The following is a 144179-nucleotide window of genomic DNA, read 5'->3' on the forward strand; positions in this document are numbered from 1 at the left end:
CTCAATTAGTTCATGGTAAATAGCTTCCATGTCAATAGTATTTGGCAGCACTGGGGTATTAACTTTGGACCTAGTTGTAACCATATTTCCTTATGGTAAGTTGTTATTAACCGTGTTTTCATTTGTGTTTTTCTGTCCCCCTTTCTTTTGCCGCTTAGATTTCTGTATAACAGCAGGCACAGTTATATTATCAGGGGTTACAGGAGCAGCTACTAATGACAGGTCAGGGGTTCCAGAAATACGCGAGCTAGCTTCATCTATTCTAACCACATCTGCTTCTTGATTAAGACTAAAAGAAGCAACAGAGGCTGCTGGCAGATGTGGGCTTAACTCTGTTTGTTCCCAAGGAAACAAACTTAACCCCAATGAGAGACGCCTTTCTGTGCGGTCAATTTCTTTGGCTATAGCACTCACTGCCTTAACTAAGTAGTTGTCTATGGTGTTACAAGCCCCCGCAGGAATTGGCTGTTCTTTCTTCTTCCCCATTGTTCACAAAATGACCAAGTAACCAATGGATAGATGTTATAAATGTTCACAGTAACAGCACACTAGGCAGCAAGCTTACCACTTAGTCCTCTACTGTATAGGTCAACAGTGTATTGTCCATACAGGTCCTGTTTGTTCCTTCAAGGGTGTAGGGCTGAACGATAAGGGGGGTGGCCCAGCCCTGCCTCCTCCTGCCCGGACGGCTGCTGACGGCCCCTCCCTTGTCCCGGGTTTCTCCTGGCGTTCTCCCGCGCGCGTCCCGCTGGACGAGGTTCTAAGGGAGCCTTTATGCGCCTCCTGGCACTTCCGTTGACGTCTGCGGCGTCCTGGCCGCGAGTGGGGCTGCGGGAGGTGTAGTCACAGGAGTAGAAGGGGCCCGGCCCACAGGTGCTGCCACAGGAATGCGGGGCTCGGCAGAGCCAAGCCTGGCCAAGATGATAAGGCAGAGCAATGCCCGGCCCTCAGGAGCGAGTACAAGCAACAGGTAAGGTTTCCCCCGGAATCGGCACCAAGGGAGCTTTTATGTGCCTCCTGGCACTTCCATGTGACGTCCGCGGCGTCCTGGCCGCTAGTGGGGCTGCTGGGAGGTGTAGTCACAGGAGTAGAAGGGGCCCGTCGGAGCCAAGCCCGGCCGGAGGAGTGAGCGGAGCAAAGCCCGGCCCACAGGTGCTGCCACAGGAATGCGGGGCTCGGCAGAACCAAGCCTGGCCAAGATGATAAGGCAGAGCAATGCCCTCAGGAGTGAGTACAAGCATGTATCATATAATTAAATAAAATGTATTAAATAATTCATACCTAATTATAACCTAATTAACTTTCCATTCTATCAACCTATATACCCAACAAGCCAGTACAACACTATAAATTACTATTTAAAATTAAATATAAACTTCTACATCACTTAAAATTGCTATCTATTTTTAAAACAATTAATAACATTTATATAAACAATAATTTCACCGACAACACATTCAAATAATTTAAAAATGATATTTTTAACCACTATTGAAAATTATATTAAAAACATCGATATTATTTGAAATGATATTACTTACCTGAAAAAAATATATTATTGTCATTGATATATGTGCATCTCGATATTTGTGTGTCACAATATTACATTTCCGAGATTTCTGTCCAAATTTACAAAACATTTTTCTGAAGGTGGTAATGTAAGGCAAGAACATTTGTGTATATTTGTTGTGTGGCATCTTGTGTTGGTGATGAGTTCTGTTGTTTTTTTGCAGCTGTGTTTTTGTGTTGCATTATTGAAATGTAATTTTGTTGAATTGTACTGTAGTTGTGTTGCGTTTGTTTTAACTGTTTATCTGCCTGGCATCGGTTTGTACATAATGAGAATCCCTACATTCCATACTTACCGTCCATACTGCAAAAGCAATTACCAGGATTTGCGCTTTAGCTGGGAGACATGACTTGACGCCATGGAGGGCTGCAGGGATTGACCAATTAGGTGTCCTCTTTCATGAGGGAGTATTTCTCGGACGTTACGGACATATACAGTGTTGGGGCAGGACACTTTTTGGTGTAACATGACATCTAACAGACTGTGAGGATTGCTTGGGGGCGGGAGATAAAAAAACGACTTATGAGGACATAGAAGGAATCAACAGAGGGGACAGGAAGGGGGAAAGGAGGGAGGGATTGAGGAAGGAAAGAAAAGAAAAAGGAAAGGAGGGAGACAGGGATGGAGAGTTGGAGGAAACAGAAACTGAAGTAAGGAAATGAAGGATAGAGACTGAGGGGAGGAAAGAAGGGGGAAGGAGGAAGCAGGAAGGTAAGACAAGAGAGGGAAAGAAAAGGGAGTAAGGAAGTAAAGCACTAAGGCCAAAAAGAAAAGAAGGACAAAGAAGAGGGGTATGAGAGGGATGAAGAAAGGGAAGGACAAAGGGAGGAGGAACCAAGAGATCCTTTTAACCATGTCACCCTGGGGGCGGGGTAAGGTCTAAAATGTGGGGGACAACAAATGCCTTACAAGGGAAAGGAAAAAAGGAGGAAGGAGGGATGTCAAGGAAGGAATACGTTCTAGCAGGCACTTAGTATTTTCCAACTTGGTCAAGCAAAATCTATTCACTTGGAGTTCTTTTCTCATACAAGCTCTCCAGGGGTTCTTTTCAATACTAGTTCATCTACACATTTTTGTTCCTCTTTATCTGCCAGGGGAAGATGTCTGCTACCCAACACCAAGTCACTAAGGTTTTTTTTAATTGAGCATTAACCTTTAAAATCTCTTATAGGGAAGAGACCACTTTACTTATTACTCCGGCATATATATCAGCAAGGGGATACAATGACAATTTCTTATGTCACCCCATATCATCAGGTGTTCTCATGAGTTTTATAGTTGTTCTTATTAAATCTTCCTTGTTGTGGTAGATCAATAGCAAGTGGGATGGATTTTCACCAAACTCTGAAGCCAACGCTGCAGGTTGACAATAATCTTTTCTTCTGTTTGGCAAGGATGTCTGGGATCTTAAAGAATTTTTTTTGATTCATCCTTCTCTGTCATCTAAAGATAGGTTATGTATCCCTGATGTGGACCTTTCCCTGAAGAATTTCTTTTTAACAGACATTTTGGAATATCCTTCACTATACTCCAAATCCTTTCCGTCAGCAAGCTCGTCTTGCAATTGTTTTGTGACCAAGCAAGTCAACGCCGCCTCCTCCTCCTGCTTCAACACCCTCCGCATGCTCTGCAAGATCTACATATGGATCCCGACAGATACAAGAAAGACAGTCACCAAGGCCCTCTTCAGCAGCAGACTCGACTACTAAAACGCCCTATACGCGGGAGCCCCGACCAAGCTCATCAAATGACTACAACGCATCCAAAACACCTCGGCACAACTGATCCTCGACGTACCAAGCCACGGCGACATCACCCCCCACCTGAGAAACCTGCACTGCCCTGTCAACAAGAGGATATCCTTCAAGCTCCTCACCCACGCACATAAGGCACACCACAAGACCGGCCCAGCTTACCTCAACAGACGGCTCTCCTTCTACATCACCAACCGCCAGCTACGCTCCGCCGACCTCTCACTCGCCACTGTCCCGCGCATCCGAAGAACAACCACCGGTGGGAGATCCTTCTCCCACCACGCCGCCAAGACATGGATCACCCTCCCACTGAGCGTACGACAGACCCAAGACCTGCTGACCTTCAGGAGGATACTCAAGAACTGGCTGTTCGATCAGTAGCGGCCCCCCTCCCCCCCCCCCCCAGCGCCTTGAGACCATCGCGGGTATGTAGTGCGCTTTACAAATGATTGATTGATTGATTGATTGAAAATGACTTTCATTGGCCTTTGGTGTCACAAAGCATAGGACTTATTTTACTTTTAGATTAATGTATTTTGCCACCTGCATAATTGTCATTATCATTCACTTACCTTTAACTGGGCCTGTGAATTCTCTCCAGCAAATCCAGTCAAATAGTTTTCCTATAATATTGGCTATTATAGGTAACCTAACAGAGACTGTGTGGGCTCAGACTCAAAGGGACAAAGGCACAATCCAATCTAATCTAAGTCACAATGTGCCATGGACCAGAAGGCATAGGAGCACCGAACAAGCTATCCAGAGAGACCAGAAATGCAAAATAAGATGATTTCACTTGCTTACAGAGGGTCCAATGGCTCTAATTTTCTAATGGCTTCTAGTAACTTATTCCATAAACCTTGACATGGACAATACACCTAGCACCAGTTTTAGGTTAGAAAACTTTGAACAGAAAGCAAGACCCTGTTACCAAACCTGAAGGGATGTAGTAAAACGTATCTCCTAATTTACTCCTTAAGGAGTGTGGCATCCAATCAATTTTCAGCCCAAAGCATAACTAGGAGCAAATTAAAAGATCTATGTGCTGCCACCGCAGGCCAATGCACCTGTTTAAGATCAATTTCATGTGAAATCTCACTTGAGTTTACGTCACGATGATCCCAACGACCTGATTCGGCGTTACTTGCGACTTGTGAAGCAGGCCACTAGACTGATGGACATACAAGCCCTTGCAGAAATCCTAGCATCAAATGATGTTCATGAGAATAAGGATGCAAAGGAGGAAAGAAAGATGGATGTAAATCAATAGATGGGTGAAAAAATCCAAAAAGACATATATGAGGGGAAAAAAGAAAGACTAACGGAAGAAACTATGACTGGAGGAAGTAGGAAGGTGTTGATGAATATAAGAATAAGTTAATAAAAGAATGATGGACTTTGAAAAAAGGAGAAAAGAGAGACAGCAATACAAAACAGAATAGAAACTACTACAGATAAGGAACAAAGAAAACAGAAAGAGGGAGGGAAAACAAGATTTGTAAACAAAGAAGGACAAGAGGGAATGGGTGAGGCAGAAATGCACATGAAAAGAAGAAAGAGAGACGCCGGTTAAAGTATAATGGGTACATGACTTTAGATAAGATAGGCAAAATAAATGATTACAGGAAAACAATAGATTTCAATAACACTGGAGAAAGAAGAAAAGTGCGAATATCAGAAAGTGAGAGGGTCCCTTAGACACCGGGCCTTCGAGATTACAGATGCCACTGATATCTGGAATCTCGAGTCCTTTCAATGCGAACAGGCCGGCTGTGCTCCTCGAAGAGAAAGTACAAGTGACCCGAGCCGTGGTTATCAGCGGCGTCATTAAGATAAACTAAAACATGATGCAAAGCGTCCGAAACTGAAGGCGGCATTCTTCAGACCCTAACAAAACCGGGCGACCGGTGGGAGGAAAATCCATAGCGATCAGGTGTCACCGGAAGTACTGCCAAGTGTCCCCGAGCGAACGGAAGTGAGAGGAGTGTAAAAAGTGTATTCTAATCAGCTGCGCAGGGAAGGGGGGCAGGCCCCTCTCTGTCTCTCTAATTAATGGAATGCTTTTTTAAAAGGATTCTAATCATATGCGATTCTATCTGCTTATCTTCTTTTTTGCTAATTAGATGATGCGCGGGAGCCCTCCTGCTAATTCCCGTCCTAACAGAATCTCCCGTGCAGATAAAGTACAGTCTCCCCTTTTAATAAGAAACAATCGGAGTCAGACGAGCCCTAATGGCCCTCCTTATCCCGGGATCTTGCAGGGGGCTGGGGCAGGGGGTGCTCAGTTTCTTACCAGGAATGTCATTTACTCAGAATCTCTGGGTGACCTTTTTAATGAGATGCATACTTAGAAGAAGCTTCCTTAGCAGGGGTCCGGGTGGGATGCAGCAGTTACTTTCCTCCAGACTTTAATGTGCCCTTCAGCATCTTTGGGTCATTTCTGGTGATGTCAGAGGTCGGCTTTTGTATGTTCATCTAGGAATATATACAACTAGCAGCCCGTCCCGACCTTGTCCGGGTGCAACAGGCTTCCCCGACCCCCGCCCGCCCCGACATTGTGCAGCAGCCCGGGCCCCCGCCCACACCGTCCCCCGCCTGCCCCGACCCCCGCCTGCCCCGACCCCTGCCTGTCCCGACATGGGTCCCCTTACCTGAGCCGCCGCTCCTTACGCTTGTCCGCTGCTCGCACCGCCGCTGCCCTTCAGGGTGCAACAGGCTTCCCCGACCCCCACCCGCCCGACATTGTGCAGCAGCCCGGGCCCCCAACCGGCCTGTCCCCCGCCTGCCCCGACCCCCACCTGCCCCGACATGGGTCCCCTTACCTGAACCGCCGCTCCTCCAGCCTGTCCGCTGCTCGCACAGCCGCTGGCCTGTCCGCTGCTCCTCACGTCACCGCTCCTCCCCCGCGCCATGTCCGCCACTCCTCGTCGCGCTCCTGGACGCCGTTCCTCCCCGCGCTCCTGACGTGAGCACGCACGTCGCTGCTGGTGCTACTTCGGAGGGACTACTTTTTTTTACTGTAAATTTTTTCAATAACGTTTTTAAAAAAAATTATATAGCCTATAACCATCTCCACACCCTGACGATTCCAACGGTGTATCGGGTGTGTGGATTGGCACTGTGGTTCTCGAGTTTACCCGCCTCAAAGGCTGAAAGTTCTTCCTTTATTATAGTAGTATAGATAAGCATTTCCTTCTGGTCACCCCTTCTGTTGCCCTCTAAACTTTAGAGATTTTCCAAAGTCAGTCCATGCCAGATTTTTAAGATAACTACATTTATCTAAACGGGGATGTGCTAAAAATATGGCATGGATCTGGCACTCCAGGACCAACTTTGGAGAGCCCTGCTCGAAAGCCATAGTGCAGCTTTACTCGCCCTTACAGAAATTACCATTTATGTTGTAAGTGTGTTTTATCTAGGTATTTGCAGAGCGCCTCCCACCCCTGGTGAGCCCCCAGAGTGCTTCTGGGTGGTTGAGTAAGGAGGCATTCATATGTCTTGTGTAGTTAGTAGAGTGCGGAATCACCAAGTAGCCTACGTGGGAAGAAGTGTGGTATTGTGCATCAGGCTTGGAGGGGCACTCCAACCAACCATGGTCATAGAAGGCCACCCAAAGTTGACCACAGTTACATCTTCCAAGATCTGTGAACAGCAACTGATATTAATTTCAATTGGCAGCTGCACAATACATGTTCATCTCCAACCATGCCTGATAGGAGAACAACCACGGCAAGACTGAGAACAGCAACCAGAACTGGCAGATTGCTGCTCAAACAGCCGCTGGAGTGGGGGGTGTGGGGGGGGGGGGGGATTAGGGGTGCTAGTGAGGAGCACTGCTCCGCTCTTGTTACAGGGGGCCGATATTGTACCACTGTTGCAAAACTGGCACCCAGTAACAAAACCAACCCCCCAACCCTCCAGCCCACTGGGAAAATGCCTGGTGCCATCTACTGCCAGTCTGGCCCTGAGAATAACTAATCTGGGCACCCTGTGAAAGTAAAACAGAGACTGGATGGAGACGGGGTTTGCCATGGACACCATTCCTAATATTTGCTCTTTAACATGTCTTTCTGTTGGCCCTGTGACTGTTTTATACTTACAACGTCTGAATAATTTCAAAGCCCTTTCTGTTCATCCTAACCAGTTTGGGCCGGCATGGCTCATGGGTGGGGGGCAGGCACAGGGGGATCACGCGAGGAGCGGTGATCGTGTGGGGGGTGTTATAATGTAAAAAATATATTTGATCAAACTTACCTTGAGGCTTGGTCCCGCGTCTTCTCGACTCCTGCTGTCCTGCCTCCCACAGGAACAGGAAGCAGGCAGCCAGGCTCCCTCCCCTAAGCCAATAACACCGCTGCAGTTGTGATTGGTCTGGAGTGCCGTAACATGGCGCTCAGCCAAGGGGCTAGCGGGGTGGGCATGATCTCCATGCAGGTTGCATTGCAGCCTGCATGGAGAAGGGCAAAGTGTACATGACTGGTTTGGGCGGCCCGAAAGGGCCGACCAAACAGTCTTTGAGCACTCCGGAGTGGGTAGACCACTGCTCCCCTGCCCTGATCAGAGAGCCGAGGAGTCCCGCCCACTCACCCGTCTGCAAACCAAACATAAAATGGTAATAACTAGAAGTTAATTCCATTTTATGTTTTTGCTTCTTGCACTGTGAGAAAGCAGTGGGGCATCGCTTCTCCGCCACAGCGGAGGAGCCGCTGCTGATATTAACTACCATCAATGACAATCCGTCACTGAAACCCTACAGAAATTCATCTCACAGCCTAATATTATCCGTGACCCCTTTTCCCCAATTAGGTAAACGTTACCTCTGATTCAGGCTGACCAAGGCTCTTACTAATAGGTTACACAGGTGGAAAAGTTTAATACACTGATGATTGAATTTAATAAACTGTTACTTTTGTTGCTCCCCGATGCTGCTAGAAATATTGAAAGGCTGTGTTCAGCTCTAGCTGCAGAAAATACATTGTGTGACTGATCGCAGAAATGTCAGCAGATTGAGAAACTTGTTGCCAACCATCATCGCAATGGTCTTCATCAGGCCCATGCATGTGTTGGAGTATGTTTCTTCAATAAATAGAAACTTGTCTAAGCAGTAGATGACTACTCCAAAGCAATTTTCTCCCTTGCACTCCCACTGCAGGGCCCAAACAAAATTGGGGAAGACGGTGTATGACAGTGCACAAATTGTGGAACATGTATATAGGAGGGGAAGCCCCTGTATCACTAAGAAAATGTGTTCCAAACCAGAGAGATTTTTGTCCATCTGAAACTGCCCTCCTTCTAGCGAAAAAATACCAACTCACTACTCCTATTCCTGTATAAAAAACGTTTTTATAAACTTTGTGGGAAAAAAGGATTGTAGGATGCCTACTCTACTATCACTGAAAAAACAAGTGTATCATTTTGTAAAAAAACAAAAAAACGTACATTTGCATTTTATAAAGTTCTCTGGGGCAGTTGTGCCCATGTACCTACGTAGAGCTGGATTACTCCACTTAAATTTCCCTGTCTGTGTCAGTCATGCAATGGATGGAATATTCAGGAAATTTAATTGTATCATTCTGTTGTAGAAAGAGTAATGAATGCTCTAAAAAATGTAAATAGCAGGAGACAATAGGTATCAGGTGAATAAAATGTGCAGGACTTGGCACACAAAAGCATTGCTATTATTGTTGTGATGAATTTTCCAAAAGATTTATTAAAATTGCAGTGGAAGTTAACAGGACTCACTGTCCTTTATCGGTGTTCGTGCAGGCAAGGGACACAAATGTGGATTTTCATATCAATGTAGCAGCATTTATCCTGCAACACATCCCCATTCTTTTAGAAATTTACCTGGCTGGGCCCCGTCCCGACCAATCACAATGCTGCACTGCAGCATAGTGATTGGCTGAGGGGAGGAAGCCTGGCTGCCTGTTTCCTGCAGGAGCAGAGAAGACACGGGACAAGGTAAAAGGTAGGTTTTAAATGATTTTTTTGGGTTACTGAACCCCCTTCCTGTGTGACCCACCCTCCCTGCGTGACCCCCGTGCCAGACCCCCCCACTCATGAGCCATGCCGGCTGCTACTGCATTATAGTGTCTTCATTTTCACTTGAACAGAGGATATGTTGGAATTGGGTGATCTCCTGTGTTCCATTAGAATATTGTGAGGGAGACTTGGAAGTCAGTCGGAGCTCTGTCTTGCTGGTTTCTGAAGCACTGCCGGGGTTGAGGTGTAGAATAAAGTTTCTTTAGATTACAGACTCTACCTCCGTCTTAGTGGCCGTTGGTAGGTGACATAGCTGAGCTGACCTCTACTGCAATATGGTGACGAGCGTTTGACGCGCGTTTGGCTACCGTTCCGGGGTACCCTCTTTACTGTTTTGAGGCAGTCACACCAACTTAAGGACTTCTGGGATCAAGTTCTTTCATTACAATTTAAGAGTGTCAGTAACTTGGAATGTTATGTTTTACACATCTGGTGCCTTTATGAGGAACCTACATATGGAAAAGGGGATCCATGAGGAGCAGATTAAACTTGGTCACTGTCAGTGAGAATCATTGTGTTGTCGGGATCCTCAAGCCATTGAGGTCGTTACGCAATTGGAATCCTTGAACTCTACTCTTAGGCACTCATTTTGATGTCGGTGGGACCGCCACCAACTGGCCATAGGTGGTGGTCCCACAGACATCCAGTCTATTGATCCAACTGCCGCATTACGATTCAGACCACCGAACCGCAGCTGTCATGGGGGCAGACCGTCGCTTCCGATGGGGTCAAAGAGTCCATTGGGGCATCTGTTAGACATCAATCCCTACAATGGAGGCGGTGGCTATGTAGGCACTGTAGTAGAGGTAAGGATGTCCAGTCGGAAAGGGACTTTGGGGGCCCAAGCAGGCCCCCGTGCCCTGTAGGCCAATGCTAAGTGGCCAGGGGGGCACATGTGTTGCCCCCCAAACATCCATGCACCATGTGCCAGGCACCATATGGTACCTGGCACACGGATGTTTGAAAACATGCCTTTTGCTACTGCGGCTTGTGCTGCTGCTCTTCTTCAGGCCGCAGCACAAACTGCAGTAGAAAAATGCATGTTGCCGACTGCCTACATGGTGGTCGTATAAATATGGTGGGTGGGCAGTAGCGGCTGGCATGGACCAGGGGTGGCGAGGTGAGGGGAGAGAGGGCAGGGGGGTTAAGGGGATTTTTAATAAAAGGAAAAAATGTACCTTACTGCTGCGTCTCTCAGTCGTCTCTCCTCGCGTCGGGAATGAAACAGGAAGCAGGCAGCCAGGCTTCCCTGACCAATCGCAATGCTGTAAATCGGCGTTGTGATTGGTCTGAGCACCTTGGTTCGGCACTCAGCCAAATTATGCTGCTTTGTCCATAAATCTGTAAATGGTCATGGACCTATTTATCTTGAACACAAGCTCAAGGCCCACGTCCCAGTCAGAACGCTACGCTCTTCCAGCAAGGCCTTTCTCTCTGTACCTAGAGTTCGGACAGTTAGAAATGGTGATAGAGCTTTCAGTAAAACCGCCCCCGAAGCCTGGAACTCTCTCCCCATTCAGATCAGGCTAGAGCCTGATCATGTGAAGTTCCGAAGACAGCTAAAAACATGGCTTTTCTAGCCAGATGAGCTCCTCCTGCTCTTTTGGGTTCGGTGGACAGGAGGTTCCTTTGCCTGCTAGCGCTCTGAGACCTTCGGGTGATTTATGCGCGATACAAATGCAATAAAATGGAAAATGGAAATGGGACTGGGGGTCTGGGCATGTTCTCCATGCAGGCTGTAACGCAGGCTGCATGGAGAACAGGGAAAGTGCGCATGACTGTTTGTCTGGCCTGAGAGGGTCGGCCAAACAGTCATTGCACACTTAGGAGGGTTCTACCACTTCTCTGCTGCTATGCAGCCCGCCCGTCACGCAAAGCTGCCGCAGCAGGAGGATAGAATAAAAGGATAATGACATTACATTATTATCATTCTTTGTTTGCCTTTCTTTTACTGCTTCAAAGCAGTGGGACGACAATCCTCCCCCTTAGCGAAGGAGTCGCCACAGTGGGTGGTACCACCGTCTACTTGTCAGGCGGTCTCACTCCCACTGCGATGGTGGTCGGACACTCATCCGACCGCCATATCAATGAGGGGAAGTATGACGTTAAAACGCATACTTTTACCACGCATACCATTACAACGCAATATTTACAACGCAGGATGTTTTACAACGAATACCTTTACAACGCATGACATTACATCGCAGATACTATTACAACACATGCCATTACAACGTAAGTATAGGTAAGTATATTATTTTTTTTAAATGTAATTAATAAAAATAAAAATTATTTTATTTATTAAATACATTTTATATTATTGTCATTGTAATTTTAAAATTATATATATATAAACTTTTTTAAATAAATATTAAATTAGTGAAATAAATTAATTTAATTTAATTTAAATATTTTTATAAAACTGAACCCTAAAAATACCCCTGTACCCCAAAACCCAAACCTACCCCTGAACCCTAAAAATACCCCTGTACCCTAAAACCCAAACCCAGCCCTGAACCCTAAAATACCCCTGTACCTCAAAACCCAAACCTAGCCCTGAACCCTAAAAATACCCCTGCACCCCAAAACCCAAACCTACCCGTGAACCCTAAAAATACCCCTGTACCCCAAAACCAAAACCCAGCCCTGAACCCTAAAAATACCCCTGTACCTCAAAACCCAAACCTAGCCCTGAACCCTAAAAATACCCCTGTACCCCAAAACCCAAACCTAGCCCTGAACCCTAAAAATACCCCTGTACCCCAAAACCCAAACCCAGCCCTGAACCCTAAAAATACCCCTGTACCCCAAAACCCAAAACCAGCCCTGAACCCTAAAAATACCTCTGTACCCCAAAACCCAAACCCAGCCCTGAACCCTAAAAATACCCCTGTACCCCTGTAGCCCAAACCCAGCCCTGAACCCTAAAAATACCCCTGTACTCCAAAACCCAAACTCATCCCTGAACCCTAAAAATACCCCTGTACCCCAAAACCCAAACCCAGTCCTGAACCCTATATATAAAATTAATTTAATTAATTTATTTAATTTATTTTTAATATTTTGGTAATTTAAAAAAAGGTTAAATAAAATGATAAACTTACCTATACTTACATTGTAATGGCATGCGTTGTAATAGTATCTGCGTTGTAATGTCATGCATTGTAAAGGTATGCGTTGTAAAGGATCCTGCGTTGTAATGGTGTGCGTTGTAACAGTATGCGTGGTAAAAGATGCGTGGTAACAGTTGCATACCAAATGGGAGTCTTAGTGTTCTACATTTCAGAGATGCCTAGGCTCAATGTGTTGTTGTGGCTTTGCGCTGAAACATCCACGCAGGGTCATGCTGCATGGCCCGTATACCACCATCTTAAAAGGAATTACTATGCTGCCTGCACTCAGAGACAGGCACACCACAGACCGTTTGAGTTTACAATCTGGCAAGCACCGTCGTGTATGAGACTTCCTTGTGCTGCCACCATACAAGGGGTTTGTTTCTCTTCCAACTTTGCTTCATTCTTTGGAAAGTTATCTGCTCTTGCAGTTCCACTTCAGGTGTGCTGGAAATTATTACATTTTCTGCAATTTTTGAATACTTGATTATAACTAAGAAATGTTTTTAGAGTTTTGGGCTGAACATTACTGTGCTACTTGGCATTACTATCTAGTGTTTTTTTTCCCCTGAATTGTCATCATGTATTCAGCAGACACATTTACTTTAACTCTCGCCTTGCCATTTCTTCCTGCCCGGGCTAAACAGTAAAGAAACGGTAGGCGTGGAAAGATTCTGTTTTGATTTACATGTCGACAATGGAAGAAACGGTTATGTCACAGGGGAAAAAAGCATCTGGATTCTAAGGGTTTGCACGATGACATTCAGATGGGGGAAAAGCAGGCGAGCAGATGAAGTTGACGCATTTAAAAATGGCTATAATGATCTTCGCGATTATTACTTACCCAGGATATGCACACAAATTGATAGGTACACATTACTCCAGAGAAAACAGAATGATAAACAATCAATTGATGTCTATATTTCAAATTTAAAAAAAACTACCAGCTGTACATTTTGCAACCTGCATGATGAATTCATTGGGGTTAGATCTTCAGGCATCCAAAGAGTTCATCGGTTCAAGAGAAGCTGAACGTGGTAATGCTGCTCTTAAAGTTGTTGTTGTTATTGTGAGCATGTTTGGATATTCTGGAAGACGGGCCAGAGCTGCTTTTGAGAATGCTAAAATAGATGAAACTGTTTGTACCATTTCATATAATAAGCCACCGTGGAAAATAAATCTAGTTTGCATGGGATAAAAAAAGGATGCAAGAAAAAGTTGAGGAACATGTATATAAGAAAAGCATTGACAAAGCCAATAGGCCTTGCCTACAAGAGCTGCTGGTTTTGACAATGTTTTGTAGTCATGCGTACAGCACCACGAATGCTTTGCAGAGTGGCTAAAACAAAATGTAAAAAGTGCAATGATGCATCTAGGGCTAATGCGTATTTGTGAGGTGCATTAGCGCTGGATGCATCATAGTCCTGTTTTATTATTATTTTTAGCCATGCTGCACAGCAGCCCCCCTGCTATACAGCATGGCTGCCAATCATTGCCAAAGTCTGCAATGCACATGCTGTACAGCATGAACAAAAGGCATTGGAAGAGCCAGCAGTCTTAAAGGAGGGACCTACTGGCTTTCCCAGTGCTAGTTAGGTCTTTGCACAACACTCCTGTGACTCCGAGCAAATCAATTAATCTCCTCATGCATAGAAAAGAAAAAAAAATGACATTTTGGTGAACATCCTATCACTTAAAGAAAGTAATTGCGCTCTGTCCATGTCTTTATGAAAATACAGGAGTTAGGAGCCCTAACTTTACTACTACTAAATTGAGAAAAATCCTAATTTTAAGACTTTCGGTATTCACAGAAGGCATTTAGGAGTCCTAAAGTTAGGACTACTAACTTCTGTGAATACCGAAATGAGTAAGTGGCTTCTGTGAATACCAAAATAGTAGTAAGTTTAGGATTGAGTCTTAAGTTCATTCTGTGAATCGGGCCCAATATATTTGTTTACGATAGTCTGTTAATGATCCAGTACAACAAGAACGACAGGAAAGAAAAAAAATAAAAGTAGTACCTCAATCACTGCTCAATCGGCGGAAGAACAGAAATCAAGCTGAAGCAATCAGTACTAGGTCCATGCTTCAGCCGAAAGAAAAGACAGTGAAGCCAGCAAGCACTGGGCAATTAGAAGGAAGAAAATAAGAGTGACAATGAAGTCAACGAATGTTGAGCAATGTGCGAGCTGCATGCCCCTTATTGTAAACAATATCTCTCGCAATCAAGAGTGTATGCAGCACATGTGTTGTTGCAGGCAAGTCCTAAAAAAAAAAGTTAAAGATGTTATATTCCATAAACGTAGCACTGGTAATCATCTTACCAATAAAAAGAAATGTGCTGCATTGCACCAAAAATGTTCCCATTGCAATACTGTAGGACACTGTAAGAGTTTGCAAGAAGAATGCAAATATCAGGGTTAAATATGTTGATATTGACACTGGGTCTTCACCTGACATTGATAGTTCCTCTAAACTTTGCTGTATATTGAGTATTAGAGAAGGTGGAAATGTATTGAGTGTCAGAGTCCCTAAAAGTACACCTGTGTGTTAAATGAAAATCACAGGATTTCAAATAAGCATTGTGACCAACCAATGATTGCCTTATACCATTGCTGACAAGATTGTGTGTAAAGAAAAATGTATGGATGTTATAGGTGATTTCTTAGAACCCTTCCAAAAAAATGAGGCAGTTTCACTGATGAGCGTATCTTTATTTTGGATTTCAGAATAGTTACTTTAAAATTCAAAGGGAGAAAAGATGTAAGAGAAGTGTATGCTGCTCAAAAGGGGCCACTTACGTTGGGGTGGTCTGAACAAAGATCTCTTTGCATTGTGTTGAATCCAGATAGCCCAGAGCAAATGTTGATTGTAGAGGAGTGCAGACACAGCTAAGAAAATGCTTGAAGATTTTTCTATTCTATCTTCTGAAACAAATTGACTTTTTTTTCATATCATATAGTTTTGAGACCCTATGTTAAACCTGTTGTTCACAAAGTGAAAAGTGTACCTGTTTTGAAAGGGGAGCCAGCAATTCTGAAATGAAGAAACATTTGGATGCCAGAACTATTGAACCTGTGGAGTCTTCAGATTGGGTCACCCCACTGGTCATAGCAAGAGGTTTGAATGGTGAAATACGTTTGTATGTATATCTAGCAGGTCTAAATAAGAACATCCAGGTAAACAGGGTGGCCTTCCAAAATTAACAATGTATTCGCTGCAACCATGGGTCAGAAATATTTTCTGTTATCAGTCTCCCTTTTGTATAACTCCAAGCAGGATCAGACTAGGACAGAAAATATGCTCATACAGTAACATAATAGTTCCCTCCATTAGAGAATTAAGTAGGTAAAAGAAAGTGGGCCATGTTTGTAATTTGAGACAGTTTTGAATATTTAAAGACACACTGTATAAAGGTTATGCAAGGTATGGAAGACTGCATGGATTTAAGCTTGTTGCAGGCAATTTATGTTTTAATCTACAGTAAAGACCTGCCCAGCTGACCATAAAACAGGCCCACGACAAACAGACAAAAAACAGCCCACACACCGACTTCTCAGACCAGTCCATCGGTCACTGCCCAATTGCCCTATAGACCAGTCCGAACTTGACTCAAAGTACATTTACATCAGAAGTGTAGACGTTTAACCAGTTTCATTACTCAAATAGGGTGTTTCTGTTTTTCAAAAAGGATGCTATTTGGCCGTGCTTTTGCAGCTGGCATCTTCCAAAGGCTTGTGTTTCAGTTGTTTAATCAAGATAGTAATATTTGTTTTTTCTAGGATGCTATTTGATTATGGGAAAGAACAAGGCAGAGCATTGACATCCTATAAAGTATTGGAAATCGTAAATAAGAAAGGTCTCACACCACATTGATCTGGATCCACCCAGGTATACCCTTCCAGACACTCAGCACAGCCATTGACAAGGAGGACAAATACATCTTTGTAGCAGGCCGCTTAGATGGCGTCCATGTGCTGCTGGGGTGTATCTACTCTAAAGTCGGACCACTCCAATTTCTGGATTTCTCTGTCGAGAGCACTAGCCTAATGGGTGGACATCCCGTAGGTGTTGGGTGGGGACTATAACATCGTCCTTGATGCCCATTTAGACAGGTCACACCAATTACTCCTGTGCCAGTACATCTACACTCGTCACAATTTGCCCAATGGGTCCAACACTGGTCTTTATCGAACATCTGGAGAGCACACAACCCACACACCAAACAATATTCACACTCCTCTGCCCCTCATAACTTATACGTCTGCCTAGACTGTTTCCTATGCTCCACCTCCATACTGCCATGGCTGAAATACTCAGACTATCTTGGCTAAGTCATTTCCGACCATGCAGCCCACATAATTGACATTGGTTTGAGCACACCACGCTCACCAGTTCCTACCTGAGAAGTCCTGGACAACCCAGTCTTTCAAAACTCCCAACTTGCTCATATCAGAAACTTTTTTGCCAAAACCCATGCCACAGCCACTAAGCATGTGATTGAGTGGGACTCCTTTAAGGTAGTAGCCTGGGGCATGTGCATTCAGAACATAGTGGGAGTCCAACGGGAGCTGGACAGGGACCTTAAGGATGCTGAAGTGACTCTAGCACACCTTGAGCGATAAGCCCCCCATGACACTGCCAAACTCTCAGCTCTGGCAATGGCCTGGAAAAGCTACAAATATCTAATACAGTGTGTCTGATGTTACAACTTTGCTGCCTTTAAAGTCCGGATACACTCTACTAGGGACAAACCCGGCTGTCTCCTGGCATGACTAGCACACCAGGAGACCACCGCACCCCCATCACTGAAATAGCCTCAGCCATCGACCCCACCTTAAGCTCGCAGCAGGTCATATTGCAAGCATTCTATGACTACTACTCTGCCCTTTATAAGGTGGCCCCTACCCCACCCCCTAAGCGTAGTGGGGGAATTGTTGACACACCTGCCGATAACCAGCATCACCGCCTTTGGGGTATAAAAAGCGATCCATGACCTGGCCGGTAATACAACACCAGGAATGCATGGTCCCCTTCTGGGACACAGCGACGTTTCACACTCACCGAGCCCCCAAGTTAGCCAAAATGTACAACGGGTCGCTTACTACTGGGGTGCTTCCTGCATCACTTCGGGAGTTCCTCCTCATTTCCCTACTTCAGCCAGCCAGGGATCCCACTCACCTGACCTTATCGGCCCCTCTCTGTCCTGGTTGCTGATTATAAAATACTAAGGAAGATACTTGCAGACCGTTACCTCCAGATCCTACCCAACATCATACACTCCGAGCAAAACAGGTTTGACCTGGGCCATAGCACGTCAAACAACTCAGGAGACTATTCCACGTGATGGATCAGGCATTGTTGCAGTTCCCCCTCGCGGCATGCTTGATACTTGATCTAGAGAAGGCATTTGATATGCTGTTCTGAGAATACCTGTTCAAGGTGCTGACCAAGCTCAGAATTGGTAGGCGGATCCTTGCATATGCTAAACTATTGTATGCTACCCCATCCTCTCACGTGCGTATGGGTTGCTTCAATCAATCAATCAATCATAGACATTTATAGAGCGCACTACTTACCCGGAGGGTCTCAAGGCGCTGGGGGGGGGGGGGGGGGGGGGGGGGGGCTGCTACTGCTCGAATAGCCAGGTCTTGAGCTTCTTCCTGAAGGAGAGGTGGTCTTGGGTCAGGCGCAGGTCGGGAGGGAGGGAGTTCCAGGTCTTGGCGGCCAGGTAGGAGAAGGACCTTCCTCCTGTTGTCGCTCTTCGGATGCGGGGGACGGCGGCGAGGGCGTGGCTTGCTGATCGGAGATGACGTTTGGGAGCGTAGAAGTTGATGCGGTTGTTGAGGTAGCTCGGGCCTTGGTCGTGTAGGGCTTTGTGTGGGTGGGTGAGGAGACGGAAGGTGATTCTTTTGTTGACGGGGAGCCAATGCAGGTCTCTCAGATGTCCGGAGATGTGGCTGTGTCGTGGGACGTCGAGGATGAGTCTGGCTGAGGCGTTCTGGATCCGCTGGAGTCTTTTCTGGAGCTTGGCGGTGGTTCCGGCGTAGAGGGCGTTGCCGTAGTCCAGTCGGCTGGTGACGAGGGCCTGGGTGACCGTCTTCCTGGTCTCGGTGGGGATCCACCGGAAGATCTTCCGTAGCATTCGCAGGATGTTGAAGCACGACGAGGATACGGCGTTGACTTGTCTGGTCATGGTGAGGGAGGAGTCCAGGATGAAGCCCAGGTTGCGTGCGTGGTTTGTCGGTTTGGGTGCGGTGCCCAGGGCGGGGGGCCACCAGGAGTCGTCCCAGGCGGAGGGCGAGGAGCCCAGGATGAGGACTTCCGTCTTGTCTGAGTTCAGTTTCAGGCGGCTGGTCGTCATCCAGTCGGCTACGTCTTTCATCCCTTCGTGAAGGTTGGCTCTGGCGGCGGCGGGGTCGTTGGTCAGGGAGAGGATCAGCTGGGTGTCGTCGGCGTAGGAGATGATGTTGAGGTTGTGTTGGCGTGCGATGGCCGCGAGGGGGCTCATGTAGACGTTGAAGAGGGTGGGGCTCAGCGAGGATCCTTGAGGGACGCCGCAGATGACTTCGGTGGCCTCTGACTTGTACGGTGGTAGACGGGCTCTCTGTGTTCTTCCGTCGAGGAAGGAGATGATCCATTCCAGTGCCTTCTCCTGGATTCCGACGTTGCTGAGGCGCTGCACTAGGGTGCGGTGGCAGACAGTGTTGAATGCCGCGGAGAGGTCTAGGAGGATGAGGGCCGCTGTTTCTCCGTTGTCCATCAGGGCTCGGATGTCATCGGTGGCAGCGATGAGGGCGGTCTCGGTGCTGTGGTTGGCTCGGAAGCCAGACTGTGAGGGGTCGAGGGATCCATTCGTCTCAAGGAAGGCGGCCAGCTGTTTGTTGACGGTCTTCTCGATGACTTTGGCTGGGAACGGGAGGAGCGAGATGGGGCGGTAATTCTTGAGTTCGGTGGGGTCCGCTGTAGGTTTCTTTAGTAGGGCGCTGAGTTTGGCGTGCTTCCAGCTCTCGGGGAAGGTGGCGGTGTCGAAGGAGGTGTTGATGATGTCCCGCAGGTGGGGTGCGATGACAGCGTCGGCCTTTTTGAAGACGTGGTGAGGGCAGGGGTCGGTCGGAGATCCGGAGTGGATGGAGTTCATCATGTGGACGGTGTCTTCGGTGCTGATCCGAGTCCAGGCGCGGAGGGTGGTGGTGGGCGGTGGTTCGGTCTTGGCGTGCGTCGGTTGTGTGCTGAAGCTGTTGTGTATGTTCGCGATCTTGTTGTGGAAGTAGGAGGCGAGGGAATTGCAGAGGTCTTGCGATGGGGTGATGTCGTTGTTACCGGCGTTGGGGTTGGAGAGCTCTTTCACGATGTTGAAGAGTTCCTTGCAGTTGTGTGCGTTGTTGTCCAGCCGGTCCTTGAATGCAGTTTTCGTGGTGGCGCGGATCAGTTGGTGGTGCTTCCGGGTGGCAAGCTTGAGGGCGGTCATGTTGTCCGGTGTTGGTTCCCTTCTCCAGGCTTTCTCGAGGGCTCGACAATTCTTCTTGGAGCTCTTGAGTTCGTCGGTGAACCAAGGGGCCTTCTTGCTGCCGGGTCTGCTGGGCGGGGTCCTCAGTGGGGCGAGTTCGTCCGCGCAGTTGCTGATCCACTTCGTGAGGTTGTCGGCGGCCTGGCTGGGGTTCGCTGAGCTGGCGGGAGGGTGCTGGCTCAGGGAAGCGGCGAGTTGGTCGGCTGTGATCTTGTTCCAGCTTCTTCGAGCAGTTTGTTGCTGGTGGTGGTGGATCGTCGTTTTTCAGAAGGTGAAGTGGACGCAGCTGTGATCCGTTCAGTGGAGTCCAGTGGCGTGGCTGAAGGCGATGTCTTTGCTGGATGAGAAGACGGCGTTGAGTGTGTGTCCGGCGAGGTGGGTGGGGGTGGACACAAGCTGCTTGAGTCCGAGGTTGGCGAGGTTGTCGAGCAGGGTGATGGTGTTGCGGTCGTTGTTGTTCTCCAGGTGGAAGTTGCTTAATACCTTCTGCATTCCTGGTAAGTTGTGGCACCCGCCAGGGCTGCCCTCTTTCCCCCATACTCTTTGCCATTGCCATGGAGCCCTTGGCTCTCCACCTCCACTCGGAGGGCATGCATTGGGGAATTATATGCGGTGTTGTTATATGCTGATGACCTGCTGCTCTATCTGTGGAATGCCAACATGGGGCACCAAGGAGATATACGCAGCTGCCTGGATTTTTAGTCAGAAGCAGGCCTGCAGGTAAACCTCCCCCTGCACCGAGACGTGCCCTCCCAGGAGATTCAGTTCGGCGGAGTTACCCTGGCCAACTGTTTGATACTTAGGTGTCCACTTATACCACTCGCAGCAAGACCTGTTTGTGGGCAACCTGAAGCGAGTGCTCGCAGCTCTAAAGTTCCAAACCTGGTTCTAAAAGTGCCTAACCCTTGGCCTCACAGGCAAGATCGCCCTCTCTAAGATGATTGTCCTTCCCTGATTACTATACTACTTTGTCAATGTGCCGGTCTGTCCACCCCAACATTTCTTCCAGGAACTGGAATCAATGTTCGGAGACCTGATCTGGGATGGTAAACGGTGTTAAATAGCCCTTAGTAGAGTACAGCTGAGGGTAGGTCTCTGTGAATTGGGTGCCCCCTTATTTGCAGCGTACTACCTTGCAGCCCAACTTCAATGAGCATCCCACTGGCTTGCGGGTAAGATTCTATTTGACACCAGCACCGCTGATGGACTCCTGCCCATCGGTTTCAGCTCCTATTTCCCCCTATTAAACTGCAACACTCCTAGTCCGTACAAGTATGGGTAGCCCATAAGTGCTTCAAATGTTTCACCTGACACACCATGTGCAACCATATGCTCCCATCCTCCCCCACCAGGGACTACCAAGACTCCGCGGGTCCTTTATGCTGAAGATCTCTCAACCTATCTGACCACTCACCGATCCTACTGGTCATGGAGACGCCGACACGCAGGATCCCCCCCTTCACCTGGCGATTCCCCCTATATGCCCTGTTGGATGACGTCTTTAGAGGGGAACTAGCGAGGAAATTGACCTCTTCTTTGAGAAGAATTTAGGATCCGTGGATAACTTCCACACGGTCTGGGAGGCGTTCAAGGTCTTCATTCGCGGGATAGCCATGTCCAAACACTCCAGTGTCTTGAAAGCCATACGGCATCGGCTGGGCGCACTGGAATCCCAACTAGCTGACCTGGAGAATCAACTGCTGACTGACTCGGACCTCTCCACTGCGGCTAGACTACGATCCCTTGTTTCCGAATTCAATGAGGAGGCGGATAGGGAGGTATGTTACATGGGAAAGTATGCCTCGGCGAGAACCTATGGCGAGAGCGAGCGACCTAGCTCGCTATTAGCTAGAATATTGCGCAATACTAGGAGAACACCCACAGTGACAGAACTTGTTACCTCTGAGGGTGGCACGGTCATGACTGATGAGGAGATTATCACAGAATTCCGTGACTACTACTCAAACTTGTACTCTTCTAAAACAGTAGATCTAGAGTCCGACATGGACGACTATCTGGAACACATACAGCTACCATTCTTGGCTCAGTCAGATAGGGAGTTCCTCATGTCACCTATACAGGCGGACGAGATCTCTGATGCGTTAGCGAGCATGCGCGCACACAGCGCCCCCGGGATAGACGGCCTGACAGTGGGGTTCTACAAGGCGTTTAAGGATAAACTTGTTCCTCACCTGCAGTCTCTGTTTGATGAGATATGTGAGGATGGCAGCATGCCTCGAACGATGAGAGAGGCCCTCCTGGTTACCATATTGAAGCCGGGCAAACCCTCCAGTGTCTGCAGCTCGTACAGGCCGCTATCCCTACTGAACGTAGACGCCAAAATCTATGCCAAGGTGCTGGCCACCCGGCTGTCCCTTATTGCGCCGGAGGTTGTAGCCCCGGAACAGTCTGGCTTTGTGCCGGGAAAAAACCTGACCTACAACATTCGCACTGTGCTGGGCACTATGCAACATGTGCGACAGGATGCGAAGGCGGTTGCAATTTTCTTAGATATGGAAAAGGCGTTTGATTCAGTGGAGTGGCCGTTCATGCTGAGAGTCTTGCGTCGTATGGGGCTAGGAGAGCAGTTTTTACAAATGGTTGGAGCGCTGTATTGGAGACCTGTGGCCAGGGTGCGACTGGGGAATCGCGTATCGGATCCATTCAACATCAGCAGAGGCACAAGACAGGGCTCCCCTCTATCCCCTTTGCTGTATGCCCTTGTTGCTGAGCCACTGGCGTGCGCTTTGAGAGAATACCACTGGCACCGGGGGGGTTAGCTTCCCGACGTATAAAATCGTCCTTTCGACATACGCGGACGACACATTACTCTACGTGCGTAACCCGGAAAGGAATTTGTCCCCCGTGTTGCGTGAGGTGGTGCGCTTTGGCGCTCTCTCGGGCCTAATGGTTAATTGGGAGAAGTCAGTGGTGTTTCCGCTGACTCCGGTGACAGATCGCTTTGAGATGGAATATCCCCTACACTGGTCATCGGAACCAGTGCGGTACCTTGGCATAATGATACACACGGATCCAGAGGTGCTAGTCAGTGAGAACTATGGGGTGGCCTTCAGTAAATGTGAGGATGACGTGGAAAAATTGTGTAAGCTCCCACTCTCCCTAATGGGCCACATAGCTATCATGAAGATGGTGATTCTGCCGAGATTTCTCTTTCTATTCAACACGCTACCTATCATTCTCTCTAAAGCTTTCTTCGCGAACCTACAGAAACTCATGATTCGATTGGCCTGGGGTGGTGGGCAGCCGCGGGTTAAGTGGAGCACACTCACGCTCCCGTACGAGCTGGGCGGGCTTGGTGCGCCAGACCTGGAAAGATACTATAGGGTGGCGCAGGCCACTCACTTGCACACGTGGATTCATGGCGATAGGAACATCCCACATGTGCGGATGGAGCAGCTCTTTGCGGACCCCCTTCCGCTCCCAGCTACGGTTTGCACCCCTGTAGATCGTAGAGTCGGAGTACTTGACTCGATAACGGCTACAAAACATGCCTGGAACGCGTTATTGAAGGCCAGGGAGGGAGAGTTGCTCTACTCCCCCTTTATGGCGGTGGAATGGCTGCAGTGGCTGACCCCCATCGGGGACGGGAACGTGATCAGAGCCTTGCACGGGCTGGGGCTCAGGACTGCGGGAGAGATGTTTACGGAAGGGAAAGCTAAAACGTGGGACCAGATAGCCCAGGGAGCCGATAGCCCAACGCAGTTGCAGAGATTCCAATTCCACCGAGTCCGGTGCGCCATGAAAGATACCTTGGGCGTAGGCCTGGCAGAGCCGCCGGATATCCCGGAGCTCTCATATGTAATTGCTACGGAGTCTCCGCGACATCTGACAGTGCACCTATACAAGAGCATTGTCTCCTACAGAGCGCAGGAACCTTCCAAGGCCCGTTTGGCCTGGCAGAGCGATCTGGAGATAGAGATAGACGACTCTATGTGGAAGTATTGTTGTGTCAATACCAGGAAGTTATCACTGAATGGGCGGCACAGGTTGATACATTTTAAATTCTTACAGAGGGTGTACTACACCCCAGAGTGCCTACATCGGTACGGCCTGCGGCAGTCTTCTGAGTGCGAGCGCTGCCATGCGCCTGTGGCGGACTTCTTACATGTGGCATGGGGTTGCCGTAGGATACACGAGTTCTGGGTGGCGGTCATCTCGGAGCTAAGCGAGATATTGGATCATGAACTTCCGGTCGACCCGGCCTTGGCACTTTTGGGCTATTCGAGGCCGCTCCCTGTGGCATATAGATGACTAACTGACATGGGACTATTGCTGGCAAGACGCACAGTGGCACAGTGTTGGATGAGAGGGCCGACACCAACCAAGAAACGGTGGGCTAGAGATATGGTGTACTGCTGCACGCAGGCGGAGCACTACAGCGAGCTGCTTCCTCCCACCAGCAGGCCAAAAAATCTTTGGAGCCTATATAACACTTTTAGACACATTAGGGATGCCATGGCGGACACACAGCGGGAAGAGCCGGAGGGGGTGTCATAACTTGTACATAGACGGCAGACGGTTGCCGAAGCCAATGCGGAGGGCTCGTTGGTGACCAGAGTGAAGCAACGATGGCTGGGGGGAGAGTTGACACCTTATTGTCCAGTGGTGCGAGGCAGGTAGAGGCACACTTGGGTCATTAGACTGGGAGGGTATGGGATACACACAAGACATTCGGAAGGGTTCACACTCGGAGCGGGGAATGTGAACAGTGCCACATGAGACAACATGGCATTTCTTATAGTGAGTAGGTTAGCGAACTGGTAGTTGAGCCGGAGGGGTGCGGGGGGGGTGTTCCCGGGAGTTTTAGGGTTAGGGGACTAGGGAGTTAACGTTTGGGAGGGAGGATAGCATCTTATCATATAAAATACACCTACATTTCAGACTCTGCAGAAGACAGCCTACACGGACCGACTCCAATGTGCATGGGGGCATTACATAGGCACTGTCATGGCACCTACAGTCTATAGTGATTTGAAAGCTTTCCCTGAAGTCCCTTTGAGCCGCTGTACCTCAGGGTTGACGGTATATGGCTGTGTATTACCGATTGCCTGTTTATTGTATGCTTCTATTACTATCGCAATGCCGGCCCGCGGGGTTGTAGGCGGTGTGCTGTGTATATCTCGAAATGCATTAATAAAGGTGTTTAAAAAAAAAAAAAAAAAAAAAAGAAGATCCCTCAACCTGGCATGATAAAGTAGGCACTCTATTCCAGGACTACAACCTACTTACCTTTGATTAGCTTTGTCAAGACTATGATGTACTTCAAGGCCAGTTCCTTTTTAAAGATAGCTGTTGGCTACATGCCGACTCATGTGGCACACAGTAGACAAATAGCCCTTAACCCATGCCATCACAGACACTCTACACTGTAGGCCCCTGGTGCCATTTGATCACTTGGCTGTATAAAGCCACCAGGGAACATGTGGGGGTCCCTTTGACACCCCTTTGGCAAACATGAGAGGATGACATTGCACGACCCGTGCATGACTCAGAATGTAACGCGGCTCAAGGGAACCACATAGTGTATCTCGAAACGCACGATTAAAAAATATACAATACATGATGCTTCACAGGGCCTATCTCACACCGTCCAGACTGAACCCCAATTTTCCAGCGGTGCACCTCTGGTGCCTTAGATGTCAGTCCAATGCAGTTGAACTCCAGCACATGCTATGGTAATGCCCTTCATAGCTTACTACTGGCACACTATACATGATCCCCTAGCTACTGTCACCGAGCTTACCACTCTGAACACATGGGCAGAAACTGCCATGGGAATTTTTACAAGCGAGGTAAAAATCACAAAGTTTGGGCACAATTCGCAAACCAGGCCTTACTGCTAGCCAAACGGACCCTCACATTACACTGGAGAGCCAGCCAACCCATAGCTGTTTCGCAATAGCACAAGATACTCCTCCATTGGGGAGAAGGCGAAAGTGTCACCTTACGTTATGAGGAAGCCCACCATCTCTGTAAACAACCTATAGTTACGGCCTGGGACACCATGCTCACTCAGTTTTGAGAACCGTTGCAAGAGAATGCCCCCCTCCAAGAAATCTACAGCTTGACTAACACTCTACTCTATGCCTGACCCATTGGCCCCAACCACGGACACACCGTGAGATATGGCTCCATTTTTCTGCTGCTCTGCAAGAGGCAGGTCCAGCTGGTCAGGCTGAAGTCAGGGCATCATCGCTCCCAGAGGCCACCACCTACGCATGGTTCCCCTGAGGTCACCCTTCCTGGACTTGTTTGTGCTGAAGTTTAGTTGTCCCCTCCCTAATAGTTTTTTCCTTCTTTTTACCTCCTATCTTTTACAGGTTCAGATACTTAATTACCTAGCATTGGGGCCAGAGTCATATCGGACGCAGTCCCAACACATGCTATCAATACTAACACATGCAGCGTCTCCATGCAGATCTTCCTCAATGTCTCAATATTTACCCTTGACAGTTGTCCATGTTGTAATATGCAGAATAGAACCTCAGTTCCAGCAAACAGTACCTAACACCTGTTAACTGTTTCTTTTCTGTGACTGTGAGAACTGCTGAGAAATAACAAAAACCTCAATTAAAAGAGTTTGCAAAAAAAAATAAAAAGAAAGTTCTCACACCTTAGCATTGCAAGCGTTGTACGTACAGTTAAGTATTTTGCTCATGGGATCAGTTAAGGGGGCATACAGGATGAACTGTTAGATGCAATTAGGGAAGCACCTATATCTTGTAATAAAGATGTTTTAGATCTTTCCTAGGTCTTGCAAAGTTTTACTCCAAATATGTGGAAAATTTCGCAAAGAAAACTTTACATTTTGAGAGAACTCTTGAAGAACAATTGTAAGTTTCAGAGGAGTAAAGATAGCTGTAATTTGTTCAGAATGATTAAAAGTGAAATTTGTGAACCCAAATCCTTGCATGGGTACAATCCGAGAGTGAAAAGCATCATAAAAACAGATGTGAGCAGCGTTGCAAAGCTTTGCGGCTTTATTAACTCAGGTTAATAAAAGGGGGATGACGTTACTATTGCCTTTGCAACACACTCTCTCACACCGACTGAGAAATATTATTCAGACATTGCACAGGAAGCTCTAGAGTGTGTGTGGCAAACTGCATATTTCAGATCTTTTTTTTTGTGAATCTGAATTTAAACCTAAACCTGTTATAAAGCCATTTTCGGAAGTGTTGACTACTGAAAGATTCAGAAAAGCATCTCTTGGGACCACCAAGTTTTCTGTGAGGTGGCAGCATTATAATTTTGTAATCCTGAATGTTCCTGTTACCAAGAATAAGGTATCATATTGCCTCAGTGAGCTTCATTATGAAGTGCCCTATAGATTCTTGGGATGAGTTTCAGATTGCTTGGGTGGACAGTAAGGAGGTAAACACTGTGGGGAAGTATGAATGAGAGCATGAGTATGAAGATGATTATGAATTACAAGATAAGACATATTTTATGAACAGTTGGCCAGATAAAAGGAAAGTTGTGGAGACTCTAAGAGAAGAGTTCTGTGAAGTGAAAAGCAGGATTGTTCCTCCCAAGCATGTTGAGATTATAGAATTCTGTCAGGAGGGATATCTTGGAAATGTCAAAGAAACAAGAAGGATTAGGAGTACTTTTAAAGGCATTGTATGGATTAAGATAGTGAACATGCAGCCTGTAACCTGTGTTGAGTGCTGTAATTCAGATAAAGCTGGAACAATGTTTTTAACAATATTTGTGGCTTACCAAATGTCCCAAAAATGCTGTGGAATACAGTAGAAGAAGAGCATATGGGTCACACCCAAGAAGAGTGTGGAGAGTGCAAATATATTATTGTTTTAATAAACATATGTTTCTACCTTGACAGATATCAAGTTCATAAAGGAGACAGATGCCTTGTCTGTGTTAACATTTTTGGACAAGGTATTTCTGAGAGAAGGATTACCGAAAAACTTAATTTCAGACTATGGGGTTCAGTTTAAGCCTGATCTATTGATAACCTTCTTTAAAAGGAATGAGGTGAACTACCAACCAACTTCTGTGTATCATTCAAGAGGTAATGATACATTAGAAAGATTCAACTGTTTGTGAAGGGTGTGCATCCAGCTTGTTATTACAAATCGCAAAGATTGGGTAAAATGAAGAGCTTGGAGATATAGAATAACGCCTAGTGTGGCTGGGTGCAGCCCTTTTGTAATAACAAGCGCTAGAGAACCTTTTACGAATGGCAATTTGAGTTGGAAGATTAGAAATAGGATTGTGGAATTTTCACCAGATGATGTGTATACGAATACTGAAAAAGCACAGCAAAAGTACAAGGAATCCATACTAATATAATAAAGAGAGAGCCCAAACCTTTGAGGCGGGTAATCTCAGGAACCACAGCACCAATCACAACACCCAATACAGCGTTGGAAAGGGCAGTTGCGGCAGAAGGGCATAGGCTATGCAGACGCCCACCATATACATTTAAAAGGTAAAAGAACCGTGCCAGCAAAGTTGTGGGCGTGTCTGCGTTGTGCTGTGGGCGTGTGCTGGGGGCGTGACAAACCCTGGGGGCGTGTGGTACGTTCCGCCCTTCATGCCATGTCTCATATTGTGTGCTAATCCCACCCTGCTCCCTTTAAATACCCCTACACCACATAATCATAACCCACCCTTACTCCTTAAAATACCCCAACACCCTTAAACACTAACCCATCTTAACCCTATAAATACCCCTGTACCTCAAAACCCAAACCTACCCCTGAACCCTAAAATACCCCTGTACCCCAAAACCCAAACCTAGCCCTGAACCCTAAAATACCCCTGTACCCCAAAACCCAAACCTAGCCCTGAACCCTAAAAATACCCATGTACCCCAAAACTAGCCATGAACCCTTAAAATACCCCTGTACCCCAAACCCAAACCTACCCCTGAACCCTAAAAATACCCCTATACCCTAAAACCCAAACCTAGCCCTGAACCCTAAAAATACTCCTGTATCCCTAAACCCTAAAACTACCCCTGTACCGACCCCATAACCCAAAATTATATCTGTACCCTTAAAAGACCCAAACACCCCAAAACATATACCTCAGTACCCCAAAACATATACCCCTATACCCATACTTACCTTATCCAAACATAAATAAAAAAAACATGCTTTTACCATTCATGCATTCACAACGAATTTCGTCGTAAATGTACGTGTGGTAAAAGCATATAAAATGTAATGCCATGCGTTATAATGGCATTGCGGAGTCATGGTACTTTCGTAATGAAAGTATGCGGAGTGATGGTATGCGGAAAGAAAGTTGCGGAATAATGGGTGTTTACCCTCCCCCGGTAAGTACATTGGTGGCACGGCGGCCCACATCTCCTGCAACATACTCATATTTTTTCACCACCCATTTGAAAAATGCACAGGTCTCTCTCATTGATGGCCAGCACCAACATACACTTTTAGACACACCTCCCGCCACAAGTTCTAGAATTGCGAACTTTAGAGCTGGGGAGCTACGTTCGAATCTCGGCATCAGCTCAACATCCTGTGATTCCAGGCAAATCGCTTTGTATCCCAGTGCCTACCACAAATGAATGTGTTCTTCTGTAATGTAAACTGTGCTCATGCCATGTTGTCGAGTTCGTGCTATATAATATTGCAAGGAAAAATAAAGTAGGGAAACTCAAGTTCACACACTACTGAACGCGCACTCTTAAGTGCATCAGCATTGCACTTTGAATCGGAGTGTTTCACAGGCCTGTCACAGATAAGAAATGCTATCAAAACGAAATCCAACAAAACAATATACTACTTGCCGGCAGCAATTCATACCCGGACAACGTCGGGACGGGCTGCTAGTACTATTATAAAACACATGGAGACAATAAGCCAGAACTAAGTGTTAGTATGGGTGAAACAAGGATCAAACCTTCAAAATAAATAGTAAATTCAAAGGCCCGATAAAGGTCGTGGAAGTTTAAAGAAATTCTGTGAAGTTGAGTAATGAAAGAGTCTGGAACATGAGTAACTTATCTCCAGTGAAAGCATGGATGGATAACGATGTTTTCATGAAAGAGTAGGTATCAGTGAAGAACCGGCAAGAGTCTTGTGACATTGATATAATGAAAAACTCCTTTCCACCTTTGCAAACAAAGATGTTAACATTTAATTAAGAGGTGGAGAAGGTGTTTCACAGGATGCTACTGCTAGTGAGGTGTGTGGTATGGAAATGGTGGATCATAGTGCCAGTGCAGGAAGCAGATTGGGGCGTAAGGTTGTACCCTTTAGTAGATTTAAAGATTGTGTTTTGGATTTGATTCAACAATGAAGTAGCTACATTTGATCATGTGCTTGTATTCACATATTTTATGTAAATATTCTAGTGTGTTGTTCAAGTTCAAGTTCAAGTTCGTGGATTTGTATAGCGCACTGCTCACCCAGAGGGTCTCAAGGCGCTTGGGGAAGGGGTTTATTATTTGTCGAATATCCAGGTTTTAAGATCTTTTCTGAATGTGGTTTTGAGTAAGGCGGAAGTGAGTGGGGAGTGAGTTCCAGGTCTTGGCGGCAAGGAAGGAGAAGGATCTGCCACCCATGGTGGATTTTCGGATGCGCAGGACCGCGGCGAGGGCTTGATTGGACGATCTTAGTTGGCGGGTGGGTTTGTAGAAGGATAGGCGATTTTTGAGGCATTCGGGTCCTAGATTGTAAAGGGCCTTGTGTGCGTGGGTGAGGAGGCGGAACGTAATTCTTTTGTTGACAGGAAGCCAGTGTAAGTCTTTTAGGTGTCCGGTGATGTGATCTTGGCGAGGGAGGTCTAGTATGAGTCTCACTGATGCGTTTTGGATGCGTTGGAGTTTTATCTGTAATTTTGCTGTGATTCCGGTGTATAGTGTGTTGCCGTAATCCAGTCGACTCGTGACCAGTGCGTGGGTGACAGTCTTTCTTGTCTCTAGGGGGATCCAGCGGAAGATCTTTTTGAGAGTGCGAAGTACGTTGAAGCAAGAGGATGAGACTGCGTTGACTTGTCTGGACATCGATAGAGAGGAGTCTAGGATGAAGCCAAGGTTGGGTGCATGGTCTGTGGGTGTGGGTGCTGTACCCAGAGCGGAAGGCCACCAAGAGTCGTCCCAAGCAGAGGGGGAGGATCCTAGGATGAGCACCTCAGTTTTGTCTGAGTTGAGTTTGAGGCAGCTATGTTTCATCCATTCGGCTACTTCTTTCATGCCTTCGTGAAGATTGGTTTTGGCGGTGTTAGGGTCTTTGGTGAGAGAAAGGATTAACTGGGTGTCGTCGGCATAAGAGATGGTGTTAAGGTTGTGTTGACGCGCGATGGAGGCAAGTGGACTCATGTAAACGTTGAAGAGGGTGGGACTGAGTGAAGATCCTTGTGGTACTCCACAGATGACTTAAGTGGCTTCGGAGTTGAACGGGGGGAGACGGACTCTTTGAGTTCTCCCCGCGAGGAATGAGGTGATCCAGTCCAAGGCTTTTCCTTGTATGCCGATGTTGCTGAGGCGTTGTATAAGGGTGCTGTGGCAGACTGTGTCGAAGGCGGCGGAGAGGTCGAGTAGGATGAGGGCCACTGTTTCTCCGTTGTCCAGTAGTGTTCGGATGTCGTCAGTAGCTGCAATGAGGGCAGTTTCGGTGCTGTGCTTGGCTCGAAATCCGGATTGAGATGGATCAAGGGAGTTGTTGGATTCAAGGAAGGCGGCGAGCTGGTTGTTGACGGCTTTCTCGATGACTTTGGCCGGCAATGGGAGGAGGGATATGGGCCGGTAGTTTTTGAGTTCGGAGGGGTCTGCTGTGGGTTTCTTCAGGAGGGCGCTGAGTTCGGCGTGTTTCCAGCTTTCTGGAAAGGTGGCAGACCTGAACGAGCAGTTGATGACATTACGGAGATGGGGTGCGATGATGGAGTCCGCTTTGTTGAAGATGTGGTGGGGCAGGGGTCGGTTGGCGAGCCAGAGTGGATTGAGTTCATTAGGCAGATGGTGTCTTCAGTGGTGATTGGGTTCCAGGTGGTAAGGTTGTTGGTTGGCGGAGTAGGATCTGAGGGGGGTGGGGAGGGTTGAACACTGGGAATGTTCTTGAAGCTGTTGTGGATGTCGGCAATTTTGTTGTAGAAGAAGGAGGATAACGCATCGCAAAGGTCTTGGGATGGAGTAATGACGTTGGATGCTGCGGTGGGGTTGGTGAATTCTTTAACGATGTTGAAAAGTTCCTTGCTGTTGTGGGTGTTGTTGTCAAGACGATCCTTGAATGCTGATTTCTTGGCGGATCGGATCAGTTGGTGGTGTTTGCGGGTGGCTGCCTTGAGGGTGGACATGTTGTCTGTGGTCGGGTTTTTTCTCCATGTTTTCTTCAGGGTGCGGCATAGCTTCTTGGATTTTTTAAGGTCATCATTGAACCAGGGAGCCTTTTTGTTGGCTGATTTGATCTGGTGTTTTTTCATGGGTGCTAATTCGTCAGCACTGTGGGTGATCCATTGCTTGAGATTGATGGCTGCTTGGTTTGGGTCCAGTGAGAGGGTGGGAGGGTTTTGGTTGAGTGATGTGAGGAGTTGGTCGGAAGTGATTTTGTTCCAGTTTCTCCGAGGAATAGGTTGTGGGCGGTTGTGGGTTAGGGTGGTTTTGTAGCTGAAGTGAACACAGCTGTGGTCCGTCCAGTGGAGGGCTGTGGTGCGATCGAAGGAGATGTGCTTGCTGGAGGTGAAGATAGGGTCAAGCGTGTGTCCGGCTACATGGGTGGGGGTGTCAACAAGTTGTTTGAGTCAGAGATTGGCCAGGTTGTCCAGAAGGGCGGTGGTGTTGCTGTCGTGTTTGTTTTTAAGGTGGTAGTTGAAGTCTCCTAAGAGAATGTAGTTCATGGAGGTGAGGGCATGTGGGCTGACGAAGTCTGTGATGTCATCGCTGAATTGAGTGCGGGTGCCTGGAGGTCTGTAGATGAGGGTGCCTCTAAGTGTGATCCTCGGGTCGGTGTGGATCTGGAAGTGGAGATGTTCGGCGGTAGCGAGATTATCATCGGAGCTGGTCGAGATTTTGATGGTGTTCTTATAGATGATGGCGATGCCTCCTCCTGTTTGGTTGGTGCGGTCTTTACGGGTAATCTTGTAGCCGTCCGGTATGGCAATGGCGATGTCGGGTGCTGAAGATGTGTTCATCCATGTTTCGGTAAGGAAGGCGACGTCCGGTGATGCAGTGTCGAGTAGGTCCCAGAGTTCCGTTGCGTGTCTGTGGACCGAGCGGGTGTTCAGCAGGATGCACTTCAGGCGGTCAGAGTCGGGGCTGCGTGTGGAGGAAGTGGGTTTGGTGACGGTCCTGGAACAGTTGAACTTGCAGGAGAGGCAGGCGAATGGACCGTGGGCACGTCCTGGGGCGGTTTTGCAGCATTGAGGAGCGCGTCCGGGGTTGAGGGCGAGGAGAGTTGTGGCATCATATGTGACTCTAGTGGGCTGGGTATGGTGGGGACCAGGGGGACAGGCGCTGGGCGCGGTCCAGGCGTAGACGGGCTTACCTTTGCCGCACCTTCGGCGCGACCGCTGCGCGTGGACGCTGGCGTTGATTCATCTGTCTTAAATGGTGAGTGGAGGGGGGGCGGAGCGTGGGAGGGGCAGCTGGGAGGCGGGGAGGAGACACCCGCCACGAGCACAACAAATGGAGGTAGGGAAAGTGAAACTGGGGCACGAACACACTGAAGGGGACAAATAAAATACAATCAATGCAGCGCAATTAACATAGAATATTAATTCCAATGAAACGATACCAGACGCTCTCACAGGACAGGCAATGGGCGCTAAGACAGCGTCGAGGCGCTGGATCTGCAGGCGATGTCTGGCGCAGCAAAAAGTGATTCAGTCTGAAATCAGCAGGAGGGGTGCCGGTAGGTAGGGAAGTGAGGCAGGGAGCGAGAAGGAGCGACCGTCGAGGAGCGAGTCCAGCTGGTCACAATGAGCCAGGGGAGGAGCGCTCTAACTCAGCTAGTGGGTGGGAGGGGCAGCTGGGAGGCGGGGAGGAGACACGGGCCACGAGCACAACAAATGGAGGTAGGGAAAGTGAAACTGGGGCACGAACACACTGAAGGGGACAAATAAAATACAATCAATGCAGCGCAATTAACATAGAATATTAATTCCAATGAAACGATACCAGGCGCTCTCACAGGACAGGCAATGGGCGCTAAGACAGCGTCGAGGCGCTGGATCTGCAGGCGATGTCTGGCGCAGCAAAAAGTGATTCAGTCTACATGAGATCTTGTTCTTCAGTAATATATTTTTATTTATTGTTTTATGTATATTTTGCGAATATGTATTTTATTTCATTTGCATTTCGATTGGGAAAAAGTTATAATGTCTCCATTTATACTTGAGCTGAGGGTGGTCCTGACAGTGGTGATCTAATGCATTCTTTTACAATCTTGTGGAGGGACACAGGAGTTAATTCGAGCACTGCCTTGCTGTCTTGAGAAGTGCTACATGTGATCCCTGTTGCAGAATGATCTTTATTTCAATTACAGCATGTACCTTCATTTTGGTTGTCATTGCCTGGTGTTATTGATGTGGTGACCTATCCTATAACCCTTCGTTCCCAAAGAAATCACAAGATATCCTGAAAACTAAGGCAATAGAAAAGTCAGAGTCACTGAACAAGCTATTTGTTTGCCCCCCCACACCCCCATATTGAGGGAAGTCCAAAGACACAAGAGATGGGCTCAGGACACAAACACTCTGCAAAGAAATTAAAAGTTCATAGGCCCCTGCAAGAACGCCAGAAATGAAAATGAGTGCTGAACAAGTGAAAACACGTCTTACAAACAAAAATTACCTTTTGGAAATCAACTGTTTCTCTGTGGTTGCCCCATTTATTTTGTCTTTTAATGGACCCCATATTTTTGCTGGCTTTAGCACTTTGCGCACTTTACTTCTGTTAACCAGTAGTAAAGTGCCTGTGCTCCCCCGTTGAACATGGATAAATTAGCACATTCCTAATTGGAACCATTAACTTGCCCATAAGTCCCTAGTATATGGTGAAGGAAGTACACTTGAGGTCTGCAATTTAAAATCCCACATATGGGCTGCAGCACCTATTGTGTCATCCATTACAGTGGGAGTGGAAACATGGGTGCAGGCCTACCCTATGTAGCCTGACGGTGTGATCCGTGGTCATAACCATCACTACTTGAGCCTAAACAAATGTTTTTGTCGACATCCACAAAGTGGAGACCCCTTCTCCTTTGTGAATGATTACCACCAATTTTGAATTGGTGGCAAAATATGAATGTTGTAGCGACTGGATCTGGGTCGCAAAACATTAATACGATAAATAATCGTGATTTGGAAGGGACGCACTATACAAGCCTCTTCCAAATATCGATTCTGTATTTATTCTGAAATCCAAATTGCGATTCCGTAGCGCCTTACCGAATACCAATTTGTGTTTTGTACATTTACAAAATTGCTTTTGCAGTCGCAAAGACTGAAATGTGACCTTTTCAACTGTAAAATCCCTTTGTATGTCAGGCCCATAATTCTTTGTTTCAAAACTGCTAAGAACATGGACAATGCATGCCCTATTCTGTCAATGTGACATAAATTAACTAATAAAATTGCATGGGAAGGTGCGCCCTATTGACAGAACTGATAGATTTGTAACTTCGCTTAATTTAATAATTTTGAAACTGAGGTTGTGTGTGCTAGCCGGTTGGTTACAGACGCCACTTGTAACAATAGACACCCTCTGACTCATGTTGTGTTTGTCTAACATTTAGTCAAAGGCATATCAGGTTTTAGCTCGAACTAGTTTTAACAAGCAGTGGAGCCCATGTTAACCCCTGGTGCCTCTGAGGCAGGTCAGACAGAGTCTGAGGAGGGGGGAGGTAAGGGGGGAGGGAGGTTGGAAGTAATAGAAAGTAGCAAAAGGGAAATGAACACCGATTGCCTGGCGCCTCTGCAGAGCTCCGAAAGCTAATGACTGCCTTTGTTGTTCTGCATCAGACTGACACATTAGTAAATGTATAAATAGCTGTACTCATGCAAAACTCCATACAATTCAGGTTAAACTCCCTCGGATCTCTGCTCTTTCTGCAAGAAGTTAATTACAGTTATCTTAAATGGTGGCCCTTCCATGGAATGCCACTTATTTTAATTCTTTCCTCGTGCCAAAGAGGATCCATTCCCAGCAATTGCATGGGAATCGCTTGGCATTTTCATCTCCAACTGTAGGCCAGCGGAAGCCTTTGACGGCACCAAAACGGTCCGTGGATTCCAAATGGCGATCACCATGTGACCCACCACAGATGACACATGTTCCTTTGGCTTTCAATAAAACCTAGCATGCACATCCGCATTAGACCAGTCAGCTGCCTTAAAATCTCTTCGAAAAGTCACATGATGCAAACTTTACTTGCCATTGCTCCTCTTCTGAATGTGCAGCATATTTTGGAAAATCTACGCCTGCCTCGAGCATACAGCTCCTCACCCAATGAGCTATTTTTGCAGAACTCGCTGGTTTGGAAGGCCTCACATAAGAAATCAACAGTTGACTTACTCTAGCAGCATCTCTCTTATATTGAGGGCCCAGAATCATAGAGAAGGACTTGGAGGTTTGACTGGTATGGGTAAAAATGGATCAAACCTTGGAAATTAGAAAGTAAAAATCCTGCTTTGGACAGGACTTAAGGCAACAGCGCCGGTTCCAAAGCTTTGGACTTCATTTATTCATGTTTATACAACATAGTTAGGGAACATCCCTGATGGAACCATCACATGGGGGTCCTCATCTACTTCAGCCTCCACCTCCAGTATTTTAAGCATGAGTTGAAGGCTTCCATGGTTCTTTCAACATTCGGTGCTCTAATTTGTACTTTAGACACAATCTAGAAAGACTGCAAACTAAGAAAACACACACTGAACTAAAGGGCCAGTTTCAAAGGGAGGTGGAAATAGGAATTCAAGAGGAAATGCTGTTAATTCAATTACATATGACCGGAATAGAGTCATGTTTAACTCCAGGTGGGCCTGCCAATGTTACCTCCAATAATCAAATGTGAATCCATTGTATCTAGTGCAGAAAGTCCACCACGATACAAGGGGAACAACCTTAGAAGGTCTGTTCTGTCAAAAGATGGCAGAAAAGGGACATTAATTAGGGTAACCATGTCTTACAGTAGGACCCCACAGGAATACGTTCTTAGACCATCATCTGTCCACTCTGTATCTTGAAGAGCTGGCCTCATTTTCAATATTACGTTATTGTAATTTAGGCACTAGTCACTGGTTTCGTTTTTTTCAATAATTCATTTGCTTCTCACATTTTGTTTACAGTTATTCTTTAATTCTGTGTAGTAGGTGGGAGTGCCCCCACTCGGCTCTTCTTTAATTTGTCCACCTTCCTCTCTGTGGCTTAAACCAATTGTGTTTCATCAAGGAAAGGACACTCAACCTGGGCTTCTCAGCTTTCAGCCACGTGACCACTTCAACCACGTAACAACATTGAAAAACTGCTGGGACGACACTTGATGCACTGTCCGCTATATTTTGATTTATTTTATCCCTTTTCATTTTATTTTGGTGAGCTTGCCCCGCGTTTAGTATTTCTTTATTTTTTATTTTTCATTTAAATGTGTTTGCGTGGGTGAGTTATAGTTTTAGTTCGTTTTCAGTTACTTCATGTATTTCTGTCATATTTCATTTATGTTTGTCTTTTGTTCCATGTGGCTGCAATATGCCAGCTGCAGTGTCTGGACTTTGCCTTTCTTTCATTTCACTTTCTCTTTTTCTTTTATTTGTGTTTTTCCTGGATCACCACTGCCCTTTGTTAAGGAAACGCACAACCATCATTGGCACATATACTGGGAAGCGGGTGTCTCAGCCACCAAGCAGGGAGGAAATACTCGCTCTCCAAAACCCATTAAATGAATGAATACATGGGAAATTTGTAATGCGCGAACTTAGCCCACGGGCATCAAGGCGCAGCGACAGACAGACATACAGTCTCAGAGTACCGAATACAGGACCACTAATAAGCTGATTAAAAAGACAATCCTATCTTCTTAACCTATGAGCAATTTCCATATACTAGTATTAGCTCCTCTTATACCCCGGCCTTCATTACTCCTCTCCCCTACCTGCAGGGATTCACTTCAAAACTGTGCACTACAAGACTCAATCTATGGGGGGTGAAAGGGTTATAAGCCACAAGGACAGCGGTGAGTGGGAGGGTTAGAAGCAGCAGAGTCAAGGAGGCAGTTGAATGGTTACAAGCAACACAGTCAATGTGGGGTGGGAGGGTTAGAAGCAATGCAACAATGGGAGACAGGAGGGGAGAGGCAACACGGGCAATAGGAAGGAGGAAGGTGGGAGGGAAGAAGCAACACAACAACAGGAAGGTGCAAGGGAAGAAGCAACACAGACAAGTAAGTAGACGGACAGGGAAGAAACAACACAGATAATGGGTTGTGGAAGGGAAGAAGCAAGGGTAGAAGACATGGGTAGAAGAAAAAAAACAGTGTTTCAATCACAGTGCGAGCAGATGAAGGACTCTAATCAAAATTAAGTAATCAGTACATGGTCCATGCTCCACACATAAGAAGAGAAAATGGACAACAAGTTACATACCGTCGATAACGCCTTATCTGGTAGAGACTCTATCTAGCGGCAGATTATTTACCTTAGAATTATCCCCAGGCATCAGACTGGATAGGAAATTCATTGTGAGCAGTACCCCTGCATGCGGGTAGGTGGCGCTCTCAGCTCCGTGTGGCGTCATTGGCACTGTCCATTCTGAAAGTGATGTGCGGGGTGCCTCTATGGGTGCCACATCAGCGCTCTGATGTCAGGATTTTTCTTTTGCAACTTTCTACGGAAGGATCGCGAAGCCACAAAGAACACTAACTACTGCTGTTGAAAACTAGGGCCCTGAAAAGTTGAAATCCCTGTCCCTAGAAATTGATTCCCAGAGCAGGGAGAATGGATGGAATTTGCGAGTTGATATAGTCTCTACCAGATTAGGTGCTGCGGAAGGTAAGTAACTTGTTCATATGATAGAGATTTCTAGACACAGATACCTTACCTTAGAATAGATACTCAAGCAATGTCGTCCCAACAGACCTGGGGAGTAATGCTTTGTGAACGTATGTAGAGAAGTCCTTGTTACTGCCTGGCAGATGTCCAGAACCAGAGCTCTGTGTGCTGGTGCAGTGGTTGCAGCCTTAACTTTGGTGAAATGATCATGGAAGTCCTCAGGGGGTTGCTTCTTGGCCAATGCACAGCAGTTCTTGATGCATAGCACGACCCAACAGGAGATGGTTAATTTCTGCATGGCCTTCCCCTTCTTCGCTCCAACATACCCCACGAAGAGTTGGTCGTCCACCAGGAACTCTTTCATGGGGTCAAAGTTGAACAGCAATGCCTTTTTTGGGTCCAGTCGGTGAAGTTGCTCCTTGTTCAAAGTCCTCTGGCCAAGATCGCTTCTTGTCACACATAACATTCTACTGTCTGCTCCAACTCAACATTCTAATTCTAAGGGAAAGGACAACTGGGAATGAATGGGAGGGGGAAAGAAAGGGAAGAGGGGAAGGTGGAATGTACCAAGAAAAGAATACAACATATCTCCTTTACATAATAACGAAAGGTCAAAATTGTATAAATGCTATACTGTAAAAATTACATACAAATAAAATACTATACAGTAAAAAGTTACTTCTAAAAGATGCGACATAAAAATATGGAGAAAATAGCATCAACCCATTTTATAATGCCAGGAGGCCGGCTGATCCTCTAAACTTTGTTTCTAAATGCTACGGAGGGGGGTTTTGGAACAACTTCAGGAATGCTCCCACCCGGGATAAGAGCTTCAGGGCAGCAACACCAAATTGTCCACACTCCAAGTGTGCCCATTTTCTAGTACAACCACATTGTGTTTTACCCATTTTATTCTTTCAGGTTTAGAGAAGGATGTGATCTTGTTGTTAGCATTGCAGTGTCTTTTGATCACTACCTATTGTACCAGCCTTCCAGTCCCGTTTGACTGCTCCCCATTTATTGTCATACCATCCCTTGTACAGGGTCTGATGGTGCTTTACATTTTGACTCACAGCCTCTCTATCGACCCATACAGGGTCTCTCCCGTTGAGCCAGTTGGGTGTCAACTTACAACCAGGATTCCTCCCCTCGAGATATATGAAAGGAGAAATTTCCAACACAGAGTTAGGAGTGATGTGGTATGACCATAGCATTTTCCTGATGGCCTTATCAATTTGCTCTCCCAATGACTGAGCCAACTGTATGGCTTCTTTAATCATGTTGTTAGCCCTTTCCACCAGACCATTTGCTTTTGGGCAATACAGGGGAGTTCTTAAGTGACTGATGACAGATTTTTTCAGTAACATTTCTTCGAACGTGAAGTGTACACCATTATCAGTCGCAATGATACTAGGTAATCCTTCTATAGAGAAGGTATCAGATAAAAACTCAATCAAAGTGGCAGTATTAATGCTATTCAAAGATTTGGTGGTGATCCAATGTGAATTATAATCCACCATTACAAACATGTACTTGTTATATACATTATGCAAATTCATAGGACCAATTATGTCCAGCCCCAACTTGTCCCATGGTTTGTTAGGAACTTGTATCTGAAGAAGAGGAACCTTCTGGGTGAGTTTGGTTTTGTAACTAGCACTACAAGCTAGGCAATCCTTCACGTTTCCTTCCAACATAGAGTCCATATATGGGAATTAGTACTCATTACGGATTTAGTTTTTGTCATGCTCCTCCCCAAATGACCCTCATGGGCAATTTCAATGATGCAGTCGCAAATTTTACTGGGGGCCCAATCTTTTGGGACTTAACAACATTGTTGTCAAGGATAGAAAGTTCATGCCTTACATTCCAGTAGAGTTGGAATCCGTTAGGCAACTGACGGCACTTGTTAGGCCATCCTTTTGTTATCATTTCTTTGACAGCATGAAGGGTGTCATCATTCATATCAAATTGTTCCTATTCTTCCTTGTAAATGGCAGGTATGTCAATGGACAAAATAAATTCACAAATGGGTTCTTCCAAAGCGGCCTTTCCTTCCAGAGGTAGCCTAGACAAAAATCAGCCACCTGGTTTCTTGTTCCTGGGACGTATACTATACTGAAATTGTACCCTTGCAAAGCCAAACCCCTTATAGAAATGCAAGGAGTGGTTCTATCCATGTTTTTAGTGGAAAACATTGAAATAAGGGGCTTGTGGTCAGTTTTCAGAGTAAATGGAATACCCCACAAGTAAAACTTGAAATGGTTTATGGCCCAGAAACACGCCAAGGCTTCATTTTCAAAAGTAGTGTAATTGTATTCTACCTCCCGGAGAGTCCTAGAGGCAAAAGCAATTACTCTTTCTTTGCCCCCTGTAATTTGAGTAATTTGTGACAGTTTTCTTGAGTAGGTTGCTAAGTGAGTGTACTTGTTCAGCAAAGTTTTGTACATATTTGGCCATGTATGCCACAAGACCCAAAAACGACTTGAGTTCCTCTTTATTGGTAGGGGCAGGTGCAAATTTAGCGGAGTCTGCTACACTGACTTTGGGTGTAATACCATCTTCAGAGATTATGTTTCCCAGGTATTCAACCGACTTGACTCCAATTTTGCATTATCAACCCATTTTATAATTATGATAATGCTAATCCATTATGCTTTGCACGCATGGATTTGTATCCCATCCTCCTCCCCAAAATGTTGAAAGATACGAGGAAACTAGGTAAGAAGAAGCACATTTATTCAGAGTCCTCTGGCCAAGAGCACTCCTCGTCACGCATAACATTCTACTGTCCACTCCACTTCAACATTCTAATTCTAAGGGAGAGGACAACTGGGAATGAACTGCAGTAGGGAAAGAAAGGGAAGAGGGGAAGGTGAAATGTACCAAGAATAGATTACAACACTTCTCTTGCTACGGGATGCAGCAGAGCATAACAGGTAGGCAGGGCGATGGGCTGGCCTACATGAGAGAAAGTGACAACTTTTAGCAGGAAGGAAGCCCTGTATGTATTGTATTGCGACTTATATAGCGCACGTATCACCCGAAGGCATCAAGGCGCTTGCCTTGGGAACCCGTCCTGGCTTTTTTCCCTGTGAGATAACCCTTACTGGGCATCCCCTAGGTGAAAGCCAGGCATCCCGCAGCGGGTGGGCCGCCGTAGTGGAGATTAAGCAAGCTATTGCCCAGAGTTGCAGCGTGGGACCCCATGATTAGAGTAGGCACTGAGGCGAGAATTATTGAGTCCGTGGACATTTTTGGGCTCAGGACCCTGCCGCGTCGGGAATTGAACCCTGGTCCCGGGCCAGACCTCTGCATCAGGGTCTGCCGCTCTAATCAGTGAGCCACACTCCTCCACACTCCAAGCTCTGGTGTGAGGAACCAGCTTGTCTAGGAAGATATTCAGGTACTGAGGCTTGGATGACAAAGCTTGATGAAAAAGTGGGCATTAGATTAAGGTCCCACTGAGGCATGATGAAGAGTGAAGGTGGGAACATGTGTTGCAGACCTTTCAAAAACATATTTACAACAGGGGACTTAAATAGGGATGGCTGTTCTGGCAACTACAGAAAGGCTGAGATGCAGTAAGATCGCCCTTTAAAGGTGCCCAAAGCAGAGCCCTGTTGTACAAGAATAAAGAGAAGGACCTGAGAGAGGGGAGCAGAAAGAGGGTCAACCAGTTCCTCTGCACACCATGCTACAAACTTGATCCAATGGCTGGCGTTTATTGCCTTGGTAGAACAACACCTGGCTGCTACAATAGCATTGTAGACTTCGGGCAGAAGGTCAAAAGCTGTTAACTGTTGCCCCTCAATCTTTACGCATGAAGGCGGAGAGTTGACAGGTTCAGGTGAAGAACCTCCCCTGCTGCTGTGACAGATGATCCTCCCAACTGAGCAGTCTGATCAGAGGACCGATGGACATGCTCAACATCTGAAGATACCAGACTCTCCAGGCCCACGCTGGAGCCAAAAGAATGACTTGGGCACGGTCGTTCCTGATCTTTTTGAGAACTCTGGGCTGGAGTGGTATGTGTAGAAAGGCATACAGGAGGCCTGAGCTCCACTCAAGATGAATAGCGCCTACGAGTGAGGTACGCTTTGGAATCTCTAGCATGCAAAAATGTAGGCATCGAGCATTCACGGAGGTGGCAAACATATCTAACTAAGGCTCTTCCCACTGCTGAAAGAGACTTTGCATCACCTCTGATCTTCTAGACACCTTCAGCTGAGATTGTCGGCACTGGTGTTCAGAGAGCAAGCTGAACCACCAAGGATATGCCCTGATGTGAAAGCCATGGCCAGAGACGCAGGGCTTCTTGGCAAAGGGTCTACAACCCCAACCTTGCCCAGTTTGTTGCAGTGCTACATGGCGGTGGTATTTTCCATGAACACCTGCACTAGCCTTCCCTTGATGGAGGGTAGAAAGGCTTTCAATGCCAGCCAGATCACCCTAAGCTCCAATAGGTTCATGTAAAGTCCGGACCTCGAAAGTGAACAGAGTCCTCAGAGCTCCACCTCTCCAAGATGACTGTCCCATCCCAGGAGTAACGTATCTGTCGCTAACGTCAGACCTGGCTGGGAAGGATGAGGTGTCTACCGCTGACCCAATCATGGTTCATTAACTACCACTACAGATCTTTGCAGTTCCCTCCAAGATCTGGACCATGTCGGAGAGATTCCCCTGATACTGCGCCCACTGGAACGTCAGGTCCCACTACAAACCCTGCAAATGCCAGTGGGCATGTGTCATTAGTAGGCTGCAGAAGGCCATGAGGCTCACAAGCCTCAGTCTCAGCCTCACCGAAACCCAGAATAGAGGCTGAAACATCTGTATCATAGTCTGAATGTCCTGGATTCGCTGTTCGGTTAGATAAGCCTGAAACTGCACTGTGTCCAAAACAGCTCCATTTGAGAAAACGTTTTTCTTTATTCTTTTTGGAGGAGAAGGGTGATATTGAGACTGGAAATAAAAAATAGACCATGGCAACCATCAACCTTGGCCTACCTAAGCATTTAATTACACAGCTGTATAATTTTCAAAATGTTGCTCCACATTTGGTTCTCAAGTTATACAACCGGGACCAGATCTCCTCATTTGCTGACACCACAAACAAAAGTAGTTAAATGTTTCTCTGCTCATGCCATCTACTGAACTTGAAATATTGCTAACAGAGGTCCACCGATCGAACTCTGAAAGGCGTCCACGTGTCTCCAAATGATGGGTACAGCAAGTAGGTCATTTTGCCCATCACTTAGCCCAAAAAGGTAGTGAACACCAAGAGACTCAATGTGTAAATTGCAATAGACTATTAACTCTAATGGCACAGTGCATTGTGTTCCCAATGTGTAAATATTAATTATGTGTGTTTACCATAATTACATCAATGCTTACCTGACCAGCGCACCGCCCAAATAGATGCTTTCCAGAGAGTCTGCTGCATCTCCCAGTGCTGACTGAGCATATTCCTGAGTGTTGCTATGAGTTAGTGGCCACCAACATCCCAGCTTTGCCGGGGTTGTCAAGTGGTGTTGTAAAATGATGGCCCAAGCATTATCAGCATGCTGGCATTACTGATGTTATAATCCATTCATCCATGCGATAGGGACGGGGGAATCCTTTCCAAACACTATGGGGCAGATTTACAAGCCCCTTCCGCCACTTTTGTGTAAATTTTAACATGGGAAAAGTGACGCAAAAGTGGCGCAAGGGGCTTGTAAATCTGCCCCTATACCTGTGAGAGAGCGATGCCAGCCTTTTCTTCAGGCAGCCTGGAGCAGTGAGAAAAGAGAGGAGGATCACAGGGAGAGTAGATACATAAGCGGTGCAGCTCCTGCACAGAGGCTCCAAGATGGGCAACAAGCACATGTGTTGCTGAATTGCATTTAATTTCCAGATGTGGTATTACGAGCACTCCCTGAGTAGCACATGTTTACTTAGCATGATACCAAAGAGGGAAATGAACTTTGCTTTGAGAAAAAAAAATACTGGCATGTCTATTTTTTAATGTGGGAGGTATTCATTGTGGGCTACAGGACACCATAGGGGTAAATATTAGTAAGCTGACTAGCAGAGACTTTTTACAAGGTAGGTCGAACCCTGTAGACTGCTACCTAGCCTGGGACCCTATGTGAGGATGTTTAACGAGGTAAGAATTAGAGAGGCATAGGCTACAGAGGGTAGAATCTGGCTAAAAGTCAAATGAAATGGGGATCCGTGATACGAGTCAAAAGACCACCAGGGATTTTAATAGTGAGCAATTGGAGATCTCAGTTCCAATTTACATTGACTACCAAAGATTTGAAGACTCAAGCAACAAGAAACTATTGATGGCCAGAAGTACTAAATGTTTTTACACTAAAAAAAGGTTTTTTAATATGTTCTAAATCCATTTTAGGACCCTGTAAAATGTTACCAACTCCTAAAATAAGGTGTCGCTCCCATGTGGGGTACCTCAAGGCTCATCCCTCAGTCCGACACTATTTAACATCTACGTGTCGGACCTTGCCAATGTCATCAAGGCACACGGGATGGGCCTCACCTCATATGCGGACGACACGCAATTGGTCATGGCCATAAGGGGAGATGGACCAGAAGTGGCCAAACGCCTCCAGAGGGGAATGACAGAGATAGGAGATTGGATGAATACCAACCATGTCAACAGAGATGATACGGGACCGGGTTGACATGGTTGTGTCATTCAATTGATGGATTATCATTCTTTCTAAAGAACTGAAAAAAAGTTGTACTATCGTTTGAAATTCACAACTGTTATTTTTCTTGTATTATTTTTCTTGCATTATCGTAAACTGTATTCATGATGATGGGACCAGTATGAATGTTTTTTGTATGTCTGGATGGCCAAGAATGTGTTGAATGGCAGTTTGAATGAATTAATGTACATACCAAAGTCCGGTTTTGTTTCTTGTTTGTATGTAAATGTATAGTACTTTCCTTCACAATCTTTTGTATTCTCATGCCATAAAAAACAAGCAAAAGACTAAAAAGCAAAATAGTCTGCAAAAGAATTAAAAGAAACGTTGCAATTTCTAAAGCCATTGTTCATGATTATTGTTCATGCACATTTATCAAAGTATTTTTTCAAAGAAAACTTCTCAGCATAGGCAGGTGTGTTGTTTTTCAAGTTATTATTGGCTCAGCCTTGCTGAGTTTTGAGTCAAAACCCTCTATTGTTTTTTATTCCCGAGAAAGCGGCATGCTCGTTGGCTGTCAACACTTCTAACCAGGAAGTGTTGGCATCCATCTTGTGCTCGATAGACAAAGGCAAAAGAAAGAAAAAAACAAACGTGAAGAACACAAAAAGGGGGCAGGGTAGATACACCCTGACACCCTAGGCCTGCCCAGGTGGCCCCACAAGGACAAAAAAGGACCAATTTTTTTTTTAACCTGTTCTGTTTTTTAAAAAATTACCCCCCCGGGGGGACCAAATCGCGGGGGCATAGTGATAAAGAAGTGTGGGGGGTCCACAATCCCCCCACACTTCCCCGGGGACTGCCGCCCCCGGGACAAAGCAACGCAGCCCCTTGGCGCATACTGGAGGCTCCTGGTGGGCTAGTTGGCCCCCAGGGACCCCCAGTATGCAAGGGGAATTAGTTCCTACTCTGCAAACACGCCAGGGGTTGCGCTGCAGAGAGGTGTAAAAAAGGGTGTGGCCTCATTACACCTCTCTGCAATGCAGCCCCCTGGCACATACTGCAGGTTCCAGATGGGCTAGTTGGCCCCCAGGGACCCTCAGTATGCAAGGGGAATTAGTTTCCCCTCTGCAAACATGCCCGGGGGCTGCGTTGCAGAGCGGTGTAACAAAGGGTGTGGCCTCATTACACCTCTCTGCAATGCAGCCCCCTGGCTTATACTGGAGGCTCCTGGTGGGCTAGTTACCCCCAGGGACCACCAGTATGCAAGGGGAATTATTTCCTCCTCTGCAAACGCGCCAGGGGTTGCGCTGCAGAGTGTTGTAAAAAGGGGGCGTGCCCTCTGAACACCTGCCTGCAAAAATGTAGTAAATCAGTATTAAAAAAAAAAGACATTTAATAATTGTCATTTAAAAAAACGTTGAAATTCAATGAAAAAACCATAGGTTTCAGGCCTTATATAGTTAGGAATTCGCATTTAAAAAACCTTGCAAATTCAATTAAAAAACCATAGGTTTCAGGCCTTATATAGTTAGGAATTAGCATTTAAAAAACCTTGCAAATTCACTGAAAAAACCATAGGTTTCAGGCCTTATATAGTTAGGAATTAGCATTTAAAAAACCTTGCAAATTCACTGAAAAAAACATAGGTTTCAGGCCTTATATAGTTAGGAATTAGCATTTAAAAACCCTTGCAAATTCACTGAAACAACCATAGGTTTCAGGCCTTATATAGTTAGGAATTAGCTTTTAAAAAACCTTTGCAATTCACTCCAAAAACGATACGTTTTAGGGGTGTTATAGTTAGCTAGACATTTCACTTATACAAAACCATTGAAATTGCTCCTATATAGTTAGTTGTACTAACTATATTTCGCGCACCCGCAATCCACTACTGATGATGTCACATATTACATCATTCATGACATGGTCAGTGACATCACTGATGACATCTCAAATGACATCAATGATGACATCACTGATGACATCATCCACGTGACAATCACATACACCTTTTCATACACTAGTAAAATCTTTCATCACTCTTTGTAAAATACAGAGTATCATATTTGAATCCATTGACACAGCAATACAAGTATTTAAAAACCCACTCATTGATTCCTAGATGTATACACACATCTAATCACTTACCTGTAGATTCACTCATACATACTGTCAATGAACAATAGAACACTATCAAAAATACTATACACCTATTTCGACATTACACACCAGCACACAACCTATTCACATATGAAGTTATCCTAGTCACTTATGCAAACAGTGGATCATACTTACATACTTACTTAGCTACACACTTATACAAACACCACTTCATCTATTCATTTAGATAGTAAGTCATATTGAGTATATTATCAAATCATTATTACAAGTATACAGTTATCCATACAGTCACTCACACAATCATTGAGTCTTATGTATACTTATTTATATACAACAACTGACACATACACTGCCTTTTATTTTTCTAGTTGTTTGGACATGTACCATTGAGAAATATGTTTGCTCATCACCACACTCATTAAGATATTCACTCACCCAAACAACTGTTAGAACATGTCGTTTTAACTTCATATATCTACTGAATCAACCATACACACCTTTTGGGTAGTCACACACCCTCCACCGAACCACACACATTCACTCTCCCATACAAATACTCAATTAACTAATCAATAACTAATATAGACTATCACATAGCTAGTAATCAACTGGAGAACCAGTTTACACAACAACTGATAAAGTGATACAGATATTCACACAGTTTAGTCACTATCCACTATATTTAGTGAGAGACTATACATTGTTAAAGTCCTCCATCTAAATATTTATTTTTATATACACACTCATACTTCAATGCAAATTGCTATATATATAAAGCATATTTAAATAACGAAGCAAACCACATTCACTGGATGATGTCATCAGTGATGTCATCATTGATGTCATTTGAGATGTCATCAGTGATGTCACTGACCATGTCATGAATGATGTAATATGTGACAACATCAGCAGTGGATTGCGGGTGCGCGAAATATAGTTAGTACAACTAACTATATAGGAGCAATATCAATGGTTTTGTATGAGTGAAATGTCCAGCTAACTATAACACCCCTAAAACTTATAGTTTTTGGAGTGAATTTCAAAGGTTTTTTAAAAGCTAATTCCTAACTATATGAGGCCTGAAACCTATGTTTTTTTCAGTGAATATATATATATATATATATATATATATATATATATATATATATATATATATATATATATATATATATATATATATATATATATATATTAGTTGCACTAACTATATATCGCGCACCCGCAATCCACTGCTGATGATGTCACATATTACATCATTCATGACATGGTCAGTGACATCACTGATGACATCACTGATGACATCTCAAATGACATCACTGATGACATCTCAAATGACATCACTGATGACATCACTGATGACATCTCATTTGACATTACTGATCACATCACTGATGATATCATTCATGTGATAATACGATGAACCTCTTCAGACTCTAATATAACCTTAGATACAATCAGTGTAAACAGACACTCACAGACTGTCACTCATCCATGGAGTTACTCACACACCTAGTCAGTCATGCAAAGAATCAATCACACCTCCATTTCCTCAACTATACAGTTATACAAACTTTACTTATTCAAACATATACTAACACATATTTACTCTCTTATACAATCCCTGATACAAGTTCACAATGATCCATACAGCCACTCACACATTCACTGGCTCTTATGCACAGTTATTTATATATGTCAACTTTCACATGTACTGTGTTTTACATATGTACTTACTTTGACATGTAGCACTGAGATATCCATTCACTCACCAATACACTCATGCACACAGTCAACCGCCCATACAGCTGTTTCCACATGCACTTTTGAAACCATACATCTAGTGAATCAACTGCTCACACATCTATGCACAGAGTCATACACCTCCCAGCCACCCACACACACACTCAGTCTCCCATACAAATACTTGGGCAACCAATCAATAACCCATATAGTTACTCATATAGCTACTTATCAACACATGCAACAGTTTACAGAACAACAGACATAATGATGCACAAATTAAGACAGTTTAGTCACTAACCCATGCACTCAGTGAGACACATTTAATCACTCACTCATACAGTCAGTCATGCACCTACTAAATCCTTCATCCAGACACTTATACATCCACTCATTCTTCAATATGTAAGACATATTTTAACTTTACAGAAACATACAGTCACTGGATGTTGTCATCAGTGATGTCATCAGTGATGTCATTTGAGATGTCATCAGTGATGTCATCAGTGATGTCACTGACCATGTCATGAATGATGTAATATGTGACATCATCAGCAGTGGATTGCGGGTGCGCGATATATAGTTAGTGCAACTAACTATATATGGAATTTCAATGGTTTTGTGTGAGTAAAATAAGGTTTTGTAAATGCGAATTCCTAACTATATATGGTCTATAACCTATGGTTTTTTCAGTGAATTTTCAAGGTTTTGTAAATGCTAATTCCTAACTATATATGGTCTATAACCTATGGTTTTTTCAGTGAATTTTCAAGGTTTTGTAAATGCTAATTCCTAACTATATATGGTCTATAGCCTATGGTTTTTTCAGTGAATATATATATATACATACATATATAAACATATATCATCTGTATATCTATATAAATACAAACATAAATGCATGCATGCATATACTTATATGCATACAGATGCATGTTATTTACATGAAAGTTGAAAAAACACTAATAAAAGCAAAGCTAAAAAGCCACCTCATTACAAACAGAATGGCTTTAACTTAAACGAGGGCGAGATCTATTGCATTTTCAATGCTTGTTTACTTTGGTTCCATCAAGAAGGCATTCAGATGTGTCACACATTTGCCATAAATTCTGAATGTTAGCACTCTAGTTGCACATTAGATCACTGTAGTAAAGCTACTGCTCACCAGGGACGTCTGCTGCTGGTATTCAAAGTGCATGTTTCAGTCTGCATGTCAGAATTTTTTTAATGAAATAGAAGAGGATTTGAGAAGTCACTCAAAATGATCCCTAATTTTTCTTTCTGAAGCACTAATCATACTTTCTATGGCAAAATTAACCCCCTCATGTTGTTCCTTTTTAAATTGAGTGTTTTCAGACTTACCACTTCATTCCAATCAAGATGGCTTCTGGTGTGCCATACTTTTGTCATAAGTAAGACTGTTAGCGCTCTAGTTGTTCTTTAGAACACTCTGGGACATTCTGTCATTGGGCTATACTTGGGGTACATCTGGGTGATATTTGGGCTACATTTAGGCTCTTTTGTCTCTGGTGGCCATCTTGGGAGACTGTATGTCAGAATTTTTTAATGAAATTGAAGAGGGTTTGAGAAGTCACTCAAAATGTGCCCTAATTTTTCTTTCTGCAGCACTAATAATACCTTCTATTGCATAATATACCCCCTCATTTTGTTCCTTTTTAAATTAAATGTTTTAAGAGTTACCACTTTATTCCCATCACGATGGCTCCAGGTGTGCTATACCTTTGTAATAAGTAGGACTGTTAGCGCTCTAGTTGTTCTTTAGAACACTCTGGGACATTCTGTCATTGGGCTATACTTGGGCTACATCTGGGTGATATTTGGGCTACATTTGGGCTCTTTTGTCTCTGGTGGCCATTTTGGGAGACTGCATGTCAGAATGTTTTAATGAAATAGAAAAGGATTTGAGAAGTCACTCAAAATGTGCCCTAATTTTTCATTCTGCAGCACTAATCATACTTTCTATGGCAAAATATACTCCCTCATGTTGTTTCTTTTTAAATTAAATGTTTTAAGAGTTACCACTTTATTCCAATCAAGATGGCTTCAGGTGTGCCATACCTTTGTAATAAGTAGGACTGTTAGCGCTCTAGTTGTTCTTTAGAACACTCTGGGACATTCTGTCATTGGGCTATACTTGGGCTACATCTGGGTGATATTTGGGCTACATTTGGGCTCTTTTGTCTCTGGTGGCCATTTTGGGAGACTGCATGTCAGAATGTTTTAATGAAATAGAAAAGGATTTGAGAAGTCACTCAAAATGTGCCCTAATTTTTCATTCTGCAGCACTAATCATACTTTCTATGGCAAAATATACCCCCTCATGTTGTTTCTTTTTAAATTAAATGTTTTAAGAGTTACCACTTTATTCCAATCAAGATGGCTTCAGGTGTGCCATACCTTTGTAATAAGTAGGACTGTTAGCGCTCTAGTTGTTCTTTAGAACACTCTAGGAGGCTGCAGTAGAACACAAAGGAATCAACTGACAGTCTCTGTCCTTGTTGGATGTACATGTTTTACTGAGAATGTCAGACTTCATTTTCACATGACTGAGAAAGATAATGTGAATTTACAGAAAATATGCTTTCAGTTTAGCTTATAGATCCCCTTCCAAACCACTGTGGGAAAATCATGAGATATTAGTTTTCTTTCAAACAATATTCATGATATCACAGCAGAAGGTTTTTTCACATGGTAAAATCACCTTAGAACCCACCACAATTCCTAAAACGAGTATGGTACCATCAACAAATGATTTATAATGTAACTAAAGTCCTAAAACCCTCTATTAACTACAATGCTTTTTAATGAGGTGCTATCATGTATATTGGTCCCAAGATGGCTGCCAACACTTCTTGGATGAAGTGCTGACAGCCAATCAGATCAGATGTGTGGTTAGGCTCCGCCCAGATATATATCTTTTTTTGAACCTAAATTACTCAAAATCCACTGGAGCACATATATTGAGACCTAGCAAAGGCACATCAGGCTAACAGTCCCGACAATTTTGCCAAGTTTCGTGCAAATCCATTCAGCCGTTCGAGCTAAAAGTGAGGCCAACCGCCCTATGGAAATTAACATGGGAAAAACGCGTTTTGGGACCCCCCTTTTTTCTCAGCCCCCCCTTGATGAAACCCCCCCAAATTGTCAGGGGCTGCTCAGAAACAAAATGTTCCATTTTCCTGAAAATTTCAGCCAATTCCGTCCACAAACGCCAAAGTTATTAGACATAGAATTTTCAAAAATCCCATAGAGAAAAAATCCTAACTATATATACCTACTGGCGACCGCCAGTAGGTAATATAGAGAGAGAGAGAGAGAGAAATATATATATTACCTACTGCAGATCACCAGTAAGTAGTTATAGTTAGAACCATGTTGCCATAGGAAAAGCATTTATTGTGTTGCTAACAACTTTGGCGCTGCTTGATGAATTTTCACGAAATGTTTAAAACTGATACGGCGGTCACTTCTGCTGGTATCATGAAAGTTTCAGGGTGATTCTTCAGGCGAAGCCCGTGAACCATGGGGTGCTTAAAAGCGCATTTTCCCCATGTTAATTCCCATAGAACCTTTAGACACAGCTACAGTCCGAACTGCTGAACGGAATTACACCAAATTGGGCAGGAAGGTAGATGTTGGTCCAGGGAAGTGCCTTTTATAATTTGGTGTAAATCTGTTCTGTAGTTGCGGAGTTATTTCAAGGTTAATTCAGATACACAACTGGGGATGCGGCAGATCCCTGCCCCCTCAGAGATATTGTGCTGAGATCTGATTGGCTGCCAACCAGGAAGTGCTGGCAGCCATCTCGTGTCACACAGGGAGCTGCGTGTTAGCAGCTCCCTATGTGTAAAAGCAATGCCGGCTCCTTCAGGAGGTGGAGAGCTGGCAGGAAGCTCCCATCACAGCTCCAACGGTGACTGGGTGCCCTGGAGGCACTCACCTTAAATGGGCAGGCCCCGGGGATGGGCAAAAATCAGCCCAGGGAAGGGGGCTATGCAGCCCCCGCTCCTGAAAAATAAATAATAAATAAATGTATTTATAAAGCCCCGCAACTCGCCGGACAACGCCCCTTTCTCCACAAACCTGCAAACGTGCCTCCTGGCACGCTGCTGGTTGGGGGATGAAGTCCCCTTGCCTCCAGAGGGTCCTTGGGGGCAAACAACCACTCCTGTTACCTCCAGTAAGTCAGACACAGCAGGATTTATAAGAGGTTGTCAGAGGCCATGCCCCATCTCCACCACTCTGCAAACACTCCTGCTGGTTGGGGGGATGAAATCCCCTTGGTTCTTCAGGGCCTCAGGACTACAGTGGACTTCTTCCCCCAGCCAGTAGTGTGCCAGGGGGAGCATTTGCAGAGTGGTGGAGAAAGGGGACGTGGCCTCCGACAACCTCTTAGCATTCCAGATGTGTGGGACTTACTAGAGATTGAAGGAGGGGTAGTTGGCCACCAAGGACCCTCAAGAGCCACAGGGACTTCATCCCTCAACTAGTAGTGTGCCAGGAGGCGCGTTTGCAGACTGGTGGAGAAAGGGGGTGAGGCCACCAAAAACATCTCAGCAAACACACTGCGTGGGACTTACTGGAGGTAACAGAAGGAGTAGACTATGGGGCTTATTATGAGCCTGGCAGTCCATTTTGGCGGTCTCCTGACTGTCCTATTAAGATTTGGGCAGTCGGGCAACCCTGGGACCACTGCATCCGGCGCAACCGCCAGGGTACTGCGGTTGCGAGGTTGTCCTGATCCCGCAATATGCTTGGAAGGGCCGTGCGAGTTTCCTCACCGCCACACTTTTTATGGCGGTGCGACAGCCATGAAAAGTGTGGCGTGAGGAAACAGAGTGGGCCCTTCAAGGCCCCCGTGTACCTCACACCATGTGGATACACACAGGAGCACAACATGTGCTCCCCTGAATGCATGCAAACCAGTACCTGCGCTGCATGGCCTGGAGCAGTCCATGCCTTGCAGGTACTGGCTTTGACATTCCCATTGCAGTGCCTATTTCATAGACACTGCCCTGGGAACGTCAAAGAACAGCCTGCCAGACAGCAGGAAAACTGATCTGGCTGGCGGTTCCTACATGGGTTTGGAGGAGCAGGAGCAGGGCGGTACCACTCCTGCACCGCCAAACTCTTCATGAGGACCTACATTAGCCGCAGATTCCTTACCTTTGAATTTCCCGGGCGTCAGGCTTCATCCAGAAGTTTTTTGTGAGCAGTACCCCTGCACACCAGTAGGTGGCCTCGATCGGCACCCGTTGCATTGTCTGCCTCGTCCCTGCTGGAAGTGGCGTCCATGGCACCTATATAGGCGCCACCTAGGTGCACTGAGGTCAGTTACTTTTCACGACATTCCATGCCAGAAGGAAGGAGCCATGAAGAATACTGACCCTAGTGTGGATAAACCTAGGACCTGAAAGGGATCATTCCTGACCGTAGAAATCTGTCCGCATAACAGGGACGACAGGTGGGTCAGTAAGGAATCTGCAGCTATGTATAGTCTCTACCAGATAAGGTGTTACCGAGGTAAGTAACTTTTTCATCTGATAGAGACTTTCAGTCGCAGATTAATTTCACACAAGGAAGTTCTGCAAGACCGAAAGGGCAAAGTGTCCATCCCTATGGACCTGACTGTCCAGACAGTAATGTTTAGTGAACGTATGCAGGGAAGCCCACGTTGCTGCCTGGCAGATGTCCAGGACAGGAACTCTGGGGCAAATTTACAAGCCCCTTGCGCCACATTTGCGTCACTTTTCCCATGTTAAAAGTGACACAAAAGTGGTGCAAGGGGCTTGTAAATCTGCCCCTCTACAACTAGCACAGTGGTTGCAACTTTGGTTCTGGTGGAATGAGCTCTCAAACCTTCAGGAGGTGGCTTCTTGGCCACTGCATAGCAGATTTTGATTCAGAGCATTTCCCAGCGACAGATGGTTTGCCCCTGCAACGCCCAACCTTTTTCCGCACCACCATATCCCATGAAGAGTTGGCTGCCCACCCAGAATTCTCACGTGTGGTCAAGGTAGAATGAAAACACTCTTTTGGGTCCAAATGTCTTTAGATTTACCTCTATCTTTGTACGTCATAGTTGTAATATCTTTCTAGTAATATCTATCTCGTGAAGTGCATGTGCATGCAATACTGGGGCTGATGCACACAATTATTAAATACATGGAAATCAGCAAAATATCCACTCATGTGGTGCTCTCTAATAACAAATACATTATTTAAAAACTGAATGCAATATCCACTGTTGTTGCATTCTAAAAGCCATAATATATCCACTTTGAGCAGCAACCTACAAACACCATCATAAAATGCTTGGCACCTGACAATGCACTATTTGTCAAGGTGGTCGTTCAGTAATGGTAAAGATACATTCACAGTCTTCTAGTGTATTCATAGCCTTCCAATGTATGTTCACTCCAATACATACTTTGCATGCAGCACCATAACCCCTAATTTGTCTATCCACAGCAGCCCAACCAAACTGCTCATGCAAAACAAAATGCGTTGCTATACTTCCTAGATACACCCTCATGAGCAAATGTTACCTTTTTCCGTATTAGCTCAGGTGGAACAAACTTCTGGTAAGAAAATTGATTATTATTTGTCTGAGCAACTTCCCACTTCAAGGAATATTCACAACCCTTGTCAGGGTAAAACTCTTCAAGTCACTGAACTAACCTGAGCTCCATCCCCTGGTAGCTATGACACAGAGCAGACAGGCATAATTTAGGGCAATGTGTCAAATATTTGTGCCACACCAAAACAGTAGTAAAGTAAAATGACAAATAATAAAAATATGAAACCTAATTGAAAACCAGAGAAAAATATAATAAAGAAAATGATACCAAAATGACAAAAAGTTAATAATGGGAACTGGAGATAAGAATTTTCAAAGCTTTAACTGGAAATGGCACCAAATGCCAGATGTGTCACATGAAGCTCACAGCCCTTAATGGGAATATTCTGTGGGGTTCAGAGAAGTCATCCCTACCCATTCAGGTCAGTCTACTGTGTACTCCTGGGTGGCATATCTCACCTCATGCACAAGGCTGAGCACACGCTGATAGCCAGCAGAGGCTTCGTCTCATTAGCCTTCTGATATTTGAGACAGGTGAAGGATAACTTTTGAAAAGCCGTCCTTACTATTTATTACAAATCCAACTTCATAATTGAATTGAATTGTAATAACTATTAAAAGTAGTGGTTTCATTATTTTTCTAGCTAGTTTCTTTCTCGAGTCAGCAGTAATACTAAATTAATCTGCACTCTAGTTTTCTACATAGGGCAGCTAAACATGCCACAGTGAAAATTACTTTTTAGGTTTGTCACTGTAGAGACTTTGTAACAATAATTTTCTACATGTCCCACTTTTAAATACCATGTCTCCTACTTTATGTACTACAGGGATTACAAAAGGTGTGATTTACTGGCAATTAAAAGGAAGGTTTTTACCAGTCAAAAAGGATTATTGTCACAGTTTGCATTGCAGGTTTAACACTGCTGTAGTCAGCCTACAGTGATCTGCAGTCATGCTTTAAGATGTCCACTAGTAGATTGCACAATAAGGTTTGCAGGTCAAGGGTGACTGTCAACTTTCCATGCCAGAGGTATATTCCCGCACCATATGCCACGGCCTCATAGAAAAGTCAAATATGCCAAAAAGAGATTAGCCAATTTGTCTAAAATTCTAAAATAATTTAGGGTCCAGCAAAAAGCGAAAAATCAGGGGTGACCATACCGAAAAGCCAGGTTTTCCATACACTTGTCACCTCTCAAAAATATCCCTGCCTTCTGACTCAATTCTGACACTTCTGCAAAACACTGGAATTGTCTCTCTAAACTTCTTACCGTGCACCATTCCTTAACCAAATACCCAGAAGCCGGGTCTGGTGGCTCAGTGGACCAATGTGTCTACTGCAGGGGCCTGTGTTCGACCTCATGGTTACAGGTTCAAATCCCGGAGGGTCCACTCAGCCTTTCATCCATCTGAGGTCGATAAAATGAGCACCATTGAGTTGGGTAACAACAAACATCTGTTATTCAGCGCCAAGATACCTGTAGTGGTGAACGTGTGCTTTAAAAATACACATGTTATGTTATTCCTCACCAGTCATTGATCCTTCACACAGTCTTTATTTCCAGTACAGCCACCTACATTCAACACCACTATCCCCCACAGCTTGTGTTTCTCCACAATAGGTAACCTAGAGAGATAGTTGGCAGGTGTATTCAAGCTTCCAAGAATATGTTCAGCCTCAGAGTTATTTTCCTGTAGTTTAGAAAATAAAAAGTAGTCCTGCTGATGTCCTTCTGCATCCAGTTTTACCCATCATCATATAAATCAGAGGTTTAAGAAGTAACAAATATGGTATGTCCTGCAGGTAGGTTTAGAATTTTTCCACTCCCCAGTTATCGGCCAATGCCACTCTCTCAATTGTGCTATAATAATTCCCTTCTGCATAACTCAAGCCTCTCTAGGCAAATGCAGTGGTTTTCATTTTGCCTACTATATGACTCAGACCAACACCAATTCCAGCTGCACTGGCCCCTACAGTCACAATGCACTTGTGTACAGAGAGAAACAACTACAGAGCAGGTCCAGACACTATCAATTATTTTGCCATCACAAAAACATCATGTGAGGTTACATACCAGTTACACTTTTTTTCTTTAGCAATCTCGTTATAGGCACCATTACCAATGCATCTGGAATAATAGCCACATAATACCCACAATTATTGTTATTGGCCCTTGTCCATTAAACTTGGCACATCCATAAACACCTTTATGAGGTTGGTGTTTTGTTTGATTCCCTCAGGTGTAATATGATGCCTAAAATATTCCACAGAAGGAATTTAAAAATGGCATTTGTATTTTGCCACTATCATACCTTTATCCTTCAACACACCCATTACTGTTTGCAAAATTATGTTGTGCTCATCTATACTCTTTGCAGAAACCAGGCTATTAACCTAGAATGTTTCTACCCCATGTTCATTTTTTAAAACAAATAAGTTCCTGGAAGACGTTTTCCGCCAATGCTGACTCAAACAGCATAAAAAGGTACTTATCAATCAATCGATCAAACATGATTAGTAAAGCGTGTCTAATCACCCGCAAGGGTATCTAGAAGCTGGGGACTGCTGCTTCAGGTGGATCAGTTGAACCACCAGGTCTTGAGTCCCTTGCTGAACTATAGAAGAGGGGATGAGGTCTGGAGGTGAAGGGAAGGCCATTCCAGGATGTGGCAGCAAGCTAGGAGAAGAAGTGTCTTTCACTGTTCTGGGGGGTGTGAGCGAGGGAGAGGGAGGCAGAGCGCAGGTGCCTGGAAGTTAGGTGGAAGTTCGTGCTGCAAATGTTTTTATGAAGGTTATCAAAGCTTGAGACTCTTGCACAAGTTGTACCTTAAGGTAGGCGGTTTTTATGTCTCGCCTACAGCACTGCTTTAGCAATGCGTGTTTGGCGAGATTATAGTAAGGCTTTCAAAAGTATACCCAAACTGCGGATTAGGTACAGTGCATGTGAGCCAGATGCGTGCACATCGCCAGCCACATCGCACATCGCACACCATTTGTCTGAGCCTCTGCTTCAGACTTCAAAGGAATACGTTACCCCGCCCCGAGCATCAGACTTCAAAGGAATGCGGTCCTCCGCCCCCACCACAGCAATGCCGAGAGCTTGTTGTAGTAAAAGCTTGTCTTTTCACATTTTTACTTTTCAAACGGCTCCACGTGTGCTCAGAAATACTCGCCAACACCCTGAGACCAAAAAGTTGCTCGACATTTCAAGTTTAAAACTTAATATAATGGTGTCCCTAGGAATAGAGTCACATAACTGGTGGCCTTCTGATGACATAACAATAAATCGCATTATGTGATATGCGTCCCGAATCCGGGAGCAAGACCATGCGGTTTCTGGGCCAAATGCCACTGTAAAATGTAATGACCATGATAAAATGAACGACCCGTGGGTCCAGTGACCTCTGCTGAGCTGTAATGTCCGTCTGTAACTTCGGCAGCATAACATACGTGTCCGAACACTGCGCTGCTTTGTTAGCACTTCTCTTCCTGCTCGGGGTGCCCATTTCACCTAAGCATGGGTGGAAAATCCGTTCCGCTCGCGGATTTTGCGGATTTTCGGTAAATTCGCAATCTGCGAACTCCCGCGAATTTACCGAAAATCCGAAAATCCGAAAATCCGCGAATCCGTGAGCGGCGGATTTTTCCGGGGGCAAAAGTTCAAGCCTGGCCTGTTGTAACTATTTTAGGATGGCGCCGGCAAGCTGCCAGCGCCATCCTAAAATAGTTACTAAGTTAGCTTCAACAGGAAGCTCTAATAGATAAAATAAAGCAGGTGCTCGCACCTGCTTTATTTTATCTATTAGAGCTTCCTGTTGAAGCTAATTTAGTAAGTATTTTAGGATGGCGCTGGCAGCTTGCCGGCGCCATCCTAAAATATTTACAACATGCCCTTTCTGTGACCCTTCCTGTGACTCATTCGTCGTCGAGGCAGGTGTGCCTTCTTCCCAAATCTACCGTGGAAAATCAGCTGTGGTGCTGGATAGAGGCTTTTGCATCCTTGACTTTCACGAGCGCAATACCCGTGCTGTTCCTGTGACCAGGAGCTTTTTCTCTTCATCTGCTGAACTGATCTTTCTCTGACCTTTTTTTTTTTATGCACACAAGAGGCATGTGAACTCACATGGAAGCCCCACACGTTTGGCCCCGCGCACACACTCGCGGTTTGCACCGTCTTCCCGCCATTCACCCACTATGATGGACAGCTCACTCAAGGGACCCCTGCGCCCTTCGGGGCGATTACATAGTAACACACACATGGTCGCTCGAACTAGTTGATGCTCAAATTCAGTGACTCATTCATTAGCCCAAAAACAATCATGAGCGTCTTCGAGGCTGGACAGGTGTGCCTCTTCCCAAATCTACAGTGGAAAGTCAGCTGTGATGCTGGGTAGAGGCCTTTGCATCCTTGACTTTCATGAGCGCAATCCTCGTGCTGTTCCTGTGACCAGGAGCTTCTTTCTCTTCATATTATTGTGTTCGCACGGGTTGCTGCAAGTTCGCACGCGTTTTGTACAATTTCGCAATTTGCGAAATTGTACAAAACCCTCGCGAACTTGCAGAAACCCGTGCGAACATAAAAAAAAAAAATTCGCGAGAATTCGCGGATTTTGCGGATTGCGAGTTCGCAAATCCGCAAAATCCACGAACGCGAGATCCGCAAAATTCGCCCATGCTTAATTTCACCTTAACAGATTTATAAACTCTGCAGCTTTCACAAACTATAGTGCTTACTACTCTTATTCGGGGTGCTGAAGCTCTTTTTCCACACAGATAACATGCTACAATTTGTGGGTGTGTGGTTGGAAGTGTGTTGTCTTGTTTTAAATTCCAGTCCACCAGTGACAGCCCCAGCTGTGACATGGCGCCCAGCAGCCACAGGTTTTACCTGAGTGACGCTCTTCCCCTTAGACTGACAGCTGGCCAGTTATAGAGGCCCGTGGCGGCGGAGAGACCACATCAGTTCACACCTGGCTCAATGTGTTGACAAGACAAAGAAAACATATTAAATTAACAGCTCATGTCCTAATATTATGCCTGAATACCAGGAATTTGTTTTTTAGCTTAAGCAATACCGCACTCTAACGAACAGCATTCCACAGCATTCCTCAGCTCCGTTTTCCAGTCGCTTTACACCTTCGTGGGTTTTAAGCTGTGAGCTATTACCGAACCGATGCATTTAGAATTAGTTCTGTTCTGGGGCTGTGAAAACTAAGAATGGATTCCTAGTTTAGTGGTATGGCCTTGAGCGGTACACATCAGTAGAAGTGTAGCTCAATTCACGCATAACTTGTAAACAAGTTACTCACTTAGCAGAACTTTGGCACATCCTTGGACGTTAGCTGAAGACACAGGGCTCACTCGAAGGCTACCTCCGGAAACAATTATAAATATATGGTTACAAATGAAACCAAAGAAAAGTTCTGTCAAGAAAACATTGCTGTTGACCTTTTAGAGTCGATAGCGCAACAACACTGAGTGTAAGAAGAAAATCAGGTAAAATCCCTTGAGGTGGCAAACTGATAAAAAACACACAGACGAGAACCCAGAAAATGTTGGAATGGCCAATTAAGCTGTTAGGCTAGGAGCTGCCCCAGGAAACAGCAGCATATCGTTCTTCTTTTAAGCATACATAAAGTGCTTTATTTACGTTTTATTCCATGTTGTGCAATTATAATGGCACAACACTGTGCCCACCTCACATGGCATTATAAAAGAAATGGCTTTCAGTCTCAACGCCAGCATCTGATGCAAAAAGAGATAATACCTATTTGGTGCTAGCCTTGTAGTGATGGTAAAATCCAGGATGCTGGAGAGCGGAATTAAAGCAAACACATGGCTAGACACAATCTCATTCCGGAATTGAGAACGACAAGCGCCCAGACACAGACCCACAAGTGTTCACCCTGATGTTGCTTCATCAAACAGTGGGTGGTTTGTAATGACTTTATGACACATCTGCTTCATACATTCAGGATTAATGGAAAACAGTCACTGCACTTTGGTTCCTCAAAAGGTGCCGCCGAATTGACATTAAATAGTTACAGCCCGAAGTCGAACACAAAGGATTAAAATAGAGCCCAGGCGAAACTCCAATTACGCCGGTGTCTATCGCCTCACTCTATCTATCTATCTCCCTCACTCTATCTATCTATTGCCCTAACTCTATCTATCTATCTATCTATCTATCTATCTATCTATCTATCTATCTATCTATCTATCTATCTATCGCCCTCACTCTATCTATCTATCTATCTATCTATCTATCTATCTATCTATCTATCTATCTATTGATCGTCCTCACTCTATCGATCTATTGCCCTCACTCTGTCTATCTATCTATCTATCTATCTATCTATCTATCTATCTATCTATCTATCTATCTATCTATCTATCTATCTATTGATCGTCCTCACTCTATCGATCTATTGCCCTCACTCTGTCTATCTATCTATCTATCTATCTATCTATCTATCTATCTATCTATCTATCTATCGCCCTCACTCTATCTATCTATCTAACGCCCTCACTCTATCTATCTATCTATCTATCTATCTATCTATCTATCTATCTATCTATCTATCTATCTGTCTATCTATCTATCTATCTATCGCCCTCACTCTATCTATCTATCGCCCTCATTCTATCTATCTTTCGCCCTCACTCTATCTATTTATCTATCTATCTATCTATCTATCTATCTATCTATCTATCTATCTATCTATCTATCTATCGCCCTCACTCTATCGATCGCCCTCACTCTATCGATCGCCCTCACTCTATCTATCTATCGACCTCACTCTATCTATCGCCCTCACTCAATCTATCTATCGCCCTCACTCTATCTATCTATTGCCCTCAATCTATCTATCGCCCTCACTCTATCAATCTATCTATCTATCTATCTATCTATCTATCTATCTATCTATCTATCTATCAGCCTCACTCTTTCTATCTATCTATCGCCCTCACTCTATCTATCTATCTATCTATCTATCTATCTATCTATCTATCTATCTATCTATCTATCACCCTCTATCTATCTATTGTCCTCACTCTATCTATCTATCTATCTATCTATCTATCTATCTATCTATATCTATCTATCTATCAGCCTCACTCTTTCTATCTATCGCCCTCTATCTATCTATCGCCCTCACTCTATCTAGTGCCCTCACTCTATCTATCTGTCTATCTATCTATCGATCTATCTATCTATCTATCTATCTATCTATCTATCTATCTATCTATCTATCTATCTATCTATCGCCCTCACTCTATCTGTCTATCTATCTATCGCACTCATTCTATCGCCATCACTCTATCTATCTATCGATCGCCCTCACTCTATCTATCTGTCTATCTATCGCCCTCACTCTATCTATCTATCTATCGCCCTCCCTCTATCTATCGCCCTCCCTCTATCTATCTATCGCACTCCCTCTAGCTATCTATCGCCCTCACTCTAGCTATCTATCGCCCTCACTCTATCTATCTATAGCATCACCACAGCATCACTCAGCACCACCACAGCATCACTCAGGGGCACCACAACAACACTATGCGCCACCACAGCATCAATCTGTGCAACCATTCAACAACAACTGGTTCAAATATGTTCTCTCAATGTTTCAAGCTTTATTGCAAAGAGTTGTCCTTAGTGCATCTATACCCAGTGTGGAGACGAGTTCGACCATCAATGAACTCTCCCCTTCTTGCACTCTGGACACCTTTCCCCCGCTGGACTTGCAAGACCTTGAGCTTTTGTTAGCCAAGACTAAGTCTGGTTCACCTTTGGATACCTGCCCACTGAAGGTCATCAAACTGTGTAGGGAGACCCTTTTACCACCGCTGCTAGAGATAACGAATCTAGCTATTAGAGATGGCGTTTTCCCTGCAGAGTGGAAGAAGGCGGTAGTGAAACCCTGCTGAAAAAGGCCTCTTTGGATCCGGGGGTCCTAAAAAACTTCCGGCCTATTTCCCTGCTCCCTGCTCCTGCTAAGATGCTTGAAACACATCTTAACAAGCATCTTGCTGCCTTTGTCGAAAGTTCGGGATGCTTAGACTCCTCCCAGCATGGATTCAGAAAAGAATTTAGCACCGAGTCAGCCCTCACCATCGTGCTTGACAAGATCCGCACTTCAGTAGATGAGGGCCAGACCTCTCTCCTGGTCCTGCTAGATCTAACTGCGGCTTTCGACACCCTCTCCCCCTCAGTACTTACATCTCGGCTGAGGGAGGTGGGGGTGAAGAACGCAGCTCTGGATCTCTTGACCTCCTTCCTCACGGGGAGGGAACAAAGAGTCAAGCTTGGGGAGTTTCTATCTCCATCCCATCCTTTGCTATGTGGGGTTCCTCAAGGGTCGGCACTTAGCCCGACCCTCTTTAATATCTATGTTACCCCACTAGCCAAATTAATAAGATCATTCGGGATGGAGGTAGTCTCGTACGCAGACGACACTCAAATCCTCGTCTCTCTTCCCCGTTCAGATGACCTAATCGCCTCCAAGTTTAGATCCGGCATGGAGGCGGTTGGTCAATGGATGATCCGGAACTCTCTGAAACTGAATGGGGAGAAGACAGAGGTGATGGTGTTTGGGGGGAAAGAAAACATCTGGTCAGCCAATTGGTGGCCTGACTCCCTTGGAACTTGCCCTTCCCCCACATCCTCTGCTAAAAATCTCGGGGTGTTAATAGATCCCGCCCTTGACTTAGGCAACCAGGTGAGCAGAACTGTTTCCACCTGTTGGGGCTTGATCCACACTCTGCGCAGGGTCAGGAAATATCTCTCTCTCCAGGCAAGAAAACAAATAGCTGTTGCTCTTATCGGCTCGCGTTTGGACTATTGTAATGCGCTGTATGCTGGACTTAATAAAGGTCAGCTGCAGCGCTTACAGGTAGTCCAAAACGCCATAGCTAGATTTGTCCTGGACTTACCCAGACGCTCTTCGGCCACTGCAGCCAGGAAAACACTGCACTGGCTGCCGATGGAATATCGAATCCGGTTCAAGGTCCTTTGTATGACCTATAGAGCCATTGCTAAAAAGAGTGACACTGGAATAGGATCCATCATCTTCCATTATGTCCCCCGAAGGAACTTGCGCTCCTCTGGTAAACTGCTTCTGACAGTCCCCCGTGTACGAAGAGCCAAGTGGGGAGGCAGAGCCTTCTCCACCCTTGCTCCTAAATGGTGGAACGAACTCCCTTTGGACTTGAGATCTCTCCCGTCCCTTCAGAACTTCCGCACTGCCTTAAAAACCCATCTCTTCAAGCAAGCCTATGTCTAGGGTCCTAAGCTTTCTTGATCATTCTCTGATCTTCTGTTAGGCGCCTTGATACCTGCGGGTTATTTTCTGCGCATTATAAATTATTTTTCAATTCAATTCAATTCAATTCATTGCAAATGTCACAAAAAGATGATAATATTTCACTTCTATTCTTGGATTTTCGTCAAAATAAAATACACTGAACATAATCTTCACAAAAGTTATTTACAAAACTTTAGGCTATTGCCATTATAAATTACAATAACTTTTATTGAAGTATTAATTATTAAAAAAATTAAAATCCATTGTTATTGTAATATCAATACATCTAAGTTACGTAAATACAACACATATTGCATTACAAATGCTACAGGTGTCACATTTGCGAAAGTTAAAACTAATGGCATTGTAAATGACAAAGCTAATAATTTCGCTATTTTCAAAACCAACACATAAATAAAATATTTGTCATTTACAATACCAATAGCTCAAACTTTCCTAATGCGAGACCTATTGCATTGCAAATGCTTGTTAAGTCTATGGTTGTGAATTATTTTGCTTCCCCTCACATGGCTGGCATCTTCTGAATCTTTGGGAGAAGGTAACATTCAGCTATAATATTTGTATTCAGGGACCAAAGGTTAGCACACATCTGGTCTGCCCCCCTTTTTTCCTGCAATCACAATTGTTGACAACCATTCTCATCTAACACGTTCCTTAAATCTTCTTTCACACTAAGGGGCAACTTATGTGCAACTGGAATGACATTTTCATTTAGAATTGACTTGTATTAGAAGATTATAAATCAGGCCACCTTGTCAGAAAACAAATCCTTGTAAACTCCAAGATTTGTTCTAAGGAGTTATCAATTTTCTCATCTAACACTACAGGGGAGCTTGTACTTGGTTTTTTATTTAATTTCTAATTTCCCTTGATCCACCTATCCATGTTATCTATGCCATCTTTAGCTACTTAAATTTTAGTCTGTAAAGTTCTAGACCGTTAAAGTCAAGTGGTCCTAAAACAAATAACCTAAAGTGTTATAGGCATGTTCTCCAAATGAAACAGCCTAGATATCAACCATGTTCAGGATCATAAACTTCTATAATCTTTTGAATGTGTTTTCTGATAGAATGGTCGCTGGTGATCCTGTATCTACCTTAATGGTAATTTTTATATTACATAACACGTAGACCGCCCTTTTTCTTTTGCTTTGCACTATGGTGTGCCAATAAACCCTTTTTAAAAGAGACCTCTCGTTGTGGTGCCATGAACGCTCTGTCTGTGGTGAAAGTATATATATATCTGGTACAGGAACAGCTCTTCCTGGAAATCTCCCCCCTGGTTTGGTGGCGTGCTTTGCCGGTAGAGCTACCACCGGGAAAAATGATTCAGTAGAGTTCCGCAAAAAAATGTGTTCTCGGATTCAGTAATCACAGCAGATTTATTCCTCAATGTAACGCGTTTCGAGAGTGTCCACTCTTTATATATCATAGTATGGTCCTTTTTAGATCTTGCCTAGGCAGCACTTGCGCTTTCTGTTTGAGAAATTCTGTATTCAGGATATGAGCATAAAGCTCCACCCGCTTCCCGCCCATCTTTTTAATTGGCTCCTGTCCCTGTCCTTTGTAAATGGTGGCTTTTCATTAGTCAATAGGCTTAGTAGTCCCTCCTTAGTACCACCGTGTCTCTTCTTGTAACCTCCCATGAGGACACTTCCTGTTACATGTGTTGTTACTCCCTAGGTTTAAATTACAGCTTCAAGGCACTATTTTCGTAAAAGGCTTCAGGCAACACACACACTTGGTCCTAAGCTTGGCTGGCAGTGGTTACTTCGCTCACTAGAACATCTCACATTTATTTGAGACCGTATATAAATTTTCCTTCATCAGCTCCACACAAAGTACAACCTAATCTAAAATTAATGTAATAATTCTTTTGTCACATTTCAAAGCTAAAAATTGTATATATGGACATAGCGATTTGAATGTACTCATACCACTGTCTTGCATGCGATGCATTTTTGGTCGGTGGATTTACCATATCCTCTGCAGTGTGCAGTACCATATGTGACCAAAAGAGGCTCGCAGTGCTGGTGCCTTGCTCACAAGAGACCTCTAGGAGCAGTTTACCGTACTGCACCGAAACATGCAGTGCTGGTGCCTTTCTCACTAGGGACCCCTAGGAGCAGCTTACGGTACTGCACCGAGACATGTAGTGCTGGTACCTTGCTCAGTAGGGACCTCTAAGAGCAGCTGGCAGTACTGCACAAGACTTGCAGTGCTAGTGCCTTGCTCACTAGGGACCTCTAGGATTATCTTGCGGTACTGCACCTAGACATGCATTGCTGGTGCCTTGCTCAGTAGGGTCCGCTAGGAGCAGCTTGCAGTACTGCACCGAGACATGCAGTGCTAGTACCTTGCTCACTAGTGACCTCTAGGAGCAGTTTGTGGTATTGCACCAAGACATGTAGTGCTGGTGCCTTGCTCAGTAGGGACCTCTAGGAGCAGCTTGCTGTACTACGCGAGACATGCAGTGCTGGTGCCTTGCTCAGTAGGGACCTCTAGTGCCTTGCTCACTAGGGACCTCTAGGAGCAGCTTGCAGTACTGCACTGAGACATACAATGCTGGTGCCTTGCCCACTAGGGATCTCTAGGAGCAACTTGCGGTACTGCACCAAGACGTACAATGCTAGTTCCTGGCTCACTACCCAAGCATTTGCAATGCACTAGGTCTTGCATTACTGAAAGTATGAGCTATGGCATTGAATTATTATTTGCACTGTCAATACCTCAAACTATCAGTAATGCAAGACCTATTACATTGCAAATGATTGTTTTCCAGGCTAACAAACCCATATTGTATTTCACATCAACTGTCAATATCAACTTTGGTGGTCCTTAACTGTCATTCTTCTCTTCATTATTTTGATTCACCCTCACTGGATGTCCTGGGCCTTTCAATAACAATATAAATGACCTACCTTTCTACACTTCCTATACTTCTTGCCAATGGTCGGACATGCAGAATTCTTCCCTCGATGGTCTCTGGACCCAAATCTGAAACACAGATGAACTCTTTTATATCTGTTTTCCATCCTTCGGTCATTTCCTTTTGTATAACATTCACACTGATAGATTTTGTTTCCTCCCCTTACCCTGACAAAAACCATGTGGATAGCATGAATCTTTCAATGATCTTTGCCATACTTAGAATTTCTTCTAAATTTCGATTTCTAATACATAATAGTCTCTCATGATTTTTTCGAATAATGCTTGATCACACTTTATCTCTCAAGAATTGATCAGCTGAGTTTTCAAATTCACAGGTAGCTGCTAGAATCCACAACGCCATTGCATACTCATCAACAGTTTCTTGAGTCCCTTGTGCTCATAAATAAAAATTGTCACGCCCCAAAACCACACTGAGTTCCTCACTCAAATGTAGTTCCAATCTTTTCACTGCCTCAATGAACTCAATCCACTTTCCAAAGTCTGATTTTTTTAGGTTCAACCTCCAGTAAATGATCAAATATTTTCTGACCTTCTGTACCTAATGTGTTAAATGACAATGACACTTTCCTTTCTCAATCAAGATATTTGCAATTTATGGAAACACTTAGGGGCGCATGTATCATTCTAAATACCGGTCGCAAAGGGGCAGATTCGCAGAATCTGCCCCTTTGCGATGAGTATTTTTGCATTTGGGATGCATCAACCCAAATGCAAATTCGCAATTTAAGTAATCACTAGATTTGTGCTTACTTAAGTTGCGAATGCATATAGGGAATCGCAAATTGCGATTCCCTAAATGCAATGCATGATGCAATTTTAAATTGCGATTTCACAATTAGGGATCACAAATTACCATCAATTTAAAGTTGATGGTAATTTGTGAAACCTTTGAAAAATGCACTAAAGTGCATTTTTCAAAGTTCCTTGTTACACACACACATACCCTGGGGGCATGTGTGTGCACAACATGTGGTCACATGGCAATTTCAGGGATGCATCAGGGTGTTCTTTTGGCATCCTTGCACCTTTGAAATTCCATGCGCAATTTGCGAGTACCTATTTGGTACTCACAAATTGCGCATGTAATTCCCATTCATTCCTATGGGCCTCTAGGCCCAAGGCAATGAATGGGAAGCTATTCCTTAATTACGATTCACAATTTGCAAGTCGCAGTTAAGGAATGAGTAGGAGTCGCAATTTTATTTGCGATTCCTACATGCATAAGGAATTGCGATTCCTTAAAAACCGCAATTTAGGAACTTTGATCCATGTGGCCCGTAATTATTAAATGACCTGATTCATTGTTTGGATTTGATGTTGGGTTTCTCTGGTTTTGTAAAAACACAACAGGCTGCTGCACACTCTGCAACGCTGCCATGTTACCACGTCCACTTCTAATTAATATCAAATACAAAAAAATACTTTTTAGTGCTATTAGACTGTCAGGGAAAAATCTGGTACTTTTAATCTTGTAAGAAGTTTTTAATAAGATTACTTTGCTTTTTAAAGAACATTTTCTCTTAGGCAGAAAAGTGAGAATTAGGTAGAAACGAAGGAGGAGTAGAGAAGAGGATGACAAAAATGGTATCACAGCAAAAGTAGAAAAGTATATTTACGGTTTTGGAGGTATGACACCCATTAAATTCCCAAATTGGTAGAAGTGAAGGCGAGTGGGTGGGTGATAGGCCAGCAGGATATAATAACTGGCTACGTAACAGCAGGGATCCATGAGGGGGAAAAAATACTTAGTGAATACAGTTCTGAGAAAAATGGCATTCACTAAATCAGACTTGAAAACTTGCTAAATATTATATATTTTGAAAACTGAGAATAAACAGGGTTGGCTAAATAGTTTCTGAAATGTGTTATTTACTAGGGTTGCTGCGACATAAGGTAGAGAAGCAGATGAAAACCCTTGAACCACAAGAAACAAAAGGAAAACAAATTAGAACAAAAAAATGAACCCCACCTAGCATACAGAAAAGCAACAAAGTGTGAAACGTATTTAGCTAAAAGAACAATCCTACCGATGACAAAAGAGACAGCCAAAACCAAACTGATAAAACTACAGAAAATTATTGTATTTAACTCCATGTCATTGCATCTTGTTCTTTAAAAAAATAAAACGTGCCATTGCTTGTTAACTATGTTGCTTGTGGTAAGGCACTCTTACAACTATCTGCGGGTCTGATCAAATAAATAGACAATATGCTGCTGGGGGAAATGTTACTTTCGCCAAAACACTCGGATTTTACTGTGTGTGAACAAGTTAACACACCATATCTTTTTACCAGGGCATCCGTTTATAAGGCCTCAGGGGGACTCTTGGTTAAGGGGGAAGCCATCCGTACCTCCAGCACAATGGCAATGAATAAAAAACATATTACCCCTCCCACGCATAGCTTAGCTCTCGGGGGTGATAAACGCCTGTTTGATCTGCGTGGTCCGTAATTGAAACGCTGATGGAAACTGATAATTCAGCCTTATAAACCTCCTTGACAATGTCAATGAAATCAATTAAGGGAGGTCTTTAAAATGAGTGTGTGAGTTTTTCCCATCACTCCTTGGGGGCTGTTGTTGGGCCTGCAGAGATAGATTGTCCTCTGCCTGCCAACAGGGAGGTCTCTCAGGAGAGCCGCCAGGCTGGTGAGAACGTTGGACCGCACAGTGTAGGGACGCTGCGTGGTAGCGTCATTACCGCGCGCTCCCTGCAGACCAACAAGTCATTATCAGAGGCCACGAGAAATGAATGGCTGTCTGTCTCTTTTTGCACTTCATTTGCACGGCTAAGGGTGGTTGTTGGCTGCATTGTTCAATCCGACATGTCTGGAACCAACCAGTGCGGCTCAATTTTCTAGCTAGAGTGAAACACAGTCATGGTGAAAAATGTATAGTGCATGCTGCATAGAAATGTGTAAAAATAATATTACAGAAAATTGAAGTTCTGATAGAAATTGAAAAAGTGATGACGTTTCCAAGCTCAATGACGTTTTTAACAAAACATGAGACAAATGATGCTTTCCAAACCGCTTTAGTTTCAGAGGTTGACACCAGATACATGCAGAAACTAACGACGAAAGAGGGGATTGGGGTTCCCCTCCCCAACCTTAGGAAACTGCAGGCATAGCTCAAATAAGTTTTGCAAAAAAAGAGCATTATGGTAACAGGACTAACTACCAGGGCACAAGTCCTAAAAAAAAAGTTGGGGACTAACTGAATTAGTTAGGCAGTATGCAAGTGATATCACGGCAAGTGACATCACGGTGCATGGCATCACAGCGCACAACATTACGGCGCATGACATAACACATGGCATCACAGGAATTGAAATCCTAGGAAGTGGCATCACAAGTCACGGCTTTACAGGAAGTGGCATCACAAGAAGTGACATCAGATCTCAAGCCCTCACATATATGTTTAGCAGGTTTATCATGAGTACTTTTGAACGCAATTCGAGTATGCATGCAAACCCTCCTGATTTAGGCAGATGGTTCACACTTTTATAAGCTATACATAAAACAATGTTGCCTTTTCTTCCTTTGCCCAAGGATTGAAAAAACTAACTCTCCCGCCAGCCTACTCAACCAGGCATCATATTCCATATGTAGCACGTTCCATGGAGATGTGATAGCTTTAGCTGCCTGCACTCTCCAGAGGTGAGACCACTCTCCTATGCAAAGTATTCTTACTTAGCCTTACCCACCTGCTCTCCTTTTAGGAGACTGGGGCTCATTTTTCACCAACAGACCATGACTCAAAGCAAGAAAGACAGGAAGAGACGAAAGGCGCAAGATAAGAAGACAATGATGGATGCATAAAAGGGGCTGAAAAAAACAACCCGAAAGAATAATGTTAGGCTAGTGAAAGACAAATGTGATGGCAACCTTGGAATTCAACAATAGGACCCTAAGAAAAAGTTTGCGTTTTTTTTCCCCCCAAAGCTACGCAAATACTATTCTATGAGGCTATTTCCTCTTTGTATGTGTGCTGCAGACTGCAGCATACATGCAAAGAGGAAACAACAAGGAGGAATGGATATATTTCTTCTTGCTATACCAGCCTCAGGTAGACTCACCAGTTTAGTGCAAATCTATATTTACAAGTCTTTGTAAATATGGTTCTGCGTCAAAATACATCAATGGATGCATAGGGATGCCCTAGCACAACCCATATAATGCCTAACTGACGCAAGGTAACGCAAGGCAGGGCAATGTGTGTACTGTAAATCACAAAACAGATTTTACGTGAGGGTTGTGCCAGAAAGTGACTTAACCCTGACGCAAAATCTGGGGATCAACTTATTCATTTATTTTATGTAAACTGTGCCACAAAGAAAGTGGCAACAAGAAGAAAACTGACACTAAATATGTTCTGGTTCATTGGTTGCAAAGACTGTGTTTTAAAATATCTTATGGGGTTAAGGCCCCTGCTGCAGAGATCTGTGTGTTCCAGTAAATATGAATGAACAATAATTGTAAGATATCGCTGGATGGAGGTTAATGTACTTGCTGGAAAGATCTGTTCGTTTGTCTAGCCTCAGTTTTGACTCAAAGTAGCATCATGTAACATACAAATGACAGATTTTATTTGATGTGGCTAGGTATGTGGGTTACTGCTTTGAACACAGAGATCCTTATGTTAATTGCAATTGCATTGTTAACCTTTTAATATAGAACAGTGAGCTATGGGAGATGATATGTGACTTCTACACCGTAATCCCCAACTGTTTTATGTAACACATCCTGTACAATGATTTACAAATCCATACGATTTATTGTAAATGTAATATGTAAGTGTGATGTAAAGCGCTCTGACACCCTACATTAGGATGAGTAGCTCTATATGGCACTTAAATAATTTCAACGCCTCCTCAGGAGTAGTAAGTGCTATATAAATTACATTTATTAAGTGCATGTATATCTCATAAATAGTGCCTGAACAAAGTGAAAATCCGCCTCTCTTCGGTATGTGTGAAGTGCTAAAAGTGAGTCTTTGTTTCATCTCTGCTGCATTTACTTCTAGGTGTGAGGCTCCCAACAGCTACCAGCAAGGAGACTATAACTAAGGGAGGCCTGATGACCTTTGTTATGGGCCCAGCAGGCCCAGCAGGAGTCTGAAACAAGAAAGCCCTATCCCTCTCCGCCTGCACATTGTTCCTTATCAAAAGCAGACAACATGCAGGTGCTGCTGAATGTGTCTCGGTGTTTGAAAATTACACCGGGATGAATTAAGCACATTATTCAGTGGGGCCCAACATCTGGGCAGGGTGCGCTGCGTCCACCCTGTGAAACTAGTGAGTGGACACCGTCCACCCATGTGTACCCCGATTTGTGCCCTGCTAACTACACGTTTTCAAAATACAATACTTGTATGGTTGTAACTTGGCACAAATTGCAAAATGAAAATAATCCTCCATAAATTATGAATTCTCACCAGATATTTGCCCCAGTAAACTACCTCAGATGCAGTCTTGAAATGTCATAGAAGTCACTTGTAAAATGCAGGCACATCAGCACATTATGAGTTTGGTGGTCCTCCAGCGGGTCACCATGTCAGCGCTCCGCCGGAGGATCACCAAGCCCATTTTGAGCCCACCTGGCGGATTTCAATAGTAATCCTTGGCAGGCGGTGCTGCAAATGTGTCACAGCGGTGCCTGTCTAAGGCTCTCCTATGAGCCTTAGACATGCACTACTGTGACACCTCCGCAGCACGTTCATGCACCATGTGGTGCATGCCGCACCATGCAGGAACCGGTGTGAACATTTACAGGACAACATGTGCCCCCCTGCATGCACCCCAGGCCCTGAAGCAACAGAGGGCCCTGTTAGAGCCCCCATTGCTGCCCCTCCGCCACCCTTTGCATGGCAGACTCCCTGTCATGGAAAGGGTGGCGGAAAGCCAACTCCTAATATGCTCGCCAGTGCTGCAGCAACACCACCAGCATATTTCAGCCTATGACTGCTGCGCCACCCCCACAGGATCCTTGATCCTGGGCGGTTGCAGTGGTCCATTGGCGGACCTACCGTCACACTCGTAATGCGGGGCATAGTGCCACAGTGTGGTGGTGGTCGGACCGCCACAACAGGTTCCCTGGTCCTATGGACGCCAAACTCGTAATAAGGCCCTTAATCACAATGGCACTCACATCAGTTGTATGTGCAAAGTGGGAATAATGAAATGAAATGAAAGTAATCTTATAATGCGCAACTAAGCCCGAAGGCATCAAGGCGCCTAACCAAAAAACTCAAAAAAGAACCAGGAAACGCGGCTACGGGTAGGCTTTAGCAAAGAGCCACGTCTTCAGTGCCTTTCTGAAGCACAAAACAGAGGGTTGGGCCTTCATTTCCAGGGGCAGGGAATTCCACATAGTAGGGGCGAGATATGAAAACGCTCTTCCTCCCCACTTGGCTCTTCGAACGCGAGGCACCGACAACAGGCTCTTTCTAGAGGAGCGGAGATTTCTACGGGGAGCGTACGCACCAGAAGGTCCTTCACCCACTCCGTCCCATAGCCCCCCTAGTGCCCTAAATGTCAGACAAAGAGTCTTAAAGGTAATCCTGGCCTCAATGTAGACTTTTCCTGGCAGTTGTGGCAGAGGACATCCTAGGGGCATCCAATACAAATTTGGCCGCCGCATTCTGGATAGTTTGTAGGCGTTGCAGCAAACCCTTATTAATGCTGGCGTAAAGCGTGTTGCAGTAGTCACACCGCGAGAGGACCAATGCTACTACAACCTGTTTACGGGCCTGTGGAGATAAGTAATGTTTGATCTTCCTAAGGATCTTGATGATGCCCCAACAAGTAGCAACTGTCCTATTGACCTGCTTGGCCATAGAGAGGGCGGGGTCGATCAGGACTCCGAGATCTTGAGCCGAGTCTGTGGGTGTGGGACACTTATTCCCCCCGAAAACAAGGATCTCGGTCTTCTCGCCGTTAAGCTTTAGTGAATTGTAGACCATCCACCGCGAAACAGCCTCCATACAGTTTCTAAAGCTGCGAGCGACGGAGCTGACCGAGTAGGAGAGGGAAACCATGATTTGAGTGTCATCTGCATATGACACTACCTCCATCCCAAACAATTTTATCAACCTGGCAAGTGGGGCCACATAGATGTTAAAGAGGGTCGGACTTAACGCCGACCCCTGAGGCACCCCACATTGCACAGGTGTGGATGGAGATAGGAACTCTCCTAACTTGACCCTCTGTTCCCTCTGGTTAAGGAATGAGGCCAGCAGACTCAAAGCCGGACAATCCACCCCTATCTCCCTGAGACGTGATGTTAAAACCAGGGGAGACAGGGTATCAAAGGCGGCTGTTAGGTCTAACAGGACCAGAAGAGTAGTGTGGCCCTTGTCGACCTCAGTGCGAATGTTATCAAGCATTACAGTGAGAGCCGACTCAGTGCTATGGCACCTCCTGAAACCATGCTGAGAATGGTCGAGTAGCCCTGCAGAGTCCAAAAAGGTCGCCAGATGCTGGTTAAGATGGGTCTCCAGCATCTTTGCTGGTGCCGGGAGCAATGAAATGGGACGAAAATTCTTAAGAATTTCAGGATCTAATGTTGGTTTCTTAAGGAGGGGCTTGACCACAGCACTCTTCCAGTGCGAGGGAAAAATCCCCTCCCGCATAGCCTGATTCATGATTTCCAGGAGCGGGGGCAGCAAAGTTTCCCTACAGTCCTTGAGGACTCTAAGAGGGCACGGGTCCAGAGGGGACCCCGACCTAGTCCCACTCAGGAGCACATCCAACTCTTGGAGAGAGAGCAGCGGAAATTTGGATAAGCTTACTGAGGGAGCCAAAACTCCATCTCCTATAGGGAGGGAGGCCGCCGTCACAGTGGGGGGCATTGAAGCTCTTTGCAATTCAAGGCCCATGTAAATGTCCATTATCTTGTCGTGAAAGAATAAAGCAATCTTGTTACAGAGCTCTTGGGAACTAGGAATAGGGTCAGGAATTTGCAGAGTGCATAGGGAATCAACAATTCTAAAGAGGTCCCTAGGAGAGGAAAGGTTCGAGGTTAGATTAGAAAAATACTCCTGCTTTACCTTGATCACTTCCTCCTTATACCTTTTAAGAAGGGCTTTATGCTTTTCCCTCTCTTAAAAACCCCAGCTCACCCGCCAGCGCCTTTCCTGTTTCCTACATCCCTGCCTCAAAAGTCTTAACGACTCTGAGAACCAAGGGGCCGACGGTCGCTTCCTGGCAGAATATCGCAGGGACACAGGGGCCAGAACATCCACAGCCGCCGTGATTGAACTGGTCAGTTCACGCGCCGCGCACGCTAATTAATTATTACGTACACACTGGTGAAAAAAGTGGATGTAAATAGCACACTAACTTTGTGTGAGTAGCATTTTATTTGGCAAGCCGACCTGTGCAAGATAGGTTGATTCACAGCATAAGAAATCGCCGGAGTTGAGGATGTTAGGCCTAATTACTATTAATTAGGTTTTTTTTTTTGCAGAGTTTTATATAGCGCGAACTAGACCCGAACCAATTTGGGTATCAAAGAGCTTTACATAGCACCAGTTACGTTACATGAGGCACACACATTCATTTTAGGCACGGGGAGATTAAGTAATTCGTCCAGAATCACAGGAGGTTTTGGCGTTGTTACCGATACTAAAACCCAGATCCCCAGGTCCGAGGTGGAGCGCCATAGCCGTTAGGCCAACTTTTGCGTTTGGCTACCATCAGAGGGATGGTGGCCTGCAAGGGACAGCAGACCACTATCCCTGAGATTGCATACTCATTCCAAAACGATATTTTTTTTTTAAAAGAAGCCCGCGCTCCTTAACGAAATCGGGGCTGCTTTAAATTTGGACCACTGCCCACACCTCAAAAAGCTGCCACCCGATTCCCAAAGTGGAAGGGGCTCTATGCAAATCAGAAACCTCCCCAACTTGGGAGTTCTACATTTCCGTTGTAAATCATTGAAATGTACCATAGTAACTCGTAATTTGGATGGAATGCTTTTTACACACATTTTCCAATTTGAGATTCAGTACGAGATACAGAACCTATTTCGCGAGTTGGAAAATGTTTTCAGACTCATAAAATAGTTTTTGTACATATCAATAGGAGGTTTAGCAGGTTACAAATCCTGTAAATAAATAAACAACAATAGAGTGTATCTAACATGGCAACAGGATAGCAAGAAAGCTCACTGTGTTTTAAAAGAACCCTCACTCACCAACCTAGTTGGTGACATGCTTCATCATTGGACCCCCACTAGAGAGGCCGAGTGACTCTCCGTTGTGTTTCAACGCCTGATTACAGCGGAGCAGGTTATTGTGATGTCAGTGCAGATCGTGAATAGTGCAAAGGGGTTCACCATCTGCACTGACATCACAATAACACGCCCCGGCTCCTCCAATGTCAATATCACATCATCAGCGTAAAGGCTGACCGTATGGACGTATCCGCCCATTTTCACACCGATCGCATCCGCGTTCTGCAGTACCCTCTGGGCAAAAGGCTCCATGTATAAAGCGAAAAGGAGCGGAGACAGTGGGCAGCCCTGTCTGGTGCCTCGCTCAATATGAAACCGTCGAGAGCTGCAACCATTCACCCGAACCACCGCTGACGGGAACCGGTAACAGTTGAACACCCACGAACGAAACTTCTCGCCAATGCCCACCTTCTCCAGTACCTTCTCTAAATAGGGCCAATGCACCCGGTCAAATGCTTTTTCAGCATCAACCGATAGGAGCATTCTTTCTCCAGCAATCCGCGACGCCTTCTCCAATATATGTACCACTCTCTTGGGGTTATCCAACGTCTGCCTCCCCGGTACAAAACCGGCCTGATCCGAATCCACCAGACCCGGCAAATAAAGCGCCAGTCGGGACGCCAAGATTCCGGTGTACAGTTTGAGGTCAACGTTCAGCAGGGAGATCGGGCGGTACGAGCTGCACTGGGTTCTGTCCTTACCCGGTTTGGGAATGACCGACACCGTGGCCTGTAGAAGATCCGGGGGAATCGAGCCCGGTTCAGAAAAAGAATTAAAGAGTCTCGTCAAGATAGGCGCCAGCGTGGCGCCAAACGTCTTATAAAAGAGCGCTGAATAGCCATCAGGGCCAGGGCCCTTTCCAAGCTTAAGCCTGGAGATGGCGGCGATAACCTCCTCCGTCCGGATCTCCCTCTCTAGATATTCTCTCTGGGGCGGCACTAGGGACGGGAGGGTCACCGAGTCCAAATAGTCCTCAATCCCCTGCGCGCGCAGGTCTTCCCCAGTGTATAGATCATCATAAAAGCGGCGGAAGGTATCTGCAATCTGTGCGTCGTCCGAAACTAAACCTCCAGCCTCTGTCGCGATCTCTTTCACTCGTTTTCGCTCGTGGTGCACTCTAAGTTTGCTCGCCAGTAGGCGACCACATCTGTCCCCCCCCGTATAGTAAGCATGCCGCATCCGCAGTGCCGCATATTCCGCCCTATCCATATCCAGAGAGGACAGGAGTTTTCTCGCCGCTTTTAATTGTTTCCAGACCCTAGGAGCCCCCGTACGGCGATGCACTTCCTCTAGTTCTTTAACATTCTGCGTGAGCTCTTCTCGTTTCAGCCTCCGATCCCTATTCTCAGCTGAGGAGATTGCGATAAAGTCTCCTCTCACCACTGCCTTAAGAGCCGCCCATTGCGTGGCCACCGACGTGTCCGCGTTGTCATTGTTGGCCTGAAAGTCCCTAATCACTCCCGTGACGCGCTGCACCATCGCTTTCCTATGCAGGAGAGCGTCTCTGAGGCGCCAGGTCCTACGGGGGGTCAGGTCAGCCTGCAAAGAGAAAGTTCCCACGACTGGCGCGTGATCAGACAAAGAGATGACCCCCATCTCCGAGGATAAGGCCAGGGCCCGGATCGGACCCGTGACCAGCAGGTGATCCAGTCTGGCGTACGTCTTGTGCGCATGAGAATAATAGGAATAGTCCTGATTCGTGGGGTGGAAGCCGCGCCAAAGGTCATGGAAATCTAAGTCCGCTACCTGGGACTTCGTCAGCTGTGAGAGTTCACCCGTCTGTGGGGACCGTATGGCCGACCTATCCATCCCCGAGTCATACACCATGTTTAAGTCGCCACCCAAGATAATATGCCTATCAGGAGACGCTGTGATGTCTGTCAGTGCCGCGCTCAGGAAGCTATCCTGCTGTTCATTTGGACTGTAGATCGTCCCGATGGTGAAGGTCAGGGTTCCCAATTTAAACCTGTGTGCCAAAAGCCTCCCCTTCTGCTCTACGAGTTTATGTAATACCTCCCCCCTAAATGAAGCAGATACTAAAATCGCCACCCCGCTGTCTTAGTGGTATTTGAAGAGAAAAACTGTGTGGGGAATTTGCGTGAGCGTAATCTGTGGCAATCTCGTGAGAGTAAGTGAGTCTCCTGGAGGAGGCAAATGTCGGCCTGAGTGTTTTCTAACAATGACAGAACAGCCCTCCTCTTAACCGGGTTATTAAGTCCCTTAACATTAAGGGTCACAACTTTAAGGGACGCCATCAGAAGTCAGACACAAGAGGCAAGCATTGCAAATCCATGCTTGGGGAGCCGAAGCATGGGTCTACACAGTGACATGACCCTTCCCAGATCTTCATAGCAATCGCAATAGCACTGAACGGACCCACCCCCCTTTCCCCCCCCCAACCCCCAACCCCCCTGCCTCCCAACACCCCAACTCGCCCTCCTCCCATACCCCCCCTCCCCCCCAACTGCCCCGAACTCCCCCTCAACCAGGACCCCCAACATTTCTGAAAAATTGTCCCAGCCCTGTCCTTGCAGACAAGTTCGTGGTAAAGTATCGGTGTGGACGTCCAGCCAAACCCCTCCACCCTCCACTCCCTCCCCCCCCCCGCCCCAAAGAAACCTGGCCTGCAATCATCGTGATGCTATGTCGTTCTCCCCCCGGAGCATTATCACGCTATCACGCTGTCAGCGCAACCCCATCAATCAAGGCAGCATCTCCAGCAGCAGCCTGGATGGTGCTCGCCATGTCGGCCCTGATGGTTGGTGAACTGGGCCGCTGCAGCACCGCTGATGTTCTCCTTCTCGAGACTCTGCGCCAACCATCACCTGAGGTGCGTTGTCTGCGCGGCGTGGCAGACTCCTCTTCCTCCGCGGTAATCCCCAACACCTCACATGTGTCCTGCAGGGATCGCAGCTGATGCACCTCGCCGTTCCATTTAAAAATAAGGCGGAAAGGGTGACCCCACGAGTAAGGTGTTTCGTGCTGTCTCAGGAAGTCAGTCGCAATCTTAAACGCTTTCCGTTTTTGGAGTGTGATCACAGACAAATCCTGGTACAAGGATACCGGGTGCCCCCGGAAGGATAGTGAAGGCGTCTTCCGGGCCTCCGCCATGATTCGCTCTTTCAGGGAAAAATCAGGAAGGAAAGCCAGGATGTCCGGTGGGGGAGCATTAGCAAGTCTCCTGGGCCCCACACTATGAGCCCTATCAATCCTGATCGGAAACTCAGCTGTCTCACCCAAAATGTCTCTGAAGAGGTCCTTCAGGTATCCCACGATGTCGGTTCCCTCTTCCGTAGACGGAATGCCTCGGACCCGAATGTTATTCCGCCTGGAGCAGTTTTCCAAATATTCCGCATGGGACTGGAGGTCCACTTGCTGATCCCTCAGGCGCAACACCTCCTGCTGCAGTTGAGCGATTTCCTCATCCTGCCGCTGCGTGGAACATTCTGTCGTGGCCACTCTCTCCCCCAGGTCGTCCACCTCTCTCCGAATTTCGCGGACCTCCCCGGCCACCTTCTGCTTCAACGTTTGGAAGTCTTCGCGCAATGTGCCGAAGAGCGTCTCCAGAAAGGACCTGGTGACCGGTGGTTCGCCCCCACCCGCCGATTGTGAGCCACTCGCAGCATTCGGTGACGGCTGAGTCCTGTCCCCTCGGGTCTGGGACCTGCTCAACATTTCCGGGAGCGTGCGTTCAGTTTTCTTGCTACCTCTCTGGTTCGCCATGGTCCCCAGCAGTCAGCCGCGGCACCCGCTACCTCCTCCACAGTCAGGCTCACAATCCGTGACCGATCGCACTTCCTCCTGGCAGGATCGCAAAGGTTGTGCCCGGTGTCAGCCTGGTCTCGTACCACCGAAGGTTCCCACCAGCGTCCGCCGATTAGGCAGGGTGCCTGCGCCGTAGCCTATACTCATCCGCCAACCCGGCCCACAATCCGTGACTACTCGCGCTTCCTCCAAGCTGGGCCACAGGAGTCGTGCTTGGCGTCTGCCTGGCCGTGCACCACAAAAGGCCCCCTCCAATGTCCACAATTAAGATGGGGTGCGGGGTCCGTGCGCCGCAGTCCACCCTCCTCCGCTGTGTGAGCACCACCATAGGCCACGTGTTCGGTAGCCCAGTGTCCCAGAGTCTACAAGGTCAAGGAGCACACAATGTTGTCGCCAGAGGGCCCACCCAGGCCCACCGCCTGAATCGCCCGGGGAGGGGGTGCGCCCAAGCTGTCCCTCGGGACTGTCCACAGCAGCTCACCAATACACTGCACAGGTACTGGCCACCGCTCGCCCCCCCATCAACACTCCGGGGGGGCGCCGCACACGCAACCACCTGCAATGTTCCACATGAGGTCTCAGGCAGCCCCCGTCACACAGTGTCCACAAGTCTCGCTGGACGCAATGTCCTCCCGCAGTGCGGGGGCCCTCTCAGCTCCCCCTCCGGCCTCCCTGATCGTGTCCAAGGCCCGGCAGCCGATGCATAGGGGCCCGCCCCCACCACTCCACCACGGGCGGTCCCCCAGCCGCTTCACAGGCTCGCCAATGGACGCTTGGACCCCAGGCCGAACCTGAGCCACGCAGGCCACCCCCTCACCTGTCGCGGCGGCCTGACCGGGCTCCGCGCCTCAATGTGTGCCGGTGCTTCTTCCGGCCTCCGCCGAAGTCCAGGCCCGTCCTCCAGCCGTGCAGGCCGAATCCGGTAAGCGCCACGCTCTGCAGAGCTCAGTCCCCACTCAGGCCACCGAGCCCACCTCAACGGCTCTCTGCCTCGCCGACGGTCCTCGGGATCCTCTCGCCGCCGGAGCCTCCACACACAGGCCGCAGCACCGGCCTCGCATGAAGTCCTCACCCGCACCAACGGGCGCCGTCACCGGCTGCCATCCGACGACCGGCACCCACTCTCCGGCCTCCGGATCGGACCACAGGCTGTCTCCCGTCGCGCCACGGGACGTTGCTGCCGACCCTCAGGGCAATCTGGGTCCGTCTCATCCGGGCGGCCGCTGCTTCCTTTGCCGGGGCCGCACCCTCCGCTCTCAGACCGCAGCCTGCCCAGCCAACACCGGGCCGATACCAAAGCAGGACAAAGCACCGCCGTGTCCGCCACCTCTCCCTCGCCGCTAAGCTCCTTGAGGGGGGAGAACAGGCAGAATTAAGGCTCTAGGAACAGGACGGGGTTGGGAGCTCCGGGTGGAAGCGTCTCCCTACTCCGTCATCTTGGCCACGCCCCAAGAGGCTCCCTTTAAAGACATTTTATTATTATGGTTTATCTGTGTTTGAGTTATAGTCTTTTAATTTCTGGTGACTGGGCTTCATGTTTACCTGCTTGGCAGAGACGCAGTTTAGCTGACGTTGGAGGGTGGACATGCCAGCTTACACTATCTGGTAAAGAATTGGCTTGGTAGTTTAGTCTGCCCTGTTCCCATGATGCACTGGGCCAGGGACAGACTGATTTGCATATAGCCAGATTCTGAGCTGGGATGGGGCAGTGAGATAAATAACGGTGATGGATCAAGCCCTGATCTTTGGACTGGGTAAGAGTGGTCTGCTCAATTCAGACACTCTGTTCATCACCACCCCCTTTTGTAAATCGATTTTGGCCACTATAGGTGTGGCAGGGTATACTCAGACATGAGTCCCTTTCTCACTGCTCCATCAGGATTCAAGCAAGCCGGGCCGAAGAGGCTGAAATGCCAGAAACCGGTCCCCGGTAGCTTGTCTCCTTTCTGGTAAAGAATTGGCTTGGTAGTTTAGTCTGCCCTGTTCCCATGATGCACTGGGCCAGGGACAGACTGATTTGCATATAGCCAGATTCTGAGCTGGGATGGGGCAGTGAGATAAATAACGGTGATGGATCAAGCCCTGATCTTTGGACTGGGTAAGAGTGGTCTGCTCAATTCAGACACTCTGTTCATCACCACCCCCTTTTGTAAATCGATTTTGGCCACTATAGGTGTGGCAGGGTATACTCAGACATGAGTCCCTTTCTCACTGCTCCATCAGGATTCAAGCAAGCCGGGCCGAAGAGGCTGAAATGCCAGAAACCGGTCCCCGGTAGCTTGTCTCCTTTCTGGTAAAGAATTGGCTTGGTAGTTTAGTCTGCCCTGTTCCCATGATGCACTGGGCCAGGGACAGACTGATTTGCATATAGCCAGATTCTGAGCTGGGATGGGGCAGTGAGATAAATAACGGTGATGGATCAAGCCCTGATCTTTGGACTGGGTAAGAGTGGTCTGCTCAATTCAGACACTCTGTTCATCACCACCCCCTTTTGTAAATCGATTTTGGCCACTATAGGTGTGGCAGGGTATACTCAGACATGAGTCCCTTTCTCACTGCTCCATCAGGATTCAAGCAAGCCGGGCCGAAGAGGCTGAAATGCCAGAAACCGGTCCCCGGTAGCTTGTCTCCTTTCTGGTAAAGAATTGGCTTGGTAGTTTAGTCTGCCCTGTTCCCATGATGCACTGGGCCAGGGACAGACTGATTTGCATATAGCCAGATTCTGAGCTGGGATGGGGCAGTGAGATAAATAACGGTGATGGATCAAGCCCTGATCTTTGGACTGGGTAAGAGTGGTCTGCTCAATTCAGACACTCTGTTCATCACCACCCCCTTTTGTAAATCGATTTTGGCCACTATAGGTGTGGCAGGGTATACTCAGACATGAGTCCCTTTCTCACTGCTCCATCAGGATTCAAGCAAGCCGGGCCGAAGAGGCTGAAATGCCAGAAACCGGTCCCCGGTAGCTTGTCTCCTTTCTGGTAAAGAATTGGCTTGGTAGTTTAGTCTGCCCTGTTCCCATGATGCACTGGGCCAGGGACAGACTGATTTGCATATAGCCAGATTCTGAGCTGGGATGGGGCAGTGAGATAAATAACGGTGATGGATCAAGCCCTGATCTTTGGACTGGGTAAGAGTGGTCTGCTCAATTCAGACACTCTGTTCATCACCACCCCCTTTTGTAAATCGATTTTGGCCACTATAGGTGTGGCAGGGTATACTCAGACATGAGTCCCTTTCTCACTGCTCCATCAGGATTCAAGCAAGCCGGGCCGAAGAGGCTGAAATGCCAGAAACCGGTCCCCGGTAGCTTGTCTCCTTTCTGGTAAAGAATTGGCTTGGTAGTTTAGTCTGCCCTGTTCCCATGATGCACTGGGCCAGGGACAGACTGATTTGCATATAGCCAGATTCTGAGCTGGGATGGGGCAGTGAGATAAATAACGGTGATGGATCAAGCCCTGATCTTTGGACTGGGCAAGAGTGGTCTGCTCAATTCAGACACTCTGTTCATCACCACCCCCTTTTGTAAATCGATTTTGGCCACTATAGGTGTGGCAGGGTATACTCAGACATGAGTCCCTTTCTCACTGCTCCATCAGGATTCAAGCAAGCCGGGCCGAAGAGGCTGAAATGCCAGAAACCGGTCCCCGGTAGCTTGTCTCCTTTCTGGTAAAGAATTGGCTTGGTAGTTTAGTCTGCCCTGTTCCCATGATGCACTGGGCCAGGGACAGACTGATTTGCATATAGCCAGATTCTGAGCTGGGATGGGGCAGTGAGATAAATAACGGTGATGGATCAAGCCCTGATCTTTGGACTGGGTAAGAGTGGTCTGCTCAATTCAGACACTCTGTTCATCACCACCCCCTTTTGTAAATCGATTTTGGCCACTATAGGTGTGGCAGGGTATACTCAGACATGAGTCCCTTTCTCACTGCTCCATCAGGATTCAAGCAAGCCGGGCCGAAGAGGCTGAAATGCCAGAAACCGGTCCCCGGTAGCTTGTCTCCTTTCTGGTAAAGAATTGGCTTGGTAGTTTAGTCTGCCCTGTTCCCATGATGCACTGGGCCAGGGACAGACTGATTTGCATATAGCCAGATTCTGAGCTGGGATGGGGCAGTGAGATAAATAACGGTGATGGATCAAGCCCTGATCTTTGGACTGGGTAAGAGTGGTCTGCTCAATTCAGACACTCTGTTCATCACCACCCCCTTTTGTAAATCGATTTTGGCCACTATAGGTGTGGCAGGGTATACTCAGACATGAGTCCCTTTCTCACTGCTCCATCAGGATTCAAGCAAGCCGGGCCGAAGAGGCTGAAATGCCAGAAACCGGTCCCCGGTAGCTTGTCTCCTTTCTGGTAAAGAATTGGCTTGGTAGTTTAGTCTGCCCTGTTCCCATGATGCACTGGGCCAGGGACAGACTGATTTGCATATAGCCAGATTCTGAGCTGGGATGGGGCAGTGAGATAAATAACGGTGATGGATCAAGCCCTGATCTTTGGACTGGGTAAGAGTGGTCTGCTCAATTCAGACACTCTGTTCATCACCACCCCCTTTTGTAAATCGATTTTGGCCACTATAGGTGTGGCAGGGTATACTCAGACATGAGTCCCTTTCTCACTGCTCCATCAGGATTCAAGCAAGCCGGGCCGAAGAGGCTGAAATGCCAGAAACCGGTCCCCGGTAGCTTGTCTCCTTTCTGGTAAAGAATTGGCTTGGTAGTTTAGTCTGCCCTGTTCCCATGATGCACTGGGCCAGGGACAGACTGATTTGCATATAGCCAGATTCTGAGCTGGGATGGGGCAGTGAGATAAATAACGGTGATGGATCAAGCCCTGATCTTTGGACTGGGTAAGAGTGGTCTGCTCAATTCAGACACTCTGTTCATCACCACCCCCTTTTGTAAATCGATTTTGGCCACTATAGGTGTGGCAGGGTATACTCAGACATGAGTCCCTTTCTCACTGCTCCATCAGGATTCAAGCAAGCCGGGCCGAAGAGGCTGAAATGCCAGAAACCGGTCCCCGGTAGCTTGTCTCCTTTCTGGTAAAGAATTGGCTTGGTAGTTTAGTCTGCCCTGTTCCCATGATGCACTGGGCCAGGGACAGACTGATTTGCATATAGCCAGATTCTGAGCTGGGATGGGGCAGTGAGATAAATAACGGTGATGGATCAAGCCCTGATCTTTGGACTGGGTAAGAGTGGTCTGCTCAATTCAGACACTCTGTTCATCACCACCCCCTTTTGTAAATCGATTTTGGCCACTATAGGTGTGGCAGGGTATACTCAGACATGAGTCCCTTTCTCACTGCTCCATCAGGATTCAAGCAAGCCGGGCCGAAGAGGCTGAAATGCCAGAAACCGGTCCCCGGTAGCTTGTCTCCTTTCTGGTAAAGAATTGGCTTGGTAGTTTAGTCTGCCCTGTTCCCATGATGCACTGGGCCAGGGACAGACTGATTTGCATATAGCCAGATTCTGAGCTGGGATGGGGCAGTGAGATAAATAACGGTGATGGATCAAGCCCTGATCTTTGGACTGGGTAAGAGTGGTCTGCTCAATTCAGACACTCTGTTCATCACCACCCCCTTTTGTAAATCGATTTTGGCCACTATAGGTGTGGCAGGGTATACTCAGACATGAGTCCCTTTCTCACTGCTCCATCAGGATTCAAGCAAGCCGGGCCGAAGAGGCTGAAATGCCAGAAACCGGTCCCCGGTAGCTTGTCTCCTTTCTGGTAAAGAATTGGCTTGGTAGTTTAGTCTGCCCTGTTCCCATGATGCACTGGGCCAGGGACAGACTGATTTGCATATAGCCAGATTCTGAGCTGGGATGGGGCAGTGAGATAAATAACGGTGATGGATCAAGCCCTGATCTTTGGACTGGGTAAGAGTGGTCTGCTCAATTCAGACACTCTGTTCATCACCACCCCCTTTTGTAAATCGATTTTGGCCACTATAGGTGTGGCAGGGTATACTCAGACATGAGTCCCTTTCTCACTGCTCCATCAGGATTCAAGCAAGCCGGGCCGAAGAGGCTGAAATGCCAGAAACCGGTCCCCGGTAGCTTGTCTCCTTTCTGGTAAAGAATTGGCTTGGTAGTTTAGTCTGCCCTGTTCCCATGATGCACTGGGCCAGGGACAGACTGATTTGCATATAGCCAGATTCTGAGCTGGGATGGGGCAGTGAGATAAATAACGGTGATGGATCAAGCCCTGATCTTTGGACTGGGTAAGAGTGGTCTGCTCAATTCAGACACTCTGTTCATCACCACCCCCTTTTGTAAATCGATTTTGGCCACTATAGGTGTGGCAGGGTATACTCAGACATGAGTCCCTTTCTCACTGCTCCATCAGGATTCAAGCAAGCCGGGCCGAAGAGGCTGAAATGCCAGAAACCGGTCCCCGGTAGCTTGTCTCCTTTCTGGTAAAGAATTGGCTTGGTAGTTTAGTCTGCCCTGTTCCCATGATGCACTGGGCCAGGGACAGACTGATTTGCATATAGCCAGATTCTGAGCTGGGATGGGGCAGTGAGATAAATAACGGTGATGGATCAAGCCCTGATCTTTGGACTGGGTAAGAGTGGTCTGCTCAATTCAGACACTCTGTTCATCACCACCCCCTTTTGTAAATCGATTTTGGCCACTATAGGTGTGGCAGGGTATACTCAGACATGAGTCCCTTTCTCACTGCTCCATCAGGATTCAAGCAAGCCGGGCCGAAGAGGCTGAAATGCCAGAAACCGGTCCCCGGTAGCTTGTCTCCTTTCTGGTAAAGAATTGGCTTGGTAGTTTAGTCTGCCCTGTTCCCATGATGCACTGGGCCAGGGACAGACTGATTTGCATATAGCCAGATTCTGAGCTGGGATGGGGCAGTGAGATAAATAACGGTGATGGATCAAGCCCTGATCTTTGGACTGGGTAAGAGTGGTCTGCTCAATTCAGACACTCTGTTCATCACCACCCCCTTTTGTAAATCGATTTTGGCCACTATAGGTGTGGCAGGGTATACTCAGACATGAGTCCCTTTCTCACTGCTCCATCAGGATTCAAGCAAGCCGGGCCGAAGAGGCTGAAATGCCAGAAACCGGTCCCCGGTAGCTTGTCTCCTTTCTGGTAAAGAATTGGCTTGGTAGTTTAGTCTGCCCTGTTCCCATGATGCACTGGGCCAGGGACAGACTGATTTGCATATAGCCAGATTCTGAGCTGGGATGGGGCAGTGAGATAAATAACGGTGATGGATCAAGCCCTGATCTTTGGACTGGGTAAGAGTGGTCTGCTCAATTCAGACACTCTGTTCATCACCACCCCCTTTTGTAAATCGATTTTGGCCACTATAGGTGTGGCAGGGTATACTCAGACATGAGTCCCTTTCTCACTGCTCCATCAGGATTCAAGCAAGCCGGGCCGAAGAGGCTGAAATGCCAGAAACCGGTCCCCGGTAGCTTGTCTCCTTTCTGGTAAAGAATTGGCTTGGTAGTTTAGTCTGCCCTGTTCCCATGATGCACTGGGCCAGGGACAGACTGATTTGCATATAGCCAGATTCTGAGCTGGGATGGGGCAGTGAGATAAATAACGGTGATGGATCAAGCCCTGATCTTTGGACTGGGTAAGAGTGGTCTGCTCAATTCAGACACTCTGTTCATCACCACCCCCTTTTGTAAATCGATTTTGGCCACTATAGGTGTGGCAGGGTATACTCAGACATGAGTCCCTTTCTCACTGCTCCATCAGGATTCAAGCAAGCCGGGCCGAAGAGGCTGAAATGCCAGAAACCGGTCCCCGGTAGCTTGTCTCCTTTCTGGTAAAGAATTGGCTTGGTAGTTTAGTCTGCCCTGTTCCCATGATGCACTGGGCCAGGGACAGACTGATTTGCATATAGCCAGATTCTGAGCTGGGATGGGGCAGTGAGATAAATAACGGTGATGGATCAAGCCCTGATCTTTGGACTGGGTAAGAGTGGTCTGCTCAATTCAGACACTCTGTTCATCACCACCCCCTTTTGTAAATCGATTTTGGCCACTATAGGTGTGGCAGGGTATACTCAGACATGAGTCCCTTTCTCACTGCTCCATCAGGATTCAAGCAAGCCGGGCCGAAGAGGCTGAAATGCCAGAAACCGGTCCCCGGTAGCTTGTCTCCTTTCTGGTAAAGAATTGGCTTGGTAGTTTAGTCTGCCCTGTTCCCATGATGCACTGGGCCAGGGACAGACTGATTTGCATATAGCCAGATTCTGAGCTGGGATGGGGCAGTGAGATAAATAACGGTGATGGATCAAGCCCTGATCTTTGGACTGGGTAAGAGTGGTCTGCTCAATTCAGACACTCTGTTCATCACCACCCCCTTTTGTAAATCGATTTTGGCCACTATAGGTGTGGCAGGGTATACTCAGACATGAGTCCCTTTCTCACTGCTCCATCAGGATTCAAGCAAGCCGGGCCGAAGAGGCTGAAATGCCAGAAACCGGTCCCCGGTAGCTTGTCTCCTTTCTGGTAAAGAATTGGCTTGGTAGTTTAGTCTGCCCTGTTCCCATGATGCACTGGGCCAGGGACAGACTGATTTGCATATAGCCAGATTCTGAGCTGGGATGGGGCAGTGAGATAAATAACGGTGATGGATCAAGCCCTGATCTTTGGACTGGGTAAGAGTGGTCTGCTCAATTCAGACACTCTGTTCATCACCACCCCCTTTTGTAAACCAGCTTACACTATCGGCATCTTACGCAGTGTTGATCACATTTTTGCAACTTAAGAAGCAAATACTGCCCAATTTTAACAACCCTAAATCCAATGACAAAGTGAAGTCTAAGACAATTTACAGACCTGAGCCAAGAAATGTGGCTGATTGTAATTCACAAGCCTTCTTAGAATTACTTGAGAATGCTGCATACAGAGCAATGCTCTCTCCTGTGAAACTACAGGATTATTTGTTGTGTTTGTAAATTCCAAAACTCTCTTTCACAATGGATGGACACACACAAGAAATCCACACCATGGGCCTGATTACGACTTTGGCAGTCTTCCCGCTGGACCGCCGCCGTGGCAGTCAGAGGAAGAACGCAAAGCCGTAGGCTCTCCTGCCCGCTGCCAGGGCTGTCGGTGCGGTGGTAGTGGTGTCACGGCGGCGGAAATGTTTGGCTCATAGGAGAGACTAAAAAGCATGTTGCCACCATGACAGCGCCTCCACCACGTCCGTGCACAGTGTGGCATGCACCATGTCATGCATGCCACACAGTGCATGCAAGACCGTGCACCGTGGGGGACACATCATGTGCCCTACGCATGCACCCCCATGGGCAGATTAGCCATGGGGCCCTGTTGGGGGGCCCTTTACATGCCTTTCCACCAAGCATTTCATGGCAGCGCCCCACACCATGAAATGCTTGGTGGAAAGGCAAGTCAGAAGGCCCAATGCGACAGCGGTGGTCAGACCGCCATCCACGGGTATGGCGGTCTCAGGACCACTGTATTCATAATTAGGCCCTATATTTTTAAAAGACTTTATTAAAAATTATTTCCCTAATTAGTGCAGATTATAAGAACAGGGGTAACTATAAAAATCCACACAACAGAGGATAATAAACCAATTATTAAATAATATATTAAAAAGAATTATAACATTAAATGATGAAACCAGTCTTTGGTAATCAAAACCTCCCTTCTAACCTTTAGTTAACACTCTCAGTCTCAGTTATGGGATTCCTGAGCTGATAGGGGCCTGGCTTCGAGGAGCAGATTGCCTTTGCTAAGGATGTTTGCAGCACAGCTCGCACCAAGTTCAGGTGAATAGCTGAAGATGCCTCCCTGCCCGATTATATGTCTATATCCGGCTTAAATAAACATTTCTGATCACTATGACAAGAACAGACCTTGTGATGAATGATGTAAAATGCAAGAATCCGTGCATGAATTCTGTGGCACTTTTACTAAAATGTTCTACACATTGTAAATCACATCAATACATATATATGAATAACTGAAGCACGATCAACCTTTAATAAAGCAAACATTATGGGCCTGATTAGGACTTTGGGTGGAAAGCCTTCAACCACTGATCGGAGGTTCTCCTCCCAGCATCTGGGTTTCCCTCTGACCGCCGTATTTCGATGACGGCGGTCAGAAGGTAACCAGTGGGAAGATTCCGCTCCTCTTCTGACAGGCTCTGTGAGGAGCGGGACAGTAATGCCTATAATGACGGAAGAGCTAGGCTCGGCTCCGCCGTCGGGATTACGATTTTGGTTTTCGACAGCCAATTCATGTCGGCATTTCCAACATGGTTTGAATGTTGGAAAATAAGTGCCCCCTCAACATCCCTGCACCGTGTGGCAGACACTGCAGAGAACAGTTTGTAATTTTCTTTTTTCATATTTATGTAATGTATATATTGGAATTTCTTTAACATATATATTTTGCACTTATATGCACTTATTTCGTAGTGCTATATAAACAGTATGTTAATACAATTTTATTATCAAATAAACCATGTAAATTATATTTTTATCAGTCTTGCATGTTTTAAATTTTTCTGTAATTTTTTCCATTACGTTACATTTTTTTTTAAACATTAATAAGTTGTTTCAAGCACATTTTTGAAGACAATTTTTACATAACTATTTTACTATATATTAAATAATAGAATAATTTGTACAGTATTCTTTCAGTTAAACCTGATACTATATGCAACATTTTTAACATATTTTTGCAACACTTTTTTACATGCTTTCCATTATTCCATTTTTATATTTTTGTAAACATTTTGACATTACATTTCCACTGCTGTCTAAGAGAAAATAGACTTTTTCCAGTTTTATTTAGGGGCCTTTTTTTACCGTTAACTTCCATTTTGTAGCTTATTTGTTTATTTGTCTCATTTTTAGTCAAGATTCCTGGAATTAAGTTGCGGGAAGGTGATACTGTTCATCGGAACAGGTAACACCTTTCTAAAGTTTTTTTTATTTGGTTTTGAGGGTTGGTGAGATATATCTAAGCGTTGTTTTCAGGGTTTTAGCAGATGTAGTCATATTTCTTGTAGTTTTGTTCACTGGTATTTTTGGATAGGGTTAGATAGAGGTTATTACTAATGTATTGTTATATTATGTTATATGTTACTTTGTGTGCTTTGTGTTGATTAAGTGTGATGTATATGCTAAGTTAGTAATGACTGTTTTGGGTGGGTAGGTATTGTCATCTATTTTACAAGTTTTTAATTACCAAGGAGTGGTATGGACGTTTGGATTTACCATTTTTGTTTTTTAAAGGAAATTAGTTATGGTTTCTAGTCCATGAGTTTTTAAACAAATGACATTTAATTTCTTTTTCAGGTTCCAGGACTGTTTCCTTTTTTTAAACACTCTTGCAGGATTTTTATGGATTGCTTCGATGGATCTCTATTGGACTAGTTTTATTTTTGTATTTTGTTTGGGCTTTATGGAATTTATTTTTACATTTTTGGTGAATTATATTTTTTGAGAACATGGATATGGAGGAGGATCTGCATCAACAGAACTGTAAGTTATATTTAACTTCTTTGTTCTAGCTGGGAAATATTATATTTTATCAACTATGTCAATTGCATGTAATTGCTACTTGTTAAATTATATTTAAAATGTTGTAATACATTTTTAACATCAATGTTATTTGTGATATGAGAATTGTGGCTGGTGAGAATAAAATTTTTCATATAATTATTATACATAATATTTTAATTCATCATATTACATCAGATTCTTGAGCCATGGTCCTGTCGTAGACATTCCACCATGATATTTGGAATTTGGGTTGCCGTCTGTGTCCAGAGCAATACAGTCTGCCAACCTAAGTGTCTTCAGAATACGCCATTAGGGAGCTATGTTTGTGTTAGTTTTGTTGGTAAAAGGTTTTCTCTATAAGTAAGCTGTAGTGGTTAGTTACCTCTGGGACAGGAACATTGGCTAGTGCAATACTTTTTTTGAATTTCAAAGGCAAAAATACTGTTTGTTGCATATTCTATACTCAGGGCCTGATTACGACTTTGGTGGTCTTACCCCTGGACCGCTGCCATAGCAGTCCCAAGTAGACCGCTAAGCTGGCCAAGACCGCCATGTTACGCTGTTACCGTTGTGCTGGCAGTCTCGCGGAGGCGGTCTTCTGACAGAGTGGGGGGGCCTTTGTGCAAAGAATCTCACTTATTTTTTGTTTTTTTTCCACAGTGCAAATACATATGAGTGTATTTTCACGAAACAAATCTGTAAATACACACATGTGTATTACACCTATGGAAAACCAACCTTCTCCTACAGCACGAGTCCACAGCCATTGCAATAGTGAACAAGTGGACAAGAAATTTACATTTGATTCTGTTGACAACGGTGTGGTCCCCCCTGCAGCAATGGGAGACCTGAATGAAGGGCTCCATGATGGAAAGAAGAGTGGAAACAGGAGAAAGGGTAAGTTTTGTCCTTAAATCTTGTGTTTTCACTAGGTCGAATGTGGAGATCTTCCTGCCACAGTCGGCTTTGCAGTATGGCACATTGTAATCTTGACGGTGGCAACAGGGGCTGGATTCACTCCATGAGCCACTGTCACCTATGACCACTGTCAAGGCGGGAAGTGAAATCCTGTCGGAGGCGGCAACCTTTTGTCTGTGGGACTGCCAACATCGTAATTCGGCTGTGAGACCGTCTAGCCATTGGATGGCAAATCCGACACCTCCACCACGGTGATCTCAAGAACATCAAAGTCATAATCAGGCCCTTAGTGCACATTGTTGGAAAAGTCTCCATATTCTTTGATTACAATGATAGTAGCATCCTTGTATGGCATTGTGTGGGTAATTTTTTTAAATAGTTTGACATGGCTTGTTCAAAATCTATTATTTTATGTGGGCAGTAGTTGTTTGTTTTCATTTTAATGAGGTTTAGTAGTTCATTGTAAGCGATACTTTGTTTATTAGGATGTAGGGCAAACATGAATGGTATATTTGTGTTCTGATATTCACCATGTATAGTGTATAAATCAGTAAATTGTTTGGGGCACGTTTTGAAGGTCCTAACCATCTTCAATGTTTGACACTGGCTTAGGGCCTTCTTAGTTTGGTGGTGAGAAGCGGGAGCGCCACGCTCTCACACTGCCAAACCAATAAATGAACCGCGTGCCAGATCACAAGATTTCTCTTGGTCTGGGGGGCAGGTATTTGGTGTTCCCAGGGCGGTGCCTATGGAATAGGCACCACAAAGGAAACGTCAAAGGCAGTACCTGCACGGCATGAACTGCTGCAGCCCATGCTGTGCAGGTACTGAGGTGCATACACACAGTGGGGGGGCACAACTGCATCCACAAGCCGTGAAGCACCAGAGGGCCCTGTAGGACCCCAGTTGTTTCCTTTCCACCACGGTTTTTATGGCAGACTCCCCACCATAAAAATCGTGGTGAAGAGGAAACTTGTGATATGCTTGGTGGGACCGCAGCGGTCCCACCAAGCATATTGTGGCCTCAGGACTGCCATGCAACCGCTAGGAAACGGTGGTTCCATGGTGGTTGGGGTGGTTTTGGCGGTTGCCCTGGTCCCAGGACAGGTTCGTGGCCCACCAGACACATAATAAGTCCCTTCGTTTTAAAAAGTTATCTGGTGTAAAACATTAGGATTTGTTTTTCATTGTTTGGGTTATCATGTAGCAGGAAGGGTTCCTCATTATGTGTTGTTGTTAAGTGTTCAGGTATTTGGATATCTTGGTATATTCTAGGGGTAGTGGGGTATCACTTAGGGCAGTTTTAGTTCATGCAATTACACGTATTAAGATCAATGTAGCTGGTAGCTGGCCTGTGATGTGCTCTGGGACTAAAGGGAGTATATTTTTTTAGTATTTTAGTTGTGGGCTCTTGGGAGCTAGTGCTGCCTATCTTACATCTTGCAATGTGTGCCTTACTTCCATTTTCCCACATTTGGAGGGTGGCTGTGTTCCCTTACAATAGTTACAGCTTTATCTTTGGTAGTGACCCTCTCATAACAAGCATTAGAGTAATATTTAGTGCATTTCCAATTGATAGTTTTCCATGCTTGTACTTTCTTGGCTGAAAGTATAGCTCATGTGAGATAATATTCGCTGTCCTTTCTGTGATGTAATGTATCTTGCTCTTTCTGTCATTATTTCTGAAAATAGTGTAATAATATACAGAATTCTATTGTAACAATGTATAGTATGTTTGTTATTGATATAAAAAGTATGCAACTCGTTATTTGTTTAAACTTACATGTGTGTTCTTGCTGGTTGTTGCACACTTTATTTGCAGGTTTTCAGTTGGGGGGTTGCAGTGTGGAGCAAGTAGTTTATTTTCTTTTGGGTTAATAAAATGTGTATACGTTTCATTTAAAATGTTTGTCTAGTACGGGCTGAGGCAGTTAGGGTTTTATTTTTTAACCGTTTTAGGTTGCCTTTCTGTTTAGTTATATTTTAAATGTACTTACTTTTTGTGTGTCTATTTCCAGGTATGTAACTGGCTTTGTTTTTTGGCAGATTTTGAGTTTCATGATGTTGAGTAATTTCTTTACAGTAACTTAACATAAAGAGATAGAAGTAGTTGAGTCTTTTGCTACTTATTTGTAATTTTACTTTTTTAACTTTAATTTGGTATTTTACCTTAAATGTATGTTTTACGTACTTGTATGTGTAAACACACACACACACATGTGTGTTTATATGCACTTCTGTTTTCAGGTTCTGTTTAGAAAATCCAACAGAGTCTTGTCTCATTGCAGTTTTTGGAGTATTAAGTTCATAAAATGTGTGTGCCTTTTATCTTGTTCGTTTAATATTCTGTGAGTTAATTGGGTAAGTATGTTTATGGTTTATATTTATTGGTAAGTTTTCTTTTGGTTTGAATTTCTTTTTAGTAATACTGTTTTATAGTGAAGACTAATGAATGTCTGTATTAATAATGTTTATTAAGCATTTTGATGTTTTTTATTTTGGGATGTAATAAAGTTTGTTTTTTTGGGGTGATTTACATTTATTTTAGTCATGTAAAGTGATTATAATGTTGTTGAAATATTTATATATGTGTTTAATGTTTATTGTCATAATTTGCTTAACATAAAATGTTGTTATTGGTATATTTTATTAGTATAATTTATGTAGTTTCACTTCCAGATCCACCTTCACTTCCAGATTCACACCGACCCCAAGACCACACTCAGAGGCACCCTCCTCTACAGACCACCAGGACCCCGTACACAATTCAGCGAAGACATCACTGACTTCATCACCCCACACGCCCTCCCCTCAGAAGAATACATTCTACTGGGAGACCTCAATTTCCATCTGGAAAAGAGCAACAACAGTAACACTACCACCCTTCTGGACAATCTCGACAATCTCGGACTCAAACAACTTGTTAACACCCCCACACACTACGCAGGACACATACTCGACCCTATCTTCACCTCCAGCAAACATATCTCCTTCACTCACACCACAGCCCTCCACTGGACGGACCACAGTTGCATCCACTTCATTTACAATAAGACCACGACCCACAACCACCCTCAACCAACTCTGCGAAGAAATTGGAACAAAATCACCATCGACCCGATCTCCACATCACTTCTTCAAAAACCCCCTGCCTATTCAACAAACCCTAACCAAGCCGCCATCAACCTCACACAATGGTTAACCCAAACCGCCGACAAACTAGCACCCTTGAAAAAACATCAAATCAAGCAAGGAAGCAAGAACGCCCCCTGGTTCAACGATGACCTTAAGAAATCCAAGAAGTTCTGTCGCTCCCTTGAGAAAACTTGGAAAAAAGACCCAAACACTATCACCCAAGCCGCCTTCAAAAACGCCATCCGCAAACACCACCAACTAATCCGGACAGCCAAGAAATCAGCACTCAAAGACCGACTAGACAACAACGCCCACAACAGCAAGGAACTTCTCAACATCATCAAAGAATTCACCAACCCCACCGCCAGCTCCAACGACATCACCCCCTCTCTAGTCCTCTGCGACTCCCTCGCCTTATTCTTCCATGACAAAATCGCCGACATTCATAACAGCTTTGACAACCAACCCGTAAACCAGTCCACCCCACTCACCTCCGAACCTGCACCACCTCCGAATAACCTTTTCGACTGGAACCCAATCACCACAGAAGATACCATTCGCCTGATGAACTCCATCCACTCAGGATCCCCTACAGACCCATGCCCCCATCACATCTTCAACAAAGCAGACTCCATTATCGCACCTCATCTCCGAGACGTCATCAACTGCTCCCTCAACTCCGCCATATTTCCAGAAAGCTGGAAACACGCCGAACTCAGCGCTCTTCTGAAGAAACCCACAGCTGACCCCACCGAACTCAAAAACTACCGCCCCATCTCGCTCCTCCCATTCCCTGCCAAAGTCATTGAGAAAGCCGTCAACAATCAACTCGCCGCTTTCCTCGAATCCAACAAATCACTCGACTCCTCTCAGTCCGGCTTCAGAGCCAAACACAGCACCGAGACCGTCCTCATCGCAGCAACAGACGTCATTCGAACACTACTGGACAACGGAGACACAGCCGCCCTCATCCTCCTTGACCTTTCTGCAGCCTTCGACACAGTCTGTCATAGCACCCTTATACAACGCCTCAGCAACATCGGAATTCAAGGAAAAGCACTGGACTGGATCATCTCGTTCCTCGCTGGAAGAACTCAGAGAGTCCGCCTCCCCCTTTTAAATCAGAGGCCACCGAAGTCATCTGCGGCGTTCCGCAAGGATCATCACTCAGCCCCACCCTCTTCAACGTCTACATGAGCCCCCTCGCAACCATCGCACGTCAACACAACCTCAACATCATCTCCTCCGCTGATGACACTCAGCTGATCCTCTCACTCACCAAAGACCCAATCACCGCCAAAACCAACCTACATGAAGGGATGAAAAAAGTAGCCGTGTGGATGAAGCACAGCCGTCTGAAACTGAACTCAGACAAAACGGAAGTCCTCATCTTAGGTGCATCCCCTTCCGCCTGGGACGACTCTTGGTGGCCAACGGCCCTAGGAAAAGCTCCCATACCGACGGACCACGCACGGAACCTGGGCATCATCCTAGACTCCTCACTCTCGATGACCAGACAAGTCAACGCAGTCTCATCATCATGCTTCAACATCCTACGCATGCTAAAAAAAACATTTCGCTGGATCCCCACCGAAACAAGAAAAACGGTCACCCACGCACTGGTTACAAGTCGTCTGGACTACGGAAACACCCTTTACGCCGGCACCACCGCAAAACTGCAGAAGAAACTCCAACGCATCCAAAATGCTTCAGCCAGACTCATACTAGACATCCCTCGCAAAGACCACATTTCCGGGCACCTGAAAGACCTGCACTGGCTCCCCGTCAACAAAAGGATAACGTTCCGTCTCCTCACCCATGCACACAAAGCCCTCTACGAACTTGGACCTGATTGTCTCAACACGCGCCTTTCCTTTTACACCCCCACCCGCCAGCTGCGTTTGTCCAACCAAGCCCTCGCCGCTGTTCCGCGCATCCACAAAGCCACCATGGGGGGAAGATCCTTCTCCTACTTAGCGGCCAAAACCTGGAATTCCCTTCCCATCCATCTCCGCCTTACTCAAAAACACCTAGCCTTCAGAAAACAGCTTAAAACCTGGATATTCGATAAGTAAACCCCCCCTCCCTTCCTCAAGCGCCTTGAGACCCTCTGGGTATGTAGTGCGCTATATAAATTCTAACTTGACTTGACTTGACTTAGTTTGGCAATATTAATGTAGTAGATATTGTGGTGTTTTTACTATTAATATGTTTATTTAAAGGTTATGATGTTTGCTTCCAATATTTTTTATATCAATAATAGTGAAAATCGATATTTCTAAAGGCAATATTAATGTTTTTATTAGTTAAGTACAGGAAGACAATATATTGTGAACTATATTTATTTTCCAATATTTTTGTGAATTGATATTGTGTGCATCGGTAGGGAGGCAAGATGGCGGTTGTGCTCTAGACCGCAGTGCAGCACAGACTGAGGCTCCAGCGATGTGAAGCTAGGATACCGTGCTAAGATCGCGAGCCAGTCTCTCCTTACCAGGCAATTCCACATTTTTGATTACTATGGAATGTGGGATGGAAACGGACTTCGCTAGTTACTAAGAATACAAGAATGCATGAGCACATATACTCTATCAGCACCTACATTGGACTCACGGTACTTCGTGCTCTTGTAACCAGAGCCTACCCCTCGGCAGATTTACGCCACGTTAAAACTCAAGTAAAAACGAATTCAGGCACTCAGTCTCAGCCTTACCAGCTACGCGATCCGGATACCCCCTGCAGCAGTCTGAAGCACTCGACTATGGCTCCAAAGATAAAATGCGGCTCAAAAACCAGCAATGAAACTGCAGTACCGGCCCTTCCGTTGCAGATCTCTTCCGTGGAGCAGGAGCAGGAAAGTCGGTTCCTGTTCCGGGGCGCCAGCAGCAGAGTGAGCTGGCTCCCGCGGTGGGCTTACAGAAAGAAACGGATCCGGGTCAACAGCAGCAGAGTGAGCCAGCAGCGGGAATACAGAATAGAGCTGGACTCATGGAACCAGACCCAGAGTCACCAGCACACAACCAGGAGGACGCTGTTGCCGATGGTATTACATTAATGACCCCTGAGGTGAGAGGAGAAAATATTTTGCCAATACTCAAGACTAACAGTAAAGTTAATACGCTGACAATAACCCCTGATACTAAAGGTGAACAATCCGATGACAATACTATAGCAGCCTGTCCTGAGAGGCAGGGGGTAGCCGGTGACATGCTGCAAGGGGGGGGGGGCTGCAAGCAGGGAGCCTCATCCCACAGGCCCAATGGCAGAGGAAGATCTGTTAGTCTAAGCAGACCTTGAGGCTGAAAAAGATCCAAGCGACTTTTTTTCTTTCTCTGAGAGGGGGTGAATGGTCGGATGATGTGGATGAGATTTCCGCTACTACCGACGAAAGTCCCAGCGATCAATCAGATGCCCCAAACTCTAGGGCTAAAACTGTGTTAAGAAAAAGAGCCAAAAGACAGGGATCCAGAGATCTAGCATGGGATCATTCGATTAATCCACTTAATACTCCACTTGAAACTCTTTCGAATGATCAAGCGGGGTCAGAATTTCAATCACATATATTACCAACCTCGGCAGTAGGTACTATTCTTCAGGCTATTGCTACACACAGAGAAGAAACGCGGCATGATGTGCGCAAAAATCAAGCCGCAATGCGCAAGATGCAGGGGGTAGTGCGTAAGCTGGCCAAAACATGTAGCTCTTTTGGGGACAGGCTTACAGAAATGGAGTCTCGCATTGTGACTAATGAAGCAATGCTGGCCACCCATCAGGGCCGCGTTGATTCCCATGAAGAGCAATTGACGGATATTAAGTGGAAGCTGGAAGAATTTGAAAACCGGCAACGAAGAAATAACTTACGAGTTTTAGGCGTTCCGGAAGGGGAAGAAGGGGGCGATGCCCGACTGTATGTTATCAATCTTTTACGTGACTAGCTTCCTGAAATTACTGGATGGAACTGGGCGCCTGAGGTCCAGAGAGCCCATCGGGTACCTCTCACCTTGAAACAACCACAGAAACCCGGGGGATACCCTCGGGCCATTTTGGTTTATTTTGGAAACTTTTTGTTACGTCAGTTAGTTTTTGAGAAGGCCCGACCCGAGGCAAAGAGAGTCAGGAATGAGGTGACATATTTTGTCCGCCCGGACTTCTGCCACACTACAGTGGAAAGACGTTGGAGGCTACGACAGCTTATCAATCCATTTCAAGAAGTAAAGGCCCAAGCATACCTCAATAATCCCGCCCGACTAAAAGTTATTTGGGAAGGACAATCTAAGTTTTTTACATCAGAGATAAAAGCAAAAGAATTTCTGGATGAAATTTCATCTAAACGTTAATAGTGATGAACCTCCAAGCTTTAACCAATGTCATGTAGATTAGGCTGTAGGTAACATAAGCAAGATGCCTGATAAATTAATTTCACGGGGTATGGTTGATATATATGGTTTACTGAAAAGGTGAAAGGGTAGTGGCTCATTAAGGGGAGTTTTGATGTTCTAAATGGAATATAGGAGGGGGATTGGTTTGCGATTTGATTCTAACAAAGTATTTGTTCTCTTTTGGTAAAGATGTAGCTCGGTTTCTGTTAGAATTTATTATGATATGATAAAGGAGCCTGAGTCACATGCTGCATGTTCATCATTACGGACTCTTACAGAGTCTGTTGTCTCATTTGGGTGGGAAGGGTAGAGAGGGGGTGGGATGGAGGGATGTTTGTTGTGAGGGAGGGGGGTGGAAGGAAAAATCAAAAAAATATCAGCATCACTGTTAAATTCACAGCTACATGTTCTAAGCTAGCAGTAAAAGTATTACTAAATTTATGGAACCCAACAGAAAGCCATGATCAGATCAGGTTAGGAAGAATATTTAAAATTTCAGAGGACTGTATAGAATATTTTTCTAAACAACAATGGGGAAGTTAACTATATGCTCATGGAACGTGGCAGGTCTGAACGATAAAACTAAGCGGATTCGCTTGAGCGAGATTATTAGGCAAGGCTCCTTTGACATAATCTGCCTACAAGAGACCCATCTTCCTTGGGATAAAAGAGATCTTCTAAGGTTGTTTGGTTATAATCTATGTGTCTCCACATCTCAGACATCTAACACTCGTGGAGTCGCGATTATTACCAAATATTACTTGGGGGAGCCTATTCGTAAGAAAGGTGATACACAAGGAAGATGGGTTATTGCAACCTTATCTTCTGGCTTAACCATCTGTTCAATATATGGTTCGAACTATGATGAACCGGCAATTATAGAAAATGTAGAAATGGAGCTTGCCTCTTGGTCCAAAATGTTTATAGTATGTGGAGATCTGAATATTTCATTAGGGACAGGTTGTAGAAACTTTGGACAAGATACTTATGTGGGCCGAAAACCCAAGGTATTTAGAGCCATTAATCAGTTAATGCAGAGCCATGATTTAACGGATATGTGGGATTTAAAAAATCATAACGATCCTTGCTATACATACTTTTCATATCCGCATAACAGATATGTGAGATTAGACTACTTCTTAGTAGTACGGGGCTTGACAAATAGAGCTGAGATCAAAAAACTCCCAAAGATCCTTTCAGATCATAACCCACTAGTTTTAACGGTGGATATATGCAACTTTGTTAGACCAGCTACTAAATGGACTTTTGATAGAAAACTCTTGGTCGATGAAGGATATGTGAGTTTTATTAAGAAATGGGCAGAAGGTTTTTTTTTATATGAATCAATATAGTGCTTCTAGATTAATCGTATGGGATTGTTTTAAGGCAGCACTCAGAGGTGAAACCATAAGTTACGTTTCACGCACTAAGAAATTACGAGTAGCTAAGAACTTACAGCTAACCCGCGATCTGATTCATACTGAAGAAGAACATATTTTAGCAATATCCCAGGGTATAGAAGGGAAATATATCCTGCACCGGATAATTATTCTCAAAACTGAAATGAATAATTGGTTAACTAAGCGCTCTGCTGAGACATTCCAAACACAACAAAACAATTTGTATGAAAACGGTGAGAGAGTGGGGAAACAGTTGGCACTCCGCACCCGTCAGAAGGCCTCTTACAATGCGATACCGTGTATAAGTATAAATAATATCCAATATACTGAACCCCAGGAAATAATTGAAGGGTTCCGGCAGTATTATCAAGATCTCTACTCCGATGATAATCCACAAACTGAACTCGAAGTTAGTAATGCAATAAATCAATTTATTGGTGACATAGACTCAATAATTACTTTAGATAATCTATCTAAACTTGATTTGGAGAAACAAATTACTATAACCGAGCTACAGCTAGCATTGGCAGGTCTTGCCTCAGGAAAAGCAGCCGGTCCAGATAAAATTCCTTTGGAATTATATAAAATCTTAGGTCCAGTTATAATGCCTTTTTTGTTAGATCTCTTTACAGGAATACAAATAACGGGTACAACTCCAGATTCTTGGAAAGAGACAGATCTAATAATTTTTCACAAAAAAAACAAACCAGTCGAGAATCCAGCTTCGTACCGACCTATCTCCCTGATCAACTCTGATTCTAAACTTTATGCAAAAATCTTGGCTAATCGGCTCGGGGGGTGATTGAACATCTGGTTTCCCCCTGGCAACACGGTTTCATTCCTGGCAAGGGTACGATCGATCATATCCGCAGAGCCATTGCGCTATTCGATTTCGTGTCTGCAGAGGGGGGCCAGATGTCGATGATCCTCCTCGATGCCGAAAAGGCCTTTGATCGCGTATCATGGGAGTTTCTGTGGACTATTCTTCGTCTAAAGAATTTTGGAGACAATTTTATTAGATCTATTCAAGCTATGTATTTTCAACCTAGAGCCAGGCTTCAGATTATGGGGAAAGAATCAAAGGTAATAGAGGTGTCTAGGGGGACAAGGCAGGGGTGTCCCTGTTCTCCGATCCTTTTTGCCTTATATATTAATCCTCTAATCATGAAATTACTTCATAATAGCGATATCAAACTCATCTCTATAGGTAATTTTGATATGAAGGTTCTAGCCTATGCCGATGATGTGGCAATTGTAACACCTGATCCCGCGGAGGCAATTGAACAAATTGAAGCAATAACTCAACAATTCGGCTCATTTTCAGGTTATTCACTTAATAAATCCAAGACAATTATTATTTGTACTGAGAATACAAGCTATAATGATCCTAGAAGAGTAGAAAAGGCCATATATTTAGGGATATGCTTAACACCGAAAGTTGAAATGATCACTAATTTGAATTTTAATCCTCTAATTAAAATTATAGGAAAAGACCTCAAGAGAGTAGACAGTCTACACTTATCGATTATTGGCAGGGGTAATTTTGTAAAAATGAATATTTTTCCAAAACTTTTGTATTTATTTCGAGCAATACCATTAGCAGTAGAGGACAGGACTCTCAAAGCGATAGAATCACTAATTTCATCTTTTATGTGGCAATATGGGAAAATTAGAAGGTCTTTTAAATATTTGTCATTACCACAGCATAGAGGAGGCTTAGCCATTCCTAATATTATGCTATATCAATGGGCGGTTTTTCTCCAACAAATGGCTCCCATGCTTCATACAAAAATGCTAGATTCCATAACACCAGCAGTTCCCTCCATATATGAATTACTACATGGAAATAAACATCATGGTCTTTTATTAAAACAAATAGAACCAAGCTATTTCAAAAAAATAAAATTTAAAATAATTATGAGTTCTTGGAAAGTTTGGGTAAAGATCTCGAAATTTTTATCAATCCCAAGACATAATAGATATACTCCTCTTTGGGACTCCTTCCTTCTTCCCCGGTTGGTAAATGATGATATGGCCAAGAAATGGAACAGAGCTGGTATAAGCACAATATTGGATCTATGCGAGAATTCTACAGACCTTCAATTTTCTTATATTCAGGCGAAATATAATATTCCCAATAATCACCAATTTAAATTTTATCAGATTAAAGCGATCCTGAAAGCAAAAATTCCGGAGATATCATTTGATACAATACCTATTTTGAATATATTGACTATTAAAACAGTAAGAATAGGGATGATATATGATTTACTCTTAGAAAAAATATAAGATGATATAGAACATACGGAATCATCATGGGCATCTAGACTAAACGATCCAAATGTTGATATTGATTATAGTTTGCTATTAACATCTAAGATAATTATGTTTTCAAACTTAAAAGCTCAGACTTATAAAACGATTTTCAACTTATATTTTACTCCAGCAAAATTGTTTAGATGGGCTAAAAGATCTGATGATCTCTGTCCAAGATGCGCGCAGGGCCCCGCTGATTTAATTCATATGTTTTATGGCTGCCGGGTGTTAATTCCACTCAAAAATGATTTGATTAAATTTTGGGAAGAATTATTTGGACAACAGCTCCCGGTGTCAGCTATGCTATTCATGTTGGGCTCTGATAATACATTGGGATTGAATGAAGTTCAAGAATCATGTTTATGTATTGGTGTAACTGTATATAAATTTTATTAGCAGCTAGTTGGAAGGATGCAAATCCCCCAACCTACCAAATGTGGCTGGCAAGATTTTTGGCTATTTATAATCAAGAAACAGCAATATATGCAGCTAAAGGAATGCGGTCTCGAATGCGGGGTCAGAAAAGTTTGGAACCGGTTGACAGATGGATGAATGGGTCTAAGGGGTAATTACTTAATCGTTAGTTAAATTGTTTAGAAAGAAATTTACCTAATCAAGTTGAACACATAGGAAAAATTGTCAAGCATAGAAGATGTGTGTTAACATCCTTCTGATGAGTTTCTTTTCTTTTTTTTTTTTTATTCCTTTACGCTTTCTGTTCTCTATAAACATTGAAACGCTTATATGGATGATTAAGTTATATATATTCATGACTGTGAATTTATATGTGATGCTGTTTAATAAATACATTTAAAAAAAAAAGATATTGTGTGCATCAATATTATGTCATTGATCCTTCTAATACAATCCCAGGATCATGTTTAATTCCAGATCCCTCTTATCTGGCAGAGGTATCCTGCACTTGAAATGGAGGTCTTGTGGTCAAACATACCCTTGTTTGGCCTCTACTAGAAGGAAAATGTTATGGAAGACAGTTCACAGATGTTAAACAGGAGATAATCAGTCACCTGAACAACAGATGGCTTGTTATTTAAGAGTCAGAATTGTTGAACAACCTCCTACATTACATGCACCTAAAACTAGTAAGGTGCAGTATATCCAAACAAGCAATGGCAATGCCACAAGATCTGATGTATGACTCAAAGTGTCTCTTCTGTTCACTGGTGAGTTTAGACAATTATTAAATGATCATGCCAACAATCTAGCTCTCATCCTTGCACTCACATATCTATTCATCCACCCGCTAACTCATTCTTTCATTTACCAATACACCCATGGACAATAAAACACACAAACTCAACAAGCATGTGCAATATAAATTTAATTATAACAGAAAAAAGAAAAATGCTGCTTCCAAAACATTGCAAGCGTATGCTTGCAAAAAAAAACTAAAAACGAAACAACTAATTAAACATAGCAGTAGATGGTATCTTGGAATGGAATTGAGCAAAGTACACCACTGATTTAAAATTCTAACAGGATTGTCACATTTAGACGCAATGTTTCTGCCATCTTGAATGAGTAAAAGAAATATATACCATGCACAATACCTTTCTAAGATAGTCACTCAGTAAAGAGTACACAGGCAAAACATCTTGGAGTGGATATCTTGGGAGTGGTATTATGCATAGAATGTCATTATTTTTCCGATCCAAGATTGCTGACATGTTATTACTAAACATGGTGGCCATCTTGAAATGGTAAAACAATGATACGCTCTGCACAATATCAATACAAGATGACTGTTTGATTTAGAAGCAATATTTGCACTTGATAAGGTGCACTGCAGATGCAATGAGCAGTAAGCCAGCAGGCTGATAGCATTGTCTGGATAGCTGGACAGTTTTCTAAAAATAATAAAAAAGAGAAGAAAGAAATGAAAGGAATGAAAGGAGGCCTACAGAAGACAAAAAGTAAAAACTACGGGACTTGCCCACTGCCTTGGCAGTAAAGTGAGCTAATTTTTAGGCAGACGTCCACATGAGATCAGGAAAAATGCTGTTACTAACAGCATAATAGAGCCAATGCCTTTAATATATGCTTCTCAGATTAAATAAGTCAGGGCTACTTTATTTGTCGTAAATTTACATAATAAACAGATCAGAGCTAAGGCATCTTACATACCTTTTCCCAGTGAACTGAACATGCTGATATCCTTTATCACTGGTTGTCACCATAACCAGCTCAGTGTCAGCACTAATCAACAACTGACCACACACAATAAGAATATCTTCCCAATATTACAAACAGGGAAAGGGAAATGGCATAAGACAAAACAGTCACTGGATATGACCAGTCTACATGGTCAGTCTGCGAGGCCTGACATCTGCAGGATGCTGGTTCTAATTTGGTATTAAGTTGTTGCATTTAAGATTGACAGTGAAAAGGATATACCTTAAAATCTTTCTCTGTAACCAACTCTTTATCTTTCCATGCAAAGTTGATATTTCTGAAAATGTAAACCTAACAGGATTTTAGTAACTAAGTAAATGTTGAATACCTTGCCTTCTCTATAGTCAAGATAACTACCTTTTGGTTTGTGAATATGCACTCTCGGATTTTGACTAGATGGTTTGATTGGCAACTGAAATGTAATTTAATAATCATCAATGTCCAGTGATCCCTAATATTATCAATATATATGTCACATCTGTTCTATCTTTGCACATAATCATATATACATGTCATGAATAATCAACAGTCTCAAAGTAAGAATTCTTTTGATTCCTTCATGAGAAGTAATCGAGAGATAAGATGAAAAAATTACACCAGTGTCTTTTATTCGACTTGATTGATTTCAGAATAGGTCTCTGTATTCTCAAACTGATCTCCAGCTGTCTCACGTTTAAGCAACTGCTCTCCAAATAGAACCATCCATCCAAATACTAAGGATATGGCTCCAGCAAATTGTAGCATAATTATCTAGCAATGATGTCATGAAACAGAGGAAAGTTATACCCTATGATTCATGATGGCTGCCACCATTCCAAACAGAGTGAGAGTTCAAGTATTCCTGCGAAATGTGGTTTTGTTGATGGGCGCCATAGTGTAATGCATTTTCCACAGATGCAAAGCTTTTCGCCAAGCAGCACTGTGGCCTTTGCTTCTTCAAAATTAACTCAGAGAGTATGTGGCATTAGGGCCAGAACTGTCGACTTTGGAATTGGGGAAACAGGTTTGAGCTCCAGAGTCAGCTCAACATCCCCTGATTCTGTGCAAATCACTTAGGCCTGATTATGAGTTTTTCCGGTGCAGGCGAGGGGTGGTGGTGTGCAAACCCACTCCCGCATTGCCAAACTTGACTGCCAGATTACAAGTTTTCTCATTGTCTGGCAGGCAGTCCTTTGGCGTTCCCACAGCGGTGCCTTTGAAAAAGGCACTGCAATGGGAGCGCCTAAGCAAGTTCCTGCACAGCATGGGCTGTTAAGTCTGTGCCGTGCAGGAACTGGGTGTGCATGCAGACAGGGGGGCACATTGTGTGCCCCCCTGCCTGCATCCCCATGGCCTGAGGCACCAGGGGGGCCTACTGGGCCCCGTTAGTTTCCTCACCGCCAGCAATATCATGGCGTGAGCTACATCATGAGACCACTGGCAGTGAGTAAACTTTCAATATTCTTGGCTGGGTCGCAGCAGCGTCCGAGCACATTGTGGCCTCGCACCGTCACGTCACCGCCAGGGATTGCAGACACCCTGGCGGTTGCAGCAGACCCATGGCGGTCCAACCATTGAACTTGAAATTCGGCGGTCGGACCACAGGTGCAGCGGTCTCCGACTGCCACCTCTCCCCCTACCCTGCAAGTATGGCAGGCCTGGGTACTGAGCATGCAGTTTCCCACAAAGCAGTTGTAAGACATACAGCATACAATTATGAAAATGTACTGTGAATATGCACAAAATTACATCGGGCTAAACAATATACAGCCCCCTCCTAAGAGACAAGTATTCTCACAAAGAAGTCCTAAGTATACTATGGAATAGAAGATGCCCAAGGCAAAATGTTGCTATGCCGCCGTAATCTGCATAATTTCTGGCCTTTTGTATTATACTGTGTATACAATTTATCAAAATTGAGCCAAGTGGCATAATTTTCAGTCAGTTCAGGGAAAAATCCCTTCGCAAGAGCACGGAAACCACGCGAACAAACAGAACAGGAGGCTACTCACATGCGAATAGCGTCTATTTTTTAGCGCAAATTTAGTTCTTGAGGATTTCGCATTACAAAATCGTCCTAAAAATAGCACTGTCGGTTTTACTGTTGGTGCAATTTCCCCAAAATTTCACATAATTATGCAAAAGAAAATTAAGTGATCTCGACAACACTGCTAATATATATGTTACATAAAGGCTGTGACAGATAACTGACAGCTGTGCTGTTTCATCTCACAATCACTGCAACATTTTCCGATTGTCCTGAAGCAAAAGATCAGCGCAAGATAGCTTGGAGCAGATCGCACAGCGCAACAGCGGTGTGCAATCAACTGATGAATTTCTGTAGATCCATGCGCAATGTCAAACTGTATTTACCACAGAACTTTTCTGAGAGGTGGAAAAGAAAGAAATAAAGTTGGTTGAAAGGCATACAATTAAGGTCCTAGACCTCAAACGCGTTGTCTTCATCGTAAGTTAGGAAGACATCTAAGGCCTCAGCCAAAAGAGAGCAGAGACAAGGATAATCTTTTTTTTTTTAAAATAAACAAAAAAAAAGAAAGAAAAGCATGAAAAATGTACAAAATTTGTGTTTCACACCTAAAATGCGAAAACTAAAAAAAAAAAGGTGAATCAAGTTTCCAAGTTTCTCTGATTGATTGGAAAGAAAAGGTTATGGCTACATTTAAACGGCCAGGACCTTTTGCAGGAGGTTCTCTGGAAATATGGAGATAAGCCCACCCCACTCTCCCGCCCCATGCTTGAGTCTTGGCATCTATGAACCGAGGCGGGGCCCTTGCAGCGTCGTTGTGGCTCTGTGATTGATTTAAATTGGTGGACAGAAGGGCCTCGGCTTCCCCTCTCAGAGTTAAAGCATGCTGATGAGTGGGCGGGATGACCCTGCTCCCTGTTGGCTTCCCCTGTCGCTCTCTCCACGCTGCTCCCCTGTGAGCATATCATGTATGTGAGAATGCACAACCCTGCGCAGTCACAGCTCGAGCAACGTGCGTCATCACGCAGACGGACGGATACTGCTGGAATGGGGTGCGTCGCCTGCACGCGGAGGGATACTGCAACAGGTGTTAATCTCCTTCCATCACATACCGCAGCCACCGCTATCGCCGCCCGACATCGCCTTGGAACTGATCAACAATTAATGAATAACTAATAAGCTTCCAGCAATGAAAAGGCCTCATCGCAGAGTCTGACCTTTAGATCGTAATCGTTGTGATTGCCATCTTTTTTTTTTTTATTATTCCCACAAGTGGGAAAATATAAAATGCCCATTCACAGTACACCCTGAATGCAATGCCCCTTTGATCCTGAAGAGTTTAATGTGTGTGGGAGACGCAATCAGAAAGAAATCACAGGGCTTTTGGAACATCTGAGTTAAAATACTTTCCCATTGGTCTGACGGACTCGTATATTAGCATTTAATCAGTAGACAGGATTTTTGTATTTATTTAATGCGATTTTATATAGCGCGAACATTACCTGAAGGTGTCAGAGCGCTTTACAAGAGATCCAGTTGCGACACATAAGGATTTAGGATTACATGAGTTATATAAAAGATACAAACAGAAAAAATTGCAAATGTACAAGTTGTAAAGTCACTCAAGGAAGAGATACAAACAGAAAATTGCAAATTACAAGTTGTAAAGTCACTCAAGGAAGTGATACAAATTGATAAACTCTAAGAATCACATAGGAATGGTAGTGAGTACAAGGGTCTATTACATATACTAGTGGTTAGAGTTATCTCTATATACATATATATACAAATAGTAGATTTGCTCAGGATTACATTTTACTAGCGATTAGGTAGACAGTGATAGAAAGACTTTCCAGCGGACTGCCTTACATTCCTTGTGATTTACCCAATCACAGCCGCCCCACTCAGCTCTTCAAAGTAAGCCTGCCATATACGTTTGCTTGTTTTAGCACCTGGATAGCTCATGAACATGCTCAAGTCTAAAGATTTTCTTAATGAGATTATTTTAAAAAAAGTATAGACAGCCGTTATCCATGTTAAAGGTCTTACCACAGGGGCCATGCAAAAGGGCGTTTTAATTGTGATTTCAATTGTGACCAATTTATCAACTTCAGAACGATGGAAGGCTGAGTTTGCCCTGTTAAATTTCAAACCCATGACCTGCTGGCAACAGCAACTCTTAGCAGCAGAAATATGAGTCAGCCATTTTGCTGAGTACCAGGGATACTATCATGCTGCAAGATCGTTTCATGTCTTCTCCCGTCCTATAATTTTGGATGCATCCTGTGAACAAGACTCCTTTCCAAGAAGGACTTAGGTTGATCGCTATCCTCAACCAACAGCCACAAACCTGCCGTGTCACCAGGAGGGTGGCATTATCATGATGTGACACACTCTCTAAGTTAGGCGTCCATTGCAGACATTCCTGTAGAGTCACTAGGAGTCTACAAAGACTGCACAACTCGGATATTCTAATCTTCAAGTGAGATGCATTATGGGGAAAACAGAATGCTACCAAAAGGGCATTCTTAATACATTGACACTTGTATGTGGGTCACGTGAATGACAAAGCAGTGGAAAAGACAGAAACATTGAAATATCACAGTGCATAAGAAAATGCGAACAAAAAAACAGTTAATGTAGGCGTATGTTATAGCCAAAATGATAATCCTGGAAGAGAAAAATGCTAAACCAAAGGGGATGATGGACGGAGTGTTGAACGATGCAAGCACTCACACCCAGTCAAATGATCTGGGTTTATTTAATCCATCATCATTCTTTAGCTCACTCTGCCACCCCAGTTCAGACATGGCCATATGCAAATCAGTCTGACCCTGTGCCTCAAGGGAACAGTCCAGCAACTCAACAGGACATCCCATGATGCTGAAACAAAATAATGCCTGCGCCTCCAAAGGTAAAGAGAGAGTTGATGATGGTGCATCAGGATAGGGAGACCTGTCTTCTGCTCCTAACTCCTGCAGCCTACAGAACCGCTCAATCCAAATTTGCTTTCCTCTCTGCCTGCAAAGTAATGCACCTTCTTCGTGCTTTTGTGCGGCATTATCGGATCAGTGTGTAGCACGGAGTTGATTCACACAGCCCTGCGATTCAGGTAGATATATTACAATTTGCGCTATTGCAGAAAGGGCGTGATGGTCATGTTTTGCCCAGATGATTGAACAGAGGTGTTTCCTAAAATGCTCGTTAACATTTCACCGACACGTGCTAAAGGAACCTTACTCCATATAGCATTATGGCCGTGATACCTCAACCCACCCTGGCTGGTTAAACGCTGTTCTAAGTGTATTCATAACATGCCTCCCCCCAATCTATTGAGCAACATTTCTCCATATGTCCCCTTGATAAATCTTACATGTTTGAACAAATGGCTTGTGAGAACCCCACAAATCAAGCTCAAAACCAAATTCAATAGCCTTTTCAGCCCAAGAATCAGCTTTCTAGAAGGCACAACAGGGTGGCCCCTGCACAGAAAATAGGCCGGGCACCAAAAGTGGGGCCTGAAGTATGAAGAAGGCATTAGGTCAAATGGGTCACAATTTGCACACCAAATACATTCTTAATTTGCAATCTCAACTAACCTATGTATTCATAGGGCGGCTCACAAAATACGGAACCGTAGTGATCACAATTCGATCTACCTACTTGTAAATTTTGATGTTGCGGACAGCTGGCTACCATGTCTGTGACTGCTTTTAAATGAAGCAATCTTTTTTTTTTAAATGCAGCTTGTTTTCATGAAAGGAAAACGGAATGCGTTTAAAAAAATAGAATGCAAATGCTAACAAACTTTTTTTTAATTAGGCAGTGGTCCCTATGACCACTGCCTACTGTTTAAAAATGTTTTTCACCATTCACAAAGGGGAAGGAATACCTTGGGGACCCAGTCCCATTTGCAAATGGGTTACCACCTTCTTAGAGTTGGTGGTAAATCATTAATGTTTTGTTACAGGATTACAGTCGCAAAATATTAAAATATACCGTAAGGATTTGGCATTTGGAAGGAACGCCCTTAAAACGTCTCTTTCCAATAGCAATTCCTTAATGTTACCTCAAACCATTTCATGATTCAAAAAGCCTTTTTCAAATCATTAAATTGGTTACCTACATTTAAAAAAGTGTTTTAGTTGTTGCAAACCCTCAGGTCTACCAAATCTGGAGACTTGAGACAGTGAAAACACTTTGGGCCTCATTTATGAAGGCCTTGCGCCACCGGTGCGTCACTTTTTCCCATGTTAAAAGTGACGCACCGGCGGCGCAAGTCCTTCATAAATAAGGCCCCTTGTACGTTAGGCGCTAAAGGTGACCACCATTAGTGACTCAGATAGGTAAATAAGTAGGCCACATTCCTATCGCTATTTGAATTTGTAAGGCACGAATATCCCTGGCAGCGTATCCTGGTACCTGGTAGGAGGAGCTGACTGAAAAATTTGACAGTGAGATACTGGAAGAGGCAGGTTTTTAGTTTCTTCCTGAATTAGAGGACCACATTAAGCAAATCTGATAGGGGGAGTATTCCATGCCTTGGCGATGATGTGGGAGAAGGTGAGACCGCTAACTTTGTTGTGCCGAATGCGGGGCACACGAGCAAGTAGTAGGCCAGCCAAGCAGAAATGTCTGATAGGGATGTAGAAGCGGATGTGGTCGTTGAGGGACACAGGCCCAGGCTGTACAGCGCCTTGTAGGTGTAGGTGAGAAGTTTAAAGTGGGCAAGTTTCTAGATCTGTAGCCAGTGGAGATCTTTCAGGTGATTGGTAATGTGGGCCTGGACTGGTAGGTTGAGTGTGAGTTTGGCAGCTGGGTTTGGTCCCACCTGGAGTCTATTGGTGAGTGGAGGTGTGATGCCCACATATAGGGAGTTGCCGTAGTTCAATCTGCTGGTGAAATTGGCGTGTAACACTGTTATGTGTACATCGAGGGGGATCCAGTTGAATACTTCCCTGAGCATTATAAGGATGGGAAAGAAGGTTGACACAACAAAGTTGATTGGCTTGGACACTGAGCGATGGAGGTTGACCAAACTGCCCACGTTTCTGTTTTCTTTGGAAGGCTTGGCACATGCCCAATTCAGCAGGCCACCAGGCCAGTGACCAGACGGAGGAGTCTCGTTCAGTGGCACTTCAGTTATGTCTCTATTGAGTTTTAAGCAGTTCCTGCTCATCGAGTCTGCTACTGAGGGCTTGCACTTGACGAGTGGGATTGAGTGGCAGGTGTATATTCGGAGAGGGACAGGGTCAACTGGGTATCATCCACATTGGAGATGATGCAGAAGCTGAAGGAGCAGGCAATGGTGGCGAGCGGGGTCACATAGGCATTGAAGAGAGTGAGGCTGAGGAAGGAGCCCTGGGGCATGCCGCAAAAGAGATTGGTCGGTTCACACTTAAAAGGGCCTAGGTTCACGCACTGCATGCATCCCAAGATCAAGGAACCGATCCAGAGCAAGGTCCGGCAGCTAATCCCGGCTTCATGGAGGCATCGGAGGAAGATGGGGTAAGAGATTGTTTAGAAGGCCAGTATAAGTTCAAACTGATGAGGGCCACTGTGCCATCTTTGTCAGTGTAAATGTGGAGTTAAGAATAGTAAACCCATACTTATCTACATATACTCAACATCTTAATACAGTGATCCTCAGCATTATGGCTAAAATAAACAATTGAAAGCCTGAGCCACAAATGTATAAGGTAAAGGCACATATAGATTCACAATTCTTCGTTGAAGTAAATTTCTCTTTTTATTCCATTTTTATAGCATCCTCAGTGGTCACAGTTCTTGATCTGTGTTGTCCCAACCACAGGATAATCACAAGATTGCCAACACATGTTTCGTCTATCAGGAAAATCAGCCAAAGACTTTGTCAGGGCAAAAGGTCAAGAGTCATAAAGGCCTGTGTTAAGATCTTCCAACGAGACACAAGCCTGAATAAGCCAGTACTCTACTCAACGCATAATGGGTGAGTGGCCTCGTGGGAGCTCTTCACATACAGTTCATGCTCATTGTTTGCAGACCTCACTCTAATTGTAGGTATCAAGGAGGGGAGACTCCTGCTTACTTGGTTATCGCTCCCCTCACTAGAGTGAGGAGGTCCCTAGGAAGTCACATGGTCCCCCTTTGGTCAATTGGGGGCGTGGGCCCGCTACTAGCCTTCCTGGACTACCTGTCAGGAAAATCTCTCCCTTTGCACTCCTCTCCCATGCCAGACTGCTGCTTCTGTTGACGCCACTTCATCCATCAAGGTCTTGAGGTGCTCATGTGTCCAGGCGTCAGGACCTTAATTCAAACCATCTCTCCTGGGCCTTCTCCCGTGCCACAAATCCCTTGAAGTTTAGCTTTCTACTCCCCACTGTGACCGTACTGAGAGTGTTGTGCTTCTGGTCTTTCTTACAACCATGGAGTTCCTAAGCCAAGTTGGGGGCTAGCACCCTCAGGGCAGGAACTCAAGGGCTTGGGAGATACCCCCAGTGCTGTAATCCATCTTGAGGGCCCCCTTGGCTTGGTGCATGGTCATCGTTTAAGGCCTTGTTCAGGGGCCTTTTAGCCACATGTCCCCATCATCGTGCCTAGTCTCCCCTGAGCCCCTGATCCCCTTCACCCGCACCCCCCCAGTTGGACCTTTTTTAAGATATTTATCCAAGAGTGGATAAAGATGCTTCTTTAGAAGATGCACTGCTGCTGCTGCCAGATACTTGTCGAAAAAATCTTGGGCCAACTTGAGGGCAGACTGGAGGGCATTACACTGGTAACGCTGACCATTTAGGGAAAATCGCTCATATTGCATGTGATTCCAATGAGTAGGGATACTTCCCACATTGTGACGATTCTAAAGGATCGTGTCTTCAGGAACGATTCCAAACCCTCCAGATGTAAAATGGGTCTCGAGCCATCTGTCTGTTTTTCACCAGCAATATCCTGGAATAAATGCCCTGGCTGTAATAACTTTTTGTAACATTCCAGATTTCCCCTTGGGTAGTGGAACTCAAGTATTTCCCTTGGCATCTGGTCCAAATGGTGATGATGCTCTCCAGCTCATGTATGGCAAGGAGGCTTTTATTGGAATTGTAGTGTATGTCCGCAATAAACAATCGGTGGCATACAATGGTCTGTAATGATGTATTGATAGTCTGCCCTTCTGAAGCAAAATATGGAATTTTCTGTCTGTATGGATGGAAGGTAGTGGTGACAGGCCCTTCAATTAAGTATACTCACTTGTTTGCATCTCGGCCTTGGGCACCCAAGGTTCCTCCTTCTTTCTGTGGAGTTTCATTGTAGCTTTGCCTCTGGTTCCTGGACTATTCTTGGTCAAAGACAGCTGTAATGACTGTACTGACCTTTTTGGGTTCACACCGCAAGGAGCCTCCTCTGTATTTCTGCAGGCTATTAAGAGAGCTTGCAAAACTGAAACACATTAAAAGACACTGTGTGTCTGTATCCCTTTTTCTATAATCTAAAATGCCTCCATCACCGGATCTCTGAATCATGGCTGGCCCTTAAAGGGCATGTCCAGGACCTTTCCCTATATCTCTGGGCAAAGAGGAAGTACTCTTCAGTCTTCCTTGTCTTCCGAGGGCAGCGCCTCCCACTAGCTGATGGATGACTACTTCATAAACATCTGTGGCTACATCAATAGAGGGAGCTGAGTCATATGCTCCCTCTGTCAGGATTGCTTTCCCCAACTCTTTTTTGTCTTCCTAAAGGGAGTTCCTGGAATGATCCGACGTCACTCCACACCTGCTAACCGTAGTGTGCTAAAATTGCAAGGGTGTTCCCTGCCTTAACAAATCCTGTAGCCATAAAACTTACTGCCGTGACTAGTGTTTTCATTAGTTTAATGTCTTCCTCTCAGACAAAATGGAATTTCTGAGCTGCTACTCAGAACATACAAAATGTGTTACTGTTTTAATAAAGTCATCAGATGGCCACATTTTTTTGCTGCCCTTTCTAGCAGTGTGTTGAGTTTGGAACTACTGTCCAGAATAGAATTTTCTTTTGGTGGCGCTTACTGGAAATTAATTATTTGGCATGATTGGAATCACCAAGAACAGATGATGGATGGAATGCTGAACAAATCAAGCATTCACCCCAGTCACAGATCTGGGTTAAATCCAGCAATTTTTGCATGCTTTGCCATTCCAGTTTAGACCTAGCCATATGCAAATCAGTCTTGACCCTGCTCCCAATGGGAACAGTCCAGCCCGAACTGCCAAACCAGATCCTCCTGGACCAGAAAGAAGCATCCTTGGACTGGTTTCGGGGTATTACCCCTCATCAGCTGGCTAGCTTGTATCTGGTGGCATAGCAATCTCGGGACCCACGTCTGGGCATACCCTTCCCACTTAGGGCGACAAATGCAAAGAGAACAGATGATGGACGGAATGCTGAGCAAATCAAACACTGACCCCCAGTCACAGATCTGGGTTAAATGCATCATTTGTCTTTTTTGCATGCCATGCCATTCCAGTTTAGACCCAGCCATATGCAAATCAGTCTTGACCCAGCTCCCCCTGAGAACAGTCCAGCCAGACCAGATCTTCCCTGCACCAGAAACAAGTATCCTGGGACCAGTTTCAGGGTTTCACCTCTCATCAGCCAGGCTAGCTTGTATCTGGTGCCATAGAAAGGACCCAGGTCTGGGGATACCCTTCCCACATTGGGTGTGACGAGAAGGCTACCATCAACAGAGAGATGGTCTATGACTGTGCTTTTGAATACAACAAGGTGGACTTCAACAAAAGAGCAGTAATCATCTAGGATGCTGACAATTTCTTTATCATTGTTGGCGAGGCTGCCGTTGATTACCACTTTCGTCTAGAAAGATGACAGAGTGTCAACCAAAGCTGATCTGCGTTATTTATTTCCGGGCAAAAACCAGAATCTTGTTTGGATTCTGCAACAAGACAGGTGATCTGCTTTTTTAAAGCTGTGGTTGATTGCAGAAATACTTCCTCAATGAGCACTTCCGGCAATTCCAGGTGCTTTCCTTTCACACCTTTTTGGCACACATTCCAGAAAGGGAGCATCTTGTGCAATTATCCCCTGAGGAGTGGACATCCCGAGAGTCTGGGACTACTAAGTGTTCTAAGAGAGAGTCCGGAATTTCTAAGTGCTCTTGAGGATACAAAGCTAGATGCATATCTGTCATGAAGAGTCTTTTTCGTGGAGGATTGATAAATCTCATATTTAGAAGCATTAAGTGTCGGGGGAATGCACTTGTGGTGGTGAGGAGGATCAGCAAATATCTTGTTAAGTCAAACATCAGGTCTTGAAAAGAGATTTCTTCTTCCTTCTGAGGAGAAGTTGACATTGTGCTAAAATTTCCCCTGGGGCAGAAAAGAAAACAAAGATCTGACTATGATCCCGAATCTGATATTAGGTCAGGGAAGCCACCCAGGGGACGGGAACAGTAGAAATCTAGATATTCTAAAGTAACAGGAGTTAACAGAGCAGACCTCCCTCGATGGAGTCCCTCACACTCAATATGCAATAGAAAATCTGAGCAACTGTGACTTCTATTTATAGTGAGAGTGCTTAGCGTATTCAGATCATTGGCTAAAGTCTGGATGCTTTTCAATCAGGTGAATGACCTAGTAAACTAACACTGTTCTCATGCAACCAGGGATTCCCAGTCTATAGTCCAGGAATAATTCAAATGTGTTAATCTACGAAAGATTCAATGTTGGGAAAGAAGGAAAAAGACTCTAAATTGACAAGATTTTGATGAAAATGGAATGTGTGGGTTTTCAATCAATGAATCAATTAATTCAGTATGTCTAGTGTGCATGGCTGCCCAGTAGGACCCTGGCACTAGAACAAGAGAACACCAGGAGTCCATCTAAAGTGTGTTAATTAAAGCCTGGCTTGTCTGCGGAACATCAGAAGGAAGATTGCTCCTGGACAAATCCACAATCCTAAACATATATCTGTGCACAGATGATCACTAGAGGCCATGTAACTGGTAGATTTATGCTGCATGAAAAAAATATATAACATCTGATTAGGAAGAAGGCCAAAGTATCAACAATCACAATTAAGGCATTGGGATCATGTGTTTGATGTGGGCTAATTTAAATTGTGCTTGTTGCACAAGTACAACAAAGCCCCAAAGGAAGGTCAAGGCACTTGAGAACTTAGCAAAGTTAAGGACCAGGTTCATAAACACAATGTTTCTCGTCTAATTTCACGTGAAGTGTTTAATGAGGAGAGGTGCTTAGGGAAATATGTTTATAAAAACATTCTGATTTGTGTATGTGTGTGTTTTTCACACTGTCCTCCCTTTTAATTGTCACATTTTAGGCCACGGCATTTCTCACTGAATCAGAGGGATGCTCGCCTTTAGAATTGTACAGAAACTCAAAGATGTAGCATTATGTTATTTGTATATGTAAAGCACACTATCCCCCGTAAGGTATCCTGGAGATGAACAGATGTGTGTTCCTAGCCCTGCCTAGGGTAGGTTAGGTAATTCAAACATCAGGTTTTCAGCTGCTTACGGGATTCAAGAAGAAGGGCCTGATGTGGCGTGGGATGTGGAGTGGGAGGTCGTTCCATGATTTAGGAGCGATTTGATTTGATCCTGTTCTGTGTAGGTGTTGGATGAGTACAAGAAGAAGTTCCGCAGGGCAGAGGTGTCTGGATGGTTGGTGAAAGGAGATATGGCTGTTCAGGCAGAGGAAGCCTATGTTGCCTACCACCCTGAATATGTGTGTGAGGAGTTTGAAATGAGCGCATTTCTATATCGAGAGCCTAATGGGGCTCGCAAGTGTGTGGTGTGATCTGAGTTCTGTGTGGGAGTTAAGGACGAGTGTGGCTGTCCAGTCCAGTGAGTTGCTTTGGTGATTCCAAAGTCCCACTTGTTGGTGATTAGGGCGCAAGTGACCTTTTTACTGCTGTTGAAAGATCTTCCTGAGCATCTTCAAGTTGTGGATTAGGATCCAGTGGTGGCGTTGACTTCTGCAGTCCAGTCCAGCTTGATGTTGATGGTTCAGAGTTTCCTTGTTTGGGTGTCAGGCGTGGGCCTGAGTTCAGCCGGCCACCATTTGGAGTTTGGCCGGCCACAGAAGGTGAGTACTTCTGTCTCTGTGTTGCGCTTGAGGCAGTTCGCTTTTATCCAGTTAGTGACTTACGCCATGTAGGTGGTGAACTTGTTTCTTGTTTTGTGGGTCTTTTCTGAGAGGGAGAGTTTGAGTTGCATTTCATCAGTGTAGGAGATGATACTGATGTGTGTGCGGATGGCGTTGGCCAGAGAGTGACAACATTACATGCTTCTGGCATGATCCGCAAGGTTTATTTACTTTTTAAATTAATGAAATGTTTTTTCTCAACTGACTTTCGTTAAAACAACTCTTTTCCGAATACGGACAATCAAGGTATTACTCCTGTGGTCCATATGTTGGATTCCATGTAATATTTTGCATGTAAGGAGCCGCAGTAAGTCCCAACAGCAGTCCCTCTGGAAAACTGCACCGCATACCTTTGGTATTACCTTTCCTTCAAATTCTCAATTTAATCATAAAAAAGATTGTGGTCGAATTTGGAATTACATCCGCGAAGGGAAGATAATCGTATTGTATTGCACAGTACTGCATTGTATTTTATGGTATGGTATTCCATTAGTATTTACATATGGCTTTCCACACCCCTGTGAGGCCGGAAGCGTTTTCTCGATTAGTGAGTAAAGCTACTACTTGTTACATCTAATTATGTAAAGCACTTTTTCATCGGCTTCCTTGAAGTCCTTCAGGTTTTTGTGCATTTTACTCTTAACACTAATTTTCCTCCCTGCCAAATTACTGTGATAGTTTGCAGTAAATACAGCACGGATTACCAACAGCAAGGTATTGGAGCAGAGCAGCGAAAACAAATGCGTAAAAATACAGCAAGTTATTATGAAATTTCCCTCCAATTACTAAAGGCTGGGGATTATATCAATCAAAAACAAATCACAGCTGGACTTCACGGCGTAAAAAAACTGCAAACAAATATCACAATCTCCCGCCAATTACTATAGGCAGGGGGTTATATCAATCAAAAAAAAATCACAGCTGGACTTCACGGCGTAAAAAACTGCAAACAAATATCACAATTTCCCGCCAATTACTATAGGCAGGGGGGGAGGAGTTATATCAATCAGTAATAACTGCTGGACTTCACCGCCGTATTTAGCTGCCAGTTTTTAAAGGTGGCATTCGTTTGTTGGCTTCGACGAGTGACATAGCTCCACTGACTACCATGTCTTGTAGAAACTCAGCTGCCTTCTAAAATGTAATTTACATGTATTTGAGGACTTTAAACATCCTACAATAAGCATTGCTCCAAAGCACAGAAAATATTCAATTGTGCCAATGGTTTCTGGCCTCTGACACTTGTCCAATGCATTAAGCACACAACATATAGAGCTGATTCCCGAATATATTAGCGCGTCAGCAGCAGCACCCTTTGCAGAACTGTTTCTTCGACTTCCCTGCCTTTAATTGTTTAATGCACTGCTGCTGAACTCACGGTCGGGGCAAAGGTGACGCCATTTACCCGGGCTTTGAGGAATTTGATACAGTTTATGCGGAGACAGGGAGGAGGGCGAGACCTAATCCTGTTTACATTAGAGAGGGATTAGTGTAAAGTTGACAGGGCTCATTTTATAGAAAAGGGGAGTTAATGACAGGGTTTAGGAGTGAAAAAGGTTAGGTTTGTTTAGATTGGGTACATATGAGAACAATATGAGCACAGGTTTAAGAGGAGTAAGTGGCTGGGTGGGATACATGAGGTGGGGGGATTTGGGGGGGGGGGGTAAATGGAGCAGAGAACTCAGTGTCTGCCTTTCAACAGTAAAGGAAGTTACACGTGATTTAAGGCATCAATGCAAGATATGAACCCTGCAGCCAGTAAGGATGGAAAGGTTGTCTTTGATGCAGAGTGCAGCCAATCAGTGGTATTAGATGCAATTGTCACTGCCACAGTCTAAACTTGTAAGGTATGGACATGAGCACCACTGGCAACAGGGTATTATGGAAATTCCCTTTGCTAATGGACTAGAAAATGCTGATGCACTTTTTTACGTGTAAATAAACAACTTGAGGGTCTTATTTTTGGATTAATTGTTGTTTTTCACTCTTGTTATTATTGCAATGGCTTCCATGGCTTTGAGCATGCGGGAGTCATTCTGATGGCACCCAAAGGTATCAAACGTTCAGTGTTGCGGGTAGGGGGCTTGTCGGGTCAGGAGGAACAAGCCAGGAGACCTGGTCGGAGGTGTTTTTGAAGCTTTCCGAGCCAGGACTTTGCTAACCAGTCCGTGGTGTCAGGCTGAAGTAGTGTTCCAGTTGAGATGCTTCTGTAAGGAGATGCCGATAACACACTCAAAGACACACTAATCGTTTATGGCTCCTGGAGTAGCGTGCTACTCGCCGAAGAAGTGCTTTCACGCCTCATCAGGGGTAGTAAGCACTATATAAATGCAATTAAAATACAATACAATAGTAAGCGTGCATAGTCAGCACATAAACATGGCTTGATGAAGGTTCCTGAACCAATGGAGGATCCATACTCATGGATGCACCGGCAGACTCGTCGTCGGCATCACTCACAAGTGAAGCCTTCCATGGGAGGAGGAGCAGAGGAGACCTGCCAGAGGAAGACGGCGTTAGCAAATGAGGACCCCATTCACGGAGCAGTAACTGATTAATACAGGTAGATTATTTTGCCTGCTCCCACACCTTTGGACGCCGCAGTACAAATTCCCCTTTCTACACTCCAGGAGACACAAGTTGGCTGAAAACGGCAATTAACCCAGACACTAAGAAAACGAGCATCGTTGAGCTACGTGGTCCTGAAGAGAATTCCCTTGATCAAAGGGTTTTCGAAACGCGTAGACCGTTTTTCATACAGTATTAGGAGGGTTGTTCTGAAACAAAAAATGATTCAAAAATCAAATTGATTTCCTATGCTGTTTTTGTGGAATTAAGGTTGTAAATATTCTTTGTAAAAACTGATGTATATTGATTCTATATATGTTTTGTATAATGTGTATGTATGGTTGAATGTTTGTATTGAATGTAAGAAGTGTTGTCGTGAATAAATGTGGAGTGAAGTAAGCAATGTTTATAAATATGTGAATTTGTTCTAAATATGTATTGACAAAATATGAGATTAAAATAATTGATTTATTCTGGACTAAAATATTTGTCTCAAGACTTACTGTTTAGATCGGTAGATTGCGTGGTCACTTTCAGGCCCTTATGTTAATTAGTTGGCAATATTGGTGCTCGTTTTGGTTTTTTGTTGCTATTACTAATATGGCGGTGGGACTACCACAGGCCCGCCGCAACTGCCCAGGGATCATGGATCCTGCGCCGGTGGCGCTGCAGTGACAAGCTCTAATATGCTGGTGGTGCTGCAGCGACACCGCCGAGCATATAAGGAGTTTCCTCACTGCCACAGTTTGCATGGCGGTGAGGTCGGCATGAACATCGTGGTGGTGAGGAAACAAAGTGTGCCCTACAGAGCCCCGTGTTGCTTCAGGGCCATGGAGTGCCTCCAGAGGGGCACATGTTGTGCCACCTGTGCAGTCACCCCCTTTCCTGGACGGCATGGACCATGGAGTCAATTTCGTGGAGGAACCGGCTTCGGTGTTCCCATCTTGGTGCCTTTTTAATAGGCACTGCCGTGAAAACTCCAAAGGACCACCCGCCAGACCACGAGATTACTCGTAATCTGGCAGGCAGTCAGAGGTCGAGTCTGGCGGTCCTGGAGCAGGGCGCTGGTGTGGCGACCTGCTCCAGGACCGCCAAACTCATAATCAGACCCTTTGACACTCTCCTGCATGTTGACATTACTTCTTTAGTTCCCATTCTCTTGGATTTAATTTTTCTCGCCATTATTTCTGGTTTGTCCACTCTCCCCCCTGCGAGGAATAACTTGGTGCCCAAATTCTCTAAACGTGTACCATTCACCATCCCTATCCACCTGCAGCAATGTATATAAATCTATTCCCACTTCCTCATAGCATACAACTCTACTTTACGGAAGGGTGGGTGGCACTTTGTTCTATATACCTCGACTGAAGATGGAGACCATTTTTAGCTCTCTCTCCATCAGCCTTGCCCAAAGGTCGCAGTGTGTGTGTGGGGAGACAGGGGGTTGATACAGACCCGAAAACATTGCAGCAGTGGGACTCCTTTACAATTAAAAAAGATGTCAATGGGTCACTTATGAGCTACCTTGGGCCTCACTGACCAGCAATAGGGTACCCTGTTTAGCATTGCAAGCCACAGTGCCTGGACAGCTCTCAGCTTTGCTGAGTCTCCTTCATCACAGCCAGAATAAATGCAAAGGAGCCCACAATCAGCTAACATCTGTCCAGCTGCATGTACGCAACCTGCAAATAGGGTAAGAGGATAGCTTTTAGAAGTCCCAGGTGCGATTTCTAAAAATAGGAGGGGGGGGGGAAAATCCACCCCCACCCCCCCACCCCCCGGGGCCCTTTGGCAAGGCAGTGGTGAGGCAAAGATTAATAAAGAACCACCTGTGCAATTGCACTAGGCAGGGAGATATACAATCAGCAAAATAAGTCAATTTCCCCTCCCCGGGCAAGGAAGAGGACTGGAAAGCACTTGATATTGAACATCTGACAAGATTAAAAAATAATTTGTGTGAAAAAGAACAGAAATAGAGTTTGGGGTCTTCCTCTGCGCCTGCTCCTCTTCTCCTCTTATATGAGTTTGAGTAACCTCTTTTTTAGGGCTCGCAATGCAACGCAATCGAGAAGCGATTGTTGCTGTGGAGCCCTATTGTAATCAGTTTAGCTTTCAAGGACTAACAAGACTTGGGACAAGAGACTGGCACGCGCACTCAGCCTGCCGGAATCGGATCTGGTCGCGTGCGTGAACACGCGCTCCGATTCCGGCAGGCTGTTCGCAACACATGCACACGCAGGCAGGCACACATGCAGGCACAAACAACACAGACACAGACAGACGCACGCACACACACAACACACACACACAGACACTCTGACACACACACACACACACAGACGCACACACACACACGCACACACGCACACACGCGCACACACATCCCCCCCCACTCACCGGGCTCTTTCAGCGTGTTCCGTGTCCCTGTCTCTCTCGGCAGTCTCGGGGTCCCTCCGCAGCGCTGGTCTTCACCCGGGCCCCCTCCTGGGACCCGGGACTTCAGATGCCGCACTCCGCTTTGGCGCCGGGGCTCGGAGCGCCCATGCACGGGCAGCCCCCGCCCTCTCACTCTAAGCCCGGGCTGCTTTCGGTTTCACTGCTCACGTGCCCGTAGCCACGACGTCACGCAGCGCGCGCCTGCAGCGAATGGAATGAAAGCATACTCGGATATGTGTAAAATGCAAGATTAAGGCACCTGTTCTCTCCAAGCAGAAGCTCTCCGGCGCAGGAGCGCTCACTCTCTGGACGGATCGCCTCGGCCGGCATAAGAGGAGGGAGCCCCCTCCACACACACTCACGCCCCCTCCACGCACGCTCACGCCCTCGTCCTGGTTGCCCATCACCCATCACTGCCAGGGAAGCTGCCGGAGATTAATGGCGGCGCTGCCACCCTGACCGAGCGAGCAGAGCCTGGCATCAGCCCCCCCAGGAGCCATCGGGGCACCCGCTGCCCCAGCGGCAGCCCCCCTCCCACTGCAGCAAAGCACCCCATGCTGCCCCAGCACTTACCCTCCCCATACCACAACACCTCCACGGCTTCCACCTTGCCCCCAAGGGACATTGTTTGTCCTAGAAATTACCTTTCCCTGGCCCCCCTGTACCCTCTTACAGCTTCTCCCCCCCCCCCCGCAGCCCAGCATCCGAAACCACTATCCGCTGGCACCCACCTGCTGCCATAGCAACCACTCAGCCACTCGGGCACCCGCTGCCCCTTCATCTGTCCTTGCTAGGCCCCCAGTACCGCAGCCCCGACACCCCCCAATCACCCCCGCCCCAGCATCCACCATTCCCAATAGCACAACACCCACCTGTTGCCTCAGCAACCCCCCTTCCGCCGCTGCATAGAGCCCTCCCCTGACCTCTGTGACCCACCCCTTGTCCCCCCCCTCCCCAATACCACCCCCACCCGCCTCGACAGAGTAAGTGCACAGGAACGCACTCCCACCAGTGACCTGCAGGGGACCCCCAGATGTGCACTGCAGGCCCTGCGCTCATTCAGCTGTTGAGTGACTCTGATTACAACAGATGTGTGTGTATAGCACCTAGTGCCGCCAGCTGCATTCATGATAGCAGTCTCGTAAGTATGTGCAGACAACAGCTCGGTGCAGTCCCTCTTGTGAGTATGACTCTCTGATTACAATTACAACAGATGTGTATGTATCTATAGCGCCTAATGTCACCAGCTGCATGCATTATAACAGGTTCGTAGTATGTGCAGACCAACAGCTCGGTGCAGTCCCTCTTGTGAGTATAAATCACTCTCTGATTACCACTACAACAGATGTGTGTGTATAGCGCCTAGGGGCGCCAGCTGCATTCATTATAGGAGGTTCGTAGTATATGCAGACAACCACTCGTGCAGTCTCTCTTGTGAGTATGACTCTGATTACCACTACAACAGATGTGAGTAGTGCACACTTTTCCACCAGGCAAACACACCAACAGCCTTCAGTGCACGCTTCCAGACACACACACCATCAGCCTTCAGTGCACACTTTCGCGGGGCACAAACACCACCAGCGATCAATGCACGCTTTCTCCACACACACACAGCACCAGACGTCAGTGCACGCTTTCACCAGGCACACACACACATCACCAACCGTCAGTGCACACTTTCCCCAGGCACACCCCATCAGCCGTCAGTGCACACTTTCACCAGGCACACACACCACCAGTCGTCAGTACACGCTTCCGCCAGGCACACACGCCACCATCTGGCAGTGCACACTACCACCAGGCACACACACCACCAGCCATCAGTGCACATTTTCTACAGGCACATACACCACCAGCCATCAGTGCACGCATCAGTTGTTAACACATCCACAATTAACTATTGTAGCAATCGCAGTATGGCGCACTTTACTTTTAAACATGTCAGTGCACGCTTTTCCACCATGCACACACACCACCAGCCATCAGTGCACACTTTCAACAGGCACACACGCGCCACTAGCCATCAGTACACGCTTTCATCCGGCATACACACCACCGGCCGTCAGTGCACACTTTCAACAGGCACAAACACCATAAGTCATCAGTGCACGCTTTCACTGGGCACAAACACCACCAGCCATCAGTGCACGCTTTCACCGTGCACAAACACCACCAGCTGCCAGTGCACCCTTTCACCAGGCACACTCCACCAGCCGTCAGTGCACACTTTCACCAGGCACAGACACCATAAGTTGTTAGTGCACGCTTTCACCGGGCACAAACACCACCATCCGTCAGTGCACGCTTTTACCGGGCACAAACACCACCAGCCAATACAGAGTTTGCAAAAAAATTCATGCAACACATTGTCATATACAATGTCAATAACTCAAACTTGAATGCTGCGAGACCTATTGCATTGCAAATGCTTGTTATGTATACCAATCCAAACTCCGACATTTGAATTATTTCCGAATAAGACACTGAACTTCATCACCAGTCTTCCATTTGCAAGTAGACAACTAGTTACTTTTTTAGGTCTAGCTTGACAGTGCAACTGTCTGCAAAACCTATTGTTACCAAATCTTTAAAATATAGTGTGGGCTCAGTCTCTACCCAAAGAATTGCTCTCTTGATATTTCATGCTATTGGCTGTTTGGTGTATTTTGTCAACTTCTAAGAAGTGATTTAATTTGAATGCTCCTGGTACTGATGTACATCTGAGAAGTACACTCTATCACCAAGCTGCTTGTCATATTCCTTTTTTTTAAATCTCCTGTATGAATTCTAAACAGAAATTATTCCTTTCTGATACTTTTTTCACGGCCTTGGTAAACTCAATAGGACACGTTTAAATGTGATAAATAGCATTTGTGCACAGAAAACATGTATACAACATTTGTAAATTCCGGTATGGAACATTATAGCCAGACCTATTCACTTTGCCAATACTAGTTTTGTTCTTGCAGATGATGGCTAGAGTGCTGCTAGATTTATACCGTTTTTTTAGCTCTATCCTAGAAGGCGGGTAACTAAATTAAGAAATAATCCTCCCTCCAGACTGTTCCTCACAAAGTCTATCCATCGGTCCCTCAGCTTGGTGCGAGCTACATAATTAATTTCCATCGGTTCGCAGTTAATGACTGAAAGGGCAGCAAGTCCAACACATATTTATCCGAGGGCAGATTTTAGTATTCAGGTTTCAACAGGTGCCACTGGATGTATAGGGCTGTCAACTTTATGCATTTGTACCTTTAGGTAAGGTTACTCCAAGCTAGGTTTTGCCCCTACCTTATCAACTCACTTTAGGTTGGGAACCAACAGTCACTGGACAGAAGACAGAAGTTTGATACAGTCTGGCCAGTCCCCTCATAGCCTGAAGACTGTCTGTTTTTCAGTTACCTGAAAGTGAAGTTTAAATTAACTCCTCAGTTCTAATCTAACTTCATCTATGATGCTTTAAATCCACAGTGCTATATTCCAGGCAACATAAGTTAGAATTTCCACTTTAAACCCACTACACCTTTCTAATTTGACCCCTTACCGTGGTTCTTACTTCTCATTGCACTTCTGCTCCATCTACAGATCTGGAGTGTGCCATGTACATCTAAATATGACATACACAGTATTATGCCTACATATATGGGACCACCAATGTTAGCCTTCTGGTGAGTTTTTTCTTGATCCCAGCATGGAGAGTGTACCCATAGTCTAGCTTGCTTGTTATCAGGGCATCCATGACAGTTTTCGGGAGCTGATTGGGAGCCATTTGAAAATCTTCCTCATCATCTTCATGGTATGGAAGAATAAGCTGGCGACGGCATTGACTTCGGCAGTTATGTTGAGTTTGCTGTCCATGATGGTCCTGAGTGTCTTGGCATGAGTGGTGGGTGTCAGTCCTAGCCCTGTTGGGCACCAGCTCTTCGTGAAGATCATGATTTCGGTCTTGTCGGTGTTCAGCTGTAGACAGGCGGTCTTCATTCAGTGGGCGATTTCAGTCATGCAAGTATTGATCTTGACCCTGGTACTGGGCATCTTGTCCATGAGAGAGAATGAGTTGCATGTCATCGGCGTAGGAGAGGATGTTTATTTCATGAGAGCGGATGATGCTGGATAGAGGGATCATGTATGAGTTGAAGAGGGTCGGCTACGGAGGATCCTTGCAGAACTCTGCAGATGAGGTTGCGGGCGTTTGGGGTGTATGGTGCTAGACTGACAGATTGGCTCCTTCCAGTCAGGAAGGAGCAGATCCATTGGAGTGCATGCCCTTGGATTCCAATGTCATGAAGGTGATGGATGAGGATGAGGTGGGAGATTGTGTCAAAGAGATTCAAGAGAATGACGGCTGCCGTGCCTCCTCTGTCCAGAGTCAAGCGGATGTCAACAGTGGCAGCAATGAAGTAAATTTCCGAGCTGTAGTTGGGTCTGAAACCAGACTGAGTGGTGTCAATTAAGTGGTGGTCACTGAGGTATTTGGTAAGGTGTCTGTTGATGATTTTGTTTAAGACCTTGGCTGGGGAAGGTAGCAGGGAGATCGGTCTATAGGAAGTGAGCACTAAAGGGTCCACAGAGGATTTCTTTAGCAATGGGCCAATAGTTGTGTGTTTCCAAGCATCAGGGAAGGTCGTGGAAGAGGTGGAGGAATTCAGAATGTGTGTGAGAATGGTGCTGTTGGTTTTCAGTCCTCTGCAGTGGGCATGGTGGGTGAAGGGTCTGATGGGCCCGAGTGGATTGACGTCATGGTGGGGGCGGTTTCTTCTGGGGTGATGATGGGCCATGTGGTAGGCATTGGTTTTTTGCATAAGATCCGGGAAGCAATTGGCAAGGTCTATTGTGTTTGGTTGTGGGCTGAAGGTGCTGTAAATGGTGGTGATTTTGTTGCTAAAGAATCAACAGAAATTTTGCAGAGGTCCAGCAAAGGGGTAATGAAGTTGAAGGTGGCCGATGATGAGATGAAATCTTTCACAACAGCGAAGATTTTTTTGCTTCTGTTCGTGCTACCATCGAGCCTGTCTGACAGGGTGGCGCATTGGATGGTCCCGATCATTTGGTGGTGGCGTCTTAGTGTGGCTTTGAACATGCTCCTGTCTGTATTGTTCTGGTGGCTCTTACTCCATTTCTGCTCCCGTTGTTTACAGTGGCATTTCTGAGTTCTTCGGTGTACCAACTTGCCTGGCGTCTGAATCTTTTTGGCTTGCCATGTTAGAGGGGGGCTGAGATTTGGTGCAGGAGAGGACCCAATTGTTGAAATTGTTGATGGATTTGGGGAGGCTATTGCCGTGTTTGGGTCAGTGGGTGTGGAGAGCGGTGATCCAGTACTTGTCAATGATGCTGTTCCACTTTTGGCAGGCTAGTCTGACAGTGGTGAGTGTGTGTTGGACCAGGATCGAGATGCTGAACTTGACAAGGAGGTGGTGTGTCCTGCAGACTGCCGTGGTCTTGTTGACTCAGATTGTACAGATGTTAGTGAAAGTAAGGTCCAGGAGGTGTCCGGTGACGTTTGCAGGTCCCCTACTCTGTTTGTGAAACCCAGTCTTCCAAACTTTCAATGGGTGCTCTTAAGTTGGGGTTGGCGTGATCTTCCAGGTGGAAGTTCAGGTCTCTGAGTAGGGTGTCATTACTAGCATTAAGGCTGAGTGGTGCGACCCGTCTGTGCCCGTTCGCGCCTGGACCGCGCCCAGAGCCAGGACGACTGGCCCCTGCGAGCCCCCACAATGCCCGCCTCCGCTACGGCTCCAGCACCCTCCATGCACTCAAACCCAGATGCTCACGCACCTGTTGCCTGGCCGCCCCGTAGCGCACCCAAGGACCCTTCTCCTGCCGGAACTGCAGGTTCAGCAGCATCCGACCTGCCAACTCACCCATTAAAGACCCTAACTCCCTCAGATGCATCCTGCTCAACACCCGCTTCACCTGCAAACAAGCTGTCGAACTCTGGGGCCTACTCGACACCAACGCCCTAGACGTCACTTTCCTGATGTAGACCGGGCGGAACCCCTCCTCGGCACCCAACATCGCCATAGCCATCCCGGAAGGCTACAAGATCACCCGCAAGGATCGCACCAACGGAGTCGGAGGAGGAATTGCCATCGTCCACAGAAACACTCTCAAAATCTCGACAGACTCAGATGACACCCTCAGCACCACTGAACACCTGCACTTCCAGATCCAGACCGACTCCAACACCACCCTCAGAGGCACCCTCATCTACAGACCCCCCGGACCCCGACCGCAGTTCAGCGACTCCATCGCCGACTTTATCAGCACACACGCGCTCGCCTCCACAGACTACATCCTCCTCGGAGACCTGAACTTCCACCTCGAGAACAACAACGACTCCCACTCCGCCACCTTGATCGACAACCTCGTCAACCTCAGACTCAGACAACTTGTCACAGCACCCACCAACTCCGCCAGCCACACACTGGACCCCATCTTCTCAGCAAGCTCCCACGTCTTCTTCAACCTCACCACCAAACTCCACTGGACCGACCACCTCTGCATTCACTTCACCTTCCGGAAACCCACCACACACCACCATACCCAGCAGATGCCTCGCCGCAGCTGGAGCAAAGTCACCGAGGACCAGCTAACCACCGCCCTTGCCCAGAGCCCACCCGCAGACCCGACCGACCCCGACACCGCAGCCCGCAACCTCAGACAATGGATCGACGACAGCACCAATACCCTCGCCCCACTCAAGAAACCCCCCAACACCCACACCAGCAAGAGAGCCAGCTGGTTCACCGAAGAACTCCAGGCCTCCAAGCGAACCTGCCGAAAACTCGGAAAAACCTGGATCCGCGAACAAACACCAGAAAGCTACACAGCCTACAAGAACGCCACCCGCAGACACCACCACCTCATCAGATCTGCCAAAAGGATCTCTTTCAAAGACCGCCTAGACAACAACGCACACAACAGCAAAGAGCTCTTCAGCATCATGAAGGAACTCTCCAACCCCAGCTCCAACACCAACGACATCCCACCATCACAAGCCTTGTGTGACTCTCTGGCCACCTTCTTCCATCGCAAGATCGCAGACATCCACAACAGCTTTGACGCTGACGCCCCCCGGCAACCGCCAAGACTCCTGCTCCCACGACGACCACCACCTGCACCAATCGCCTGCTCGCCTGGACAAACATCAACGATGACAACACCATCAAGATCATGAACACCATCCACTCCGGATCTCCGGAAGACCCCTGCCCACACCACTTCTTCAACAAAGCCAGCAGCACCATTGCACCCTATCTCTGGAAAACCATCAACATCTCCTTCGGGACAGCGATCTTCCCGGAGAGCTGGAAGCACGCAGAGATCAACGCCTTACTCAAGAAACCCAAGGCAGACCCCAAGGACCTCAAGAACTTCCGACCCATCTCCCTGCTCCAGTTCCCGGCAAAGGTCATCGAAAAGGCTGACAACAAACAACTGACCAGCTTCCTCGAAGAAAACAACATTTTGGACCCATCCCAGTCCGGGTTCCGCAGCAACCACAGCAACGAAACTGCCCTCATCGCCGCCACCGATAACATCAGGACCCTGCTTGACAATGAAGAAACCACGGCCCTCATCCTCCTGGACCTGTCAGCCGCCTTTGACACGGTCTGCCACCACACACTAAGAACACGCCTCCACAACACCGGAATCCAAGAGAAGGCCTTGGACTGGACAACCTCTTTTCTCTCCGGCAGAACTCAGAGCGTCTGCCTCCCCCCCTTCCGCTCCAAAGCCACCGAGATCATCTGCGGCGTACCCCAAGGTTCATCCCTCAGCCCAACATTGTTCAACGTCTACATGGCACCGCTCGCCCACGTCGCACAACAGCACGACCTCAACATCATCTCACACGCTGAAGACACCCAGCTGATCCTCTCCCTCACCAAAGACCTCCACATCGCCAAAACCAACCTCCACATAGGAATGAAGGCCGTCACCGACTGGATGAGAAACAGCTGACTGAAGCTAAACTCGGACAAGACGGAGGTCCTCATCCTCGGACCCACCCCCTCGGCCTGGGACGACTCCTGGTGGCCGACCGCACTAGGAGCACCCCCTACACCCGCCGACCACGCACGCAACCTAGGGGTCAACCTCGACTCCACCCTCTCCATGACAAAGCAGGTCAATGCTGTCTCCTCCTCCTGCTTCAACACCCTCCGCATGCTTTGCAGGATCTTCAAATGGATCCCCACTGAAACCAGAAGGACGGTCACCCAAGCCCTCATCAGCAGCAGACTGGACTAAGGCAACGCACTCTATGCAGGAGCCCCAGCCAAACTCCTGAAATTGCTCCAACGCATCCAGAATGCCTCTGCACGTCTGATCCTCGACATCCCTCACCACAGCCACATCACACCCCACCTAAGAGACTTACACTGGCTACCCATCAACAAGAGGATAACCTTCAAGCTCCTCACCCATGCACACAAGGCACTCCACAACACTGGACCAGCATATCTCAACAGCCGTCTCAGCCTCTACAACCCCACCCGCCAGCTCTGATCCGCAGACTGCGCCCTCGCCACCATCCCCCTCATCCGAAGAGTGACCGCCGGCGGCAGATCATTCTCCCACCTCGCCGCCAAGACATGGAACACCCTCCCCATCCGCCTACGGCAGACCTTCTGACCTTCTGACCTTCAGAAAACTTCTCAAGACCTGGCTCTTCGAACAGCAGCAGCATCACCCCCCCCCCCCCCCCCCCCCCAGCGCCTTGAGACCCTCTCATGTATGTAGTGCTCTTTACAAATGCTATGATTGATTGATGGATTGCGACGAAGTCTGTGATGATGCTGGTGAAATTGGTGTGCTATCCCAGTAGTCTGTAGATACAAGTGCCACTTAGGGTGAAGTTGGCTGTGACGTGGAGCTTGAACAACAGATGTTCCGTGTTGCAGGTTGATGTATCCGTGGATGTAGTGCAACTGATGGTGTTCTTGTGGATGATGGCGATTATGGCTCTAGGCTTGTGAACTCTGTCCTACCTGTCAATCTTGTAGCTGGGTGGTGGGAGGATGGCTGTTGCAATGTCAGGTGCCAATGCATTGTTCAGCCAGGTTTCTATGAGGAAAAGTAGTTCAAGGACAGTTTTGGGCTGCAGGTCCCACATCCCAGAGAGGAGGGATGTCACTTCCAGTGCAGATTGATGATCCGAAATCCAGTGATACCACTTCCTGTTCAGGTGCATGATGGGGAATCCAGTGATGAGACTTCCTATGCAGATGGATGACAGGAAATCCAGTGCTATCAATTCATGTGAAGATAGATGATGATAATGATTTCTCTTGTTTGGCTTCTTTTTAAGACAGTTTTGGAGGGAAACAAGTGATGTGACTTCCTGTGCAGATGGATGATGGGAAATCCATTGATGTGACTTCCTGTGCAGATGGATCATGGGAAATCCAGTGATGTCACTTCCTGTGAAGATGTATTTTGGGAAATGCAGTGATGTCACTTCCTGTGCAGCTGGAAAAGGGGGAAATGCAGCTATGTCACTTACTGTGCAGATGGAAGGCAAAATCGGGGCAAACCTCCATGCTACTTATGCAAAATTGCAGGTGGGGATTGGTATTCCTCTTTGGGTCTAACCAGAATGAATTCCCAGTGGTGCTGTAGTAATTATTACTTCATAACGGATGTTAGAGATTGAAGATTTGGAGCAGTCACTGCAGTCTGCATGGCGTATTTCTCAAATGCAGTCTGCTGTCAAGTGAAGTAAATCAATGATTTTCTAAAGATACAGATGATATGTTTTTATATCCATATGAGTTTTATTTCACAAATACAAATATTAGACGAATATTACACATTAGAGTCTATGAGAGAACACAAATACATGTACATGGGCCTGATTAAAGTTGCCCCTAGGTAACTAAATTAATCACATGCTTTTGGGGGTGGCATGGAGCTTTAAGGTTGATTTTGAGTCCTTCCTGTATCCACAGGACATTATAAAGGACTTGTTGCTATTGATCCTCATATCAAGCCCCTCCATAAAAGATGCAGAGGCATCCAAGAGACGCTGCAGTAAACATGTTTGCGGCCCATGACAACGGCATTGTCAGCGTATAACAGAGCAGGTATTAGACGCTTTCCAATCTGGAGCATGTCCCCACACCTTATTAACAACTCCCTCTCCAGATGGTTAATATAGAGGGAAAATAGAAAAGGTGCAAGGACACACCCTTGCCTAACACCCCGGCACGCCCTAAGCATCTCAGAGCACTCTTTCCCTAGCCGGCACCTTACTACAGCACTTGAGTCACAGTAAATTTCTCTGATTGTATTAATAATAGACATGTCCGTCAATCAACCAGTACTTGTAGAGTGCAGTTTATCACCCTTGAGGGTTTCCAGGCGCTGGGTAGCTGGGCTTAGTCAAAGAGCTAGGTCTTGAGTCTCTTCCTGAATTGCTTCAGCGAGGGTGCCTTTCAGAGGTGGAGAGGGAGGGCATTTCAGGACTTGGAGGCAAGGTGGGAGAAGGAGCAGCTCCTCTATAGCTACAGCAGATGCACGGCATCTGGGCAAAGGCAAGGGAGGTGGAGAAAGGGTTTCTGGATGGTTGTTGGAAGTTCAGGCAGTGATTCATGTACGCTGATCCTTGGTCGTGGAGTGCTGTGTAGGCATGTGTCAGTAGTTTGAATTGAACGGGGAGCCACTTACCCACCCACCCACTTTAAATCGGTCGGGCAGACACATAACCAAACCGCCGACTGCCCATTTCTCCATCAGACCGTCAGAGGTGTGTGTTGGCAGCAGAGACAGAGTAGTCTCCAGCTTCGCCACAATGAAGATCTGTCAGCGTCTGAATGAGGAGGGCGGACCTTTTTGGTTGATGAACAGCATACTCTGTCGAAGTTGCGATGCAGTACTCTTTCTGACAACATATAGATCAGGTCCAAAGTTTGATGCTGTAGTGTCCCAAATATTAACTAGGAATGGATGTAAGAAGTGCACCTAGGGTGTTTATCTTTGTTACACCCCTACCCTAGACATCAGAGAAGGGGGAATATAGTCAATTGGTTAACTCCTTTCCACCGATGCAGCAAAAGAGATTGCAGAATAAATATCCGAATGTGATTCAATTGACAGGTTTCTAACACAAAGAATACAAATATGTGTTCAGCTGCTGCAGCTGCACGCTGAGTTGTGCAGTATTCCAGTGTTCCAAGCCCCTTTTCAGAGTTCCTCAGATGTGACTGAGGGGCAACCTCAAGGAGATACTATCTTGATCTAGTAGACCCAGTGGACAGTGAATATTTTCACAAAAAAGGTGCACTTGACATTAAATATGCTCTTCAACTTTGAATACCTCAGTAATGAACTGCATCTTGAAATCATGTCTTGGTTGTCAAATGTACCCTCAAAGTCCAACACAAGAATGTGAGAATGTTGTTGTATACATCCTGTCAACAACTGATTGGATAACTGTGGCAAAAGACACAGAGACCAAGCAGCACCATAAATCTTGGATATACCTTATAAGAAACCTATATTGATTAATATCAATCTGTAAATGTGAGGCAAACACCATTATCTAAAAGTTTTCTCATAACTGGGAGACAAGCATTTGGTCAATAACTGCTCGGGTACAAAGCATTACTATTGGAATGAGACATGGATAAGCTTGGTATTGAATGGTTCTAACATCTCTGGGAAATAGGACAGTAACTATCCGCAGTTGGGCTCGCGAGAGTCTCAGAGACCCTCGCTGGAGCACCAATTTAAAAATAGAGCGTTCTGATTGCCCCAAGGGCTTTAATCCCCTTGGGCCATCTCGCTCCCATGAGAGTCACACTGCAGTGAGAAATAGTGCTATTATTGTCTGCTAGAAACCTGAATAAAATGTTGTTGGCAGACACTACAGGATTCAGGGACTAAATACCTGGTCCTAAAGTTGCAAAAAAAAGTCGAGCAGGGTGGCATACGCTGACACCCTGGACCCCACTGGGACCCATAGGGAATGCCCCTGAGCCCAAAAAGAAAACAATAACGGCAAAAAATGCTGCAATCCCACAGGACTCTCATGGGTTTTAGGAAAAAAATGGCAGGCAGTCCTCATTTGAGTCCCTAATGCCTCATGAAGCGTACCCCCAAAGACTGATTTCAAATAGGGGAGGGAGCCACATAGCCCCCTCACTCAAAGGGCCTGGGGAAGGGGGATATGCAGTCCCTCCTTCCGGAGCCTCCAGGGGCCCCAGGGAGCATACTTTTTATGGGGATGAGGGCTGCACGACCCCCTTCCTGAGCCTTGAGAGGCCCAGAGGAGTCCCCCAGGTCACGATTTAACAAACCTGTATTTTCTCTACCTTGGCAGGAGCATTTTTAAATCTCCTGCTAAGCGGGAGCAAACACTAAGTCCACTCCTAGTGGGTGAGAGCTTCAAAAATGCTACCACCCACAAGGAGCGAACTTTAGATCTGCCCACAGAAAGAGTGCATTTTGTGATATGGTGTAAACAGATCAAAATATTGCTCCCACCCATTGGGAGCAGCTTTATTAGCTGCTCCCTCTGGGCAGAGGCACTGATGCCTCATGCTGGATGCGAAGAATGAGCTGGAGCTGCAAAGGCCTTGGGGGCCCCCTTATGGCCCCATCAACATTATGGTGCCCTTAGGGGAGCTGGGCCCCAGGGGATGGGTCCCCAGGGCCCTAATCGGCCAGGTGAGGGGGCAATGTTCCCACCTCCTCCTGGAATTTACGCCAGACCCCTGAAATCAGCCCAGGACAGGGGTCACATGCAGTGGCGTCACTAGGGTTGGTGTCACCCGGTGCGGGTAACTCATGGTGTCACCCCCTCACGACTTACCGCATGGACCTCCTCCGCTCCGAGTCCGCCAGTGGACACAGATGGCAAATAACGGGACCATACAGAATCCTTAGTAACGTTTGTAAATTTAGTTTCCTATATTTACAAAGGCCACAGAAATACACCAGTTATAGTTTAGCAAAAAAAACTATAACTTCCACCCCATTATGCACTAGCCTTAAGCCAGGCAGTGCATCCACCCACAGGAAAACGCCCAATCCATATTCTTGTCCTCTTAAAAACGGAAATTCACATGTCATGAGTGTTATACTATTTAAGGTCATACGTGATCATGTTTGGGCAGAAGTTATATAGCTTTTTGACTAAACTATAATTGGTACATTTCCAAAGTTTTAGATTTTTTTAAACATTAGCTAATACCTCATTCCAGCAAATAACTACAACATAAGTTTAACTTCAATCTTTCTGTGAATTTTTGTTTTTAATGTAAATTAAGGTATTAGAAACTTAAAATGTCACTTTAACCTTTGCTTTTTTCACTGAATTTCTGGGGTTCTTTGATCATATTCGAAAGTGGACCAAGTCCAAAACCTTCAAATTCAGCAAACCCCAGCTGTGCATGATCATTGTCCATGTGCTGCAGAGGTTGGCCGCAGGGTGTGGCCTTTGGACAGGCACAGCACCCACTCCTTCTGCATGCACACAGCCCCAACAGTGCACCTCCTTTGGCCTTGTGCACCCATCATGCAATGTCTTCCTTCTTTTATAAAAACACCAAAAACATTTCAGGTACCGCTGTACTCTTATGGCATCCCAATCGCAAGCTTCCACCTCATGCTCCTCATGACGCTTGAGTGGTGACATAGTACCATGCGGTGGAAGCTTGCGAGATTCCCAGAGTACTGACATGACCGCCACAGCATTTTCATGAAAAGTTACGGCTGGCCAATCAGAACGTCAATTACAGCAGTACCATACCAGGTTTTGCAGTACCCCATTGGCTGACTGGAAAAAATGCTATCTCAGCAAGTAATTTTTCATTCATAAATCTCACATATGTGTCAGAGCGGTTGTACTACTTCTGAACTGCTACGTTTTCGATCCCCTGCCAGTGCCCATGCAGCGCCACTCGCTGTCCTGACACTTGACTGATGGACTACGGTGCAGTCACATCCAGGACCTGTCCGAATCGCACGTCCCTGACACTCTATGCAGCACTGCCAGGAAGCACACATTGAAGGAAGCACACATTGAATCAATTGCACGACAAGTGCACCCACTCTGCAGGGTTGTACAAGCACCCCAACTCTCACGTGGTCTGGGCATACACAACAGAATCCCTATCGGCGCTTCCCTGCCTCTCTGCAACACCCCTTCTCAACCCACCTCCACATACATAGGAGGGCATTGGGATTTCTAACCATGAAGTATAAGCCAGCCATCATTGCCCAGGGGTGCTCTGAGGTGGTATGAGCTGCCATCCCATGGGCACTTTAATAACAGCTTCCTCTCTTGTCTCGACTGCCTCTTCTAACCCTCACAGGCCTTGCAGGAAACGTTTATGTTTTCTGTATCACTCAGTGTCAAGTGTGTCAATGCCAATTTCGAGAACTTCCCCCCTTTCCCACTGCGAACTCATTGCTCTTTGCGAAAATGCCTCGTGAGTTTATTATTTGAGTTTTATATATAGAACTTTTCAAGACCGGACGGTATCAGAGCGCTTTACAATGGTACATGTTGCCATCAAAAAAATCAAATGTAAATAAATAAATCTAAAATCAGAACAGCTAATTCGAGTTCAACCAACTTGATATTACTCTCACCGTGACCGACTGCCTCCGGACCCAAGAAGTCATTCCCACTGTCCCAAATTTGAAGGGGAAGCGACAGCGCTCGCTCCGCTGGCCATATCAAAGAAGATGGCATGCTGGCAGACTGGCAGTTGACTTCACATTAATTCTTTCATAGCTGCCAAGGTTTCAGATTGCTATGTGTGACATTTTTATCATTTCATTGCAATTATGAGTGACATTTAAATGACTATGAGTGACACTTTCTCGCGATCAAAATCAAGCAACAGAGATGAGCAAAGATATAAATATCAGACATTACACCCATTGGAGCAACGAGACAGTCCAAGAAGACTTTAAAACTGCAGCAAAGCACCAGAAATGGCTGGACATTTAGATGGGAATGTGCGAAGCGCTCTGCTTCTGAGCACTTCATGCCACTGACCCCCAGGAGTTCCAGCCCTCCTTGAGTTCTGGGGGGCGCCGTCCGCCCTATCATGCCCTTCACCCTCCTAAGAGGACACCCAGGCTGCAAGCACAGAGAGCAGGTGCAGCTTGTGCCTTTGGTGTAAATGTGAGAGGGGTTCTGCTTCTAAGCACGTCATGGCACTGGTCCCTGGCATCTCCACCCCTTCCTGAGTTCGGAGGCGCTCCCTCTGCCCTATTATGCCTCTCACACTCCTAAGGGCACACCGAGGCTACAGACACACATATAGAACTCATGGAGGGTCATGCTACTTGTGTGAATGTGTGTGCCACTCTGCCTCTTAAACACACCAGTGCCAACCGAGAACTCTTGCCCTCCTTGGGTTCTGAGGCGCTCTCTCTGCGCCTCTCACACCCCTAAGGGACACGCAGGCTGCAGGCACAGAGCTGCCTAAATTTAAAATTAAGAGATGAGCTGACTAAATTTAAAATTAACAGTGCTGACTCGTGGACTATGCCACACACAGGCTTCTGATTTGGCAAGAAGTAGCACTACGCCACTGAGGCATACATGTCACTGACAGCCGGCAGCATTATTAAACAAATTTGGCCCCGGCGCTCCGCTTACTGACACCATAAATAATTATATCACTGGCGTTGCCCAAGGAAAACAATTTAGTAAATGCTTGCTGTGTGACTTATGTCACGGGATGCAGGCTCTCTCCACTCCGGCACTCCAAAAAGTACTGTATAACTTACACTGCAGCCAGACAGATATTGCTATAAGAATATAGAAAAGTGAGGGGCGCCGGTTGAGACTGGTGTAAATGCTGAGCTGAATTACGCTCCTTTCCATGCTCCTGAGTGATGGCTTGAGTGTGGGTCATGTGAGAATGGCGCAGTGCGAGGAAGTTTCCAAGAGGAGATCTCCAAAGACCCCCGGGCATGGCAGGAGTAGAGCCAGGGAGGAGGTGGGGGGGGGGGGGGGGGTGGGGAGGGTTACCGTGTCGTTGAGGGAGCAGCACGTTCTGTGCAACCATGGCTGCCTGTGTTCACAGGGCGGGCCAGAGATGAGTGAGCCCTCGAGTCGGACTTTTGAGGCCCTGTGTCTTTTCAAGGCAACAGGTGGGATGGGCAAGCAATGAGTGCGTGGGAGAGATATGCATGGGCAGGGAGGCAGGGTGACTGCTGTCGAGGACTGTCTGCAGCAGGGTGCCAGGTCGGCTCTGGCCGTGGTACTCCTCCCCCCCCTCCCTCCCCTGCAATCACTGAACTGAATCACCCCTAGGCAGCAGCATGGTGCGATTCAAAACTCGAGTGGCTGCTACTGAGGGGTTGTTATGCGCTCACCTCCTTCCTTAGTCCAGGGCCGTTTTCAGAGTCTGCTGCACTCCGATGAGAGACTGTCCTGGGAGGCCTTTGCGTCGGTACCCGAAACTTTATCAGCGCACTGCACAGCATGCACTCCCCTGCGCTGGTCTCGTCTCCTCCCTGGCGCGTGACCACTACGCGTCAGAGAGGAGCCCAGCGCGCGGGGGCTGTCCCAGGGCCGTCATTGGTGGCGCTAAAGATTGACGGCCCTGGGACCCACAAACTGGGTACGCCGTGGCGCGCATCCACATGACGTCACCAGCATCATCAAATGCAACATTATCACCGGTGCGTGCGAGCGTGCTGCAGTGCACACTCACTGCAGAGTATTTACATTTGTAAGCAGGTGCTCAACTGCGCACTGTAAAATAAAATAAAAAGCACTGTCTGGCAGCAGAGGTGAGGGCGAGGCTGAGGCTCAGGCTGCACTCCACTGTGCAGTGCAAAGCGAGAGCGAGCCAGCCAGCAGCGTAACTTACCAGATTGGTGTCACCCCGTGATGGGGGTGTCACCCGGTGCGGTCCGCACCCCCCGCACCCCCCTAGTGACGCCACTGGTCACATGCTCCCTCCACTTAACAATAATGCAGAACACTGGGGATGGGGTCCTTGGGGCCAAAGTCGGCTGTCTGAAATCGGCCTGGGCTGCGTGACCCCTCTCCCTAAATGTATGCCCGACCCCTGAATTCGAACGGGGGATGGGGGCCACATCCCCTTCCCTTGAAGAGTGGCCCTGGGGTATGGGGTCCTCAGGGTCTAACAAGGCTTGGGGAGGGTAGCCATGCGGCCCCATTCCCTTTATTTACCTAAGTGGCCACGGGGGATGCTTTCCCTGGGACCAATAGCGGCTCAAGGAGAGGGGCCCTCCTCCCCTTAAAAAAATACAAGTCCCTGGGATGTGGTCTGTAGGAGAGTAGGGTCTGCAATCCTATGATCACCCTGACTTTTTGCTTTTGTTTCACTGGTTTACGACTTTCTCGGGCTGTGGGCCTGCCAATCAGACCCCCAGCCTAGCTGTTCTCTTGCTAAATTGATGTGTGTACCTTAGGTGCATTACCCAATTGGAACTGGGCCACCTTGTCAGACCCTGTAACTCAGGGCATCGGTGTACCCAGGGCCTACCAGAGGCTGAAGCATGTATTATGCCACCCCCGGATGGCCATCTAAATCTGACACAACTGGCTGCGCGACAGCTGGGGCAACCTGACGTACTCGCCCGTTGCTTGAGGTATAGTATCCCTATATCTAACCCTAAAATGGACACCCGAGTTCCTATCAGTCACTCCTATGGCAGGCCTTGACAATCCTGAAGGCAGAGTGCATGGAATAGTGTGAATTGGGCTCTGGCACGAGCCGAGCCCGGTTGCAGCTTGCGGAACCAAGACCCAATGGCTGTTCCATGATAACGCGTACCATATTGGTAACTTCGGTATCGCATTATCAAGACATGTCGAGTAAGGTGTCATACGAATCTGGATGCTGACCCCGCACCAATACTGGCGACGAGGTTAGCATTCTGCCCTTCTAGAGGGACACGACATGTACGTAACTGTGAACCCCGGTTAAAGTTAACTGAAGCCTCAGCTCCACAAAATGGATGCTGCCACCACAGACACGAGTCTGACCTCCTGCTGCTGGGAGACCTTCCAGCGAGGAGAGCTTGGACAAAGGGTTTCCTGTCCGGGGCGGTGTTCGCACCATCCCAGACAGGGTTTTGTGTATCCTGGGTAGGCAGGGCTTTACAGGAAGGTGACTGCGGAGTGGCACCCCGGTGCTCACTACGCATCTGCCGGCTAGAACCAGTTCCAGGGGCACACCAGCCCCTGACCTGGGGAAAGCCCGGCATGGGAGAGGGGTGTAACTACCCCCCTTTCTGGTCCCACCCCTAGGGCAGGACCTAGTCACGTACCCACCCCTTTCTTTAGGATAAAGGCAGGAGCGGGGACCCTTCCAAATTAGATCATCTTTGAATCAAGAACTACTTTCTACGAAAGGACTTCGAGACTCTTCTTAAGATTTCTCCCTTGTGGCTAAGGAGTAGTCACCCTGCATCCGCAGGCACCATCTAAGAACTCTGCGGTTTGCTGCACGTCCTTCCTCAGGAATCCGACTGACCAGCTCGACGAGAACCGGCTTCCCTGGCACCTCTGACCTCTACCCACGTCGTCAGCTCAGCTGAGATCTGTGGGTGCGACGAGACCTCGAGGGACCGGCCATCATCAAAACCTGCACGCTTTCTTAAACCAGCACGACCACCGAAGGAATCCTCTGGTGAGTGCTCTGGGGTCCGAGAAGCCCCGACCCTGAGCAGCTCCAGCACCAAAGTGCAGCCTCCCAGCCTCTCCACGATCTGCGTGGGGCCCTTCCGCTTCGCTGTTCAGCACGTTGTCCCATCACTAGCCGCTGGCTTGTGACCTTTTTGACGACATCCGACAACCAACGCTGCTGGTCTGGTTGCTCCAGACTG

Source organism: Lissotriton vulgaris, chromosome 9 (assembly GCF_964263255.1).
Source record: "Lissotriton vulgaris chromosome 9, aLisVul1.2, whole genome shotgun sequence".
Taxonomy (NCBI): Eukaryota; Metazoa; Chordata; class Amphibia; order Caudata; family Salamandridae; genus Lissotriton; species Lissotriton vulgaris.